Source organism: Spea bombifrons, chromosome 2 (genome assembly GCF_027358695.1).
Source record: "Spea bombifrons isolate aSpeBom1 chromosome 2, aSpeBom1.2.pri, whole genome shotgun sequence".
Taxonomy (NCBI): Eukaryota; Metazoa; Chordata; class Amphibia; order Anura; family Pelobatidae; genus Spea; species Spea bombifrons.
In genome coordinates this window covers 22,003,419-22,147,597 of record NC_071088.1, presented here as the reverse complement: position 1 = coordinate 22,147,597, position 144,179 = coordinate 22,003,419, and the positions used below count along the sequence as shown (strand labels likewise).

The 144,179-nt window shown below is 39.3% G+C and overlaps 1 protein-coding gene across 1 annotated transcript; it reads right to left on the bottom strand.

The window, feature by feature from the left end:
* Positions 1–30,854: 30,854 nt before the first annotated feature.
* On the bottom strand, positions 30,855–125,911 carry RTN4RL1 (reticulon 4 receptor like 1). The gene is made up of 2 exons (XM_053457101.1): positions 125,294–125,911; positions 30,855–34,132 (listed from the first exon to the last, which is right to left on the bottom strand). Exons 1-2 carry the CDS (start codon positions 125,304–125,306, stop codon positions 32,778–32,780), a joined length of 1,368 nt encoding a protein of 455 aa, XP_053313076.1. The 5' UTR covers positions 125,307–125,911; the 3' UTR covers positions 30,855–32,777.
* Positions 125,912–144,179: the final 18,268 nt, after the last annotated feature.

Below are 144,179 nucleotides of genomic sequence, written 5' to 3'. Positions count from 1 at the left end.
ACAAAGGCACATGTATTCAGGAGGTGAGAGTACTTGGGATGCATGATCAGCAACATGTTCGGAAAAAAAAACTTAATCCAAGACACTTTTTTAAAAAGGCTCACCACCCATTCCCATATGGCCTCATGTTGAAGATATACAGCGCCCTCCTCACTGGCTCCCATGTCACAAACCCCTGCCTTGTAGACAATGCCTATACAAGGCAGACATGTAAGGAGGGCATACCAGGATGGGACTGCAGAGGCCCAGGGCCCCTCCAGTGTCTTGGCATCAGCAGTCCTGGGTGCCCCTAATGGCAGCCTTGCTGTTCATGAACAAACAATGTTTCGACACAACATTGATCTGGCAATGCAAAAAAATAAATAGTGAGCTATGGTGGGCTCCTCGTTATCTTAATTGAACAGGCATGAAATTATAGTGGACTAATGACCAGCCTACGGGTCTTTTTGAAGATCTGCTGTCAAGTAAAACAAATACTTCAAATTTACAGTGTTCTTCATTGAAGTGGCTTAAGGGCACATTTACTTAAGGAAGAGAAAGTCAATAGATCAATTTATGTACTTACGTAAATGCTGCAATTGTATTCGTGCGAGCAGTAACAGATATCTATGCACATATATTCAAAGTAGTTGTGTCCTCAAAACAGAAATGAAGACATAATACATAATTAAAATAATTAAGAAAACTAATTTGACTTCTAATTGAACCTTGATGGTAGGGGGAAGCCTGACTGGTTTCAGCCTGGGAGGGGGCAAACCAAGACAAATGGTAAGCTTGGTGTGTTCCATGAAAAATATATAGTCTTAAGAATAACTGAACTAACAAGTGAAGTGCAAACCTTGTCTACAGTGGAATGACCATCCTATGTTGGATGTATAAACTTAATTTACAAAATTTGTACCAAATACAAATTTGGAGTACATTGCTAAGGAATACAAATTTTTGTTTTACTAATTAATTACATGATTATAGTAGAAAGAGAGCAGGGATATGTTTCTATTCCAGATTTATGTGCTGCTTCACCAACTCTTTGTGGAAAATAATGTATGAAAAACTATAAATGGCTGGCCTGTAGTCACATCAAAGTCTGTTTTGGGCTTTTATACCACCAGAGCGAAGGTCAGTTGTTTCATAAAAAGTCACCAGAGCTCATAGGTGTGGTTATTTACAGGCACTCATACATTATTGGTTAAAGTATATGATTTTGTACAGTGTACAGTGCTAACTTTATCCTATTAAAAAAAACTGTGACTTATTGTAAAAATGCAGTCCCAGTCCCAGAGAGGATTCACATAAATTATATATTTTAAGGTCAAAAATAATATATTAGATTAACTTCATATGTAAACGGAAACAGGTCCATCTTTTAATTGTCACAGTGATCAGTAACACCTGAATATTTATTATCACGGGCTGGCTTAGAATGATAGGGATTGTAGTACAGGGTAAGATTCATAGAGTAATAGATTCTAGTGTGCCCTTTTAGGTAGATTATTGTCTGGTTGCTGCACACTACAGAACTTGATTTTTCTGCGTTCAATGTTGTGGCTTGCAATTTAATATTAGTTACTGATTTCTTTCATTTCAAGCTTCCCAGACACCATTTTAAAATCTCTGGTTTTAATATTTAGCTTGGCAAAAAAGATATATATGTCTCATTAGTACTTTCAAAATACTGTAAATACTATAAGTATTAGCTGTCATGGTGGGTAGCTGGAAAGAATAGCTGACAGCCTACCCGCTGATAATGTCAGAAATAGACTTAAATGCTGTGTTTTGTTCCCTTTCTTTATGCGTGATTTATATCTAATAATGCTAATCTAATTCACTATTGATGAGGGTTATACTTAAATCATATAATCACACCAAAACATGCATTCTTCTGGGATAAAAGCTTTTAATCAATTATTTCAATTTTGAGATTGTCCAATAATTGTTATTTCATATTTCTTTTATTTCTCGTGAAACCCAGATATTTTAATATGGGCCAAATAGTTTTCTTTTTTGAAACTAAGTCTGTCGTAAGGTGTCGTATCCCAGCTCTTAACACTGAAACCACACCTACCACCCTTACTCAGAAGACAAGACAGAAGAAGAGGAGGAGGAAAAAGAATAAAAGAGCTGCAGTAAAGGAGACAGGGATATGGCAAAGGTAGGGAGAGTGTGAATAAGCATGAGCGAGAGTGTGAGGAAACATTAGTGGGAGTTATGATGTACCATCATCAGTGCCTAGCTTAGTATAATGTATTGGGAGTTAATTTGTACCACAATCAGTGCCTGGCTTAATATATAGTAATGGTAGTTATGCTCATACCCAGGAACTCTCTGGGTTTCATCTGGAGACTTCGGGTGAAGTGCTGCTTTTCAGGGTCACTTAGGGGAAACTCTGGGTCATGGGTGCATCATTGCTGCAAGCCCACCTCCCCACCCACTTTCCCATTAAAAATAGCGTTTGTCCTGCAACGTCGGAAGGGCCATCTGTGATGTCAGCGGGACCTTCTATTTGCATCCCACAAGGGACGATCTGGGTAGCCAGAGCCAGAAAGTTCCTAGGTATGGTTATGCTGTACCACTATCAATGTCTGGCTCTGTATATTGTGATGGGAGTTATGCTGAACCACTGTCAATGTCTGGCTTCTTCTATAGTGATGGGAGTTATGCTCTATCAAACATTGGTATTATCTGTTCAGTTAATGTTATTTATTGAAACGTATTTTATTTTTCTTATTTCTATTTTTTTTCCAGTTTATATACTGTTTACAAATATGTGCAATAAATAATAATGAAATTTTTTTTTTCAAATTTATAGATATTAATCAAGCACTGATCATACAACAAAAATATTTAGAATGGGGGGCACAACCTAAATAGCATACCAGACATACACATTCAGATTTCTGGGTTGATGCTAAAATAATAGTGACCCATAAGTACAAAAAAACATAGCAAACATTTAGCGCATACCCAGCCAATAAATATTGGAGATTCTGTTGCACTATATGGCCATATATTTTTTAGCCCACCACTACGTCAAAGGTATTTGCTGGGTATGTGCTGAATTCTTGTTCTGTTTTGGCTTACCAGATAATCAGTTTTTTTTCACTTTTGATATTTGAAGGAAGGTAGACAAAGTGACTTTATACATAATCAAGAATATGTTATTAATACAATATTTGCATGCATAAACAAGTTGTTTGCAAAATTTTGGGCTATATTATTTTATTGCTCTTATGCTTTAGTGTTTTTGTGGAGTGATTTTATGCGCCTTCTCTGGTTATGTTTCAACAAATGAATTAACAACAGACTCTGCTTCCACCTTGGAATTATCCCTTAATAGGCCGACGCAGCTGCCTTGTTGACGAGGGTGTGACTACTAATGCTTGTGTTTCTGCTCAGCTTTTCGTGGCACTTTCCCTGCTTGTAAAAATAAACACAGATAAAAATAAATGACATCGCCATCTGTATTATTCAGATTTCTTCCCCTCCATAAAAGTGGTAAAACTAATTATAAAGCCATTAAAGAACAGTGCACTCAGAAGAGCTGTTGTGATACCTTATTGGAAGAATTTAGGATTAACCCGTATGAATCTCAGTAACACTAACTGCATACTAACTAAAAGGAAACTTTTGAACTGTTTCAGAAATATGAATATGGCAGCCGTAGGTACAGGTATGGCTGACGATGGTCCTATTTCTTCCATTTGGTTATTTGGGCACTTTGTAGTTTGGTTATTAATGTGCAAGATGAACTGACTGAACTGTAAACCTGTGTATTCAATAGGCTGACCTCACATTTCTTTGCCCAAAGTTGTGCAATTTGAAATGCAGATCTTCTGAATGTATTACTCATTGAAAACATAGGGAATTTGCATCAACTATGGAATAACTTTGGAAATATGTTTGTAAATTAGATCTGCCTCACTGGACTAGAGTTGCACAAGAACTGGACTGCACTGGAGGTTTACATAGTGGTCTAGGTAGCCAAGCATGAATGTAAAAAAATAAACCCATTGATCTCTCGTTGTGCCTGGTGCTCAAGAGCGTAACGATCGGAGCTAGAATGTGTTCCAGTGGCTTGCCATTCCTCTGCTTAGAGAATGTGGAAAGCAGAAGAAGAATGATCTCTGCATGTGAATGAATAAAATATCCCTGCATCCCTGATCACTAGTGACTGAGAGCCCCCAGAATAACCTACACTAACTTCCATAATCTTAAAGAGAATCAAGGAAATCATCTTTATGCAACATCATCTGTTTATCAAGTTCCCCAAGTATATATGCTTAGGCACAAATGCTATAGAAACATTCCCACCAAGTCTATTTGTGTTTCCTCTACCCACCAGGCAGAGTTATATGGCCATATGGAAGCAAATGATTGTTGAGACCAATTGGTGGTTATCCATAGCAATATATATCAAATATATTAACTGTTGATCATACTGAATGTAAGAGTAAACAATAATAAGAGTGACTACCCTGTTGGGTCCAGAAAATATATTCATAGAGAAGTTTTTTTATTGCCATCAAATGCTTTTGACTCCCTTAAAAACACAAAAAACCTCTATAATTGCCACTGGATAATGTCATGTTTTTACATGTTTACTTTAAGCAATGCAATGATTTAGTGCTTACTCATGGATGAACAAGATTTCCCTAGGAGTTGATTAGTGTAGGTGGAGAGACCACTGGCTAAGTACATTTTAGTCAGTGCTGAAATTAATTAGCATCGTGCACCTCTTTTTTACTTTAGGAACTCATAAAATAGAAAGGTAAATACTTAAAGAAAAGTTTAATGTAGAAGAAATAGCTGCCACACAGAATACCCAGTTTTAGTGACTTTTAAAAGTACTCTTCCATGTTGAATTTAACACTTTGTAATACGGAACAAAAAATATCACTCCTGGTACTACTGAATGCCAAAACCCTCCATAGAAATAATTATTTGTTTGTATAAAATTTTATCTTATTCATGTTTTTTTTTTCTATGTGATCTGCCAAGGTTTGTTTCCTTTATATTCTATATAGTGTAATTAATATTTTGCCTTAATGGAATTTCACCTTTAAAAGAGTGTATTTCATACGTAAACAGTCTAGTTTAACACGGATAATAACAAATCTACCGTTATATCGAAAACAGGCAATGTCAAATATCCCAAAATAAGAAAAAAACGGGAAACAAAGCTTACTCGCCCCACACAGGTAGGGATAGTCCAGCAAACACCAAGTCTTGTTCAGGAAGCATCAAAACAACCAATTTTTCTAAAAAGTATTTATCAAGTACAGGTCACCAGTATGATCAGTGCTTTGTAGACTGGGGGTTTGATACATCGGGTAGAAGGAGGAGTGCTCTGTTATGTCCTCTGACATACAAAATACATTTGCCCAAGACCAAATACCGATACTATTTTGTATGTGGCTCATGAGTTCTATAATTGCTAATCTTATGCGTTAAATATACCCCTTAACAAGAGCAGGTTTTCTATCACCGCCACAACATTGAAAAGATGAACAGAGTGGAATTGACACTTTTACAATACGACTGCCAGGGACTATTATCAAACTGCTGATCTAGAGTTTACTGGCAGGTAGTAACTGGCATTTTCCTTCGGTTTAGCTCCAATTGATAGTTATCTGGTTCATTTAGCAGAACTCAGGCATCCACTGTCACTTACTGATCTATGTAATTTGCTTTAGATGTTTCCAAGCATTGTTTTAATTAACACATGGAGGGCCTATTCATCAAAGTCTTCTGGCTGCAAACCGAGTGCGCTAATTATTGCTTGATTTATAAAACAGAAAAAAAAAGGGACTCAATTGTATAAATTGTGATAGAATAAAATTATAGCTGTTTTTGAAATGAAAGCAATAACTGGGGATTAGCACAAATAACATAAAATATCTATATGACAGCAGACAAAGAAAGTGTAGAATCTAGCAGACATAGGTTAAATCTTATTATAGAGTCATTATATAGTAAAGTTATTTACAAGTTTTAACTTATATAGAAAAAATACATTTCTTTCAGACTGGTATTAGAATGCTAAACTAGGAATTACCATTAGCAAGCCCTTTTAGAGTTCATTTAAAATGACCCTTCTTCTAAGAGGCTCCTTGCAGGCAAAATTTATTAGCACAGCTTTGGTGTTGCATCTTCTGAAAAGAAGAGATGGTGTGACCTGCCGACTTTAATGTATTTATCTTGAGGCAGAATTCCAATATCTATCTCCAGGTATATATTATGAGAAGGAGAGTGGAGCATGAGCCTAAGTAAGACTACTTAGTATGTATTTCAGATGGTGAAAAAAACATGCCTCAAATTTGTCTTCGTAGGTTAAGTATGTTAAAAAATATATATATATAGGAGTAATGTTGACTCGCACGCTAGCTTCCCCTTTGGCTAATATAAGACAAAAATTTATATTCCTATATCCACCTATTCCAAATGAAGATAGCCTTTGTCTATACCAGATGGTTAACATACTGAACATGGTATATGTTTAAACTGAGTGTAAGTTATTGCTTACAAACTATTTTTAAGAGACAGGTCTACTTTATTACCCCACTTGTCTCCTGGCTACCGACCACTGGCTTGTTTAATGGACTACCCCGCTTGTCTCCTGGCTACCGACCACTGGCTTGTTTAATGGACTATCCCGCTTGTCTCCTGGCTACCGACCACCTGCTTGTTTAAAGGTTTACCCCACTTATCTCCTGGCTGCCGACCCTCGGCTTGCTTAACAGACGACCCTGCTTGTCTCCTGTCCCAAATACTGCTTTGGATTCTTGTTACTGCACCTGGGCTGCCTGCCTTGATCAATAGGGCTGTCAGTGCTTTGCTGAGTTCATTCCTGTGTCTGTTCTATTGCTGCTGCCTTTCATTTACATCTGAACCCAATAAGTTGGGCATTGCCCTATATCTCGACACTAACACACACACATACACAGTGTATGTGAGTCATACGATGCTCATTGTTCCTTATTTTCCTATGAGTGTATGGCACTAATAAAAATATTCTTTTGTTCTTATTACAAGTAGTAACTAATCCTGTGCATCTTTCAGTATATGATTATTTTTTTCTTTTTATTAAAACATGTATTCAGTCTATATACAGATATCCAAACTGTGCATGTAAAAAACACAATAGTTGAATGATTCTAAACACAATACTTGATGATTATATTTAAAACATGCTGCAATATACTGGATTCCTATTTTGAACCCCCCCAGAAAATAGAAAGTAACGCTATTAGGAAATAGAACAAGTACATAAACAATGATTACAGTGACACATAATATATGCACTGTAGCAACAGAAACAGTAGGGGTTATGCATATAGATCACTTCCAATGCATAGTGTGAAAATTGAGAAATGGCCATAGCAACCAATAGAATGTACCTGTTAATTGCCCTGCTTTGCATCAGGAATTACACTACATCGACAAACATAAACAAGAGCTCTATAGGACAGAGACTTTGCAATATACACCCCGTATCGACTACTATTTATGAATATGCACTTAGTTAACCTTCTCTGTATTGTAATGCAAACTGAGAAGAGCTATATTTAGTCTTATATATATATATATACAAGGGACATTCAAAAAGTCCCCACACTTTTTTTAACTCTATTTATTTCAAAACAAATTACAACAAAAACAAAATACATCACTTTTCTACATAGTCACCTTCCTTTGCGAGGCAATTTTCATCTTCTGAAGAAAATCATCACCTTCTTCACCATAACGGGCCAAATCTAAGCGCTTGCGATTACGCTCCTCTGTCAGCTGCTTAGGCACCCACCGGGCACACCCTTTACTGAACTTAAGGCTGTCATGAAGCAGGGTATAGACCGATCCAACACTCACATCCAGCTTTCCTGCAACCTCTCCAACTGTTATCCTTCTGTTTTCGCGAATCGGTTCCTGGGTTCTTTCTTCATTCCTGGAGCTCGTGGCTGTAGCTGGACGTCCGGAGCGATCCATTCATAGACGACTCTAGAAGACTACCTTCTGCCCTCAAAAAGCATATGACACCAACGCTGTTCCTCTTTGGTGCAATTTATAAGTTTCGCAGCCATCTTCACCCCAGGGTGAAAAACTCTTTTACTAAACTGCAAGGGCAGCTGGCTTGCCAGACAGAACTAGTCACATGACACGCTAAGACACGACCAATTACTACTCCTCCCGCCTTATAAAAAAAGGTGAAGTGAATAACACGGATAATTTTGTTATAATGGCTCCTGTCAGTGGGTAGGATATATTAGGCAGCAAGTGAACATTTCATCCTCAAAGTTAATGTGTTAGAGCAGGAAAAATGGGCAAGCATAATGATTTGAGAGACTTTGACAAGGGCCAAACTGTGAAGCCACAAAGCAAAGATGTTTTAGGAATGGCTTGAGGAACAACGAGTTCAAGGCCTCCAAAGATTTTTCCATGATCCCTCTCACATCACGTTGTGCAATATGCATTGCATCCTACTTTATCTTAGTTGTAACCACCCAACAAGAGCTATCAAAGGAGCACTAAGATTTGTAACACCCCAGGCTGTGAAAACATTTACTCTGTTTTTAAACTTTATGAGTATTAACGAGACAGTCCTACCTTTCATTATATTTTTGACATGGCAAGTGTGTCTGGTTTATGGAAAAACACACATTGCTATCTTTATCAGCCCCAGCTCTCCCTCGGGCAGTAATGCCACTTTCCCACAAAGCTTACACAGAAGTCATCTTTCAATAACTGAATAGATACTATTGTAGGTCTAGTCTTGTAAAGCAAACAAGATAAAAATACTTCTGTTAGACATATCTGACATCAAATTATTTATGACAAGAAATTACAGGATGCACCTAAAATGTATTTACTGTGACACATTTCACTAATAATGCAATTGCTTGCATTGGAACATGAAAATCCAGATCATGTCATCTCCTACTTTTATATGGAAAGGGGCTCCGTGGATCAGTGATGAAGAGACATAATTGCTTGGCCATGTAAGTCTGTTAGTGGCCTTTTTCCGTCATCATCTCTTGTACTTTATGGGGAGACGAAATATGATAGGGCTAGCCTAGGGCTAGCCTAGCTTGAGCCTAGGGCTAGCTGTATCTGGGTGCAGTATTTCTTTGGTTCCCCCCATAACTTAAACACTCACTCAAATATCACGCACTTACACACAGACGCAAGCTGTCTCCCTCCTCTCTCGTGCAGCACTAACCCTAGGCTCACTTCTAACACCTTAACATCACACACTGAAACATATACTCACACTAACACAATGCACTATATAGAAACTCTAACACCAAATACTAACTCATACACTCACTCTAACACCATATGCTGACACATGCGCACATGCTAACAAAACTGTTACCACACCCAAACACTAAAACTATACGCTATTATACACACTCTAATACCATATACTGACATATACTAACACAAAATACTAACACACTCGTACTAAAACCATACATTAACATACAAAGACACTCTAACACCATATGCTGACATATAGACTCACGCTAACAGCATACACTAACACACACACTGACAATATAAAGTAAAATGCAAATGGTATACACTAACACATGCTAATATTATATAGTCACACACACACAGATAACACTAGATGCACACACATGCTAACACCGTACACAGAGGCGTAACTACTACCCCTGCGACACATTATTTCTGTCTCCCCATATCGATTCAAAATTGTTTAGAAAAGGTCCTTCCAACCTGGACCGCACCAGTCTAGTTTGGAAGGGCCATTTCTAAACAATTTTAAATCGGCACAAGGAGACAGGAACATACCGGGGTCACGTGACGTCCCCTGACCCCACGGTAAAACCGAGGATGCTCGCAAAGTGTCTGAGAAGCTAGACAGAAAGCTGCAGGAGCAGCAGGAGGTAAGCAGGGGCAGGAGGGATAAATGTATATGTGTTTGTATATATATGTATGTACTAAATATATATATATATATATATAACTAAATCTTGGGTTTACATCCGTTCACGTGGGTGGATTTCACTGAACTTGGCTTGTGTTTGAACAAATCCCTGAATAATGATTTTGCAGAGCTGTATCTTTAAAGATAGTACTGGTTGCATCTAGGCAGTATTTGCATACAAAAGTTTTCTATGTGTATAGAATGGTATGCTCAGTGTTGTATTCTAGCCCTGAGCAGCTTCTAAGACCAATACATCACTGGATATCTCAGACCTTTATATATTGCCCATTGTTACAAATAATAGAAATATGTGCTTACAATTTTTGCTTTCTCTCTTTCCTTCTTCATTGTCTGCATGGAAGCCAATGGAAACCACAGGACTAAGTCAAGTGCCGCTATGCACAGGTTGACTTGGTTTGGGAAATGTTAGGTGCCCATCTAGAAGAACTCATCACCAATCCATGGTCAGTTGTTGCAGCTTATACTGATGAGGAATTCTTCAGTTCCATAGACAGTGGTGAGTAATGTTGTTTCTTTATATACTGCAGGTCTCAGCCTAGGCCAGTTCAATCAGTTGTTGAGGCTTTGTGAGAGTAGTAATGTAAAACTCATACAGTAATAGGCTGCCTCCTGCTGTCATTGTGTTCTGTTCTGAAAGCAGAAGGCAAACACTCAAGCTAATAACATAAAATGTTTCCAAAACAACAATACTTTGAAATCAGCCACTAGATTTATGATGGAACAATTGTGCTTTCATCATTTGGTTGCTGAGACTGTTTTGAAAGTTTTTGGTTGGGTACAGAAAGAGTTTCTTGTAGGGTGAAATGTCACTAAATGTAGATGGTGGAAGACGCAATGGAGCCTACACTGCTCTAATAGCTTAAAACACTTCTAATGCATACCAAGAGAGTGGGGCATTGTGAGCTATGATGTATGTGATTTTCTTACTTATCAATAAATACAGGGGATTAAGGGGAGTTGATGATGTGTTTTGGTTCCTCCTGTATACACAACTGCAGATACAGGTAGCTTTCAGGAACCTCAATGTACTGACATTGATTCATTTACGCAATCTTTTCCATGGGAAACCAAAGTATATTTTCCTGGGGGAAGAGCTTAACAAAGAAATCAATGTAATGAATCTCACTTCCCCTACTTTTATCCTATCACTACCTTATACCATTCATCCCCAAGCCCTCCGTTTCACAGAGATTTAAATAGCAGGGATATGAAAGGGTTTTTCAGGCATCAACTCAAGGTAAGATTATAATAATATCATCTCATGGTCCTACAAAAGAGACTATATACAAAATCACAATTTCTGGTAAACATTTTCATTAATCATGTAAATATTTTAGCTTTTTCAAAGCCCAGACTTAAGCTAAAATTCAAAGGTAATTTACAAAACAATTAGCTCAAGCAGTGCATAATGAAAAGCCTGGGCCTTCGCCATCAACTTTTGATGTGAATACCAAATAAGTTGATGTTATAGCCTCTGGGAGTTTGTTAGATCCAAACAATTTTCCACACACTTTTTAGCTTGCAGAATTTTTGGAACCTAGTAAGGGGGTTTGATTTGTTTGAAAAAATTCCATTACAATTTGTATTGTTGGTGGAGGCACTTCTTTCCAGGTTCAAGACCATTAATCCAATTCGGTGTCCCTGATAAACACCCCAGCAGAGAATAATTTATTTTTTGCAATGTTAATTGGAGAGCATTTTGTAGAAGGTATAAATGTACAAGAATTATATTATCTAAACCGGTTATGATGTCATTCATAAATTAGTTACCTGGATTTGTCTACTTGGGTTGACCCAGGTGTCAATGGGGGTGTAACATGGTTAGCTAATCTGAGATTCTGGGCTTAGATTCAGGTTTGCAGCCTGTATTTATGCCAATGAGCAAAATACAAAAGATCAAGGACTCAATCAGAACATTCAGAAGCACACAAGTAAACAGAGGAAACACCACGCACCAAGATTAGGAGGATTTATTAGTGCAACAAATGCACCAATAGCCATGTGATTTCCTTGAGATACATCTGTGATTAATGTAGGTAATGTGTATTGAAATCTTCAATGTGTGCTCACGGCGCCACGTATCTAAGTGTGTCACCTTGTCTACTGTAGTAGAAGGGGACCCTGTGCCTCAAATGGTTTGGTAGCCAAGGCACATCAACCTTCCTCCCAACCCTGCAGTCACCATACTTATGGAGAGGGTCGGATTAGGGAGAGGTGAGGTCTGTGACATCATGGGTGCTTTGGTTGAGTTTCTGAAACAAAAGCACCTGTGTGAAACGGTATCCCTCAATCAGTAATATATCCTGGCCTAGGCCGACAATGTTGTATAACATATTCCTTTCTGTGAATGTCTATATGCCACAAAAAAATTGTCAGTTAGGTCATCCAATTAGGAGTGAACATTTAATTATGTTGTAGGATGGATTACCGTATATGTATCCTGTACAACCTTTTCTCAAGTAAGAAAGAGAAAGAGTGACACTTTCACATTAAAGTAACTATGGAAAAATGTTTCCTGTGATGATCCTTTTGTGATACAATTATTTATTATCATAACATCTTTTCCCCTCATGCTAACCTGAAATACAGAGCATTTAAATGTATACAACCACTTTCAATTTTTAGGTAATAGTTTCTCTGCAAGAAGTATCATAAATTTTATACATAACACAAAATTCTAGAAATATTTATGATGTTTATTTGTATTCAAAATGTTTATTGTCATAGGAACTAGATCTATGTGCGTTCTTTATTTAATGAGTCTGGAGCTATGGCGAAAACTGAATATTTAATTACGAATTCTATTTTACTAGCAATTAGATTTTTGGTAAAGGACTGCATAAAAGATAAAATAAATAAAAAGAAAATCACTAAGCTTGTTAATAGAGCAATTTGACTTGGTTTTCACGACCATGCAGGAGCTGAGGGTGTTGGAAACAGGTCAGAAATGATCAATTAGCTTCATTTCATCAACTCCATGGGGAATCGTGCGTTTTAAAAGGCAGGATGCAAGGGCGTTTTCAGAACTTCAACAAAGAAATGGCTTCTTTATCCGGTGTTTGCTGCCAGAAGCAGCTGCAACACAGGGAGTTAAGTGAATGTTTCTTCTGGATTTCCAATGTGCTGTGTTCCTGCAACTTTATCAAAACCCCTCTGACCAAGAGCTTAGAAATCCGCAGCGTCCTCCAGCATTAAAGGGAAATCGTTAAGCTTTGTAACATACTTTAGAAGTTTATGAAAGCGACGCTGTAGCAAATATGCCTCAAATCACCTATTATTATTTCTTTCAGCACAGGAGGAACTTTGTTGTAAGTTCAAACAAGGACACCTAGAAACAGCAAAGAGTCCTTTATAGGTCTGGGCAACAGCTGCTGTATGACTATTCCTGGATTACATTACCAGCCTGTTGCCTTATACCATATAACCTTCTATAGTGTGCTGCGCATATGTTTATCTGAAAATCCCAGGTACAATTTGTGTCTGTGTTTAATGCGCAGGAAACCTCTTTATACAGGTTGTGTTACTTTGTAGCATACAGCCCCCTTCCAAAAAACATATCTATACATGAGAAGTAAGCTCCTGGTCCATCCATGTGCATCATCAACAATGAAGCTGGTTCATCTCATGCTAAACTTTTTAAACAACTTCACATTTTTGATCATTTAATAATCAGTTTCCAGAACTGTAACCCACTTACCATCATACAATGGATGTGACCCAACTATTTACCCTGTGGCAACTGCACCTTACCTGAGGCTAACTCTGGATTCATCTCTTTCCCTCTGGATTGTAAGCATGAGCAGGGCCCTCCTCACCTGTTATTTCTGTAAGTCAAATTGTTACGTCCTGTCTACCCATTGAATAGCTCTACGGAATATGGTGGCGCTATATAAAACAATAAATACCGATAAGAATAGTTCTTACACTACCCACAATAATGAAGTAACTAAAACTTGCTTCTTTTGTAGAAAATATCACAAAAATCCACCCATTTGATCTCGTTCTGCAACAAAAACATGTGCTAAACTCCTTGCTCATAGGTCTGAGTGAGTTTTCTCCTGTTGTAAATTTTCATGATTTTGAAAGTTGCCTTTGCGCATGTTCAGTATATAAAAAAGAGACAACTAGCTATATAAACAAAAAAATAGTAATAATTGATACCCTAGTTTTGCCACATTTTGTGACAAATCTTAACTCTGCTAAAAAAAATAATGGAACGCTTGTTTCCCTATAAATATATTCAGGCTTATCTGAAAATCTCTTTTGGTGTAAAAACCAGTATAAACTAACATTTCAATTTCATTTTTTTGAAAAACATGGATATCCAGAAAAGTGATGGTGAACCTTGTGATGGTGCTTTCCACCAGCTTAATTTTAAGCTTGTGCCCCAAAATAATCAAAGCAATAATCAAAACTAGACACTTGAAATTGGCAAGGTATAAGTTTACAGGACAAAAAGCCAACAGCTAAATAAAATAAAATTATTATTATAATTATTATTATTTCTTAGTTACGTGGCTGTATAGACATTTATCTAGAATATTTGTTATTGTTTCTAATACAATGTTATAAAAAAATTCCAGGCATCGCTATTTTGCTAAAGCAAAGCAAATAACAAATCCACGGAATAAAAATGTGATTTTGCAATGAAGTGTGTGATCGGGTTGGTAATGGAAAAAAATTGGAACAGAATTAATGGGATGACACCTTAAAGGAAAAAAACGAATACAATTATTGTTGTACCTTGTGTTTTTCGGTACTGCAAGCAAAGCGATAAACTGGTCAAAGTCTACAAGCTTGGAGACATACAAAAGAAATCCTAGACTTTTGCCTTCCAGAAAATGGTGCACTTTTTTCAGTTTTATTTCGGTTTTTTTATTTCCATTTTTTTTCATTTCCATTTTTTTTTTTACAGCTCACAAATATTAGCATGGAAAAATATTCAGAATCAGGTTATTTTGTAACATTTTTTCTATGTGTGCCATACTGTAACCTTTATCACAACATTTTGAGATGTGTAAAAACATGAATTATTCTGAGGAGCAATTTCTAAAGTCCATCTGGAAATATAGGAAAATAAAATTAAACAAATAACCTATAATGTCATAGAATGGCGACCAGCTCATAGATTGGCAGCTGCATTTCAGTCAGTACTGCTTCAGCTATATTCCAGTTCATATAGATCATAAATATACGTGTAAATAGTGGCTTGTTATGCATTATGAAGAGTCAAGCCGAATGAGCCCTGCCTAATACATAGTTAAATCATTGCGATTTAACCCATCAATTGATTGATGTATTAAACAGTCTATCAAGTGATGCTCACTGGGGTTGACCTTTTATTAATGGATATAGAAATCAGTCAGTTGAAACTGCAACTCTCCTGCAAACGCTAGTGTAAACTCATCTACAAAGTGAATGCGCCTCTAGTGATCTCAGGTATTTGCAGTTGTATTGATTTAGTCGCAACTACGGACGTCTGTGAATTTATTCTCATCTGTGCTTTGGTTTCAAATATGTCTTCCCATTGTCTGCAGTCAAAATCTAGCTTTGTTTTTTAAAAATGAAATCCACCCATATATATCTATACATTATTTTACTAATCAGATTAAACATCTCCGAGCGATCAGACCTACAGTCATGCGCCTTTAGGATGGAACAGGTGAGGGGGTTTGCTTTAACCCCACCACAATCTTCTTTGATCTGCCCCTCATTTCTATTTAATATTCATATGGGTTTTCCCCCTAGATTTAGCGGAGCTTCAGATGTACGTTCTAATGATCTGATCAAGAGTGTGTCGTTTTTTACACTGAATATCTTACTAATGTACTCTTGCATGATACCTTGTACTAATAGAGGGTACAAGCATCCCTCTTTAGAACAGACATGCCTTTTTTGTTGGTACTCAAATTCTAGGTGCTCAGAATTTTTGAAGGCAATAAGTGCATACGTGTTCTACAGCAACACAATATATATATATATATATACATAAACAGTGTAAATAGGTTTATAAATCAAATTGTCTAAATAAAACACGTTTTACTTACATGAATAGCTATAGATCATATGAACAGATTCTCGCACCGGGGCCCTGAGGTTTCTAGTTACGCCCCTGGTTAGGCCTGTCATTAGGTTGGGGGCCATTTTGTATGTCACCCTACCTCGTGTAGTTTGAACCCACCCTCTCTATTTTGGGGAGTTTAGGTGGGTGTTTTTTTGTCACAGTCGGGGGCGGAAGCTTACCAGGGGGTGAATGTTCTGGGGAGAGCATTTGGCGGTATTTCGGTGGAAGGTTCATGGCTGGTGGAGCTTGGAACCTCAGGTCTAGGTCCTTGGCATCCAGGTACATCTTCCTCTGTGTTGGTGGTACCTGGATATCCTGGTAAGCTTAGGGGAGATCTTCGGTTTTTTTTTACTCATGTTATTGATCGTTGTTCAGCTTTTGGTAGTCATTGTCCTGTTAACGCACCTATTTTGGTTTAGGTTGCATGGGGCCCTTTTCATATACCGGTGGCCAGATTTCAAATACCATGAGATGGTCTACAAAAGCAGAATACATTTAATGTAAAATTTCTAAGTACCAGAAAGGGTTTATTTTACATAACAAGTTCTTTTCTGCTCTTTTCTTCGTATCTATCATGGCACATTAAGCTTGGCACAGCCCTGCTCAGCATGCCTTGTATTTATACAGCACACGCTAGTAATTCTGCAGGAGGTCTGCTAAAAAAACATGCCCGTACCTCCACAGCTCAGTCGGTTTGCGTTTGCTGTAATCACTTCTCTGCAAATTCATTTCCTCGGATGTACATATTTCTTTGGAATGTGCCCTTATTATCTTATTTTATGTTTTCATGGGTTGCTGTTTTTTTTTCCTATTAAGTGTTTATTAAGTTTAGAGTGATTATATTAAACTTTAAGTGTACATTAGGATGCCATAAAATAAATATGATTTACTTTTTTGTAAATGTTAACCCCTTCACCATTCCTGCTATATTTGTTTAATTGTCCAATTTAAAGGTTTTAAATCATCCATTTAGTCATGTCAGTTTGTCACAGTGTTTGGTTGTGTGACTGTGTTTGTCTGTTTGTGTGACTGTGTTTGCCACTGTGTTTGTCACTGTGTTTGTCTGTTTGTGTGACTGTGTGTAATCTCTGGTAATAGAGGAGTTAATTCTCTGAATCTACTGCCTGGTATTAGAGGGGTTAACATTCTATATCTACTCATGGTCTGTAATGAGTTTATGTATATTATTACATCTGAAATCAACATGGTTTCCAAGGCTTCTTAATAATTAATATATAATAGTATATGTGAATCAGGGTGTATGTGAGATATATATATAATATATAAAATGTATTTTATGTGTATGTGACGGTGTGCATCAGTGTATATACATATATATACATATACACCTGTTTGTGTGATCTCATCTGCTTCATCGTGTGTCCTTGAATGGCAGAAAACAAATGTGGTAACCCTATTTGGGGCCCCCTCTGCACTTTTTTTTAAATATAAATTTTGTTTTCGTAATCATTTTTATAATCAACTCATTTTCCCGTAGCCCCTTTTCCCCACTATATCCTTTACCCCCCCCCATACAGCACCTGTCCCCCCACAGTGGGGGGGCAGTGGTTGTAGTGGGGAGAATAGATGCTAGTAATGGGGGGGACAGGGCTAGTGGGCCCTCCACTACAAGCCCCTGTCTGTCCCCCCACTACAAGCCCTGTCCCCCCACCTACAGCACCTGCCCCCCCCACTACAGGATGGGAAGGGGCCCCACTATTATATTGTTTGCCCAGGGACCACCAGAGCCTTGAATCGTCCCTGGCTTCAGGTATGTTATACAATATACTCTATGTCTAGATTGTAAGCTCATGTGAGCAGAGGCCTCCTCACTTGTTGTTTCTGGATGTCATCTTAAATACTAATTGTCCTGTCTACCTTTTGTACACTGCTGCAGAATCTGATGGCGCTATTCAAAACAATAAATAATAATAATAATCATATATATGTGATGATGAAGCGCTTTAAATTGGGAAGTAAGAACCTCCTATGCTATTTTACAGAGAATATTTATTACCTTCACACCAATAAGGTTATCATTTGAATTTTCCCTCTAGGACTTTACACTGTTGATTTAAGCTTTGATAAATGTAAGAAAGGCCTTGTAGGTATGGTATGTGTGGAAAATATGTGAGGCAAGATCAAAATAGGTGTAGTATGTTTGGTGGGTAAGGCTTTAAAAATTATCGGCTGTTTTTGTGTGCGTAAAAGCATGGTGCTCTACATACATGGGCACGAAGCCCAATAACCGTTCTGGCCTCTGTAAAGACATGGTCTAAACAGAGCATTGGGACATAACAGAAATAATTCCCTGTCCAACATACTTCTGTTGGGAAATACAAAAAACATTGATGAAAGGTTCAGTTTTTTTTTAAGTAGAATTGTAGGTTTATGTTATTATAGATCAAGATGTCCACTTATGTTTCAATGCTTCTAAAAGATTAAAGGATTTACACCCTGTCACTGGGTATTGTGCAATCGCTGACATGTTCTCTTTGTAATATTGAACAACATAATTATTATACTCAAAGCAAGTGCTTTCTGTTAAAGAGACTTAGACGGGTTTGCTGTCGTTAGAAACTATTTTTTTATTGAGGTGCAGATAGGGGAATACACAAACAATTATACATGAACACGGAAAAACAGGTTAAGTGCGCCTTGGTCTTTCTTTGATATTGATTAAATGTTACAAATACATAACAATAACCGTGTATTTGGGTGTATAGGGTCTAAAGTCTGTGTTGACAGAAGAAAGCCTTACTCTGCAAAAAAAGTACTACCTATACCTCTATGTTTCTCAGACGGAACATCAGTAACGGGTAAGCCATTGAGAGCCGAATCAGTGACTCTTTGTCCATAACTTGACGTGACAATAGTGAACATAAGGCAAGAGGGTAATTATACAATGTAGCTACAGCATAGTATATGTATAGGTTGTGTGTGTCCTGTGAGCTAAGTGGCAAATGCTTTGGTATGTGAAATTGGGTGTTTACACTACATAAGTACTGCGCCATGAAAAATTGGGACTGCAAAATTATCGATGCCATTTTGAAAACATGAACTGAAGGGGGTCTTTACTTGTATTGAGATACTCAATCTCATCCTTCTAAAGACCAACCTCATCACCAAGCACCATGTAGCACCATGCATGCCAAAGGACACTTAATAAACAAAATGAACATACCCCAAAACACACCATTACACAACAGAAATCTTAAAGGACTAATAAAGCCGCCCATCATTTGATCAATCTACAAAATACAATTTAGTCTTGTGTCTAAATTAGGCTTACATATAAACCACAAATTACCACTGGTATAGAATGAGTCTGAAGAAGAAATGTCTCTGGTGTCTCCCCAATGTGCATCCTTAGTGTTTAATCTCTATGCTCTAACCCAAAGCCCCAGATAGGTTTGGCTCATGTTTCAGTCAGATTTATGAAAGGTTTGTATATTCTATACATATTCGATGATCAATAAGCTGACCACCCAGCTCCTAGTGACACTTCATAAATATGTATTTTGGAGTACCATCAGCTAAGTATTTACCAAGTCTCCCATTCCACAACCTCCCAAAGCACAGGCAGAGGGGCAGATCATCCATTCTGTCCCTTGGTTTTTCAGTGGGGGGAGGCTGCCACTTCCCTGGACCTGCTGGCCTAGGCTAATAATTTAAATGTTTCGAGAAATGTGATTTATAGTAAATCTGTCTATTTTTATAGTGACATATTTGTCATTTTACGCTTTATGACCTATGTAACGGACAATGGTACAATAAATGTAATAGAAATTACTTTTGTGTAGTGTTTTAGTGTAAAGCCGTGAGAAATAAAACAGGAAATATTAAAGGAAAGCGGGCAAAAGGTTTTGAAACGGTTAATCCCTCCAGACTCTGTTGCACCAGATGTGGCTCTGATCTACCCGAAATGAAATCCTCCAGTGAAAACAGGGGGCCAAAATCCCAGAGTCTTTTCAGTTTGGTGACATTACTCATTTGCAGTATTTTGAATCTGGGCCAGAGGTTGCTGAAACTAAAATGTCATTTTCAGAAGGCAAAATGAGCTGGAAATAAATGTGTTTGGTTGCCGTGTAATAGGTTGCATTTGCAAATGTTATTTTGCTGTATAATGCATTTTTGTAAGCCAATACGTCCAGAAAAGTGCTTACAAGTGAGTATAATCGCATGAGTGGGATTTTTGCATCCTAATTGTGTCTTGTCTGTAACAACAGTCTCTGAATTTCAATATTGCAAGATCTGTAATTAGGTTTAGTGCCAGTCTAGTGACACGGAGATGTCAGACGCCATGCTATAATACGCGATATGGTAATATGCGATGCAATATTTCATGGGTGCTCATTGCCACAATAGAACCTCTGAGGGCATTCTAAGGAGGGTGCCGCTTGTACACAAACCTCAAACTCTAGATCTTCTTGAAAAACGTGTTAATGTCATATAGTGTTGGGGGCAATTGGCAGGAGGACCTGCCGCCATTGGCCTAGTCAGTCTTGGACAAAGTCCATCGATGATCACATTGAGCAGATCACTGGTTTACCAGCAAAACATCTCAAATAATAAAAAGATGAGTACCTTAACTACATTTATAAACCATCTTCTCAAAAAATCACAACATGAATGTAAAACCTTTCGCATCACTTCTAAAAAGTGTACTTAGCGTCTCCTCTTATGTCATTTCAGGCAGAAGTGCCCGATTCTTTGGATACTTTTGACACATTAAGGGCTTCACCTGCTGTTATCCCACCACAATCTCATCCTGAATGATACTCCTCCAGAACGGTTGCAAACTCCTTGTGTAGAAAAACTCCTTTCAGCTCCAGCCTTACTTGAAAGATTACCACGCACACTAATTAGGAATCCCGCTATGATTAAAAAGACATTTCAAATTAAAACCGCCATACTGCAGAACTGGAGGGAAAAAAAGAGCTCTTCATGAAACCAGCAGGAAATGTGTTTTTATTTTTCAGCGCAGCATTGGTGGAGGAGACAGCTGGTGCAGTCACAGGGGTCAACGAAAAGACAATATTATGGGACATTCTAATGGAGTCTGCAAGGTCCATTTGAGGGTGTTTTAACCCTTAAAAGTAAACCTGAAATTAAAAAAAAACATGATTATGGAATTGTTTAATGTTAACTTAGAAAATCCCCAGTAAAATTGTCCCAAGATGTCACAGGTATTAAATAATTATGCGCTGAATATGAAACATCTCAGAGGTAATAAAAATCGGAACAAAATAATGCTGAAAAGTAAAATTATAAATAAAGAAAGTAATATCTGATCATTAAAACAGCTTCCTATCAAGTTGAAACACAGAACCCATTATCTGGTTCAAATTAGCTACATTCTACAAACACATATCTAAAAGGGACAAATGTGTGCATATATGCCAGTAATATGTGTATAATTGCCTAATGCTAGGCCAAATGTCTTACCAGGCAAGTGTGCCTTTTGGGAGCGCAACAGAGATAGTTTACAGGTCACAAATTAGTCAAAGATGCCAATGTCAGGTGACCTTGTTGAGAATCCTCATCCTTTTTTCTCACGAAAAAAAAAATATGTTGTGGACCACAGAAATCACACTAGCTAGGTGCAAGCTTAGCGGAGCAACCCGACATCATACTTCAGTACTGATGCATGGATGTTTAATCCAAGTCTAATGTGTTTAACAGTTTCCACGTAAAGTATCAAACATAACAAGTAAGATGGTAACTGCAAGGTTCATATCCCATCATATCTTCTACACAAGCAAGTGTTGTTGTTTCTTATGATCTGGGTGTGGATTGGCATTGTAACCTTATGGTTATGGATGGTGTTTTGCACCTTAACATCTTTTTTTAACCCAAAAGCAAATGGTATATCCTGGCCCTTGTAGTGAGCTTGTTGGTGATCTTTGTGTGCACATAATCATTTGTTGGGCTCTCCTTTTTTTCTACTTTGACTTAACTGGTTAGTTAACTTTGATCTGGCATGAAGCTTGCTGAAGGCATCTCACATGTGGTATTTAGAACACATTTCATTGATGTAAAATATACTCATTTGATCATCAAGATGGAATATTTAATAAAGTTGGCTATGATATTTAGCACATAGGTGTGACACAATGTATATCTCATCTCTATATACAAGGCATTTCTTTTCTTCCCTATCCAAGTGAGTAAGTAAACGTTTAATAAAACACTGTATTTAAAATAATTCCACTACTCTTGTCCTTGTTTTTGTAGAACACATTTCAAAATCAATCTATATTCTTTTTTTCCAAGCTGAGAAATGGATTGTAATAAGGCAGTGTACAAAGAACTGAAAACAAAGTGTGTTTTTCATCCAAATTTGTAGCTTTTAGTAACCTTGTTGTACTCAGCCAGCACGTCCATTGTCAATAGTCAATTAATCACTGTATTTATTGTGCAACTTTTCTCATTAGTCTTTGAAGCTTGCACTGTTTGTATGTGATCTCTCACAAGACAAGTGATTTAATGCCTTGACCCAAGAAGTACCTGTCATTTGGGAACCGCATACAATCCCATATGTACTACTGTAACTTCCAGTTTACTGACCTTCATACATATAGTCTTTCATTGATCTACCCTTTCATGTTTTAAAAGCTTGCTCAAAATGTTCTCATTTCTCTCTTGGCTTTTCAGCAGGCAGTAAATCAGTTTCGGAGTCCTATTCCTCACCTTCAAAGCCCTATACTAATCTGGTCTATCATATATCAACCTGAATTCTCACATTCCTGCACATCTTCTCTTTTAGGCTGTGTTCCAACAAACAAAGGAGTAGTTCAGGCTTTACCCACCTCTGATATTAAACCACTTGCTTTAAAATCCCTAAATACAAGGTATCCCAAGATGCTTGAATACCAGCATAAGAAAAGGTGTTGGCACGTCATCCTTGATCCAGAGCCTGACCTGGGGAGGGCCATTGAAACTAAAAGACAAACACTGACACTAAAACACACCAACTCATATCAAATCACTAACATACACCCCCACTTTCACTCACAAACATACCCAGATACTCAAACACTTGTAATTACATACCCAGACAAACACACACAGTCACATACCCAGACACACACTAAGATATCCCTACACACTAACACACCTGAACACATGTTCACACTAACATACACTGTCACATAAAAACACACAATCACGTAACCATATACACTCTAACATACCCAAAGAAACACATGTCCACAATAACACACCGGGACACACACACTCTATCATACCCAGACGCACACATTCACGTCGCTCACTTACCCTGCCTCAACATATTCTTTAATATTTCTGGGGTCACTAAACATTACGTGACCTTGGTCAACCCGAAACCCTCCTGGATTCAAGTTTAAGTGGCCTTTGTTTTAGTGGCAACCAGGGCCTGTCCTAGACCAAGTGGCACCCCAGGCAAGTATATTTGCTTGCACTCCCCATTCTTTTACACAAATGGCATTTTTTTTAAAGCCTAGCAGGATGGAGCAGTGAAGAAACTTTACAGGGTAGGGTGCAGAGCAGTAATTTTTTATGCAGGAGCAGTTGAGCCAGCTACATAGTGCGCATCACATCCTGGCACAGGAAATACTTGCTCTGTTCCTACTCTGTACAGCATCTTAACTACTCAGTGCTCTGCTGTCTGTACCACCTCCCTGGCTAATACACTCTAAGACAATACACACACACTCACTCTAACACCACAACATAGTCTAACAGTATAGACTGACCTGCATACACCTTCACTCTAACATCATACACTAACACACCACACTGTACACTAACACACACTCATTATAACTCCATACACTAACACCCAACCCAGCTTAACACTGTACACTGAAACCTCACACACTCATTCTAACACCCTACACAGTCTAGCATTGTACATTAACACCTATACACTCATTGTAACACCATGTACTGATGCTCCCCTCACACACACAATATGCACATACAGTCTAACACTGATACATACTATACACTGATTAATCTGTACACTGTCAACCCACCACACACTTATTCTAACCCTGTATACTTATACACACAGTCACACACACACTCATTTTAACCAAGGATAGGCACAGGCATGGTTCATGGAGGACATTCTCACAGTTATTAGACTCCGCGAATGGCACTAGCAATTTTCTTTATTTAAAACAATACTAAACAATGTCGCTGGGTTAAACATGTGTCAACCATTTTATTTCCCTTAGGCCCAAAATAGGAATAGGATACTGCACAATACACACATATACACTGCCCTGACAAAAGCCTGCCCATACATACAGACACATACATTTAAACTGCCCGTACACATGCCTGTCCATACATACATACAAACACATGCCCATTCAAGCTTGCAATTACACAAATGCATACTGGCTCACACTTGCCCTTGTAGCCACATGCTTACTTGCACTTAGGTGCATTTGCACACACACTTTCAAAATACAAACACACTCTCTCTCCCTATTTCTCGTTACCTCTCCTCTTTTTCTTTATCTCTCTTTTTTCTCTTCATTTATCCTTATCCCCCTTTATCACCATCTCTCTTTTTTATCATTTTATCCTTCCTTTCTCACTTCCTCTCTACTTTCTTTTTTTCTCTCCTTCCTCTTTAGCTCTCCCCTTTTTCATCTTCCACCACTTTCTAGCCAATATCTTACCTTTATTCCTCTGCCCCCTTTTTCTCCCCATCTCTTACCTTTCTCTCCCAGCCTCTTACCTTTCTCTCTCCGCTTTTTTCTTCTTTAAGTCCATAGTGCCACAGGCTGTGGCGGGAGCACAACTTCTTCTTCAGCGCTCTCCCTCGCTGTGCGCCATTTACCAAAATGTTACAGATGTATTACTTTATAATTGAGCAAACACATTAAAACATTAAGGCTAAAAATAGTGCCTTTGAGAAAAATAGTCCCAAATCAATTTAAGACAGATTTGTAGGTGTGTAGTACTAATATACGTATGCAAAACTAAAAAAGATGTGTGGATTAATTGAAAGCCATGAAAAATTAATTTTAAAATAACTGCTGTTATCATCAGGTAATTAGTAAAACCACTTAAATAATTTGACTCAACATTATTTGTATCATTTGATGTCACAATGATATTTAATGAGGCACAATGTAGAGCAGTTCCTAAAATTAAAATAAATACCTTTAGACCAATATTTGACTGTGAGGTCACGCTAATAGATTGCAAGCTCACAAACGCAGGGCCTTTTCTACTTCTGTACTAGTATGTCTTAACATTTCATTCTGTTTTTGTCAGTTATAAATCAATAAATAATCATCATAATACGTATTTAGTCAATTTTCTTGGTCACTTCAATAGTGCTACAAAATCTACTGGTAATACATAATTAAATGCTAGCGGGTCCTCCAGCTCTTCTGGTCCCAGATACAGCATCTCCTCCTTGTTACATTTTAAATATGAAACACTTTTATGAAATATTTAAACATGCTCCAAATATTGTTTTGGGTGGCTTAAATGACTACGTACGTGTTAGATGTCAGTGCTCCAAGGATATTCATCATTTCGAAATGCTTCTTGTTTCTTTTGTTCCTCCGTAACCTTGTTGCTAGCGATATATTACAAGTAAATTTTGTTGAGCTCATGGGATACACTTTCTGTTACTTGTGCATTACTATTATGGGATTCTATTATGAATATGTTCTGTAACCTACTTAGTTAGCAGACTTTAAATTGCTTTAAATGACAATTATTGACCAGGCTGGATTCATAATAAGAGCTAATCAAGCCTAACTACATCTAGAGCTTGAGGCACATAGTCACTATTAACGCTAGCTAAAATTAAAACTAAATGAAAGCACTAACACGCTGTTCTTCAGAGTGCCTTTTGCAAAATGACATTTTTAATGCTCCATCATGGTCAAACAAGAGCTCCATTATCCAGATCCCCTCTTTGGAATTATATGAAGAAGAAAAAAAAGATAGCCCACTGGGTAAGTGCAGCTAAAATAGTTTTAACGCACTGACCTCAGACAGCATGTCAAACATACAGGACCTGTGGCAAGTGCTGAGAACTCCCAGATACGATCATGAATATTTGGCGACTAATTAATGCAGCAGTTATGGGATTTCCATTGGAAACTGAGCCGTATATTTGGATCGCTTCAATTTGTTAATGAGTAGAAGCAAATATATGGATATTACGATGAATTTGCCTTAGGCTCATGTTTAATTTCTGTGGAGTCTTTAGTTGAAGTTTATTGAGCCAACATAAAAAAGGTGTTAAAGTTACATAGGTTTTCAGAACTTGGAGGTTTTTACACACATGTGTTGTAACATTGTAATTAATTGTTATAGTTCTTTTACCTTCATCTTCCAATGGGTTGCGGTGAAGCTCCTCTAGATTCTAGCAGGTATTCCAAAAGCTCAAAGTCATCTTAGTGAATCAAGGATTACTTAGTATTGTAGATACCGTTGATTAATTAATAATCAGTAACAAACCTTCAGCTAATCAAATACGCTCAAGACCCACATCCAGAATTGGGATTATTCTGTTAAAAGGTGTTTATTAAATCAGACAAAAGCATCAGTAAGGTTATGTTCGGTTATTGAAGTATTGACTTGGACTTCGTTAAAAACCAGAACACTTATCTCACACAAATACCGTGTTGTAAATAATGTGAATAATGTTGTAAATAATAAAAATGAACATTATCCTAAATGCTGTCAAAATAGAGACAGTACAGAATATCAATTCAAGCTGTCTAAATAGATAAATTAGATAGACATTATTGAAATTAGCTCCAAAGTAAACTGGAAAATGTTCTTACATCTAATGGGAATAGGAGGCTCATATTTACTCAACCAAGAAAGATATCCGGTATCTTTATATATATAGTGGCGCTTCCTTTTATATACCTTACAATTCCTGTCCTGTTTGCTTCCTATGTCTAATTTCTTCTGCCCAATCCACGCTAAACTGATCTGGCAATATGTATGTTACTGATATTCCATGCCCCATCAAGCAGCCCCTTATCAATGCCGAATGATGGGTTATGATCTAAACTCTAGAGCCCAAACACAACTATACTGAACCTATGACTGTCTATAATAATGAAATCCCATGGACTCAAGCAGCCCTGTTAATGCTAAATTCCTGGGCTGTTAAACACAATACCCTGAATCACTATTTACCTGGAAATTATTGCCATGCAATCCTGCTTACTAGCCTTAAAAGCTCAACCCACCTAACCTGCTCCTTACACTCTCTATCCTACAATGCACCAATACACTTTTAAGCTATACGTTGATGTGCGTTGGCCTAATAACTGGCTACATGTATGCAATAAGAATTCCATGCATCTTTCTTTCCAATAATTCTTAATTCCACAGCTTCTTCTTCTTACTTGTAAATAAACACTGGGTATCTGTGTACGTAAAAGAAACTTTGCCTTTAAGAAGAAGCAATGTGGAGAAATAGGCACTGGGGACTTATCCACAAACACCGGGATCTTCTGCTGGTCTCTGTCATAAACAGTGCTAGATCCCCCCAGGGGCCAGCAGCTCCAGGATATGTCTCACTGGGAAGAGGCTGCCAGCCTCAAGCAGCTAAGAGCATTTCATTTATTTCACAGCCTGAGTCCTCCCATCCTTTGACAGGTAGAGGCTTCCTCCTCCTCCCTCTTACCACCAGGGTCTTTTTCCGTATAGTCACTTTTTTCCTCTGATGCCTCTGGCTGTTTTCAAGTTTTATTAAATTTGCAAGTGAAATGATGAAACTGGGAAGACTTTATCCTTCAGAAGTGACACCTCAACCCTTGAAATCAAACCTGGGCTGTGATTTATTTGTTGAAATGGAACATGTAAAGGAAAAAAATAAATAAACCGGTTATGAGAACGAGAGGCAAATTGGACTTAATGCTGATTCTCTTCAGTATCTCCTCTCTGCATAGACTGTGAAGCTTGAAAAAAAAATATAACAATGGTGTGTGTAAATAATTTATCTGCAGAAACACTTAAGGTTTTAGTTTTCTTATATTTCAAACCAAGGAAAATCTGTTTTAAAGGTTTTTTTGCATCGTAGCATTTGTGCAGCCTCACAACCGGTAGACTCCGTTCCATCTTGTTATGACTAGGGATAATGGGAATTGTAGCCTTCAAAGCACTTAACGTGAACATGCAGTCTGACCCTGTATGTAAGATATTGTTTATACTGGTAAATGCTGGAATCTGGGTATGCCTGGGCATGATAGGAGTGTGATTGCTGTTAACATATATATACAGAATGATCTGCAGTTATTTTTAGCTTCAACTTTAGAAGTTCCTTGTTCTTCACGAATTACATGGTAACCCTTAAATAGCTGCCAATTAACTGACCAGTACTTGCCACTTTGTTGGTAAAGTTAAGTCACCAGTTTAAGACAAACCTTTTAAATAAAACTTGACAAAGTTTGGAATACATTGCATTAACCACTCCTAATCCTAGCGTTCACTTTCTCAGCTCAATATTTTTATAACCTCAATATTTTTATTACCTAACAGAAACATACTAAAAATACATCTGAGGTTGAACAGTGCATCTCCTACCCTTCCAAAACGGCCTGTCTCCATCAGTATGTATTTGTTTCATCTTTTTGTACAGAACAATTCAAACTCAATGAATAGCAGCCTCTCACAGTTTTCACAACTTAACTTTGCTAGCTGTGGCACAAAGGCAAAGTAGCTTTCCCAAGGACGTAAGGCAGTGGGCGTCTAATTGAAGTCTACTGTTCTAGAAATCAGCTCCCCCGAGCTACAAAGACACTTTAATCTGACCACTGTATTCACAGAAAAGTCATCATTATAAAGGAACGATCAAAGGCGAAAGTCTCTTATTGTAAAATAAACAGTGCTCTGGATGATGTTATTTAATATCTCCTTTTGATGACTTCGGAACTTTGTTAAAAATGTGTATCTACAGATATTATCCCTTCTATCTAAAGCATTCAACTTCAGTGGATCTTTGTTATAGCGTCACTCCACCAGTTTCAAAGGTCCTTTGGGTTGGCTGGGCATGGATCTAGTAAGCCAAGATTTTCGAGGGTCATTGGAGGAAAAACAGAAGTGTCTTAGTTGTAGTGAAACCCACTCGAATCTATCCACCCATTTTGACAGGGCTGCCTCCTTTGTACCCACGGCTCATTTCATTTTAGGCCTATGCTCTATCTACAAAACTTTTATAAATAATTTTTAACCATTGAGGTTTTCAACAGGCTTTGAAACTAGGGCAACAGGAAAGTCACACTTGGTCTTCAGAATCCATACCATCTGGAGAAACCTGGTCTGTTTGACCAAAATACATTTGGGGGTTAAAGATGGAACCAGTTAAGTGGAAATGGTACCTCATTTAAAATGAGTACAATAATCCTATCTGCCACAGGGCTACTAACTACTTTTATTTCATTGCTAAATCTCATATGATGGTGGTTAAGAGAATTTGCTGTATACCTTTTAATGGCTTAGAAGTCCTGGAATTCATTCAAAATGTGTCCAAGCGAGGGTCTCCCACCTGCTAGTTTATAAAGTCATGTTTTCATATACATCTTTTTCAAGTGTTTCTAACTGAATCGTATTCATACCATATAAAATAGAACCTCTGTTAAGATGTCAGAATTTGTCCCGGAGCATTAAACTTTTTAAGGGCAAAAGAAAAGATAACATCAGCAAAACAGCTGAAGAGAGCTGCCAGGTTAATATAATAATTATTATTCATTATTGGTAAATAATTGCAGGTAATAAGGACAATAAGGATACTTGCTTGATACAGGGTCTGTTATGACAGGAGGGCAAGCTCAACCTATAGCCTAGCCTAGGCATCCGATGCAATACTTAATTTTTAAAAATGTTTATTCCCATAGGTTTATATTTACTAAGAGTTTCAACTCAGCCCTTCTTCAGAAAATGCTTACAGAAGTTTGCCCTTGATAACCCATAGTGAATTCTGGACGTTGAGACATTAAACTGAGAGAGGCCTTTGTTACCGCAGTTTCACATATACACAGCTGTTGTTAACCTACGCTGAAAAAAGTTTTATACTTGACTGCTGGTACTGCCACAGCTAAAGGTGACAAGCTGGGCCATTCCATGATTAGCGGAAAATTTGAATACGAGCATCTGACTAGAGAAGCATGATGGTAATTATGGTCAACTGGAGTTGCAGTTTGTCCTTGATCTGTTATGCCTGTTTTTCGCCTAGTCTATATGTGATGAGCTAAGACTTTAGAAGCAATGCTCAGGAATTCCTGTATTTGATAAAAATTATTACATAACAGCCTGAGCTTAGATTTATATACCAAAGCAATATGTTCATTAGCAGATAGAGAAGAGACTGGACTCCTGGCAGTTGAATTTTATTTTAGCAGAAGTCTGGAAAGCTCTTCTCAAAACAAGGTTTTCTAGCTTGACTGTTTTGCACATCCTGATGCTAAAGGTAACAGAAGTTATCAGTGTAACACTGTTGTGAATCAATGCATTCTCCACCTCGCTAAGACCTGAACTTTCTCTGTTTAGAGATCTGGTAAGGAGGAACAACATTCCAAATTGCTTGTCACTTGTGTGCTTCTTTGATTAGATAATAGACAAGCAGGTTCCACGAATGCAGTATATCACATAACAAAATAGCAGCCATTAGTACGGTATTACACAGTGGTCAGCATATCACAATATGGAAATAAGACCACTCTATGCAGACACTTTTTACATTGTTGCTGCAATTCATTGGTGGAAGTAAACAGAAACTGACTTAATACCATTGTTTTCTTGTCACATCAAAATTGTGTGGAAAAAAAAGCAGACAGACTGTTTTATACCCAAGGCTATTTTTTATTTTAGTTTATTTCGGTGTTCTCTTCTGGTCACACACATTTTCCAACAAGGAAATTACATTTTTTTTCTGTGTGTATGCACAGAACTTACCCGTCTGCTATCTATATCTGATTAACACTGCTACTGTTCACTGGCAGAAGGGTAATCTCTCAGTGCATGCACTCCAGTTTTTGATCCATCACAGGGAAAGACTGTTTGCCTAAGGTTTTATTGACTTATTTGTTTATTTAGGGCCGCCTGGTGTCTGGATTGGTAGAACTGAAGTGCAAACATGTGAGAGACCACGTAGCTGACGGCACTGGCCGTGTTGTAGAGCTAATCCCGACACAACTATACCAACATGAATTTTCATTAACCTGTCTTCAAAAACATAATGGAAGAGAACTTAGAACATTTCTTGGTATTATATAGGCACACATCCATCGTAATGTAGCATTTCCCAGTATTCTTGTATGTATTCATAATGCTTGTCTCCTGGGCCTTTTCCTAGGTTCCTGCAGACCACCCAGATAATGAATTTGTCTGAATTGTATTTATTTAGGCTTTTGTGTCAGGATAAGCTCTCCAGAACTGTTGCCTTTGAGAATTAACGGTGAATACCTTTAGTCCAGCTATAAGGATCACACTAAGCTAACACTGGTGGGAGCAAGCTCTTTCTCTCCCTACTGAAGGATCTCAAGATCATTTTACGACATCCCCCTTTCACCTTCTGCTCCCTTGGGGGAAACTGATCTCTATGGGTGTGTATTAATTATGGTCTAGTATAATTCATACTTCTTACTTAATTTATACTTCATTTATATTCTGATTGCCTCTGCCTTAGTATACTGGAATATCCATTATCTACATTATCTATTGATACAGCAGTGTTTCTCAATCCATGTTCTCTGTAATATGGCCTAGTTTTCTTGCAGAGCATGGTCTGTAGTAAACCCTGGGTGGTTCTTGTAGCACTGTGTCATGCCCACCTCTGTGGCAGCCTGAAACAATAGGGTATATATCTAAGCAGAGATGAAAATGTATTTGAAGCCGAAAGCCAATAATGTCTATTTGCTATAAATCTGACGGCACAATTGATTTGTATGTATGTTTTTTTTTCTTCAGAAATAGCCATAGAAACATTTCTAGACACACTTATGGATATTTAGGACATAACGGAGAAGGTAAAAGGACTGCTGTGCCTTTAAATATCTATGTGATACATATACAAAATAAACAGGCTGCCTGTAGTAATAACTTCTCTATTTTATTCGAACAAGTCCTATCATATATTTGCAACCTTCCTTTGGTAGCATGGCAGCTGAGCCCTGCTATATAGAGTAAATATGCCTGAGTATTTCAGGAATTGTAGATTGTCTTATGAGCAGCATTGGCCAAAAGACCAATAATATCTGGACAGGCTAACAGAGCCAATATGTGTCCCTTTGATGACACCACTTACACAATGTCACACATTTGTGTAGGAGGCCGAGAACTAATAACGTCTGTAGTTTTTTTCCAACAATTATCTTCACTCTCTTAAAATAGGGACAAACAATATAAAAAAAAATAAAACAAGAAGGATTGGTAAGAACGCCCCATTTTGCATGTCTGGTTGTCAACAGGAATGGATAAGGTGTATTTTCGTCAATGTTTTTGAAAAGATATTGCCCTTTTGTACATGCAAGTTGAGGCTGCATGTGGTTGGCTTGTGATAATGCTTTCCCTAACATTCCTTATCTCCTCTTGTATCCAGTTTATAATTAATAATCCATAGACACAAGGCAGGAGAACGCCTGTAGCCACTTTTCATTCTGCCTCCATGTCAAATCCTCCATACACAGATAAAGAAGAATAACAAAAAGAAATGCTGGTCCTTTGGGAAGTGGTGGCAGTGGCTGGAAGTCCTTCCACAGAAGATCAGCGCACAATGACAGCTAACACCAGGAGGAAGAGCAGCAAGGATACCCTTACCCCATCACATCCATTGCCCGCTGCCTGCTGCACTCCACTGGGTATCCTGATTGGGGTCCTCTTTGTACATTTAGTCTTTCTCTTTGTGGAAACAGTGGGCATGGTGCCAAAATTGAATTTGTGATGATAATCCGGCACATAATCCTGGAGATCATGTATATTCTTACTAGTTGAGGGTTTTGGGATCCGATTTCTGTTCTTGTGACTTGTACAGTTCTTTCCTGGCTTTCTAGAACCTGGACGTGGATCAGGAAGAGCAGCCGGTTCATTTTGGTGGAGACCAAGGTCAAGGTCTTTCCCTTTCTCCTTGGAAGAATGGTGAGAGTGGTGGTGTTTGGGTGCTATCTGATGCGTGGTACTGAATGTATGTGTCTTAATCTGATGAAGAGATTCTGAGTTTGAACAGTGCATAAAGTCCTCTGCTCTGAGATGTTTTAGGTCTCTACCTTCCATTTCATCTGGGGATTCACATATAACATTTGAACTAGATCCCCTAAACCGACGTAACCATTCCCAAAGAGATCTAGCCTTGCAGCCACAGTCCCAAGGATTACCATTAAGCCTAAGAAACTCCAGGGCAGTAAGGTGCACCAAGCACTCCCCTTGGAGTTCTGAAAGGCTATTGTTAAAAAGGAAAAGTGTTGTCAGCCGTTTGAGGTCATGAAATGCGTATTTGTGAACCCACTGGAGCTGGTTCTGATGGATGAGAAGACGGTCCAGGTTGACCAGCCCTCTGAAAGTGTTCTGATGGAGACTCCAGAGCTTGTTTCCATGGAGAAAAAGATGACTCAAGTTGACTAAATCTATAAAAATGTCATCTTGGAGAAACTCTATATGGTTGTCTTGTAGGTAAAGGAACTGCAAGCTATGTAGGCCACTGAATATCCCACTGGGCAACGAACTGAGGCCACATTTGTATAGGTACAATGCATGAAGCCTGGACAAACCTTGGAAAGTCTCTGATGACAGAGACCTTAAATACCGATTGTCCCCAAGGTCTAGCTCTTCAAGGTTGTCGAATCCTTCAAATGTAGCTGGGTCTACAAAAGTAATATTATTTGAGTAGAGCCAGAGTGTGACCAAGGATGGACTGAAGTGACCTCTAAGGAGCATGGTAATCTGATTGTTCTGCAGAAATATCCTCTCACTGGTCTCTGGGATCCCCTCTGGAATGGCTCCAAAGTTGTGGGCTTGACAACTTACAGTCATTGGTGAAGGAAAACATACACAATTTATGGGGCATGATGATATGAAAGGCAACTGCAACCCAAATAATATGAAAAAGAGATCCAGGTGACATCCTAAAAGAGACAAAAACAAATATTAGTTATAATATGATACAGAAATACTTTATCAAGCAATTTATCTGTTTTTGTCCTCAAGTACTTCTGACATTTACATGTTTTCTGCTTATCCTTACATGTACACCATGTGAATATTTCTGTGTATGCATAGCATATATTATATACTGTATCTAAGACAAGACCAAGGACTGATTGAGGTTTGAGTTTCTAAAGCAGGAAAAAAACACATAGACCAGATGGACTGAACGCTTCTTATCTATCACAAAACTCTATGTTTCTTTAAGAACTGGTTGGTTAACATATGTCAGCCAAATTCAACATGTCCTCGAAAAGGAATGCTACCTAGGTATATTAATGATCTTAAGTTCAGGTATAATATCAGGAAAGTGAGCTTGTAATTCTATTGAACAATAAGATGGTCAGAAAACTAGGGCTCCTTACCTTTGCCTCTATACTTTATACAGTAGGGAAGCCATAGTGAGCATGTCTCGTGCAATGCTACTTCTGAGTTCCATGGCAGAATTCTCTGCATTAAAATGGCCCTAATCAGTTGCCTTGTTACAATATAGTTATTCTCCTCTTTATGTGAGTGGGTATTGTTAGGAAACCAATACAAGCACAATTTAAAATAGGGTTACGATAACATTCCATTGTGACTTACTAAAAACTGACAGTCCATGTTATTTTATTTTTTGCGGTATAGTCAGCTGTGAAGATTCAAACAAAAGCTTTTCTGATAACCCTTTAAATGAAAGACGAATGTTTGATTATAAGAATAAAAATAGGTGTAATACTTTAAACACAGGAGACTACAGAGGGTACAGAGTATGGCAGCCAGTTGGCCATAGATCCCAGTGAATGATGGACATATGAATGTAATCTACACAAAAACAAATATATATATATATATATATATATATATATATATATATATATATATATATATATATATATATATGAAAACATGAATAAGTGAATTCTATAAAGATTAGTTGCATTGGATTTTGTTTTGTTGATTCTAATTTGTGCATCCCAGCTGGGGTCCAATAACTTTTTTGGGGTATTTTGCCAGTTGTTATTTTGAAGCACCTCTGTTGCTATAACATATCTTAAGTGTATGAACAATCCTGTTGCCAAGCAAAATCTTTGCAAACTCACTATATTCCCACATTTTTGACAATGTGATCCTGATTTACAAATACAGCTGATTGCCTCGAAATGGCAAACCATGTGGAACTAATGTATTTAATATTAAAGGGATAGATTGAAAGGTTTGTACTGCTGGGATCTTGTTGCTGTTAGAATGCCGTCCACATCAGGATTGTAAGTGTAAGAGCGGCGCTGTGACTCCCTAAGCACTTTTATTCATGTTGGGCGGATTTACTGAAAAAAAACTAAAGTTATTTAAAGCACAGCTTCATGTTTAATTAAAATCACCTCTGGTCATGACCTCCTTATTTAATTTACACTATCTAGGCTATTGACTGCTCTTTTTTTCTAAACGTAAATAAATATATTTGTGCTTTATTTATTTAATAATTGGACAATTTGGAAAAAAAGACAATTTTACAAAATGATAGCATCTGGTTTTGTCCACCCATATTACTAGCTTATTATGTGTTTTTTTGTAACTGTATTGAAATATCATAATATATGAAACAAAAAACAAACATTGTTTCAGTGCAATTTCTATCTGAAACAGTTCATGATTTTACATGAGAAGAACGACCTCCTTCTTATATAATGAATCTCCAGCTATTCCTGTTACAGGTTATGACAGCGGTTGGGTTTTTCAATCAGCAGCACCTGAGAACAGTCACTGAATCTAAAATAATCTGCCTTTCTCCGGGGTGAATAGTAAGTGAGCTGCCTATACTTAAAATGCATGATCAATTTATTGCTATTTATTTTTCTGACACTCAAGAGTCTATCCACTTGTGTTACACCAGTCCTATTAGCTTGGAACAATCTCGGAAACACAAAACAGATTGGTCATTTTTCGGGGAATTAAAATTCTGAAAGGCCTGGCCTTTGAAAAAAAGATTCCTATAAAATATACCATGTGAAGTATATCATCATCAGATAAATTAGGCAAATGCCCAGTGGTGCCCAATGTTGTCTCACACATACATTTTTTTGCTGTGGTCCTGCCAAATGCGCGGTTGCATACATGTACGTGTAACAGCATAACATGTGTCCTTCTGCTGTATCCACTTGGCCGCCATTCATTGACCCCTAGAGCTGATTTTAATCCCCTGTCTAACTCTGATATCATTTTATGATCACCTGTTTTGCTCCTTCTATGGCAAGTAGGTTGTCTTACATTATATTCCAATGCGTTGATAAAAAGGTTCTACCCTATTGTCATTGTCAGTCACTTAAGATCGATCATTAACGGCATCACTTTTTAGTTTAAGCTTCCATGTCATAGGGGGCCAGGTAGAATGTAAAAATACCTCCTATCTATGAATCCCAGGTTAAATGACAAACAATCCCCCCGGCTCCCTAACATGTATAATAGCTAAGTGAGTTTGTCGCAAGTTTTGAAGAGAGGTCTTAGAACCATAGCAACCATTTGAAACGTTTTATCTACAGGAACATTGTGTGGCGACTACGGTAATAAAGAATCATTTTTAATACACAACCTTCTTGCCATACAAAGACCAACATGTCGAGAAATATGTAGAGATGATCTAAATCAAAGAGGACTAAAATTCAAACAGGTGACTACTGTGCCTTTTACATTAATTCATTCAGAAATCACGCTTAATTTATGGATACTAGACTAGGAGCCTACATTAAATCACAATCACTCTCTGTGTATGTACGTAATGAATTCATATGTTAAAGATTATTAAATTGCCTGGTATGTTTTCCACTTGTCAGTGCCAAGCTGCAAGCCACGCAGCAGAACTGGAGTCCTAACATATGGAGGTGCAGAGCTGCAGAGGCTGTCTGTCCCAGAGTGACTACTGGAAAGCAGTCCTGGCTGTCAAATTAACCCTTTGAAAGGACAACAGTTTGCTTGCATACACCCAGGAAACAAATTTCACCACATTTTCACAATGAAAAAGAAAATTTGCTGGAGAAAATGTGCTGTTGAAGTGCATTCCAGAAGACGGGGTAAACCGATAAGAAGGAAATACGGATACACACTTTTCGGCTAACCTTTGTCATTCCAGCTGTTTTGGCAAGCTAACCAAAGGAGACGTGACTAGGACACGTAATGTTGGGATAGCAGGGATAAGCCTTTACTGGTTTTGGCAACAGCACCAAACAAATTGCAGCACGGTTGCCCTTTGATGTCAACTGGACTTGACCACTACAACTGTGAGATGTAATATTCTACAGACACGGCTTACTGAAATATGTGCTCCATGCAATTAGCAAGATATTTGCCAAGTTCTGGCATGAGCAAAAATGTCATCTATGAATTTCATCTTGTTACATACAGCAGAGAAAAGTTTTGTATAGGCTACCTACTAATATGGATGAACAAAATACCTTCATGACTACATGAGTAACATAACAATGAAATGGCATACACCAATAATAAAACTCACAATAGAGAATTATTAGCAGCCAATGCAGATTTCGAATAAATACACAAACATATTCTTGTCTGGACTGAACTAAATTAAATCACTAGGGTTTAATTTGAATAGTTTGATGTAATGTTGCATGCATGAACACTTATTTAACTAATTTCCAAACAATCCAATTGTTAAATAAAATATTGTATAAAATCGAACAGCTTTCCAAAATAGAATTAGTGTTTAAAATATATGATAAGTATGCGGTTTTACGCTTACAGAACTTAATGCATGGGCTAAATCCCATAGTGTACGAACTACGTGGATTCAGTTATTCCATTATTAGTATTCAGTCTGACTTGTGCTCCAACTGAGTAATTAGACCAGCTAAATGTCTCCAAGTAAGTCAGAGCTAAAGACCAACAGCCACCAGTGCAATGTATTCTCCTGCATATCACTACAAATATATAAGGTTAGGTGTTTTCATGCTTTTAGAAAAAGGTAATTTAGAATTTTGACAACAGATTTCCTACTTCATGATTCTCCACTCCTTTACTAGGGATAAGGAACCAAGGATTGACCCGTCTTTAATTTTACTACACACTGTCAGGATGGATACAGGTATATGTTTGTTGAATCTAAATATACTAATTTTGCTAAACCCTTGTAAGTCAAGGGGAGCTTATGTAGTAATATTCTGATTTTCGAAAATCTACATGTTAATATTCTTTTGCTATAAGTATGTGGTTCGAGTGGATTAGCTGCCCTGATCTCTGTATTTCTGAACATTGCATGGATTAAACAAGCCATCCTTAGTGTTCAAGAGCTGTGTGTGACTCCCAATCCACAGGCTGAGTATCACTGCTTGAAAGTATTTGATTGTACCAGTCACGGATGCTTCATTTTCCTCTCTGCTGGCTCTGTCTCCTGTTACACTCTAGTATTCTGAACTCAAGTGCTAAAGCTGCATTAAGGAATAAAAGGCACTTCATGGTTTGTATGCAATCGATGTTCCCCTGCATATTACCCTGGATAAAGTGTTGTATTGCCAGGACAATCAGCAGCTTCCTCTTATATCGGTGCTTCTCTAAATTCATGCCGTATGGAATGGCTACTGTTTGTTAGCATATCATACATACCTCCTGTATTATTACTCAGTCATAACCTGATTAAAATTTGGCAGCGGACTAGATATACCAACAGAGGAGCGCAGCAGATTGCGAACATTATGACACTCTGGAGTCAGACGGCAATCAGGTTAAAATAGCCCAGGAGGATACAACATGCAATGAAATGCTATTTCTAGTGTATTATTCTTTTGTTAGAATCTCAAATTGAAAGAATATAAAATTATACGTTTAAAAAAGTAAAGTGGAAGACCTCTTTTAAAATGCAGGGTGGTTTTAACAATATCCAAACGATGACATCCTCTCTTTGCTGGAATTGGTAGAAGGGGGAAATGTTAAACACCTTAGACATCTTGTTAACGATTTAGTGCAAACACTACATTTTAATGTACGATTCTTCATAAAAACATGTGGCACAGTATATTATTATTTACGGACAATTAGGGTCGCCTTTAGACATAAAGGGTCCCTGGGCAAGCTACCCTTTTAGCCCCCAGTCCCCAGAAACATGTTGAGGCCTACTCAGACAAATGCACAGACCTTCACCGGATTATGGCCTCTATTAAAGGAGGACCAAACCACAGCTTGACCCCATTCTTAGGCCATCACAGATGACAATATGGACACTTCTCATTGATGTGAACGTGGTGGTGATACAAAGGAGGAACAAAAATGAAACGTTAACAGACTTAAAGAAGTGGATGTATGTATTTAAGTAGTGCGTAATCATCTACTAGGTACATGGGGTATGGTCCAATGAACCCAGAGGTTAGAAACCCAAACAAAATGAAACATGTGATGATGTTTATTTATTTTTTGTTGGAGACACCAGTGGTCTTCATGGATAGGATTGCCAACCAACTAAGAACAGATCATAACTCTACCTTCTGGACCACCAGGAAACAGGGTGTCACTAAAATGGTTTTCCAGACTAGCTTAACATTTGAGCTGGCTCTGCCTAATGAATTATTCAATCAGTGAGTTAACTTTCAAGAACTCTCCCCAATGCGTCATGCAAGGCCAGCGTCTCCCTTAGTTCAAGAGATATCCATTGTGGTTTGCATAGTGAAGTTGATGAGTTAAAATATGTAGCTAATATGCAACCCATCATGCAATGGGACATCTTTTTAAGGTCAACAGTCCTCACTCCCTTTGTGTGTATCGGCATAAGTCAAATATATCTTGTGCCTAGAAATAAAAAGATACACTGGTTTATACAGAGGTCCCTACTTAATAATAATAATACTATTGTTCAATTAATTAGTTACACTACCCCTTTAAACCGTCCCTAAATCAAATAAAACCATCCACTTGTCTGTCACTAATGCAACAAAGTTTCTGACTATAACTTTGGGGTATACATCATCATTTTATGTATCCATTTCTCTGTTGTCTCTCTGCTTATTGTTCCCTAAGACTCCGCTCTGTAATGTATCTAATAATCTAAGAACTCAAAGGCTTATGAACACTTATGAGATTTGATTTGAACAGTAAAAGAGATATTATTGAATAATTGTCAGGCTTCATGGCGTTAGTACAATTTGAGATCAATAGCTTTGATAGCCAGACCACCACAGAATAATCAAAACATTCATGTAAGCAGCAGGGCCGAATATTCATGTTGATCCAATAAAAGATATGATACTACATTTATCAGATAAACTGCATCTTTTTCCACTCTGAATTGCTTGCAGTATCTGACTTTAGGCACACGTCCAATACAATTTAAGCTTTTATGTTATGACTACATGGGAAGATTCGGTTAATGGCGAACAAAAGCAAAAGCCAGATGAATAATGTTTTTTTTTAATATAATTATGTTTGTACGAACAAGGGAACCTGGTCTTTATGGGTTCCCAAGGCTTCTTGGTGCACAAACTGGCACCAACGTTATGCCGTTATTTAGTAACAGACATGCAAGGAGCTTGTTATAATATCAATGGCATGTTTGTGTAAAATGTAGCACCTTGGTGTCATTTGTTTTGTAACATAACCCCACATCCAGGCCTAGGCTGGCCATTGGGCACAATGGGCACAATGCCCAGTGGGCTATTGGACTTGAGTATATACTCAGAATCCATATACTTTCCCTATTTGGCAGGCGTGTTTGCAGACTCCCTGAATCAGCGAAAGGATGGCCCTGTTTACGTATATACAAACTAGAACCTTAACACTCACTAAAGCATTACAACTCACTCCTTGAATACGTATCACACATCATTCCCCTTTACACACAACACCTCACTCCCTCTCATCTATCACACATCACTCCCATCACACCTATCACACATCACAATTCACTCCCTCATACCTACCTCACATTACTTATCAAGCCTATCACACATAACACATCATTCCCATCACACCTATCAACCACACATCACTCCCATCACACCTATCACACATCACAATTCACTCCCTCATACCTACCTCACATTACTTATCAACCCTATCACACATAACACATCATTCCCATCACACCTATCAACCGCACATCGCTCCCATCGCACTTCACTTGTGCCTGACCTTCTTTACAGTTGCTCCCACAATGTGCAAGCAGCCACAATATTACTGCTAGGTTATGTAACATTGTGTTACATGACCTATGATCCACCCTGTTTGAAGAATTTTAGGACAAGCATGGGGGGCACCCATAGCGGGTGCTGATTTAAAGAAATGTACCATGAAGTAAAGTTTGTGACTGAAACCATGGTGATATCAGTGTCAAGCTGGAATCAATTATATTGTTGTATTGTAAACTATAAAAAGCATCTGTTATGGATTCAAAAGGGAAAATACGATTATTTGTAAACTGATAACTCCCAGGAGAACAGGAAGTATTATACACAACATAATTATTTGTAAACCCTCAGAAACAATGTAACTGACTCGGGATAATCCTCTTAATCTTTTTCTTTCAGGTTGTTACAGCTCACAAACTTCCAAAACAAAATACTTGCCTGAAAAGTACTGTGGCAGTTTTAGGCATGTCTGAATACATGCTGTGATGTGAAAATGCTTCCAAAAATAGACATGCTAATAGTTTATTTTCATCATTTAGTGAACTACAAAGTGAGTGAACAAAAGGAAAATCTAAATAAAATCAATATTTGGTCTGATTCAAAACAGGATCAATTCTAGGTACACTTGCACACAGTTTTTTTTAACAAACTCGGCAGGTATGTTATTCCAAAGATTTTGGAGAACTAACCACAGTTCTTCTGTGGATTTAGGAAGCCTCTGTTACTTCTCTTTCTTCATGTAATGCAAGACATACTAGATGTTGAGGCCGGGGCTCTGTGGGTGCCATGTCATCCCTTTCAGGACTCTTTGTTTTTCATAGTTCTTAATGACTGGTTGCATTTGAGGTCATTGTCATGTCATATAATATATTTGGACCCAGTCAGATGACTCCCTGATCATATTACGTGGTGGATAAGTTTCTGCCTGTACTTCTCGGCATTAAAGAAATGCAGCCTCAAACTTGCAAGGAACATCCTCCATGCTTCGCTGTTGCCTGCAAACACTCATTCTTGTACCGCCAGCCCTTCGCCAAGCAAATTTTCTTATGCTACTGCCAAATATATACAATTTTGACTCAGCAGCCCGGAGCCCAGTTCCCCAGTTCCTGTGTTTTCGTAAATAACTGCTTAGCCTTTTTTCACATTTGAGGTATGGCTTTTTGGCCACAAATCTTCCATGAAGACCACTCCTGACGAAAGCAGTAGATGGGTGTACCAGGGTCCCACGGTTTCCTGCCAATGCTGAGCTGAAGGCACTGCTGGACATCTTCTGATTGTGAAGGTAAGTAAGCATGATGTGTCTTTGATCTGCTGCGCTTTCTGCAAGTTTCCGTGGCCAACCTCTGCGTCTATGGTCCTTAACACCGTTTGTTTGTGTTTCTTCAAAATAACTTTGACAGACCACCTGCAAACCCCTGTCTGCCTTGAAATTTCTGCTTGAGAGACATCTTGCTGGTGCAGTATAACTACCTTGTGTCTTGTTGCTGAAGTCTTGCCATGGTGTTTTCGACATTAAACTCTCTTCAGCAACCTCCCCTCATTAGTGAGTTTGGGTGTTCCTCACCGAGTTTTATTCATCTTACACAGCTGTATCTGTTTGAGTTAATAATTGTTTCAACCTACATAATAAATTGATGATTAGCACCTGCTTGGTATAATTAATACCTAACTATGCTTGTGCTTCACATTAGATAAACCAGTAACACTACTAGTTTTCAGTGTTGTCAGCCTAGGTAGGATGACAACCAGTTACATTTTAAGGACAACCTGTCAAGGCTTTCTGTCTGTACTAAAATTCACACCACATCAAACAGACAATAAATATCTAATTTATTGTATCTACTTTTCTAAAGTGAAAACAGATACGTTTTACATACATTTATAAAGAACCCCCTTTATCAATGACTCATAAGAAGTTACATTGAAAAGTACCATTTCATTTATAAATTGGTTGTTTATATACTGATTCATAAAGCAACAGTATATTCAGCCGTACGCTACAATGGAACATATAAGACAGCACTGAGCTATGAGAAAAAACAAGTTGTGTTAAACATAATGGTATGGAACTGCTGCCACATTTTTTTTGATTGTGTGACATATGGATGAACAGATTGTTGCATATGATGCAGAATGTTTCAGGCATGGTCGATTAAATTTTCAGTAAAGACATGTATATACCAGACATCAAATTTATGCCCACAAATACATTCACATTTATTTGTTTGGAATAAGTTCAGAGATCGGACATTTCTGGCACCCAGGTTCCCATGGACATCAGCTTGTAAATTTTATGTAGACGTAGGTCTCCCACCGTGTCCACCCAGGCATGTAGATGAGTAGGGATAATGGGCCGTTCTGTTCTGTGCCGGTAATAAATCTACCACAAGGAACTGAATACTAATCATTGCATAGATTACAAAGAAAAAAATAGATCAAAAACTGTTTTTTTTTATTGATTTATATAGCTCCATCATATTCTGCAGAGCTGTACAGTGGGTAAACAGGACGCAACATGTAGTGTATCACACAACAATCTCGACTTATAGAAACAAAATGGTAAGGGAGGCACTGCACAAACAAGCTTACGATCTAGAAAGTGATATATTTTACCTCCGTTAATGAATCTGGCATAATAAATCTCTGTTCTTTTAATATAATTTTCCATTGTGGTATTGATATTGAATTACTTGTGATAGATTTCTCTCTGACATTAAATCAAGCTCAACATATCCTGACATTTAAAGGTGCCACAGGTTAAATATGTTTGCGTGTGAGTCACCCAGTTTATCAAAAGAGGAAATATACATATTAAACGGTAAGATCCTAAATTTATCAGTTACAAATATATAACTGATGGAGACAAAATATAAACATTAAAATGAGACCACCAGCAACTGAAATAAAGCCAACAATACCCATACCCTGCTGGTCCATTGTTAAACATTGTGTATTACCCATGATGTCTCACAACATATAACCAGATAAGTGCTATATCATCTAAATCCTTTTACTTTTCTCCTCAATGCCCCTCTGTGGCTTAAAAAGTCCATTAAAGGGTGTATTGAGATACTTGAATTCTTTAGCAACATGCAAATCTCCCAAAACCCTTTTCTACGTATTACATCATAGCAGTCTGACCTCCCGCAACCATTCCCAGTCCCATTTAAACTAGAAGACCTCCGAGCAAATGCCCCTTAAGTGATGTCAGGCCGGCAGAGCAGTGCGGAGGGAACAAATTAGGCAGCCCTAGTACAGAGCCGTAGCTAGCTCCTTTTGCGCCTGAGGCAAGAATGGAAAATTGTGCCCCCAGCTATTTTTTTAGAGAGGTTATTTTATTTACACTGCTCTCACACATGACTGCCCATAAACACAAATATACACATACACTGCCCTTACACACTGCCTTTATACACACCTGCCCATCAACACGCATATACACATACACAGCCCTTACACACGTGTCCATAAAAATGCATACACACATACACTGCCCTTACACATACATGCCCATAAATACACATATACACAAACACTGCCATTACACACACATAGCTATAAACACACTTACACACACACATAAGCTTACATGCACACTGCCCATACACATACACACACTGACCATACATACACACACTGCCCCCACACACACACACTAGCTTATAAACACACACATATACACAGCCCTTACTCCCCATCTCTTACTTTTCTCACCCTCCATCACCTTCTAGCTTCCATCAACTTCTAGCTTCCGTCCTGTCATGGGAGTGCGAGGCCTCTGCTTTAGTGATCCCTTATAACTATGCGCCGGCTATTGATGCAGGGAGCAGGGAGCTGAGGTCTGAAATGGCAGACCTCGTGCTCCCTAATGGTTAGAGGGGGATTGTGATCTTCCCAACCAGCCCTGCTCATCGGGCGCGCACTGCCCATTTAACAGCACCTTTAAGTCTATAAGCTCTAGGCTGCAGAATGGCAATCTAGTTCTGTTGAAGTGAATGGAAGCTCTGCCTGGCATGAATCTGAGCAACTCCAAATACGTTGGGACCAAACTGTGAAATGTTTTAACTACACAACGCTGTAGGTAAAATTTAAGACTTAATAAATAAGCCTTTTTGTTGGTGACAAGCCCAAAAGGAGTTTGGCAAGTACACAAAAACACAATATTGAGACGCTGTACGTGTAGATAAGTGACTCTATAATAGAGCTCAGTGTCATAATGGGTAATCAGCACGGAGGCGTGTAAATGATAAAGCATTTTAATTGTTTGTGATTCTTCCGCAAGGTGTGAGAAATAAAAGGACATGTCTAATTGAGTGCGAACACAAACACACAAGAAAAACCAGAGAATGAAAAAAATAAACTTATTTGGGGAAAAACAAAGGGATGTGCTTGAAACCTCAGTAAAAATCCAGTTTGCAAGTAAAAAAAGATAAATATATTCCCCACTAAAGTATCTGGGAAAAGAAAAGAACTATAAATAGTTTAGCCTAATATTTATTGTTCTTGCAGATCAATAAATGCCTTATAGATTGTTTTAATGGATATAAATCTTGCTTTATGTATTTATTTTTGTCTGTGTTTTTAAAATGAGTGACAAAATGTATCCATTGTTATAAGCATGTATTTCAAGGTATTTCCCAGCCTTCATAAATGGATTTTTGTATACATTTACAATGGAATAGTAGCATTATTTTTGTATTCAGGGATTTGTATGGTAATTGAATGATGCAGAATTGCATGGAAATTAATGCTGTCCTATATAATGTTTTTTCATAGGTATCCCCAGTTAAAAGGACCACCATTTCCTTCCTCGAGTAATGTCAAAGGAGTATCATTAGATTTCTTATAAATATATCCTCAGTGTGCAAATCCTACCTGAAAATGCCTTGATTAAAAAAAGTGTATCTTGTATACAGGCCGGACTGGGGACGACTAAGGTGGCCAGTGGCCACCAAACAACGTAAGTGCAGCTGCCAGGTAAATAAGCGTGGCTCCATGTTATGTTTTTAGATTCCCACAGTGTGTGGCAGAGCATATCCAGCCATCGGCTCCAGTTGGATGGTTACATCATGTATGTTTCACCCGGCTTTCCTGAGAACATGAACATTGGTCAAACAAGCTGGCATCTGGGACATTAGTCCTGTATTCAGGACTGTCCTGGCAAATTCACTATTATTCACTACTACTATTCACTATTACCATTCACTACTCTTTCAGTGTGTTTGGTCAACATGACAAACAACAAATCACAAAAAGATTCTGTAATATATCAACAACCTTAGGACCACAGGTTTCTTAGTAACTATGCCATACAAACTGGAAACCTACAAATTCCACTAAAGTGCAGCACGTCAATATGTAGAATTCATACACAGATTAGTCAGTTGAATTATGTAAGTGTATGATTTATACATAATACTGGGCTGCACTGGACAAAGATTTGCCTGAGGCATATAAAACTCAAAGGTGTTAAGTTAAATAATAAATGGCCGAGTTGGAAACGTCTGGGTTTACATCTTTAATACACAGTGGTTGTAAAACCACAAAGTGCTCTTGTGCATTATTTCCAAAGGGATCATTCATAATGCATTCTTTTAATGTTCTTTAGGGGAAATATGGTAACCAAAGGACCCCAATCTGTGCAAGTGTTTCTTAAAATATCCTCTTGTGATAACAAAATAGCCACCTGTGTTAAATGAAATCTTCACTATTGCTAATGAAACAGCCAGCTGTGCTACGCAAGTAACGCCTGATCCTCATCATGTTGGTGCAGTCTGAGGACTGACTGAAGCCAAAAGTTTACCGGATATTGCAATGCTTTGTATATATTATGATAGAGTGTAAGCTCACAAGAGCAAGGTCCTCTCCTCCTTCTGTACCATTATGTTTTAATATGTTAATATTTTTGTCATTGGAAATGGAACTTGTTAATTATTTCCTTTGTCTCCTATTGTTACAGCACAATTGAATCTGCAGGTATATATATATATATATATATATATATATATATATATATATATATATATGATTATATGTGCATTTGGACAATAACTACAATACCTGAAAAAAAGCCTGTCAACCTTACAGTACATGCAAATACCTAACAGATTATTACAGCACAGATAAAGTAGTTAGGGTAATATATATATATATATATAAATAGTTACATTTTCATTGCAAACTATAGTTAGCAGTTTCATTTCTCTCACATACCTCGAGCAATTCAAGAACATAGAAAACTAATCCAGATGAATGACAGAACAAGATCGTATTGATTTTAATGCTGTGTTATTCTTAACCATGAATATCAAAGACATTCAGTCTGCTCTAATCAATACCCTGTATTCCTTTATATGAGGAATTTGTATTATTTATTTTGTTGGCACACAAATTCTCAGATTGTGATGCCATGTAACAGGTACCAGGCGCTATACAGCCTTCATGACAAAATCGAAGCCAAAAGAGTCCATAGCAGATTTGATAGCAGTGGAGTAAAATAAGTTTAAACTCTTTGGTGGCCATACACACAACATACATGTATATATACACTATATAGACAAAAGTATTGGGACACATGACTATTACACTAACGGGACTTTTATGACATTGCATTCTAAATACATAGACATTAATATGTAGTTGTCCCCCTTTGTAGCTATATCATAGCTATATGGTAATATTTTCCAGCAGAGCATTTGTGAGGTCAGGCACTGATGTTGGAAACCTTGTGACCCCAGATGCCTTGGCACATAAATGAGTACAGCCGGTATCCCACACCATAACTATTAGACCTTTGGATTTATTACTGGTGTTACAGAGGTTAGCAGGAACAGGATAGCGCTTGGTGAGAGGCTCATTATACACATCGGTGGGGTTGTCCGCTGGATAATCACAGGCACACGCTATAGTCTTACACCAGCCAGCTAGACTATTACAGTGTGTCACTCCATGTATCACGCAGATAGCCATACTCTCCAGCATTTGATTGGCTACAGGAGCAGTGATTATGGTAAGTGGTAGTCACAAAAGGTACTGGTCCACTGGACGTTTGCCCAGAGGGTAACACAGGTTAGCATATTTCATTTTTCAGCTAGGTATTTATATTTATATTTTTATAAAACGAACAGGGAACAAAAAAAAAACCCTATCAATTCTGGAACAATCGCACAGACCCTTTATGCAGGTTACGTAAAAATGTATCCTTTTGACCCAGGATTTCTTCAGTTTTGCCTAGATAAATATGGTCTTATGTGTCCTTAGACAGCTAATGTGTAAAATCATTTTTTAGGGATTTTTACATATAATCTATGACTTGTATGGATGCAGGCTACAGTTCCCCTTATGTTGAGTTGAATATGTTGGGTGATATATTCCACAGCCTCTGGAGTATCAGCGGTTGCCAGGGTTATTATGACAATTTAACGAAACACAATATTCATAGCCCCTTTGATACAGAGAATTAAAATTGTGCTGCTACTGTTCTGTTTTGTCAAAGAAAGCCCCCTAATCTCGTATGCCCCCTTGGGATATGTGACCTTTAGTCAAACGAATCGCAGGTGCAGTTCAGCGTGAAGTTTGGGTCCTGTGAAAGAGAGCTTGGTCGTCTACTAGAATGCGTGACTGCACCTTTTTTGCATAGTTTAATCTTGGCAGAGATTTGCTAGGAAAGATAAAGGTGTCTCGGGGGGGCATGTGTGAATACATTGAAACAACGCAGCCCTCCCCTTTATAGGGATCCTAGAAAAATCAATATGTTCCTAGCTCTCTCAGCCCACCTTCCACATCCTAATTAGCACTAGAGTTCCTGCAAAGGCAAAAGTGCGGCTTTTGTGTGTCCCTTAGCAATTTAGTGATCTGATTTAACTGATACTGAAGTGTCTTATTGTCATGGCAGTCACGTGCCATTCCAACACATATGATATGTCAGTTGCTAGAGATATGGTAAACGCTGCTGAACCTCTGGATCAATAAACGTACGCATTTTAAATGTATGTATGAGGATTCAGATAATCAAACATGTGCTGGTTCAATAAAACTGAGAATAATATTTATCATATTGGAGTTTCGTATCTAAAGAGCTACTATTAACTTATGTGCTTCAAGCATTTAACAGATAATGGAAACTCGGAAAGATTAGCCAAATTGCATCTGTACACCAGGGCCATGCGCTGAACATGATCAAGAAACATTGGATCTACGTGTTTATACTAAAAACATATAATTATTCCAGAATCTAAAAACACTCCCATACTGAGGGTGGGTATGGATGTGGCGGTTTGGGCTGTTTCTTGCTCCTGAGCAAATGTGCGTGCTCTCTGCAATTTTCTGATTGTATATCAATAATTTAAGTAAAATAAAGAGAGCTGCCTTCTGAAAAAAAATCATAACTTTTTGCGCATTGCTGATAATCACCAGCAAATACACATGCACTTTATTAGACCCCCTACAGGAGACCCTCAAAATATCCATTTGCCTGGAAACGCACCTTATAGTTCCATCACTAATGTCCAGACTACACATTCTAGAGAAAAATACAAATACCAACCCAGCCAAATTATTTGTGCACTAAAATATCAAACTATACTTTGAAAATGTTGTTTTTGAGGTTGCTTATAAAAAAAGGATCGATTTTATTATTGCGTAGATGAGATTCTTAGTGAAAATATGTAAGTGATAGGACACATGTAGTTGTCATCTCACGACTGGGTCCATACTGGTATCCAACATTCAACATCTTTGTTGACGGAAAGTGTGTTAAACCCTTACGAAAAATTACTGCAGTTTTCTGAAGTAATACTGCAATTTGTTTGTAGAAAACTGCAGTTTTTTTGGACATGAAAAAACTGCAATACTGCACTTTTACTGCACGTTTACTGCACTTTTACATCATTATATTGCAAACCTACAGTTGTGCTTCAATGTACTGCAGCTTTATTGCATTTTTACTTACTTACAAAAAATAACCGCAGTAAAATTGCAGTACAGTGAAGTACAAATGCAGTAAGGCTAGGTTTCCACTTGGGTTTTTTTTGCTAAAAACGCCCATAAAAACGCCAATTCAGCCACACGGCGGTTTTTTAGTGAAAAAACGCTGTGGTCAGATGTTAGCTGTTCTTCAATAGGAAATCGCAGAATGCCATATCCACTTGGCATTTTCTGTTTGGCGTTTTTTCAGTCCTCTTTGGCGTTTTTCTGATTTTTTGGGCTCTGTGGCAGTTTTTCAAAATCGCAGCATGTTGACACTCTGGCGTTTTTTGCAAGGAAATCTTGGTGTTTTTCTCCAATAGAAGTCTATGGGAGAGAAAAAACGCCATGAAAAAGCCAGGTGGGTTTTTTGCCTTGGCGTTTTTTATGGCATTTTTTTCCACAGTTACAATGCAGAGGATGGACCCAGTATCTGTGTGTCCTACGAGAAATAGGCTGGAAACAAACAGTTTCACACAAAACAAAGTTCATATTGAACTTTACACCATTTGGAACAAACATGCCATTACAAACAAACATACCCAACAGGATCCTGCGTGCCAAAAGCAACAGCAAACAATTTGCACCATCATTTGGGGCCAATCTTCCTAGAGGAGCAGACATTTGGAATAAAGCATGCCTTACAAACCACAGAAAAGAGACAAAAGGGTCCGCCGGGGCGTGTTTAAGTAGAACTCTACCAAGGAAATGACATCAGGAGGGGGCAGATACTTGCCATTTATCCGAATCCCTTTTAGCTGGGTGAAAATTCCAACGTGTAAAGGCTGGAAAAACTGCCTAAGGTCAAAAAAGCAATTTTCACAGAAAGGCTAAAACACCAGAAAAAATGCCAAAACGCAGGAAAATGCAGTGGCAGTTTTCTTGGCGTTTTTCCTGGCGTTTTTCATCAAGAAAATAACGCAGGACAAAAGCCCAAGTGGAAACCTAGCCTAATACTACAGTATTGCAGTTTTTTCATGTCCAAAAAACTGCAGTATTACTTTTTTTCGTAAGGGAATGGAACCAAACTCAGTGATTATCTACATGAACAAGCAGACTCCTAATCTGGTTAGTTAAGTATAACATATCTCTCAAGTGTCAGTTTTTGCAGCACAGTCCAGATTTGCATGCCCTATCCTGCTGTCCCACTTTTGTGGGCAGTACGAATCATGAGCTGGTTGAGGAGATCCTCTGATCAGCCCAGAGAGTTATAAAATCAATAAACTACGATGCTCCGTAGTTGAATGCCGTAATTTGGCTTTTCAAACATGGTGGGGGCTCCTGCCCTGACTATGTCCCATATTATGTCTGGTCAATCTGGACCCTGGAATGTTGGGGGGGTGCGTATGTGTGACTGGTAATAATATTAACATCTTTTTATTATTATTATTATATTATTTGAATGTCACTGAGCATTAATCTTTACATGGTATTTATGCTTTGATTATAGGGAGTGTATTGATGTTTCTAACAATATTCTATTTTACATTTTTATTCAATACTGCGTTTTGATTACTTTATGTTGAGTACGCGTAACATAAATCTTTATTGTGCCTACAAGGTAGAGGTGCTCCAGTTATCAAAAGGGTCCTCGGGGTTCAAAGTGGGATCCTATGGTGCTTTCAGTATTACTAATGACTTTAGTAATTGTTTATTAGCAGGCGTCTGCATGTCTTTCATTTCATAATGAGTTTGCAAAACCTGCACCAGTAGCCAAACAAATGGGGTATAGCAAACCTTTAAGCCAATAAAGAACACAGAAATTAAAGCATCCACAATCATAAATTCTCGTCTCTTGTTCTCTATGTATACATTTGTTATAGATATTGGGCAACAGATACTGAAATCCTTGCACAAAATATTTGAAAGCACAGTAGTGACACACCTGTGCTAATGGAGGCTAACCCTAAGTTGATAAAGACAAGGAGCCACTCACCTCTCCCTCTAAATACAGGTAAACAGGACATGGTTTTGAATGGGGACCCAGGGCCGGCCCTGCCATGCAGCAGAGTGGGGCAATTGCCCCAGGCGGCACTTTTGAAGAGGCTGCCCCAAGCTCCTTTTTTTTCCGGCGCTCAACATTACAAGCCGGCACCAAGACCGAGCTAGAGGGATCGCGTTGGAGAGAGAGAGGCGCCGAGTGGTTTTCGCTTACCAAGTTATCAGTACCCGCTTGGCGCCCCTCTCTCTCCTCCGCGAGCCCTCTAGCTCGGTCTCGGTGCTGGCTTGTAATGTTGAGCGCCGGGATATGATGTCATATTCCAATGATCAGCAGTGAATCTGCACTCACCGCGGCGGAGCAGGGAGACTCTGGATAGTAAGTGAAGTACAAAGGGAGGGGGAGTCGAATAGGGTAGATAATAGGGAGGGAGAGGGGTAGATAATAAGAAGGTAGGGAGAGGAAGGGTAGATAATGAGCAGTGGCGTCGGCGGGGGCGTCATTTCAAACTTCACCCCAGGCTGCACTATGTCTTGGGCTGGCCCTGTGGGGACCCAAAACATTTTGACCATGATGTACAACTGATCTGCACGTTCTGTTACATAAAATAACCACACACAATTTTTATCAGACATTTTGGATCCTAAGCAGAGTGTGTGTATCAGTAAAATTGTGAGGCCCTGGCGTTTATTATTATATCACCACTGATTGAGAACGGGGCTATCCTAAGGTGCTCCTATGCAGCATATTTCCTCCATTATGAAACAAAATAGAACATCACCCCCCTCCCCCACACTCATTTTCATTATCCTCCTCTCGATTTTTACATAAGGGTGAAAAGCACAAATCTTTTGAGACAGATTCCAAAAGGTGACAAGCTAAAAGAAGATAAGACCGGTTCTTGAACCACATTCCTACTTTAGAGACCAGCGTTCTTTCCCACAGGGCTCCTCCACAAAACAGTCTTTCCCTTCCAGTAGTCGAGAGCCAAACTCTAAGCGACTCTCACAAATTAAATGTGATGAAAAGAAAAAGCTGCACAGAACAGCTCTCCCTCCCCTGGGAAACTTATTTCACATCTTTCTGGTAAATCAGCACCTTAGATATAAGCATCTAGATCAAAACCGTTCTTTTCGCTTGCGAAAGTCTTCTGGCGAGAAAAGGGTTTGTGAGAACGGAGAGATTGGAAGAGGAGACACAAAAGCCCTTTTCAATAAAATGTCTGTGCAACACGAGATTGCATCCGCTGATAGCAGTGTGCTCATCCTGATCGGCATGTTATTGAAACGAGGAGAAAATGAATTAGTAATGATCAGACACTTTATTGCTGAATCTTCCCTCTGCACTGTCTGCTACCCACACATCAACAGTGGCCATCTCCAGCTCAATCCTAGACTTTAACGTACCGGGCCATCCGTCTATAAAATCCGAGAGAATCCGGTGGTTTGGCTATGTACACATCTTTCAGGACACAATGTAGCCTTGAGCGTATGTTTTCAGATATATATACATCAAATGTATGGCGCCAAACCTTTGCGGCTCACTAACTGCACAATCTTGTATATTTCATTTCGGCAATGATAATGCCTCGGTATTTGAGGAATCTACATAATGGTGGAGAAGAGGAACACGTTATCCTATAGTTTGTTCTGATTCTTTTATGTGTGGATGCCTTACAATGACAATTTCCATTCAGGAGACCAAGACGTTTGGCCTGAAGCTGGTTGACTATTACATTGCTGGTAGCGCACATACTTTTTTCAGATATCATCTTAAAGGAAAGATTTGTTTATCTCCTTGCAGTCGAGCTATTACAGAAACACTGGATTCATTTCATTTCAAGTCAGCACCGTGGATGCCTTTGCCTGCTTTGAATTTTGTGCAGTATATTTGTAGCGGGAATACTTTTATAAAGAACTACATTGACTGTATTCATAACAGGAAACCTGGAGGAATGCAAATTAATGAAGAGCCAAGGAGGCTCAGTTGGCCCCGGTAAAAAAAAAAACGGCAAGTGAGAGAAAATAGTCTGGATTCAATGCCAGAAATACATCTATCACAAGTAACTGAATAGAGATGCTTGCTTAGAGCTTAATCAAAAAAAGTGACAAGCTAGTCCCCATTATTTTTTAATGAATGCTGGAGTCCATGTTCCTCCTCTTCTGAGATTTCAGTAGACGTAGGCGCCACGGGTTCACCTCCCACTGATTTCAAGAGAAGCGCATGTGCAGGAAGCATACTGAGGTATTCTTCTTGTCTTCAGAATAGGCAGCATCGTAAAACGTGGCAGAAGTCTAATTTTTTTTAGCTCTTGTGACAAAAAATGCATGCAGGGATTTGCATACAAGGATTCAAAATGGACTCCAATATGCATTTTGCATACAAGTAAGGGTGGAATGTTACTTTACTGAATCTGGATCCAATATATCTCTATTTTTAGCTGTAGTTAATTATCAAATATTAACTAGCCCAATGAGTCGCTGCCTATAATGGGCCAATTTAGACAGCTGTACATGATATCTGCTCTCCAGAGAGTTCAACCAGAACCCAAAACGAAGCATTATGGGGTTACCTGGGCTGTTCCTATGCCTTTAGGTGTAGTGACTACAAAAGAGTAAATGCAATATCATGAGAGAATATGTATTAAGTAAAACAAAAAAAAAATAATATCTCCACTAATCTTCACTCTATGTCTGCTTGGATGTGTCTCTGGCGTGTTGACATGAAAAAGGAGAAGCACTCACGTTCTTTTAAAGGTAGAGGATGATGAAAAAGGTTTAGCATGCAGGGATTGTAGCCTAAAGGAGCTGCGGTATCAGATGTTGTCTATTCCTGGGGGAAGGTCAGACTTTTCAACTCCTGTGTTCTCTCCCCAGTGCTTAACAATGTCTTTATAAACTCAATGCCCTTTTATATCGGATGGATTCTTTGTCAAGGTGTACCTAATCTAGACAACTCACAATTAATGCCGGCCGAGTAGAATTTGGTATGATGAATGTTCACATTTTATTTCTTAATTAAACGATTAAGAGGTCAGGTTGTGTCCTTAACAATCTAAAACACTGGTAATTTGTCACAATCTCCCAATGTACTGAGTATAGATTACAAAAACATTACAATTATTTGTGGTACTTGCAAGTTTATGGTTCTTTTATATTTCCTTGCAACCGAACCCATGTAATCTGGGCTCTTGTGTAATATGGAAACCCTAAAGATAGGTAGGTGACAGAGGAAGAGTAATAACTAGACTTGGGTGCCGGACAACTCCTCGTGTTCGTCTTCGTGGGGAAAAAAATCTTTGCATTCCACGAATATTCGACCGTTCCTGTGTTCGGGCAAATATTTGTGCACATTCTTCTGTTTTTTCTTTGTTTTTTGTAGAAGGAGTTAATAGGGGGTTTTAACTCCTGATGCCGAACTTGGCCTGGGGAGACCATTGGTCTCCACGCTCCAAGAGTTAAAGGTCTGTATGAGCGACTCTATTGGTTGCTGGCATGGAGCTCCTCTGCCATTGGTTGATGGCAGACAAGCTCCCTGCCGGAAACCAATAGAGGCGCTCGTTCAGACTTTTACAATCCGGAAATCCGTAGGTTCCCCGCCAGGAGTTAAAGGGCCATAAGAACGACTTTATCAGTCGCCGGCAGTGGCCAATAAAGTCGTTTGCATGGCCCTTTAACTCCTGACGGCAAACCTACGGACTTCCACTTCTGTTTGCCCTTGTGCTGCTGCATAGATAAGGTAGGCTAGATGGGGAAGGGACCAGGGAGATTAAGCGAAGACGAACACAAAGATTTTTGTGTTGTGTGTCTTCTTCTACGTTTTGCCGCCGCCATGTTCGTATGTTTGGTATTCGGGCTGAACAATGAAAACGCACCCTTCTTGTTCTAAATTAATACCATAAAGCCATAATCGCCAAATCAGGTGTATGATTTTTTATTACACTACTTATTTTCACCTAACAAAAATCAGAGGCTTTTGCATGTACATAAGTACAATAATATAATAAAACATTTTGATGTTTTAGGACAGAAACCTTGTTTGCTGAACATATGCATTACTCCATTGAGAACAACATTGCCAATTTGGCAACTCCCATCACTCCAGCTATAACTATCAGCTTTCAGTGGCATCTCTCACAGTTCCATAGAAAATAGTAGTAGCCCAAGAATATCTTTCCTCTGTCTTAGTACTGAGTTACTTTTTGGATATTAATATAAATGGCAAGCCCTGGACAAAAAAGATATAAAACTGTCTGAGAATGATGGGAGTCCTAATATCATTCATGGGTGCTACCTACCTAAGTGGAGGTACATGATGGTTTAAAAAAAGTATGTCTGCTACGGGGTTAAGAATCTATTGCCAGTAGTTTTAGTTAGGGATGGGCAACTTCGCACACCCAGTTGTTAAGTCTCTTCTAGATATAAATAAATTGTCTGGGAGTGATTTGAGTTGTAGCCTATAACATCTGGCATGCCAGACTTTACCCATCCCTGTTGAAAATCTGTCTCGGAACAGGATCAATGTTGCAGCTATTCACTGATAATGTACATCCGTACATTTATTTTTATACTACACATTTAGTCTGTGTATCTTTCCCTGGGGTAGCAAAAAACAAATTAAGATTCTGGCTCCCGGGTAAACTTATCTGCATTTGCCAGCTTTTGCCAGAGATGCTGTTTGCCACAGCCGCTTTCCATAAGTCAAAGAAAAATAGCTGAACTACAAGTGTAATTTTATATTTATTACATGATGCATTCCATTTCTGCTATTGTCTTTCAGTCGCCTTTATATTGTACTATGAAACATGCAGTTTCTTTGGGAAAAAATATGAATTATTGTAGTTTTTATTGTAGCATTGTAATAGATTGTAGATTGCTCGCAATTAATACTGAAAACCATAGCATTGCGGTTGATTTTTAAAAAATTGTTGTACTAAGAAAACTTTTATTTTCACATTTAGCGACAACCTCATGGCATTCCTATTTACACTCCATGGTACAATATATATATATATATATATATATATATATATATACACACACACACACACACACACACACACACACACCGGTGTATATATATATACTGTATACACACACACACAGATACTGTATATACACACATAGTGTTAAATTTAATGCTAACCTCCATCATCTCCTGCCTTATCTGTTTGCTCCCTGTGTTCCAAGTTATTTAGATTGATATATACACAGAAATACACTGGCGTTAAGAAAGGGGCTAGACATTCTCTTCCTGATTAGGTTATCTCTCTCTCTTTAATCTTTTGTCTTTCTGTTGCTGATTGTTGTTGATTGGTTCAACCAGCCTTTGTAAGAATGGATGAGAAGAAGAGAGAGACCTTCAGGACCAGAAATGAATTAGATTAAGCTAGTTGTGTCATATTATGCCACGGATGTCAAATTCCCAGATGCAAACATTTAAACCAAATTTCTCTAAAACAATTTTAGCTGAGAAACGAAAAAAAAAGTAGTCCGTCTCACTATGTGTTCTGAGTGGTATATCCTTAAAACTGTCTAAGGCTGTTTTATTGAAAACCATGTATCGCAGTCCTGGGAAATAAATCTGTGGATATAAAAAATATATATTATTTGTGATCTAGCGCAGGTCTCCATACCTATTTGTACCCTTACCTGGGTCATTTATTGGGAATACTTGTAGAATGTACAGAATATGGAGTCAGCTAACCTCTATAAAGTCATAGGAATGTCAAGACACAGAGCAGGACTTGATGCTGTATTATCAGAGCAATTCCACTCATTTGTTATATGCTAGAAAATATGTGAAATCCAAGGCAACAGATAATCCATAGCGAAAGCATTTGGAGAGTTTGCTGAGAACTATTACGACATTGTAGAGAAATCACCAATTCTTCCCATCTTCTCTTCATTTGTGTGGCTCATATATTTACCGGTATATGTAGATACAATGTATACAGCTAACCCCTATTCATTAAGTTTTATATTTATGTGCATCAGTGGAAATATCCAGGTTGTAAGATGAGAGTAATTAGTGAATTCAACAGCCTCACTAGAACAACCCATAGGAATGCAATCCAATGAGACCTACCAGGGTTTGAGGTTCCAAGGGACCCTGGCAGATGTCCCCTGTGTGAAGGAGCAACTTGGTCCCTTATACATACTTCACAGCTTCAGTAGAAAATTCACTAGCCGTGGCATTGTGAAGGTTCCGCTGAAGCAAGCAAATGAGCGGGAAAACAGAGAATCTGTAACACTCTGGCAGAGAAAGAATTCCAGGCACTCTCCAATGCATACCTAAAATTAATGTTTCTCTTTTTATTTGCAGATTTTCTGCCCTAAGATGTTTATGAAAGACCCACATTGCCTCTTTTGCTTATAATAATTGTATGAAAACAAGCCAGGTATGTTTAGGTATTAATGGCTAAAGAAGATTTGTGGCCTGTTATCTCCTATTCCCCAAAACTTAATTTGTAATCGAGTATTAATCAAGCATCAGTTAATGGATGCTTAGAAATAAGATGTTATGATGTGCCTAGCCATGCTCTCACAGTTGGAATTATCACATTATTGATGTTGTTTTGTTTTCTATTTTCTGTCTCTTGTTCTCATATGAAGAGTGGAATATTTCCTTAATAAATTATTAATTAGTTCTGCCTTTTATAGCCTGCGCTGTATTAATTCTAGCACACTATCGCCAGCCAGACCTCGCAGCAATAGCTTCTGTGACCCCAAAATTAATATGTTGGTGTAGTCCTACAGTCGGCCTCTCGGGAAGCAGGCTAACGATGCAGGCAATCCTGTGGGGACTTCTTCAAATTATTTTCTGACTGTCTTTCCAACATTTACTTTCACTCAAATCCGGTATATTCTTATTCCTTAGCATTTAAAGGATCATGAAATATCGTAATGCAGAAAATGCCAAAGCCATTACCTCTGTTGCAGAAGACCTATCCTCACTGTATATTTTAATATTGCAGGCAATGGTATTTGTTATTGTCCTTTACACTCAGCACTTCAAGGCCCGCTGCACCATTTATGGCACCGTGAAGGCTAGATTTTGTAGGGCGGAAAAATTCTTAAAGGAATATTAAGCTGTAGTGTGTTAAGGGTAATTAGAAAAACTCTTTCGCCTCCAGTCTTTTGAAGTGTGCAGATGACATTTTTAGTAAAAATAAAATTGGAAAATACATCTGGAGAAGAACGCAGCCAGGACAGCCAAAAAATACAGTTAAAAAATAAAAGTTAAATGTCCAGGACATACTGAAATCTGAAATGGGATATACTGTATATAGGAATCAACGGAGCATTAGCTTAATAACGCTTCCAACTCCAACATTCCTTGGTACATTCCTTGGTACATTCAGGTACCCGGAGCCCCCCTTTTTTTAGGATGAAGATGGGTGGGTCTACTGACATCAGTGGGCTGTCCATCAAGCTGTAGGAGAGGAGTAGGCGGGGCCTTCCTCAATGCCACTCTCACAACCTAGAGATTCTCCCCGGTGAGCCAGAGAAGCAGAGCTTCACCCGGAGCCCCCAGGCAAAACCCAGAGAGTTCCCAGGTATGTCTACTAACAAGAGTAGGGCAATTATAGAGGTTACACAAGTATGGCTGCTAGCAGGCCTTAAACCCAAAGAGCCCTGGGCTATGTAATTTTAATGTGCCTCTCCACTGGCCTAGTGGTATTAAGCAGGGACATGAAGGCTTTCAAAATATATATTGAAATACCCTAACACAAATGACAGCAGCAATGGCAAGGCACAAAAAAATATAATATAGTGCAATGTATACCTGTAGATTAAGAACACACTGAGATGAGCCGTTATGGTGATGAAAATAAGGCACATTCCTTAATAGGCTTTCATAAGTCAGAATGTCTTGTTTACCCCAGGCAATTTAATAAGAAGTCAATGTGTTTGTCTAGTAGATTGAGCTAACATAAAACTGCAAGAACACAAAATGGCTAGTAAGCAGCTTCAGCAGCACCTTAAAAAACTTTGTTATATGGGAAAACGAGAACTGAACTGTTTCAAAAAAGTAAACAGTAGAATATTTTTGAAAACTTTTTGTAACCTGATATTCGGAATAAAAACAGTTTCTCTTTCATAACTAAGTTTTCAAAGATTTTTGCCCCAAACCATAGTCACCCAAAAAAAACTTCAAATCTTTTAATGCAAATAGTGGGACCAATGTGTCACAGTGGCAGGTTCAGGTCCACGTGGCAATGAAATGACCATCTTTATTGAACGCCTCAATACGCAAAATAACGTTGAAAATGCCATTTTGTAGCAACACATATAGTTCATTCTGTAGTTTTTAGTTTGTTCTGGATTGTTTGCAAATAACTTCTTCCAGAAATCAATTTCTGGAAATGTTCAAAGTTTTCCAATAGAGAACATTATTTTGTGAATATATAATGAGGCAATCACCAAGTACTCATATAAACAAAAGGCTAGAGAAAACATTCCCTATATTACATTTAATTAATTGCATTAATTAAGGCACATTACAAAATACGGTCTTAATAAGTTATTAATGTAAGGTTCGGCAATGTTCATATATTTTGCATAGTATGTACTGCAGATATAATTAAATCAGAGTTCATGGTGTACACATTGTCTCATTAGGTTTAAAAAATGCTCCCACACATGATTTTAATGAATTTGTCTAGAACACACTATATCAGACAAGTTTTGTTTTTTTTTAATTTTCTCCATTATGATTATTATGAAAAAAAAATCTGGAAATAATGACCTGTTTTGTGCACCTCAGCCTGAAGTCAGGAAAATCTGATTATTTCTCGTTTTGCACTGAACTTGCGGTCTACATTCATAATATTTATTAAAACTAACAGTATTAGAAATATTATAATCAGTTTCATAGGAAAACCAAATTAAGCTAACCTATGTGTCTACTGTATATGCTTCCAAACAGCCCCTGTTTTCAGCAGTGCAGAGGTTATTTTCCAAATTCCAGTTCAGGGGCTTGTAAAAAGAAAAGGAGGGGTATTTACTTCTTGAGTTGACCCGTTTGGAAGAATTGCCTATTGTACAGCACTGTGGAATATTATGGCACTATGCGTGTAACTAAATAATAACTTGTAAGCTTATTAGTAGGACCTTCTTTGCCTTAATGTAATAGCTTATCATAGTCTGTCGATTATGTTTTGTCACAACCTTTGTGTATGTATTATAAAAAAAAGTGCTTAGTAAATTGTTGGTGCTATATAAAGAAAAGATAATAATGGGATCAGTATTCTGATCTATTTACCTGCTATTCCACACATTGCCACAAGAGGCATCTGGTGTAACATGCAGCAGAGTCTTATGATAGCTTTACTATTTTTCTGCTACACATTTTTTCTTGAGGCATTTTTATTTGGCTCCTTATTGTAAGCAGCTTCCAGGACAATAATGTGCACCTTTATATAATAAAAAGGGAAATATGGCCAATGCACTAATGTGTGATACACTGGGGAGCTTTCACTCTAGACTCAGAACCACCTGCAAATTAGGTTACTTTACAGATCCTATGCCTTCAATTGAAATAATCTCTCCCGTTTCTATTTCCAAATATACATACTTTATCAGTGTGATGCATGCGTTACTATATAGAATCAAGAGCATAACACCGCAGAACTGTTTTCTCATTAACAGAAATGTCCTGAAATGTTCCACTTGTTAGTTCAAACTTCTTTAAAAAAGTCTACTAAATGAGATTAGCACCACCAATAGCATGAGATCATGTTAAAGCTGTGTGATTTGTGTGGCCTTTATTAAACATATGACAAGAGCACAAAATCATGTAGGCGTATAATACATTAAAATGAAAAGATTATGGTTTGCATCTGTTTTCACTTTGTGCCAGATTGTGTTTCTGTGTTTAATTGCATCACCTTTTATCACACACTGAGACATTTAAACACAAACAAAATCGGATTTGTTACATATACTCTTCCTTTATCCTACTTGTTACATTTTTAGTTAGCTTTGTTGATGACATCAGCTAGCATATGACACCTGATTCCCCACTAGGTCTCTATCTTTCTTCTTTCTCTTTCACCCTTTTGCTTTGTCCTTGTTATACAATGTGGCACCTGAATTGTTAGGCAGTGCATTCTCTACCCATTACCTCCAGTGCTCTATCCACCCATTTGCCCCATACTCCCTCCTTCTCTGACATTACAGAACGTGTTACATACAGGTGTTTATTTGAGGTCCCGCCTTACAGAATCCTCTCCACTCAGGTAAACATCAGTGATTGAATTGCCCCGCAGGAGAGATGCGGTGCCTGGGGAGATTCCTTTGCTCAGTGTCTGAAGCTGAGACACTGTTTACAAATAGCCATGCTGCTAAGCATGGCATCAGAGTTCCCTTTATAACGTATGATCACACTTACCCCTGGGAAACTTGATAAAGTAAGGACCATGGACAGCTACCACTACTGACTACATGCTTTACTAAGACAACTCAGGCTTACCATACGCATGGAAAAGCGATAAACCTTTAAATGCCAAGCTCATTAGAAGGTTTGCACAAAATGAAATGCAACAGGGGACTAGCATGTTTTTCTCACCTGTGGGGACAATATTTCTCTTTTATGATGGTAGGTATCACTGCCTCGAAATTAACCTAACCTACAAATATCAACTCCAACACACATGTAGACGCAAATTCACGCATACACTCCTCCCTACACAGACACCCCAACACACACATTCAACAGCAGCACCGCAACTACTTGGGGTGGGTTTTTTCAGCATGCCTCATGGTAGAAGGACGCTACTAGGCTGGTTGCCACATTTTCAGCATGATTTTTGCCCCCAGGAAAATGTCATGTAACAGTTTATACATTGGCGCAATCACAGTTTTTCACATTTTCCTGCTTACACACGTGACACCTTTAGAAACCACCTCCGGTGCGCTGGATAATATCTGATTAGTGTACTAGAGCGGGGCAGATGAGCAACCCACGGGCATCTAGACACATTTACTGTAGGTGCCGCCACATGAAAAAAATGAAATTCCATGCTAGATAAAAGCACGATTTGGGAACTAACTTGCGCTATAAAATCTATAGTGATTCATTTATAGAGTAAAAGTGTATAGGGGTTTTATGAGAACATTGTGTATTAGAATGAGTGACTGTAGCCACGTACTGCCTCTTACATTTTGATCATTTGACTTTTTTTCTCAGAGCCGAAGCCAATTAATAACAGCACCCCTGTTAGGTGTTGAGCGTTTAAGAAAAAAAATAATCAGACAAGCACATGTTTTTAATTTTGGAAAATGCTCATGTTTCTATGGGAACCGAATGCCTTGGAGGTTTTTAGAAACATTATCTCATCTTTTTGCACTGTAACTGCTTGCTTACAATAATATTAATATGGGGAGAACGTAATGCAAGCATGAATATGCAGCAACGTTCACTTGTTTTAATAGAAATGGAGATTATGTGAAATAAATACCTATATGCTACCATTCCTAAAGTATTCCTGCACCAAAGAGCTTGCAGTCTAGGTGCTGAAATGACACGTCAGATCTGCATGTTAAATCCTCCACTCTGAAGTTACAATATCAATGTTGCTGTTTTCCTTTTTTTTATTATTTTAATTTATTCACCCTAAGTATAAATGGACAAGCAATGCCCTTTTCCCTCTGGAATTATAGCTTAATTATAAAAAGAGAAATTTACATTCGCAAATTAAAGAAAAAATGCCGCATTAATATTAATGCACAACCAGATCCACAAAATGTCAAATACAGAAAGCACAGGTTTTTAGTCCAACCTGTCCTTTTTTCAAGTTAAAAATCACAGAAAAGGGCGGTATTAATTCAGGTCATGAGCTGCATGAGGTATAGAGGCTGATCAGTAGTTATAGTAGTTTCGGACTATTGTAGTTATAGGGTCCCCAGTCAAGAGACCGGCGTGGCAGCCCTGGCATAGAAGGGGTTTAGCCTGACCCCAGTAACCCCATTAAGAGTTATTCAGCAGGCTGCTACTCATAAAAAGTGAATGCCCCATCATGTATAATGAATAGTTATAAATGTGGGTAACAACAGTCCAACTCACCATCTATCCTTTGGATTTTGTCCTGCAATTGCTCTTCGTGCCTATAGCTTACATTTAGTTGATTTACAAGAAGGGACCTGCAGTCTTTCCCTTTAGGATGTCCATATTGGCCACTTTTTATAAGAACACACGTATATAGTTCAACTATTAATAACCAGAAGATATAAGCTACTATTATGTCGTATGTGAAGCTAAGTGCTAGATTCCCCTTTGTGAATTTCTACATCCACATAATACACAGCAGCCAAATGTTAAATGTATACAAGTCCTGGAAAAAATGGCCAAAGTGGTCGCCCTACCTTTCCACTAGTGGTAGTTTTTAAGGCTTTTTATTGCACATCGGTTCCCCGCCAACCATGCCTCAATCTCCATTATAAATCATCTATAACCCCCCAACACAGGGCCTTATTGAAACAGGCATGCAGTATTGTATTTACAATAAAACAACTTTGTACCCCCAATGATTAAATACATCATCTATAAATCTGTTTAATCCCCTGCTGTTAGACGGGATGAGAGATCTATTCACGTATTTTTCATGCAAACATCATGGGTATAGTTTTAATAATATGTATATGGAAGACGTGCATGAATTGCAGAATAAACTATTATGATCTATCTGGAACGTGGCAATATATTCCGTAGCACAATACCATGACAATATGCAGACAATAAAATGACAGAATTAACATTCAGTACATGGTACATTTTGTAAGAAGAGCCCTGCTGAGAGGAATAATCTAAAAAGAGTTGTATCCAGAGTTTCTCGTTATTTCGAGCTCCCTTTGTTATTTGTAAATAAGACTTGGCAGTTGTGACCCCGCAGGTAAACCTTTTGTAGCTAACTAGACAACACGAGAATATGGAAAATTCTATACATAGATACAGACATTCCACTCATTCCCAGGCCTGTTGCTCTCCGGATGGCAAAAAAAGGTTAAATGCATAGGTTTTAATATTCCGCAAGGACCATCGTTATCCTAATGACAGGATCTTGGCGGACAACATTTATAAACACCCCAAACTAGCCGATCGTTCAGATATAATCCCGATATCTAAGCATTGCAGAAAAATAGCATTTGAAATGAAAGGGTTGTTTTCATTTTTTCCCGTTGTCCCCTTTCCAGTCACACAAGCAGATCCTTGTTAATGAGTCTAAGATGGGGGTATCTGTCAGACGCAGATGGGTGGGCCGAGCATGGCAATAGTTGGGATAAGCCAGATAAAAAGGTGAGTTATGCAATAATACGTTTTCTCAACATGCCAATGAAGAGGTAACTTTTAAAGGATTTTTAACAATATTGGGGTGTTTGCAACATGAATTGGGTGTAATTATACACACAGGCAAACAACATAAGTTCAGCTCTTTGTTTTTATAAAGTAATTCAAATTCTTTTCATGCGTATTTAGGTCTCTCACTTCCATCTATTGATAGCTGCCCCATAAATCAAAAGGAACCCTAAGCAGCTGATCTCTCTGCGTATGTGGGACAGCATCTCTTTGCCGGTGGAGAACAGATAATCGGAGCTGAAGTCCGGCTGCATGTGGAGCCAAAGACTCATTTTGGTTTCCTTGGCTCCGTAGCTTACATTTAGTCGATGGACCATGTTCTCATGCCGGTCCATTGACGGAAGCGAGAACCTGCAACTCTGCAGACATGCTGTATCTAAAACGCAATAGAAATAACCATCTCGCAGTCTAATTTCTTCAATACGTCTGGCCACCACCCCCTACCCAAACACTTGTATTAGCGCCTTCTCTGCAAGCTCTTTCCCTGCATGAAGTCAGTGGCGATACAAGCGTGACAAGCTTCTTTTATGTTTTACAATGCCCCCACTTCTACAAAACACAATGAAATACTTTCACAATGCAACCAGCAAGGGTTTGGAAATGTCAGACTATAATGAAAGATAATTGTAGAGCCGGTGGTAGCCAGTCCGAGAAGAAATTTTTCGCTCTCCGTTAACCCTTTTAGTGATAAAGTAAACTATTTACCTTCACTCTTACACTGCATGGAGTCCACGGGGGCCTGAGATGTACATTGCGAGATAATATTTGCTTTCAGAAGACCTTAGTGCCTGCTTATCAATCCTCCTGTCATTAACGTTAGAATAATAGACCAGACTTTGCAAACAGATATTATTACAAATGGAATGCTGGGGTTTTTTTTTTATTTCCTTCCTGAATCTGTTTTTCTTCCGTTATGTGAGTTTAATACTACAGTATTACGTGCTGTATAGTTCAAAAGTATGATGTCTGACAAAATACCAACTGAAAATACCACTTTATGAGGCACTAACATCAAATAATATAAAATGTATTAAGTCTTGCCTAGTTTTCACTGTATAACAAACAGCTGAGAGTTTCTTTTTATTTGATTAGATATTACATGACCTTTCATTTGTTACATATCTGGAGCAAATCGTCTCTATTTTGTGCAGTACGTTTCTTCTTGTCAGTGAGATTATACCATGAACCCTTGATATACATTAATTGCTACAAAATGCAGTTTCCATATCTACAGGATGACATCAAAATGTGGGTAGAAGTGAGAGAATGATACTGTAAACATGAGAGTGACTGCTAATTTTAATGCCACCCAAAGAAAATGAGTTGTCTTTTATTTTGAGATTGTCGTAAACCCTTTCTCTCTGTTTCCAAGTGTACTAGGAGAATACGTCATGATTGAAAAATCCAATAGGCCTATCTTGTTATCTATTTTAATAACTTTTTTGATCTATTTTTCATTGGATTTCAGCTTAGTTTGTGCCATGTCACCAGTCAGCTCACCCAACTCTAACTCCTGGGTTTGTACATACAACCGTTTGAGTTACCGAGTTAATCGGTAGGTTATTCCAGTTCTCTACAGTCTCCAGCTGGTGACAATATACTTCGCCAGCCTCTGATTTGGTTTTCAGATTAACACATTTCTAAACACATGGATTATGGCTAGTTAACACGTCTATGGCATTCTTTGGCTAAAAGTGTCATGGGAGTTGTAGTTAGGTCTTTACTTTTTCTGCTTCAAACTGCTTTCCAGGTTCTTTTGCCAGCAAGTTACACAAGAACTCATTTTAAAATGGGATATGCCCACTGATGAGGACTAAAACTTGTATTTCCTTCAGCCAGCCTTTCCTCAAACACTTAAGGATTTGACAGTAAAGGGAGATGATGGATGTATTTTTGCGACATCAGTTGACTTAGAGTGAGACATCATCTCTGACTCTACCCTCTACACAGCATGATGCCGGTAACCCTACCCACAGCCAACTCTGGAGCTGCGGGCAATACTATTACCAGCTTACGTTTCAAGCTGGGGCGATGGAGTGGCAGCTGCGTTCTACACCGGTCCCACTGCACCCCAGAATGCGGTACAAACTCAATCAATCACTGCATTCTTCCATGCTACTCAGGACTGGTGGGACTATTCATATGTAATTAGCATCCTCCATTAGCATCCTCCATGCTCACTTTATAAAATCAGTGAAGATATTTATGTGAATGTGATGCAAGATAATTCTGCTTATTTACGAGATATGGTAGTTAATGATTTTCTGAGCTGTGTCTTGGAGTGCTGGTATAACTATAGAAAGCAGTGTCGGGATTCTAGACTAACAGAATATGTCGCAGCATCTGTTTCGCCTCTTTAACAATCTCTTGGGATAGGCGGACTTCCATATTTTTTTCAAAAGGACACCACAATGATTATGCAATGCCCCCGAAGCTTATTAATTAAATATATCCCAACAGTATAAAATAGGCTTTGGTATTAAGTATATTAATTAAGTGCAGCCATAAAAGTGTAATATAAACTGAAAAGTGATTATGGTAAAAAATATAAGTTTTGAATTTCTGCCAAGTAGAGAAAGAGTCCAGCGCATTGTAATGTAGCCCTCCCGCAATTCCTCTGCTATGTAGGTCAGGGACAATATGCTTTCCAGCTCAGAACTAAATCACCACTGCCCAGGTTTTTTGTTTTTTATTCACGGCGAGCCCATAGGTCACTAAACCTCATACTCTAGTATCCCAGAGTCTATGGAAATATTGAAGGGCTATTACTATGGGGAAAATGGGTATTTAGTATTGGATGTGTGGCTAGAGACAAGGAAAGGTAACATTGTAGATTTAAGTCACACAAATGTCAGATGGTCGGCTTGAAGACCGGAGGCAGCTCACATTGCTGCAGGCCTGATTTGGCCTGCAGGCCGTAGTTTGGGGTCTCTTTAGCCGCACAGTCACCAGATTCGGGCTATAGAGTTGAGATTAGGGGCTTCAGACCCAGTGGCCCCCTTAGCAACGCCACTGTTTGCCACCTTAGTGTGAGCCTCTAACAAACACGTAGCCTTGCCTTCTCTATGTGCTAGTAAACAAAGTCTCTAATAGTGGGGTGAGATGAGTTCAGTTCCATTCAAATTAAAGGGAATAAGTTACTCGGGTACGGCTGCATGCAACATATTAACTACCCCTCTCTCGTATTTTATTTGCAAACATACACAATCGCTTTTTCTTTCTAAGCCAGTGTGGCTCTTTGATCCTTTTAAAATAAAGCCTTGAGAAGATTGTCGCTTTGTTTAACATAGGTGGCCTCTCCAGCTATTAAGAGCCCTGACACTACATTTTAATGGCTTGTCAAACGGCTTTATTATTTAGTGAAACGTGTGTTGTTTTTGTTGGCTTCTACTACTAATTCTACTACTCGCGTTTGTGTTATTAGCCTGGTTGTGTTTGTCCTCTAAAATTTCATATGTGTCGAGAACAAACAGGCAACAAACATCATACAGCTGCGGAAAATATGTATAATCTGCCAAGGCAAAATACCACAGGCTATTGCTTTCAGAGAAAGTAGGGGTGGAGGGAAGCACCCCAGAAAAGTGTTACACGGAATTGTTAATATATCAGAATGTTTCGGCACATACATTTTCCGTCTGCGTCATCAAATGACTAGGAATGCTTTTTAATGAGAAACAGTAAGGGAGGAATTACATGACATGCATATGTTAAGAGTATATATTTAGAGTTTACAAGCAGAGATGTGTGAATCCGCTTTAAGATCTGTCATAAGGTTTGCATGTCCACAAAGTATAATCACTTTATGAAAAAACTGTAATTAAATAAAATACAAATCATCGAAATCAAACTTCCTTTAACGCCAAGGGGTGTTTCATCCAGGGTTATGGGCGTGCAAAGAGTTTGCAATTTAATTTGTAATTAAAAAAAGAACCAACAATACCATCATTCATTCAATCATTTGGCTATAATTACACACCGGAAGGACTAAGGGGAAAATGGGACTTGTTTCATTCCCGATTATAGCGAAGCAGGTTTGGGATTCAGAAATTGTGAACAGCTTTTCGCTAGAGCGAACTCAGTTTCATCCCATGGATTGGTGACGACTAGAGATTTGGAAAAATATATTTTGAATTTTTTTTAATCTGTATTGTCCTGCTTAAATTACAACACTTGGTATTCTCAAGGATGTGAGCACGAAAAAGTGGCAAAACCAGCATATTTGATTAATTTCTTTACTCAACCACTAAACAATGGGCAATAATTTAAATATAAGGATTATTCATGCAGATCGTGTGAATAGGAAGTTAAGATGATATAAATAGTGTATGATTATTTATAAACATAAGAAAAATTAGTTTAATTAATGAACAGAAAGGGTCACATATATTGTGGTGTAAAATAAGGATACTAGCAGAAGAAAAGTGTAACGAGCGTCTTGTTTTCATTGATACTAAAAGAGGCATCTAAAACGTTCAGCTCCGTCACTGCCAACTTTTCAATAAAAAGAGGGACAGGGGCTTTATTCACTAAAGGGACAATAGCCGGCTGAGTTGTGGGTTTTAACTCTCTCACATCATTATGAAGGCCCAACACTGGTAGTTTTCTGTCGCAAGAATGCCTGAACTGTGCCTGTATGATGTACAGTTCAATGAGTGAGAAATGTTACTCATTTAACTATTCACTATACAGGGCTAGCTGCAGCAGAAGCTATGTATAGTGAAGTCAAGGAGTTAAAAAATAACACTGCAGCAAAGTCTAAAGAAAATGTTAGTGAATAGACTCACAGAGGGAAATAATTACAATATCTACAGTATATATATATATATATATATATATATATATATATATCTATGGTATAACATTTGCGTGCAAAGGGCCTGTGCACGGATACCCAGCAGTAGAGTAAGACTGACGATCACGGAAAGCACACAGCTTGTACAATTGACTGAACCCCGTTTTAATAAATGTAATAGTAAAATTGAAATAGTGAGACTTTTACTAGGAAAAGGTGACTGATGCCTGTGGATCTATGAAAAAAATAGCAACTATCAAATTGCTTAGTAAATGTCATACATTTTTTTGTCTTTTCAATGTTCAAAAGGGAGATGCTTTTAGAAGTCTTTGGGGTGTGTCCAGTGAAAGGGTCTAAATGGCGCTGAAAGCCTTCATTTCTGTAAACCAGTATTATTTCACCTGCCAATGTTTGGGATTTTGTTCCCCCTTTTGCAATTTGTTGGCGTCTGTTTGTATGTTCCTCTATGATCAAAAATCCAGGGTTTGTGAAATGCTATAATCTTCAAACTCTGTTGTACATTTCTTTTGTGCTATAAAGTAAAAATGAAGAATCAATACTGCTGGAGGAAAGGATAACTCTATCTTTTATTTCAGAAGCTCCCAATGCTTCCATGTGGTCCCCCTATGAGATATGAGGCATGAGGAAATATGAAACAGGTGGGCAGGTGTACAGATGCAAGGGGTCTCAGGAGGCCCCCCATCACAGGGAAGGCTGGTTGAGGCTATATGAGTAGGATCTGTAAGTTGCGGTCGCATTCAGCATTGCAGATGGCATGGTCCTTCAGCTCTTTATGGGATTTAATTCCATTTATCCAAGTACTGGCTGATCTGCATGTTTTAGAGCGGCACAGAATGTCTACTGTCCAGACGTGCAAGTAATAATGCCCTGATTCAATTGCTAGATATAACCTGGCTTCAAGAAAATGTGAAGATACATTGTAGTTTGTTTAACCTTCCTTCTGCCAGATCTGAGAAGGACAAGGCTCCTAAAAGCATGTATTCACTATGGAAAGAGAAGCTGGGTGGTTGTCTTTACTCACAGGTTTGCCAAAAGTCTGTATTTTGATTTTGGCTACAATATAAATTTGTCTAAGAATCGCTAATCAAACTATGCTGAGATGTAAGTAACTGTTGATTCCCACAGAAATATGCACATTTCTGTAGTTCATCGCTATAGAGATGTTCTGAGATGAGGTGAATGAGCTATCAAAACAACTATTCACAATCTGCCACATTACGTTTGCCTCGTTCCAATTGCTGAACATACCGCATTGCTTCTTTGGTAGAAGGATCATCTCACATTTCATTTTAGCTGCAGGTAGATGAGCCATGTGGACCGGAGCACAAACCAGAACCGAGTCCGGATTGGACCTGACTAATGCACTTCTTCGCCATCCCTCATTGACCCAATATACATTAACCGCAACTTAACACAACACAACATATTCTTGGAAATGCAAGTTGTTGTTACAAAAAATGGAATTCTTTGGCAATATGATTTGTCTTCCGTTTTATTCTGTAAAGTCTACATCGAAATGCATTTGTTCTAATAGATAGACTCCAACTTTAAATCTGCAACTTCAGTTTGAAAATACTTTCAAAATTTATGTTGGCCACAATCAACCTTCATGCGTGTTTTTTTTTTTCATTTCAGTACAGTTTTTCCACAAGTCTGCAATGACTCCATGAATAGTCGGAGATTGCTGGTGGTAGCCAGGCTGGCCCAAGCCAATGAAACATACACTGACTTCAAGCAGAACATATATAATAACATTGTTTTTGTAGGCAAGCCATAAAATGTAAAAATGGAAGTCTTTCCAAACAAAAAAAAACAGAAGATGAAGAAGAGGAATGATGTACTCTCAGCAAATAACATATAAAAATAGCTTGGAACATTACTGCTTACAGGTGCAGGAGAGAACAACCTTTATAGAAAATATACTACCAGCAGAACACACGGTCTTTAAGCTTTGATGATAAAACGTTTGTAGTTGGTAATTGTCTCCATAACTAGAAGTGAAGTGACATCTCTAAATCTGGGAGTATATCCAAGGTTCTGGGGAACAAACGCGAGCTATCTTTATACTACGATAAGTAACAGAATTCTTTTTATTCTAAAATACTAAATTTGGAGTGTGCTGAAATGTCTAATTATTATTAAACCAACATAATGATGCTTAGGGTATAAGGCACAGGGCAACTTAGGAGGCAAACTGGGGTCCTTGGGCAAGCAGGGCCCTTGTCAGGGGCCAAAGCATACTTTAAAAGGTTAAAAGCAACTCTAGTATTGTTGACTAAGTCAGAGCAAGTCCGGAAGGGGGTAGTTTGTTACACCCTAATAGCATCTTTATCTGACACTGCAGTAAGGACTGCCCAGATCCACTATGTTTCCTGCTCTAAAGTGATTTACATGGTATGAAGAAGCTGAGTTTAGGGTTGAATAAATTTCTCACGTCCTGTCCTCCTCTCACCCCATAAGGATTCTCCTTTTCATCATGAGTGAAGCTACTATAGATAATGCTTTCTTCTGGTCCCATTCCCAGCTATCATTATGATCTGCTGCATAACTCTATAAACATCCTTCCCTCCTTCTATTCACTTAGTCTTATATCACTCCAGCTCCTCCACATCCAGCACTGTTCCAGGACTCCCTCCGTCTCCCTCACAGATGCTTGTTTTATATCGCTTCTCAGCTGTCCTGCACAAACAGCCGTGGATTATTATAGATTTCCTGTAATGGTTTTAGAAAGAAAATTAACACCTGAAATCACGTCTGCATCCATCGCTATATAATCTGCTCCTTTTAATACAGACATGTCACGTTCTAATGAGGTTAAAGGCCAACTCCTCTCACCAAAACATCAATTTTGATATTCTCACATATAATTGAATGGAGAAAAAATAAACTGGACCACTGCACAATTTAACCTGGACCTCCAGTTGACCATGAAGAAGGTCTCATGTTTGTTTTTATGATTACTTCAGATTAACACACGGGGTCTTCAGTATTAGGAAAGCATGACTCTTACAGGTCTGCTTTCAACTTTATTGCACCCTCATTGAGTTCTAAGACTTGATTTGTAAGCCTCACAGTGAAATCTTTTAGAAAATTGGAGAACGTCTTACACGCACTTTCAAAGGTCAAACTCTCCTGCCCATCTAAAACAGTCTTCTTTGCTCTCTCTCTCCTAGTCTCAATCAATGTCACTTTAAGGCAGTCTTTCATACTTTGGTATATTTTGATATAATACGTACCCTAGATATAAAGCATGACATGCATGTCTTGTTATACATAATGATTATAAGTGAGAATTTAAGGTATTCTTTCGCTTTTTAGGATTGAGAGGTTCTGACCGCGGTACCAGACTAGGTAAAGCCAGTGTAGAACAAGAATAACTAAATTAGCATTTTGCCACTTGTAATGTGGACTCATCTCTAGCACGCCAGGCCAAAGAGGTCAGAAAGAGGAAACCTGTTTCAAAGGAGCCGGTCTGAAAGCTATTTGAACCCCGGGCAGTGGGAAAGCTCAATGCCACAAGTGCAAAAGAACAGTAGCTTTGGAAGTACTTTGAAACTGATTTTACGAATGGCCCAACCTGCAGGAGACAAAAAAATACATACTTTTCAGTATTTATAATTTTGCACTATTGTATGTTGCTCTACTGTTCTAGAGCAGAGTCTTCTGTCTCTGGCAAACTGCCGGGTCAGGGGATGAACACCTGCAGGTGTCTGCCAAACCCACCACCTTGAGAGGTCATCCATAAATAGGGGTTCTACTAGAATCTCTGTATCATAAAAAGGATAGCTTTATAGCTGTGATCTCCTTTTGACTTATTGCCAAAAAATGAAAGATTCTGCTTTATGGCCGAATGTTCATGAAAATAAGATTTTACATTGTCTAAACATACCGGTATGCAACATACATGTTATATTCCTTAAACTCTAAGCCGTGCTGGATTCCTAAGTACAGAGGAGCAAATATTGCTGGTGCGTTGACCACTGAAAAAAGGTTATTACTACTACAAAGACGTATGGGTATACATTTAGGTGGGAGTATAGAAGTAAACATTAAATCACCCTCACATAGTAGCAATGCTGCTGCTGAAAAATAGTTTTCTAGGCAAATGTTTAGCTTTTCTGACGGGAAATCTTAACCTTGAGCTGTGAGGAGTTAAGCAATTGCCAATTAAGGGTTTAACTAAGCTAAACTTATGTCCCATGGACCCAGCAACTGAACTCAAGGGTATCAGCACATTAGGTCCTGCAGAGTTCAGTGTACATGTTACGTTGTCTATACTTGATTGTTATGCACAGCAAATTTGGTGTTATATATCTCAATCATGGTTAAAAGCTGGCTGTTTTTGTTGGCACATTGGGTATTGTACACATGTAGAACTGCTGAATGCAAAATGCATTGGTTATGTCAATGGTAGGTCCCAGAAATACTACATACCTGGGACCTCCACAGCTGGGTAAAGTTATTTATGCGTACCCCCAAAATTTCATGTGTTCAAATCAGAACACGTGTGTTGGGTAGTGTGGCAAGAGGCCAGGAGGAACAGAGTCAGCTCTAGAAGTGGGCACGGTGGGAGATGTGGCCACTTGCCTGCCATACCCGAATAGCCAAATTTGCAAGTTTAGCAAGGCGATAAAGAAAGAGCTATAATTGAGCTCTGCGCTGCAACAATACAGACTTCCATTGATTTTTCACCTCTATAATCTCCTCAACTAGCTCCTGCCCCCCATTGCCCTTAAAAGTTAGACAGCGACCTGGTACAGTACCTGGAAGTCAGGACTATCCCGCAAGAACTAGGACTGTTAGGAGGTATGTTTATAGTCCAGAAGAAGGAAAAACTATGGCTGACAGTCTTCTCATTTGTCTAACATGTTTCCTGATGCTGCCCTGACGGTAAGTTTCAGCGCCTGTTCCCTGTATCTGTCCCAGCCCTACTTTCTCTCTGAGCTTTAGATGACCTCACGTTTGTCTAATGCTTCTTCTGCAGACAATCAATGGTAATAGAATTGTTGGCCATGAAACATTATACTCTGATCAGATAAAATACAGAGCACTGTGCTGGGCCGTCCACAGAGAGCCCTTACTGACAAACACTAACCTCTGACAACGTGACAAATCAGACATCTTTCTTATAAACTCAGAGGGGATTCACCTGAGGACACTAACTGTGCCAGACTGCTGCTAGCCTATACTTTACCTGCTTATTAAATATAGATTGTGCCCTCTTCCTCTGTTGTACTTTAGCAGTCCTTAAAGGGAACAGTTGCAATGCCAAATTATCCCCAACACTAATTCTTGCATCTCAAATGCAACGCATTGAATTTGTTTTTCTTTTAAATGAAATAATCACAGGGTTGTATAAAAAAACTTGGTCTGTTTGCTAAGAAGTACAGTAGTCATTCGAGTAAAGAGTAACTTGACAAGGCTGGACTTCTGTCATATGACCTTGCACACTTACACTCACAAAGCAACTGGTATAGTTACTAGTATTCAGGTTGCTTGCGAATAAATGTGAGAGCATGTTAGCATAAAACATATGAGTTGCAGACAAGGGCATGCAAGTTTAATAGCGGAGAGAGAAAGAGAGAGCTTACCTATATCCTGCTCACCCCTATTCCTCTAACAGTAGGATAGGGAGGGTTAAACATAAAATAATAAGCTGGAGGAGGTAGAGAATTTACATGTGTCCCTGCCCATGATCTGTAAAGTGGAATGGGGGCTGAAATTAATACACCAGAGAAACATTAAGCCTGCCTATGCCATCCAGGACCCCCTACCCTTAGAAGCACAGAGTCTCTCACCTGTGATGAAGGTGGTTAAGTGCTCAGCGTGAAAAATAAAACCTAAATAAAGACAAATTTGCATTTTTCACAAACCTGTATGCACGGCGCAAGAGGATTGTATGCATTCATTAAAAACAATGCAGGCAGAGTCCAGGAACAGTGGCAAGTTCCTACTTGGGCTGACAATGGGATTCCAATGGAATCTTCACTGGGGATTATGGAAATGTTGCATGAAATCCCCTGGCTATGGCTTTGGAGGAGGCAGATGGTATAAAAATACATTTGAATAACAAAAAAAATCCATAAAAAGTGAAAAATAATTTTCAGCGCTGGGTTCAGTTATTATTTTATTTCAGATGTGGAATTTCATCCTTAAAAAGGACCTGATTGTACCTGAATGCGTGCATGGGGAGCTTTAGATCCATCTGGTAAGTATCCTGATTTATTCACTAATGTATATAATGTGTTTATATGTGCCCAGTTATCTGGATTTCTATCATATATTTGGATCTATGCATCTATGTGTTTCTATCTGAAGAAAAGACATCCGAGGCCCTGAAAGAAATGTTAATTCTAAGCATGTTGTGTAAAAGGTATCTTTAATCATTTGAAACCATAGACTACTTTTATTTTTGTATTTTTGTTACAGGCTCAGCCTAGCTTACTATGGTTAAAGAGAGGTCTGCATCTGTGGCTGTAACTAGATTAGATGTGCTGATACACGGGAACTAATCACAAATAGTTTTACTAAAGAGGAAATTGAGGTGTGCAAATAAAATAATCTACAAACAATTGGCTCAAATCATAGTAATAGTCAGCGTGATGGAAATAGCAGCACACAGCAACTGGAAGTCACATGGTTAGGCAAAAATAAGTACTCTAACACTGTCCATCTACAAGGGATCAAACTTAGTGGTTCTGCTTAGAGTGATGGGAGTGGCATTCCACATAAATAACAGTGGCCGGAACGCGCATGGAAATGTAATACTTGGTTTTCCAATTGGTATGGATTACAATTCCTATCAAAACATCAGATAAGAAAAGACTAGGGTGTGCTCAGCATCATGGGAGTTGTAGTGCACTGCTGTAGTATCAGATGTTTTCTATCTATGCCTTAGCTTGTGAGATTGAATATACTCTCACGTCTAATCTGAGTTTATACGTCGTGCCTATTACACAATTCCAGTTGAAACAAAACATTTACTTTTAATTATCTAAGTAAGCTATATCTTCCTAACCGTTTAAAACATAACAAATAAATAAAAAGGCCTATTGTATGAATGGAGAAAATGAATACACTTTGGCTTTTTTTATTTCCATTGCAGAAATAACAGCTAGTCGATGGCTGATGGTGTTTGATTTAGAAGAATAAATTATTGATGCATTCTTATTCATTCAAAAGTTCAATTCTGCTCCTTTATTTTTGGATTCCAATTTCAACAGAATTTTAGCAGAATTTTGGGCAATATCTACCTATAGTTTCTTGCGCGTGTTTTCTATTCTTCTTTTCTGATGAACTATGTTGTAATAGTCTTAAGTGTACTGAAAGTAGTCTACTGACCCGGTTTAATTACCCCAGTACGACACATACAGACCAACCTTTCATTGCTGGAGCAATTCTAGGTGTACCCAGAGACTGCGACCAGATACAGGGATAAATGAGCATTGACGTGTTCGCTGCTCACAGTGCAGTTGGAAGTGCATCCTATCTCTTTCTCCGTAGGACCAATGAGTTAATGGAATAGAGTCTTAATGGACAGTGACAACAGGAGAATACACAGGGGGTCTATAATAGAGAGGCGGTGTAACTTTAGGAACATGGGGCTTCAATGAGCTTGTTGTCATCAGATCAATATATCAACCTTACCCATATGTAATGAAGATCCATTTTAACTAGCATGCAAGTGGTATTACACAAAAGGGGCTGACAGACACTACTCTTCTAAACGAAGACATATACATTACACCCGTATCTTATATGAATGTATTTTTTTGCTGTGTGGGTGTTCCCACATTGGCATCAGCTGTAAGATATTTTTCTCACTATGCTTCGTTCATACCATATAATGAATAAGCTCACATTTAACATGGTACATGTGTGTGCATTTTAGCACTAGGTACATGCATTCGCTTTAAGTGTTGTACTGATTTTAATTTACGTCACGAATCGGTAAACTCTTTCTGTGTCTAACTGTTCACTTTTTAGGCTTTTCTCAGTATGTATACTATATAATTGGGGCTCGGGTGTATTATCTCATGCCGTTGTTCTGTCACGAGTATCTGATAACCACATGGGTTCATCCAGTGATTTATACAGACACGTTATTCAGTCAAGACTAAAGAGATTTTATTTCAATGTTTAACTGATAACCTTCAGTTTCAACAACCTCCATGCAAATGCTGCATTAGCTGGAGAAAATTAGACCCTGAAAATGCAGTGCCATGTTATTAATTTCACAATGAGGATTATATTTAAAATTCTTAAAGATTAAGTATTTCAACATCTATGGAGTATAACGAGCCTCAAGTTACGTTACTACGCAGCTAAAACTTAAATAACCTTTCTCCACCTTGGCGCACAGGTTTGCACCACATTTTTCTTTCAGACTTTTTCTTTCAGTCATGGTAACTCTGAACTCTTACAGAGTTTATTGGATCTCTTCAGTTTCAATAAACACAATGGTGAATTTGACCCAACCCAGACCAATAATCAGCTAAACAACTGTGGCAATTTTTAAGATCAGGAAGGGCCCTGCCAGTAGTCAGGGATAGTACATGGGGTCCCTCTTCTGCAGCAAGGGCATTTGTTAGACTTGGGCGCTGGCCAACGCTTTGTGTTTGTCTTCGTATTCCATGAATATTCGCCCATTCCTGTGTTCGGTTCGGGGGCGAATATTCGTGTACATTCTCCGTGTTCATTCTCCGCAGGGGCCTCCTCTGCCATCAACCAATGAAGTGCACCTGCACTTCATTGGTTGATGTCAGACGAGCCCTCTGCTGGCGACCAATAGAGTCACTTGTACAGACTTTTAAAATCCCGGTGCTGAAACCCGCTCCAAGAGTTAAAGGTCCGTACGAGCAACTCTATTGGTCGCCTGCAGGGGCCTCCTGTGGCATCAGCCAATTGGTTGATGCTAGAGGAGGCCCCTGCCGGCAACAAATAGAGTCGCTCATATGGACCTTAACTCCTGACGGCTAACCAACAGATTTCTGCTCCCGTTATCTACGCATCGCAGGGGTTAACGGGAGCGGAATACGTAGGTACACCGTCAGGAGTTAAATGTCCATAGGAGAAACTCTATTGGTTGATGGCAGACGAGAACCCCTGCTCGTACATACTTTTAAAATCCTGGTTCCGAAACTCGGCCGGGGGAGACCACTGTTAAAGGTCTGTACTAACAACCAATAGAGCCGCTTGTACGGACCTTTAATTCCATGGTCTCCCCAGGCCAAGTTCCACCTTCAGATGTTAACAGTCCTTAACTTCTGACGGCAAACCTACGGATTTCCGCTCCCGTTAATCCCTGCGATGCTGCATAGATAAGGTAGACTAGATGGGGAAGGGACCAGGGAGATTAGTAAACGAAGACGAACATGAAGATTCTTTGTGTTGTGTGTCTTCTTCTTCGTATATGTTTTGCCACCGCCATGTTTGTTTCTTCGGTATTCTGGGTGAACCACAAAAACGCACCCTTCGTGTTCGTTTTCATGTTCACCCCAATACGAATGCACAAGTCTAGTATTTGTAGAGACATAGACTTCTTTGTATGATCAAGGGCTTTTCATTTCCTGTCATGTGATAGGATCAGACAGTAGTCACATGTTACAAGGAAAAAGCAAGGCTCACAGTTACTGTGGCAGGATCCCCAAGCTAGCAGCCTGCAGTCACAGGAGCAGAGAAACTCTGTGGAGCTAGTAGCCTGAATCCACGTGTTTGCATGCATTCATGTGGGGATGTACCCAGGTATACAAATAGTGAATTAGCTGGCCAACATGGCGTTTAGTGAGTCAACCCCAGCATGTTCTCCGATACAGCCAGAGCTCGTATTACCAGTACAGCCCTTCATTAGAACTCTGCACAAATATCCAACACGTATCCATCTCACTATATATCCTCCCACCAATACCTTTCATTATCAGAGAAAGCTCAGGCCCACAGAAAGCATTCTGATACAGAGCATTTTTATCCGCTGCTTCTACTGCTTCCGATTTCACTCCCACAAGAACTGCGTTAAGCTGTTCTAAAAGACACCACACAATCCATTTTACTCTCGACTTTTGTTGTCTCTTCGTTCTCCATGCCTTGTTTTCATCCCTCTCTTGCACTCCTCCCTTTATCTACCATCCATTCCTCTCTCAGCTGGAAACATGTCATTGTCTCTTAACTGCTACACAAATATTTTTGCATTTGAGGAAATATTACACCAATGGCAACAGCCATTCTGTTGTAAATGCTGAATTTAATGCATGCCTCTCCAGCACCAAAAAGTATAATTGAGTAAAATCTGTGTTTATCATGTGTAATCTGAGAAATGAATGTGGAGAGATAAATGGGTATGCTTACAGTTAGAAAATACTTAACAGTCATATTCTAAGGAAAAACTGTTAAATGTCTTGGGTTTTATTGTATAAAATATGACAATGGTTGGCATGGATCCTAAATATTCTATAATATTGTCTAACTGGAACTTCATAGCCAGATGTACCACATTCCTTCTAGAGGGTTGTCGTTGACCATAAGCCAAATATTGGAAAAACAACATTTTGATGGCAATTATAATCACAAACAGGGCCAGATTTAGGCTCCAGGTGTCCCTAGGAAATACCACTGGCATCCTAGTGCTTAAGACATGACGCTAGGCATCTTCAGTAGATTAGATTAGAGCAGATTTTGGACCATTACCTGAAGCTTTTTTTTGTATTAACTGTACATTTGGTGCCCTTTTTATGGTTTTTTTATATTCCTTCCTTTTCTGTAAATGTTGCAAAAAATATCTGTCCGTGTACTCAAGTGGCCCAGCAGAAAGTGACCCCATACCCTGGTGATTTTAAATGAAAGGCTCCAGGTATTACTGCATGCCAGAATCATCCTACAGCTTTTAAATAGTATTTCATGATCTCTAACACGATATAGAAATGATTTTTTCTGCTTTAAAAAGATAAAACCAAATTTGTTTCCAGACCCCAAAAAGCCCATCTATCCGCCAATACGTGTGTACATTATCTGTGCGTGAGGCCTTTTAAAATGCAAATCTAAAAAAAAAAACTTTTTATGAAATAAGAGATTGTCCTTGTACCGGAGACAGATCCTGCTTGAGGGGAGTGTCCCTTTGAGAGAGACAGATGCTACGGGGAAGAGAGAGTGCCCTTGTGTTATATATAGAATAGGAGTTGCGAGGAACGTTAAGGAGCCAGGTGATTCGAGACAGAGAGGAGAAAGAGCTTCCCTTTAGAAGTGATCTGAGATTCTGTTTTATGAGAAGAGAATGTCCCAGTGTTCAAGAAATCCTTCCTTGCATAGTAGAGAGCTCCCGGAATGTGTGTGACCTTGTGAGAAGCAATTTACGTGTGTTCTGGTTCACAGACTGCAGCTGTTATATCAATTCAGTGATGCTTGTAGAGATTATCATCTACATAGGTGGGCAGCTATATAAGCATTATAAGAAGACATTGTTCAGTCCACCTCAGGGAGGTTTTTGACAACGGATTTAGCAGTAATGATGTCGAGTTAAAGCGTTATTGGTTCCATGGGGACTGGGACACTGTTCCTTTAATGGTATTACAGCCCTGGGAACCATTAATCTGCCACGAGCTGGCAATCAAAATGTCCACCCACCCCAGAAAATGTCCCCAGTGAACATTCACTGAAGTACTGCAGCCAAATCATACTTGGAAATAGGATGTACTAAGGCTTGGTTGGACAGCGATGGGCACCGTGCAGTGGAAATGGGGACACGGCTGAATTAAATGTTGTTACTTCACAGCAAGCAGGAGTTACAAATATAGTACGTGTAGATGTATTCGAGGACTACGGAGGTCATTTATAAAGGACTCGTAAGCACACTTTTTTGGTGTGTCTCATATCGGAAATTGTGTTTTCTTAGCAATTCCCCTTTTGCGCCTGCAAGAGCTTTAGAGTTCACTCTCCATTGAGTTTAAATGTTCAACATTGTGATATACAGAGCTGCAAACTAAAAAGGCAGAAGATGCGAAAGAATAAAAGATATATCATTATTGCAAAATAAAATAGGCATTATATTATTATATCAACTATAACAAATTTAGTGTAGCGTCACTTGAGTAAATAAAGACATCTGATGTAAGGCAATAGCGTGAGATCACCCATGTTTATACATTTTTCCTTTCTCAAGGGATTAACTGGTGATTTCTATATTTCTTCAGGGACCTGCCATTTAACATTACCTGACATTGCTCATCAGAGCAGGGTTTGTTTTTTTTTTTTGTTCAAGACATTAAGATAACTAAATAATGTTTTAGATACACTATATGGACAAAAGTATTGGGACACACCAATATCTTAAATAGAATCTTATAAAATCAAGCACCATGCAGTCTGCGTTTAGAAACAGTGAAAAAATTTAGTCATTCTGAAGAGCTCAGATGCCAACTTTTTCAATAAGTCGGTTTGTAAAACTGTAAGTGGTATTGGTGGAAAGTGGAAGCGTTTAGCAACAGCAGCAACTCAGCCATGAAGCATCAGACCAAGTAAAGTCACAGAGCGGGGTCACCGAGTGCTGAGGGGCATGGTGCGTAAAAGTCACCACCACTCTGCTGATTCCATAGCTGAAGAGTTCCAAACTTCCACTGGCAATAATATTAGCACAAAAACTGTGCGGCAGAAGCTTCGTGGAATGAGTTTCCACGGCCGAGCAGCTACATGCAAGCCTCACATCACCAAGTACAATGCCAAGCGTGGTGTAAAGCACGCTGCCACCGGACTCTGGAGCAGGGGAAATGTGTTCTGTGGGGACACGAATCACCCTTGTCTGTTTGGCAGTCTGATGGGTGAGCCTGGGTTCGGCTGATGCCAGGAGAATGTTACCTGCCTGATTGCATTATGCCAACCGTAAAGTTAGGTGGAGGAGAGATAATGGTATGGAGCTGTTTTTCAGGGGTTGAACCCCTTACTTCCACTGAAGGGCAATCATAATGCTTCAGCTTACCAAGATATTTTGGACAGTGCTATGCTGCCAACTTTGTGAGAACAGTTTGGTGAAGGTCCTCTTCTATTCTAGCCAGGGGCAGCTGGTGGGTAATTCCAATAGGGGTTCACAATATATACAATTGGAAAATGAAATGTACATTTACTACTTAATGTACAGGTTAAAATCCATTTCCTTAAATTAACCCTAAAGACCCCATCAACCGTAACTGCCCCTTAATTAACCCTAAACACCCCATCAACCATAACTGCCCCTAAATTAACCCTAAAGACTCCATCAACCATAACTGCCCCTAAATTAACCCTAAACATCCCATCAACCATAACTGCCCCTAAATTAACCCTAAAGACCCCATTAACCATAACTGCCCGAATATTAATTTTATACTCACAGTTAGCGTCCACACTGCTCAGCAACTAATCTATCAGGAAAGGGGCGGGGCCAATCAGAGTAACTGCAGGGAGGGCGGGGAGACTCAGGGCTGGGCGGGCAGTTTTTTGGCTGGGAGCTCCTCCTCCTGTTCACACAGCTTTTACTGTGCGAACAGAGATCGAATGGGCGGCTCAGCTGGTGCTTTAGCAAGCACGGCAGCAATTGAGCCAAATAAGGTCTCTTCCTATCACACGATAGGAAGAGGCATAGGCAGGCTACATCAGGGGACAGGAGGCTTCATGGCACGTGAACCCCAAAGTGTAAAGGGGGAAAAAAATACATTTTTATTCTAGCATGATTGTGCCCCAGAGCACAAAGCAAGGTCCACAGACATAGACAGAGCCCTGACCTCAACCCCATTGAACACCTTTAAGATGAACAGGAATGGAGATTGTGAGCCATGCCTTCTCATCCAACATTAATGCCTGACCTCACAAATGCTCTACTGTATGAATGGTCAAAAATTCCCACAGAAACACTCGAGCCTTCCCAGAAGTGTAGAAGCTGTTATAGCTGCAAAAGGGAGGGGGGACCAAGTACATATTAATGTCTATGTATTTAGACATCAATGCCAAAGGTCCCTCTTGGTGTAATGGCCAGGTGTCCCAATACCTTTGTGCATATAGTGGAGTTTAACATATCTTGTTTTCTCTTGATTAAAGAAAAGTTTGGACATTCAACATTACTTGGGATTATGTTTCTCATGCTCCATTAAAAAAAAAAGTGTTTGCCTCTTTAATTAAAAGGGTTCTTTGAGGATATGTAGAATATTCTCCATGTTTAATAGGATTAGGCATTCAGTATCTGACCATGTTCTATAAGCAAAAGTATACTTCATCGCTACACAGAACACCAAAGATTGTCTATTATACTTTGATGGATCTTGCATGGTAGAGTTATTCTGAGCATTCTAACCTGAGTATTCTATTTAAGATGTCAAAATATTAGAATTGCCAGAAAGATAAATGACATAAGAACTCTCACACTGCATGAGCAGTCCTTGGTGTGGATTTAGTCAATCAACCCAGGCCAGCAGCTTATGCTTTTCATATGTAGCTTGACTCTCAGTTTAATACATATTTTAACTCTTTCCGTAGTGCACAGTATACCCTAGCATTAAACAAGTAAATCTCTCTGAATCAAGTGCCCTTGATTCTAAATGTTGATCTGCCCTTCAGATTTGTCTTTAAATGTAATTTTAAGTGTTTTTATTATTTTATTTTCATAATATATTTTTTTTAAGTAGCAGTTGTCCTGATTGTGTCAGCAAAAGGAAGGAAGAGCGGCATCCTTTAAGTCCCATTTGTATGCTGCGTTCGTCACTTTTACAGTTCCTATTTGGCAGCAAAAAAGAATGTAAGAATTTGAAGGAATAAGTGATCTGCTTATTAAAATACATGTTAAATAAATGTAGCCACATAAGAAATTTGAGAATAATTACACAGAAAATAGGGTTGATTTTTACCAGGGCCCCACCAGTTTATCCCCCTTGTTTCTTTTAGAGAAGCCCTGATGGTGAAGGATGTCAGTATTCATCCCTGCTATCTAACTAGAAATGAATATGCCCCTCAGTTTTCAGCAGACCTTTCTGCTCATGGGACATCCAGAGGGAACTTACGTCTTTGCAACACTGAATGTTGGCTTAAAACTTGGTGACCAGCAAATCAACAACAAAATAAATGGTTTACTGCCGACGCTATTGATCATCTTCACTGACCATATTGAATTCTTTGTCCCAGATATGAAATGATATGCCAAAAGGGGTGAGCAGGGGACTAAACATGAGTAAGGAACATAAGAGAGGAGATATACATGGTATATGTACATGCCTTCCCCAAATATGTTTTGTACATGTATTTTGTAACTTGAGGTTTTCATTTTTAATCTGACCTACACAATATAATTATCAGCATCAAGGGGGTCTTACGTGCAATTCAAACTTACATCTCCATAGAACTTTTTTCCATTTTTTATGGCACCTTTAATGCATCTCTTGCGATTTCATTGTAAATGTTCATGTTCATGTAGGGCCATCTTTATACCCAATGGGGCTTTGAGCAAACTTACCGAATGCCTCCTCCCTATACCTGAGTATAAGGCGGAGGTCTGGCACGGACCTCTCCAAAAATGCTTGCTTAATCATGATTTGAGTGCTGCTGGGTGCTGGGTTATCGCATTAGAAAGGTCTGTGCCAGTGACTGAACAGACCTCCAGTCTATGGTGACAGTTAAGGGGCCCTAGGGACATCTGCCATGGACCGCTAAGGTAAACATGTGCCTAGGATGGTGGCTGCACTTGCCCCATATTACCGTATTTGCTCGATTATAAGACGAGGTTTTTTCCAGAGCAAATGCTCTGAAAAATACCCCTCGTCTTATAATCGGGGTCGTCTTCTAATCAGACCCCAAAAAAATGGCTGGGGCCATGCTGCTTACCGGTCGCGAGCAGCGTCTCTTCCGTTAGAAGCAGGAGGACAGGAAGCTTGTAGCTTCCTCACAGAACTCTATCTCCCCCTCCCTCCTCTGGGGGCGGGGCCAGAGAAGTTGCTGGTACAGCCGGTCCCCTGCAGAAGTCTTCGAGTGAGAGATCTGCAGTTCAGGTAAGGGGGTGGGGGAGGGTTTTTGGGTAAGTATGTGTGATTAATGTGTGAAGTATGTGTGATTAATGGAATGAATGAGTATTTAAATGTTTGTGAATGTGTGTTTGTGTGTGATAGCATGGATGTGTAAGGGGGGTGGGGGTTGTAGCATGGCATAGGGAGGCTGTAATCCCACTACTATCATCCCCAGGTTCCAGCATGTACTGGCTGCCTTGGCTTGATAGGAGTGTGATTGCTGTTAGCAGCAATCGCACTCCTATCAAGCCAAGGCAGCCAGTACATGCTGGGTTAAAAGGCATATCATGGGGCTGAGTGGCATATAGGGGGTTAAAATGCATTTCTGGACCTCCAGAAATGCATTTTAACCCCCTATATGCCACTCAGCCCCATGATATGCATATATACCTCCAGAAATGCATTTTAACCCCCTATATGCCACTCAGCCCCATGATATGCCTTTTAACCCCCTATATGCCAGAGTGGCATATAGGGGTATAAGGCATATCATGGGGCAGAGTGGCAAATAGGGGGGGTATAAAGCATTTCTGGGGGCAGAGTGGCATAACTGGGGGGGGCAGGTTGGCAAATAAAAGGAAATTTAAAAAATATATTTACATGAATTAATATTTACTGGTAAAACTTTTTTTCCTATGGGGTCGTCTTATATTCAGGCTTTTTGTTTTTTTCCTAAATTAATATTTTGATTTTGGGGGGTCGTCTTATAATCGGGGTCGTCTTATAATCGAGCAAATACGGTATATTACACCCTGCATGTGTTAGACTCTTATATGTCACAAAGCCAGCATCAGCGGTGTGTGCCTGGAATAGATTCTGTGCTCTCCAGAGAGTGGCTGCTGGCTGAGTGATCATTGTTTACATTTGCAATACGTATTTCCCCAGAGTCAGAAACAGCACAAGTAATTCAGAGATATCACCCGAGAGTAACCTTGGCAGCACAAGAACAAGCAGGTCTGGGAAGGGTGTGTAGGATACCGCGAGGAAAACACGGATACACAAGAGGAGGAGGTGTAGATGAAAAAGCACATAATACTCAGAAAATTACCATCGATTTATAGAAATATATATCCTTCTGTCTTCTAAAGGTTGGCCTGTCATGAAACAGCATGATACTAAAAGTTAATAGCAAGAGAATAAAGACATTAGTTGTTTATCCATCTATCTCAGGGAGCTATGAGTCATATTAAATGCTTTATAATTTAGTCTTGTTATAAACCAGGGGTGGTAAATGGATATATCTGGGCTGCTAACTCATTCCAAGCCATGGTGCCATGGAAAATAGAGACCCACAACTTCTCCCTTCATTGCATATGTCATGACTCCTTCACTATGTAGGCATCGCTTGAGTTTTATAAATCAATACCACTGATATATTCTGTGTCACCTTGGTAATTAGGGAGCCTCGCACCCTGTGGAATCTGGTGGACCCATTATTCCTTTGAGTGTATTGGGATCCCCTTTTGCAGCATGATGTCAAATATCTTGTTGTATTACCTGCTATTTGACATCAAAAAGATACTAGTATCAGAAATGGAAATGTATGTGACAAAACAGTGTCTCTATTTTTACTCAGCTTGGCTGAAAGCAATTTGACTGGTGGCAAGTTGTATTGTTTCAAGTATTGCTAAGGATTCCTGAGCCTGGCTTAGACCTACTTTCTAGCAGAGAATTACAGAATTAACAGAGATCTACATTTTGGTAATTTATGCCCTTATATGGCAAAAAAAATTATTAAAGTTTATATATATATATATATATATATATATATATATCTACATTTTGGTCATTTACGCCCTTATATGGCAAAATATATTAAAGTTTATATATATATATATATAAATATATATATATATATATATATATATATATATATATATATACCGTATTGGCTCAAATATAGGCCGCACTTTTTTCCCCCACTTTAAGTCTTTAAAGTGGGGGTGCGGCCTATATTCGGGGTCTAGCGCCCGACGCCCGGGACATGCAGTTCCGGGCGCCGGGCAGGCAGCAGGGTTAGGATACAGATCCCCCGCAGCGGTGCAGGGGACCTGCATCCTACTCCCCGATACGCTCAGACAGCCTCCCCTGCCAGCACTACCCACGGGGGGGGGGCGGCACGGGAGGTGGTCTAAGCGCATCGTGCAGTCGTTACCGGCAGCAGCGATGCGCGTAAACAGCCTCCGCTGCCGGCACGTCTGCACGATGTGCTTTAACAATCTCCCTTGCTAGGAATTCCCACGGGGGGAATCCCAGCAAGGGAGATTGTTAAAGAACATCGTGCAGACGTGCCGGCAGCGGAGGCTGTTTACGCGCATCGCCACAGCCGGTGAACGTCCGCACGATGCGTTTTACCTCTGCACCCAAGACTTAACAGAGCAGACTCCCGGGTGTCTTGCGGGGCCCCCTGAGTGCCGGCACCGGAAGTTGTATACGCGTATTGCGTAGATGTCCCCCGCTGGCCCCGCAAGACACCCGGAAGTCTGCTCTGGTAAGTCGGGGGGCAGAGTGGCAGCATATCTCGGGGGGGAGGAGGAGGACAGTGGCAGCATATCTCGGGGGGAGGAAAGTGGCAGCATATCTCGGGGGGAGGACAGTGGCAGCATATCTCGGGGGGGAGGACAGTGGCAGCATATCTCGGGGGGGAGGACAGTGGCAGCATATCTCGGGGGGGAGGACAGTGGCAGCATATCTCGGGGGGGACACAGTGGCAGCATATCTCGGGGGGGGCAGAGTGGCAGCATGTCTATTTAAAAAACCTTTTCTTTAAAAAAGCACCCAACTTTTAGGGTGCGGCCTATATACGGGGGCGGCCTATATCCGAGCCAATACGGTATATATAGCTGGAATTTGCTTTAGTGTCCCTAAGAGGAGGGTAAACCTATACTATGCAGGATACAGTGTACATACTAATTATATATACCGTATATATATATATATATATATATATATATACATATAAAATTAGTATGTACACTGTATCCTGCATAGTATAGGTTTACCCTCCTCTTAGGGACACTAAAGCAAATTCCAGATATAGTCAGCAATGTATGAATATAAATTAGAGACACAATTACATTAATAGAACTAGGAGCTCTAATTGAACTGTAATAACGTAAATTTGAAATATAGATGAGTTTGCTTTGTATAAACGCATTCTTAATTATCAGGTTTGGTATCATCTAGATTAAAAGTTCATCAGGTGCCCAATATTAATATAGAATTCTCAGTGCACACAGTTATGTTAAAATTCAATAGCAATAATTTACAACAGCAGTTTAGTCTGCCTCCTCCTGAGAGAGTAAAACATTTGAGATTAGTTATCTGTGAAAAAGAGAGTTTTGTCTTAGCGCCTATCACCATTTATTGCTAGTGTCAACCGTAAGAAAATGGTTCATAATATTGCCATATATATTTTAGCTATGAACCTTTCTGTCATATGAGCTGTTTGTGTCAATGAGGATGTGGAATAAAAAAAATATATAGTGACACAGGGGCTGGCTACGTCTAGGCCAAGGATCACGACCAGCAGTAAGGCTTAGTAATATGGATTTTGAAAAACACATTTATGCAAAAAAGGATGTGTGTTATCCAAGGAACACACAAGAAATTCTGGAATGGAGTCTAAAGCACCCTCTTTATGTAGTTATATTTCGTATTTCAAACACTATACCAATAGCTTCAAGTTTAAATGAACTCATATACGTTCTTCCCCATATCCCCCTATTTGTTTCCTGTTGGTGGAAACCTTACCTTAAGGCAGTCGATGCACATTTAAAGAGACGCAGGAGTCTAGTCTAGTCTTTATAGGCTGTGCTTTTTTCCGCATGTCGATTTCTCTGTGTTATGAGTTCCTAGGAGCTTTAGGAGTATCTGGGAATTTACTTGCATGAGTTAATTCCTGACCATAAGTATTACTGCTGATTGTGTGTTACGCAGGGCCGGCCTTAGGGGTGTGCGACCTGTGCGGCCGCACAGGGCGCCATGGTAGCAGGGGCGCCTGCCCAGGACTTAAATTAAAACATTGGGGTTTTTTTTTTAACTTTATTTAACATCATTCATGTTAAACAAAGTTTAAAAAAAAAACGATGCTTTAATCTAAGTCCCGGGCAGGGGCGCCGAGCGGTTGCTCGTGAAGTTCTCAGCAACCGCTCGACGCCCCTCACTCTCTGTGACTCCGTTGCGGTGCCAGCATCTCATGTTGAGCACCGGACTATTCCGGCGCTCAACATGAAATGCCGGCACCGCGGCAGAGCGAGAAGACGGATGCCTCCCGCTCTCACCACAGGACTCCGGCAACAAGGTAAGTGGGGGGGGGTGTAGTTTGAAGGGGCAGAGGGGGGCTAGTTTGAAGGGGCAGAGGGGGGGTAGTTTGAAGGGGCAGAGGGGAGGTGTAGTTTGAGGGGGGTAGTTTGAAGGGGCAGAGGGGAGGGGTAGTTTGAAGGGGCAGAGGGGAGGGGTAGTTTGAGGGGGGGTAGTTTGAAGGGGCAGAGGGGGGTAGTTTGAAGGGGCAGAGGGGGGGGGTAGTTTGGGGCAGAGGGGGGTAGTTTGAGGGGGGTAGTTTGAAGGGCTCAGAGGGGGGGTAGTGAAGGGGGGGGCGCCAGAGGAGTAGTCCGCACAGGGGGCCACAACGCCTAAGGCCGGCTCTGTGTGTGTAACTACACTTGTAGATCTATGGCTCTGCAGAAACAAAATAGTTAATACCAGGCAAAGAAACATGGTTCTTCTAAGGAGACGGCGTTGACCCGGTTGCCCTCCAATCCCTAAACCGTACTAATATTACTACATTACTAAGCAATTCAGAAGGTTTAGGCTTTAGAATGTAATTAAACATTGTGTGTAAACGAGTAACTGGGTATATTGCTAAAGTTCCCTTGTGGAAATCATGTACGGTTTGATATAAACCCCCTTAAATCCCAGTATATCTGCTCCAAAACATCTGAAATACAGCAAAAGTTGTCGGAAACGACATTATATGAGGGAAATCCTGAAGGCTATTTTAAGACAGATCAGAGTCTGTAATTCACACACATTTTTCTTAAAATTCCATTAACAGAAAAGTTGCTGCAGCCCATGGTAGGCAAAGGGTTAACATAGAACATCATATATTGTTAACACTTAGGTTGCCAAAGGGAGCGAACAATACCGTGTTGGTCGGAGGGTTAATATTTCTGTGGCTTTTTCACATACAGTTGGCAAGGTGATAAAGGGTGCTTCAAGGTACATGATTCTGTAAATTGCAGCCCTGTGGTTTGGACATTTTCCAGGGCATTTTATGTTTAATTTTGCCTCGGGGGCATGTTCAGAATATTTTCCCTCAGCAAACGCCTCAATGTCAAAGCTTTATCAATCCTGCCTCCTATTAGCACACATATGCTTCTGACGGAATCAATCTAGTCTGTGGCAATTTCTGGAGGATTAATGTTCTAAACTCCTCTACACTTTGCTTTAACCCACAGAGATGGATGTAGAAAAGGATCAGGTACAGGCATCCTGTGGCACTCGAGTAGCAGTCAATTTCAGTTAAAGATCCCACACAGCTAGGCTGGGTGAGCATGTTAGGAGTTGTAGTCACTTGAAGCTTCAACACTTATTGCTGATAAATAAAACAGAAAGAATGGGGTACAATACCAATAGAGTACATCTTAGATAATGAATCATTTTTAAAGGAGGCTGCACAATGCTAGCCCTCGAGGGCCACAAGCAAGCGCGGAATGCTGTGTGTCCATGCGTGAAAACAAGTAGTTGGGATAGCCAAACATTGTGGGCCGTTAGTGGCCCTTTAAAGCACTCTTAGGGGTCCACTAAATGAAATGAATCTCACAAGCACATGAAGAGAGAAGACAACTCATCCATCCATATGATTTATCAGAATGTGCTGCAGAAATGCTTTAAACTTGGATTTCCATGGCATTACTTATAATCTCACTCGATGACAGAATACAAGTCAGGCTTTTAGCTACACAGCTTTTAGCATCATTACATTTATTTTAAGGATTCATTTTAATCATAGTTGAAGTGATACAGAATAGGAAAACATATTAATGTCTTGAAATCGGGAGTCCGGACGATCTCAGATTGCCTGCGAGACCAACCGCTTTCTCTGCTACACTCTATTTAGTCAATGAGGACCAGGACCGCTTCATTTCTTTTTAAACCCCACAACATTCAAGCATTTTAAAGGCTTTGCTACCATACTCACATTTTATACATTTTTCAAACTATTTGATATTGTTGCAACAACCCTTTTTATAATCACTTATATACTCTCCCCTTTCTTATCATTACCTGTTTTTTTGCCTTTTTCATCATCTCTTTCTAATACAATTCCTATCAGTCAGTCTCCGTTCCATCTGCTCCCTCACTAATTATTTTCTTGGGTTTTTAATTTTTTTTGTTATTAATTGCGCATCACCACCTCCCAACTTTTTAAATAGTCAACAAGAATATTAGTGAAAATCGGTGGATTTCTTCTCATCTTCACCAGTATTTGCCACGCTGGCTGCAGCACAGAAAGCAAATAAATAGCTGTCTTTTATTTTATATGATGGGTAAATGAAATGCGATAGCTTTCGCCAGTTAAATTTCTCTGCTGTCACAAAGACTTTAACAGATAGGAACTGCCAGATCTTGTTTCTTCTTAAAGAATAAAGAATATAGACCAAAAACAACATAGTATACACCCACCAGAAACCTTACTAGAAAAAGAGGCCATTATTGTAAATTAACTGGCTGCTCGATCTCCGGAATTCAGAAATCCGTCTGTGTCCTGAGAACACAAAGAATCTCTGAAGTTTGCAGAGTCTTTGCTTTTCATTACTAACTAGGATTACATACGTTAAAAGATATGTCATTCCAGAGATTTACTAAATGACCAGTATAAATGTTACACAAAAAAGTGCAATGTGTCTTTTTTATATCTATTACATACTAAATTCAGTTCAGTGGTCAGATGTGTTAACTAAGTTTGCATGCCAACCTGTGAGATTGAGCATCACGAAATGGAATTAAAAAATCCCGAGCCCCACAAACTGTCCATTGGGGTAAGGGGGGGTTAAGGTGACATAAAAATAAGTTTATTTCCCACCTCTTAGTCCATCCAAGCAGAGCGAGGACAATGATTTTCACTCAAAGGGTGCAACCGGTGGGATGAAAAGACCACACGTACCTTGTAGGGACTTATCCAGTTTTGCCTTACAATGCCCAATAAAAGGGAAAAAAAAGCCAGATCATTAAATAGTAAAACATTATATATATATATATATATATACACACACAGTATGTATATATTTCTTGGCCTTTTGGCTTGGACGAAATTCGAGTGCTTTTTTCATCCAGAATGACATTCGGGGGGTGTTCTCCTAAAGGAGGAGGTGCCTGACACCTTCTGCACTTAACAAATATATATATATATATAGATATAGATATAGATATATATATATAGATATATATATATATCTATATATATATATATATATCTATATATATATACACACACACACACTACTGTGCACTAAGGACCTCCAATGGTTAGAGGATTAATTGCATCATCTATTCATTGGGCCAAGCCTAATTTTCTTCTAGTTCACATTTGCTACTCACAGGTAACTCATGGGTTAATGGATTCACAAGTTGTTTGCGTATTACATCAGCTCGATTCTCCTGCAGCTGAGCGTATGTGAATGAAACATACATATATTACATATATGGCCATATAGTGTGATATAGTATTTGCTGGGTGCGCTGACCTCTTTTTTTGTTCACGTTTTCAGCCAATTTACAGGCAGCAGTTTCGGGAGTAGACCCCATTGTCTTTATTATATATAATAAAATCTATTTCTTATTATTCATTTATTTTATTTACGGTATATAGCACCAACAATTGGCGCAGCACTGCTTGCAATACATACATTATATTCAAAGGCAAGCCGGAAAATTAGGTAAAGAGGGCCCTGCTCATAAGCTTACATTCTAGAGAGATAATATTAATAGTTAAAAGAATCAGACACACTCTCCATTCAGGATAACTTTATGCATTTACAATGTGTGTTTAAATTCCATTATTGCATTAGCCTCTACCACTTCTCATGATAGGCTGTCCCATTTATCTCATACCCTCTCGGTAAAGTACAACTACATTACATTTCATCGTTTTTACATTCCATCTAAAACTGCCTTACATTACATCTAAAGCTCAGACCCTTTGTACTCAGTTGAGGATTTAAAGTAAGTAGATAGGAGTCATGTCACTGCTCAGGTGTCCATCAAGGCATCATTTTACACATGACTGTCAGCATATTGTGGACCTGTAGACCTGTGCTGATTGCATCATACACCTCCTGTGTCTTTTTACATCATCCGAGAAGTAGATCTGTAGCTTGTGGTTGAGAGTATGTACAGGCAGCCACCTGCTGCATTATCACTTTGGCAGCCTTAAAGGTTTGTGGGAGCCCAGAAGGTGTGTGCCCAGAGTGCCCAATGAGCAGTTTGGTCCTCCACACACTTGTGAGATACAAGAAACTACCAGAGAAATGTAAAACATTTCAGCTTCCTGCCATCGCTGGGCATTAAGAAGTATCCACTGGAGTGAGTGTCTCTCACAAGAAGCTGAGCCTTTAAAACACATAGTTAATGGGGGACATTAATTGCTCTATACGTTGTGCAGGGTCAGCTTGCCTCAGGAGATCCACATTGGGGTCGGTCCTCCATAATGCCTGGTGAAGTAAAACGTTGAAGCAGGACGTTCATCTCACCTGCAAACTCGTGGTTTAGCGAATGCTGGTGAATAAGAATCATAAAATAGCCAGAGTCGGGCTTACAAATGACGCCGTTGAGATAGGTTTACCATCTCATTTTTAGGTTTTGCAGTGGTTGCCTCAAATTCTTAAATGGGTGGAACTGCCCCTCAAATTCTCTCCTCTGGCCAAAGGGGACCATCTCTCATTTATTTTACTCTTAAATCTCTGCTAATGAGAAAAGATGGTGCCCATCAGAGCCCCCTCCAATGGGACAAAATAGAAATTGTGTTTGTACAATAAGCTACATCATACGCGAGTATTCAGCGCACTCATCGATTGGTGACATCATGCTGTTTTCTTTGTGTACAATGTGTTTAGCTGTATCGCTGTGTATCTATTTACGTGTGTGTCTGGACCTCTTGCCTTTTTTTCCCAACCTCCAAAGACCTTTGTAATTATTTATCTTACTCCAGCGAAAGTTGCCGTCTCTGACATAACTGGGTTATTTAAAGGCTCTTACATTCTCCGCTTCATTAAAAGCTGCATCTCATCACAGCACCGAAACACAAACACAGCCTGCTTCGCTCATACAGACTGCCAGCGCAGAGCTCGCCCCGGCTCCCTCGGTGTCCCTCCTCCGGAGCATCTCTGCCAAATAACTCCCCAACCACTTTGTCGTATTCCCTCTTCTCTCTCTCCCTTTCATCCCTCTATCTGGGTGTTTTTCCATCTCGTCTGTCTCTCTCAGTCTCTTGTGCTATCTCAGTCTCCCCGTCTGTCTCTTTCTCCCTAAATATCTCTCTACTTTTGTCTTGCTATTTCACTTGATATCCATCAAATCCTGTGTATCCTTTTGCCCTCTTAATGTCTACATGTATTCTTGTGATATTTTGCCGTCTCTCCCAAGATGCATTTTCATTTTCGATGGCAACAACCTATCAGTGCCTGCTTTGATGTCACATGACAATTAGGTGTTCCCTGGAAAATTGGCCATTCAGAATTACTAGGACAGTACTAGGTACAAATGCTGATATTTTAAAACAAAGTAAAAAATGAACAAAAGCAAGCAGGACTACAGTGAAAAACTACTGACTAAACTAGACTAATGATTTGGAAAATGGATCACATTGTGATTACATCTACGGGAAACGACCGGAATCATTTCCTACTTTGTTTAACTTATAAAGCAATCTCCACATCTTACATTAAATTTAAAAAATGACTCGTTTAAAAAAAAATAAGAACCCGCCATATTATTTTGCCGTTCTATTATTAACAAACTCACTGAAACCATAATTTTCCCGCACCTACATATTTTAGTAGCATTTCTGAAATGGTATCCTATTGTTTGAAAGAATCGTGTTCCAGGAAGCAAGCCAACTGTACTCGGCACTTAAGTCACCAAAACCATGGATCAAGCATCATAACGTCACCGTAACAAAGAAATTACAGGAGATGGTATCTCCACTGCGCCTGCTAGCTTTGCATGGAGTGGGTGCATGCGCGACAAGATACTAATACTAAGATGATGCAGTTAATCAACGTACTTATCTGTTTTTTTTTTTGCATCAATTAAATGTCCTTATCTGAAATTATGTCAAGCCACCCAATATTTAACAAAAAACAGCACATTTTTTTTTCTTTTTTGCTATGCTGGACTAGCTGAAGGACAAGGTAGTTAATCACGTACATGCTCTATGACTTTAATAGAGTCTACTTGATAAATAGACCCCACTATCTCACTGTCCTTTTTTGGTCCCTTTCTTCCTGTACTTGTACTAAATCACTTCTTTTAACTAAAGACATTTTTAACTGCAGATTTTATTTATTTATTTTGTATAATTTTTTCCCCTCGATTGTAAAGGCCCTTGTCTGCTGCTTAATGGTGTACTTATCATGATTACTTAAGCTGCCATCACGAGCAAGAGAATACATTTGTATTTCTGCTGAAATGAACATTTTACTTAAAGTTTGTAGTTCCTGTGTTTTTTTGTTTCCAAGGTCAAAGAGTGCAGCAATTTAAAATATTAGTGGGAAAAAACAGCTTAAAGGGGCCACTCGTGGCATTTTGTGGCCCTCCCACTCATGGCAGTTTTTAATCAGGGATCGACGAGGCAAAATGTTATTGTATGTGCTTTGTGCTTTATGGCGGCAGTAATGACTAGTATACAAGAAACAAAAACTGTCTGCGCTTCTTACCCTAATAAAGTTGGCAACAAATATATAAACATAATATAAATGAGAGGGTTTGGGTTATATGAATCGGCCAAAGCATAATTAAGCTCACCCGCCACGTCAAAGCACACTCTCAATAGGGTGAGAACCTACTCTCACCTCCTACATAGTGGGCACACAAAGCAGTTTATACTGCTACCAAAACCTTATTAATGTGTTGGGGGAGGTGCAATTAAACCTCCTCCCCATTAACCCCTGGACAGCAAGGTTCTCACCCTATTGAGAGTGTGCCTTGACATGGCGGGTGAGCTTAATTATGCTTTGGCCGATTCATATAACCAAAACCTCTCATTTATATTATGTTTATATATTTGTTGCCAACTTTATTAGGGTAAGAAACGCAGACAGTTTTTGTTTCTTGTATACATTGTACAGCCAATACACTGTTTCTTGCAGCATGCTTACACCTGTTTGGTAGGCCTCGTATTACACATTTGTATTATTTGAGCCTGTGACTAGCTTAGCGCACGGACATTTTTTCTTTTCCCAGTAATGACTAGTATACAGAACTGCATGCTGGGAAATATCAAAGACCAAAATTACTGTATAAACTATATATATATATAAATATATATATATATATATATATATATATATATATATATAGTACAAAAAAGATACCAGAAAGCATTCCACACACTAAATATTGTGAGATCGTACCTGGTTGTCCTGTTTCTGATTTTCTGCACCAATGTTTGTATCTTTCAGATGCTCGTTTGATAGCATATAGCAACTATACTTTTACTTTCTATTGTTTATGTTTCTCTCTTTACACTATATATATATATATATATATATATATATATATATATATTCTTCCTGTAACATTGGTCTTCTATAAGAATTCTTGTGAGGCCTGTAACTAATTCATCTTTTGTAGAGATAATTCTGTAATTAACATATGCTAATATGTGACTTTTTCTCCAGTTTATCAATAAAAAGCCCTATTCTAACACAGGTCATTGGTATTTCAGCCAGTTCTTGATACTATTCATGGGCAATAAAACAAGCAAACTAGCAGCGGCTCTGTGTTTGGATTCAGCTGAATCTCTGTGCAGAAATTCCATATTCCTATCCTCCGAGAGCTATGCAATGTTTTACAAACCCTAGAGTACAAAAATATATTTAATATCTAGGAATCCTGAAATAAGGCAGCTGAGAGAAAGTGCTTCGGACTGTAAACTAAAACGCACTGATCTGAAACCAATTTCACCGATACAGCGAGCGTCTTGCTCACTGGAAAGCATTGGAAATCACTAAAATATGCGTCAAATATTTCTTGGTGTTTTTTTTAACCAACCCATAAATGTCATCATTTTCGCAGCTACTGTAAGAATCCAACATGTGTTTGAATGGAATGAAAAATAGAGTTAAACTTCACAAAAGTATTTTCCGATTATTTCCAGTGTACATGCAGCTGAGACGGTACATTATGTTACTGCTGTGTTATACAATTTGTTTAATACCTGCCTTCCAGAGCTTCCAGACTGGGACACCAGAGAGGAATACTGATTGAATGCACATTCATTCACATGCTTTTTGTGAATGGACTGTGTAAAAACAGAGCTGGCTTGGCACGACCAAGACACAGGGACAAAGTCATTTTCTATAAAGGAAAATAATAATCACAATCACAGGTCTCTATGGAGCAGAAAGAATAGTCTCAAAGTGGCACTTTCAAGTTAAAAAGAAACTTTAGGCTTTCCACATTTTATTAAAATAACATTTTTAAAAAATGTACAGGTAAAGTAAGTGAAGGGGAAGATCAACTAAATATAAAACTAAAAACAACAATTTTATTTAACTGTTTCCTTAAAAATTATCCATCTGCAAAAACAGATGACTAACATTATCACCTGCTTTCAAAGAAGGGTATTGAAGAAGGAATGTCTAATGAAACCCTGAATTATTCAATATTCCCAAAAGAAGGAAATGTTTGATTTTCCTAAAATATACACATATTTACAAAGAGCTCTCTGACCACATCAATATACAAGTAGAACATCATTTAGAAACTTAAGGCATAACCATTTAATTTCCTTTACGCAATAATCTTAAACTAGGGTTCTTTTTTACCTCCTTGAGCATTCCGCGTTGGGCCCTCAAAGTCATCTTGACTGGGAACTGAATTCTAGGGAGAGCAGGCAAAGTACTAAATTGTCTCCATTTATAAATAATTTCTCTAACTGTGGATTGATAAATATGTAAACTCTTCTTTTTTGTGAGGCATGGTTCACATCGGAAGATGCTTCTTGAGAATAGCAAACTCAAAATGTTTCAGTGTGTTTTTTTTTGTCAAAGTAGCTTTAAAACACACCTCCCATTTCATTGATTGGACTCCAGGTTTGCTAACTCCTGACTCCAATTAGCTTTTGTTGAAGTTATTTGCTTAGGGGTTCACACTGTGACGTTTGAATGATGTATTCAATATGGACAAGAAGAATACAATAATTTGTGTTTTATTAGTTAAAACAGATTGTATGTGTTCATTAATGTAACATAATTTAAGACACATTTATACATAAATGCTGGTATTTCCAAATTATTCACTTACTTTTTCTTGCCACTGTGTGTGTGTAATATATATATATATATATATATATATATATATATATATTCTAAAATCAGTTACTTCTGACACTGGTAGTGACTGCGGTAAGCCACAGGGATATTAGTCCTTATTGTATTTTTTTTCCTTTTTGCAAAGCCAGTGATTTTGAATTAAGTTGGACAAGGTTTACAGAGATAAATTGCAATTCCCCAGGACACTTTACTCACTGGGGTATCCCTAAAAATAGCACTGGAAGTGCAGTTCCTTACTGCATTAATTTTAAAGCCTTGCTGTTCATCAGCTCATCATAGAAGGTGCTGAGAGAGTCACATTCCCCAGCCAAAAGAACGAGAATATTCTGCAATAATACAGGTAGCTCAATGGAAGGAAATGCAAACTGAGCAGTAACCGGGCAAAATCTATGATATTTCTTTTTTAATCTGTAATTTATTTTTACCAGACAAAAAAATAAACTCCAAATATAACTGATTAATTTCTCAAACTGTAAGAGCTAGCAATTCACTGCGTTATTAGTTTTACATGGATTAAGATGACCAATTAATCTTAAAGCGTTGTGCGCATTATTTTTTCCTGTTCTGCTTAAAGTTAATTTTTTTCAGCAATTCTATAAAAGACGCAAACATTTTAGCAGTGAGTTTGTAACATATTACAGCTAGTTCATGGGGTATTACATAGTTGGGAAGAAATGCCACCATTCTAATATGTATAAAGTACAAGAAACTGTATACAAATAGTATTGGTGAATATGTTGGCTGGCAAGGTTTAAAATAGGTTAAAAAAAAGTTTTCACAAAATGCTATTTTATTAAATGAACAGAGATTTGAAGACGGTTTTCCATAACACTGATTTATTGTAAAGTTCCTGTGTTTCAACCACATAATTCATGTGGATTTTGGGATTCTAATCCATTCATCAGTGGATGGCCTCCAAAGATTAATGACGCATGCAAAATAGGCAATTTAATAAAAATTAGGATTTTGGAATACCTTATGTTTATTGTTATACCGCAGGCCAAGACTGGCCATCGGGCAAACCAGGCAAATGCCCAATGGTGCCACTCACTTAGTTGTATTGCTGCTCTCGCAGCAAATATGGTTCTTCGGTGCGCGGCCACTTGCTGGATACATGCAGCCGCATGCTGCAAGAGTGTAGCACCCGCATGTATCTATCTGGCAGCCTCACATATGTCATGTAACAGCCGTTGGCATTACAGTGCCAGGGTCAATATTAATCCCAGTCTGGTTCCATGAGCCCCTAACCACAAACACTGATCCTCCCCATCATTCTAATAATAATTATAATAATTTAATGCCCAATCATTAAGGGTATATCATGGGTGAAGCCTTGGCAAAATGGGCAGAGCGTAGGGATAAATTGGCAAGGCCATCATTAAGCCTGACTCCATGGCATTCTTTTAAAAATAACACTTACACTCTTAGATACCAAGAGGCTGACGTTGAATTATAATCCTTAGCAGATGGTGATCCGGATGTTACAAATTAGGACACTTCATGCAATATAAGTTGACTTCATAGAGTGCCTGCTTTATTTTTTACATTTATTGCATTTGGCATTTTTACAAAACGTCTGTCCTTGGACTGAACGTGGTTAAAAAAAAACCCGGGTGAGAGAAGGAAGAGGCAACGTATCTCTATGCAATTCAAGGAAACTGAAATTGTTAAGAACCCAGACAATGCAGCTCACATACATCTTCTGGAGATGTGTAAATTATTCTTGCAAGTGCGGAGAATCAGGTGATACGCGTGTCAATGGAATGTCTTTGTTGTAGTCTGAAACTGCTGAAATTTGCTGTTCTATTTTAGTCAATTGAACTTGGCAAAGTTAATCAGCTTTCTTCTGCATCATGTGGCTTAATTTGGGTATTTCACATAATACATAGAACTGAACATGGGATTTGAAATAACGTCTAAACAGAATGGAAGCCGCACCATACCTTTCATGAGCGCCGTGCCCATACCATACTTTTACACCAACCTGCACATAAACATTAGAAGCATAAGGGGTCATAACAAGAACAACGGTCGTATATATAGCTGTGAGTTAACAGAATGGGCAGAAGCTGAGATCTTTCAGATTATTAACACGTTGGCTGAGTCATTATACAGGTTCTAGGTGATAAGCTGCCAATTGCTCTAAATCTGGTTTTCTCCAAAAATATTTTTAATGAATATATACCAGGTCTGTACTCAAATTCCTTGAGCTAAAAAACGGAAATGCTTTAGCATCTGCATATGAATAGAAAAGAAAAATATAGATTTTGCGCATGTGTAGTGTGCATATCATTTCAGCCGTGTCTTCCATGAGTCAGTGCAGACAGGTGCCCAGAATGCCCATTTTAGGGGGGGTGCAGTGATTAAAAAAGGGTTTTATGAGTGCCTAGTCATATGCTCATGCTCTAGCCCTTCCAAATCCACCATTTTTTTTGAAACATTTTATCCATTCCATGTACATTTTCAGCCATTGCACCTTGCTTTCTTTAATGTTTTGGCTCATGCAGGATGGGCCGGTAATATCAGTGCTTAGGGCACCCGGGATCTAAATATCCTGTGCATGCGCAGGTCTCAAAAGCCCAGGAACATGTCAAGTGCAATTTTTTGTATATAAACCCCTGTAGAGAGCTTTGATAAAACTATAAAAATATGCTTACTTTAAAATACTTATTTTGTACAATGGCTAACCAGAGCAGAGCACATGGCAAATTAATTCAAATCAAATGTTACATTTTCCTTTGTGTGATGATTTTCCGTTAACCTTTCTGTTTCTGTCTCCCTTCATGCTAATTGTAGATTGAAATCTCTTCAGTGCCAAGATTTCATTCTTCCAAAATTATATTTTTTGTTTGTTTGTACTAATCCAATTTCATGTATAATTTATTTCCAGCATTGTATATGTGTTCTAAAGCTAATAAAAATGTATGAACGCCTATAACTACATAAACGTGCTGTACACCTGCTGATTTTCTAAGAATATACGCATGGTTTCCAGTGCGATATTGATTTGCTGTAATATCAATAGCGAGTCCTCTGTCCAGGGATAAGGTTCATGAATGGCAGTTATTGGGTTAGGGTGCTTAATGCCCTCTGCACCCAAGCCCGATGTTCGGAATTAGTTCAGTGGCACCAAGAGCTTCATAGAGCAGTATACTAACTTAAACCGACTAAGCCTAGGATGGGAGGTCTGGAAAACCTATTGGGTTATGAGACTTGACGCCCCACTGCTTGGTAGGATCACTGATCTCCTCAACTAGCAGAGTCAAATAGGCCTGAGGCAAGAAGCCCCTTTGTGTATCCACACACCACACACGTGTAGAGTCTACTTCATACTCTTGGAATGTCACTGAAGCTATAGATCTCTTCACGTCGCCCATGCATTGTGGTGGATTCCATTGCACCTCTCCATATGTATCAAACCAACTTGTACACATTGGGGCATTTTCTGGGAGGAGTGCCGGTGTCATCCTGGTCCAGGCACCCCAGGGAGCTGCCTGACTCACCTGTCATTAAGATAGACACTAATCATAGCCTCCATAGTATGCATTGCATCTTGTGGGTAACTAGATAGCATCGGGCTCTGGTGCGAAAATTGCCCTGGGGCCCCCAAACTTCACCAAGCGATATGTCCCACAGTGCCACTTTTGACACCAAGCAGTTTCTTATTTCCATCCTATCCCACAAACAGCCTGCCTGTGCCATCTTTGGCCCCAGCTTGTCAGTGCCCCCAAACAACTTATCTGTGCCACCTTTGCCCCCAACAACTGGACCATGTCATCTGTGTCCTCAAACAGCTTGTCTGTGCCATCATTGTCCCCCAAAAAAGCTTGCCTGTGTTTTCTTTGCTCACATACATACAAACATACATGTCCACTGCCTCCCGCACCCCCGTACCTCTCCTGCAGCTTTCGGTCTGGTTTCACAGCAGGGTCAGGTAGTGTTTATAATATGTAATCATGGAAAATGTACACACGGACTTGCACCTTTGGACAGTACTAATGTGGTCCTGTCTTAAAAGATGTCTGAAGCTAGTAACAATTTACACAATTATTGTACAACATGATTTCTTTCTGCACAAGACACCATTCTACCCACAATGAAGATAACCCATATTAAAAGATGAGGAGCAGCAAGGGGTTTGCCATTCTTTATATAATACCAACACCCTTGGAAGCAACACAGTATCCATAAGAGAGGATCATTCCTATAGAAGTACTTTTGCATTATTATATTGTATTGTACATTTTTTTCACATTTATTTCCCTGTATTTAGCAGAATTTTACCTGAGTGTACCAGTCATGTCATTTGTGTGTTAATTGTCCCATCTGTTAAGCAAAGGGTTAAACCAGTAGCTAGTGAATGATTTTACTTTATTATTTGCCATTCTTTAGAAAATGAGTTCTCGCTGTCATCCTTTTATTTCGGGGGGGGGGGGTTAGCAACCAGCAGATACCGAATTCAAAGCATTCCTCTATTATAATAGTATATTTCATTTGATGTCCGTATAGCCAAGTTAAGGAGGAACAGGCAGAATAATATCTCGATATACTGATGCTTAGCGGCGCATGATCAAAATACATCAGTAAACTATCATTGTGAAGCTAAAAGAGAAAGACCTGCGTGTCCCTTTATACATGGCTATATATATTAAAAAAAGGAAGCCTTTTACTAACAGCATGGGAAATGACAGTAAAGCCCAAGGAAAAGGCTGCATGAATACACGTGTTCCAGGCTTGTTCAAGTCAATTCAGGAGCCTGGATTGCAAGAGAATAAGATACAAAGTGAGCGGCGCTATTAATAGACTTCTGTGCATGTCGCATTTCACTCTGTGAGCTGGTTACGGTAACTCCATAAACAGAGACGTTGGTCTCCCTTTTTGTCAATTCGGCAAAATGATATCCATAAGTGACCCCGACCACCAAGCCTAACGCATGGATTGCTGTCTGGATATAATGGATCATGTGAATTATTCAGTGTTTTTGCCCCTAATGGGACCTTTGCCAGGGTAACTCTCAGGTTAAAAAAAAAAAATAAAAAAAACACAGAAAAATATATTCAATGGATGTCAACAGTTAACTTGCTTCTCTAGATTTGAAAAGTAAAATATTTTTCTTTCGGGAGATTTCCCTTAGCGATCTGTATGCCACGGGGATTGGTAGGGAGGCTCTGTGTCCCTGGGATTTTGAGGCTCCTTGGTTATGTCCCCACAGCCACTGATATATTTAAACATATTAAACAGTCCTCTGCTGCTCAAAAAACTAACGCAAGCAAAGAAGTTAACTGCCCCTAGAATTACTTTGATGTATTGTTTTATATAGCGCCATCATATTCCATCGCGCTGCACATGACCCATTGCATTCATGTCCCCCCCCCTGCGCTGCTTTGTCCTATGCCAGTTCATTGTCTTTATTAAGCCGCTACCTCTACATCTTTTTTTTCGGCCACATACTGGATTTAAATAAGGGGCTGGCAGGCTGGCCACCATTTGTGTACTGGTTTTGAAACTGTGGCATTGCCCTGATGAATATTCATACTTTTCCTTGTTTGCAGAAGCGGGGAGATTGCCAGGATTTTGAGTAGCCTCGCTGAAATTCAGGCCGATTTGGCAAAGCGGATGTAATTACGCTGTGTTCGGTGTGTCCTATCTGTAGGCACGGTGCCATTAGACAAATAGTCACACTCGCACACACATGAAAGCCTGCCACCCAAATACTCTGAACACTTTTCCACCCCACAGCACGGCAGAGATTAACACATTAACATATCCATCCATGGCCAACTGCTAAACACTATGTTTACGGATTGGGGTAAAACTCTTGTTTGTGAATCTGAGACGTCCGTATCTAGCAATGGGCAGCAACAATTGGGTTAGAAATCAACTTGGTGGTTGCCAAAAATATATAGCTATCCTAGCAAAATGACGTCTGACTGTAAATGCATAGCCTGATCAGTCTTGTGTCTATATAAAAGCTCTAATCACTGCTATTTAAACAACAGAAAAGATCCTGAGATTCTTGTTGCCGTCTAATAATAGCTGAACAGTCACAGGTTAAGCGTCTCTAATCATCTCTCACTCGCTCCTATAGCTCGAGGTTGTAATGGTGTTATGTTTAGGATGCCCTGGTTGTGGCTACCGGGTACAGTGCGATCAGAGGGTTAGAGACTGTTTACTGACAGGATTCACAGGCCAGGAAAGAAATACCAGCCAGGAACACATATATATATATATATATATATATATATATATTATCCTCAATTATTAAAAGCAGATCGCAGGAGATGTGAGGCAGCTGCACGGCTGCTGTCCCAGCTCTCGCAGGGGCCTTTGAAATTCTAATGCGCTGGCTGTTCAGCTAGAAGGGAAAAACACTGCGCTGGAAAACAAACGGGAGAGAGAACAGACCCTTACTGCTCCGGTCCCAGGAGAAAGACAGTTCAGAGGTCACGGTGCATGTGACAGCATGATCATTCACTATCTCATTTAAAATGGAAAAAAGAAACTCTAAAGTGTGTTTACTCACAACCACACAGTAACTAACAACCACAGTCATTTTGTTTTCCCCATCTATATACCCCAGAGGGACAGCAACAATGAACGTATCCAAAATGTACAGAAAAGGCCCAAAATTACCATGGTACCAACTGCAAATATTTGAAGCATCTCAGGAACTGAGAGTTGCATGGGCTTTGTCAACAAGGATCCAGAACATCTTATGGTTGCTTGGCGTATAGAGAGGATAGAGAAGCCATTGTCTTCTGCTCTGGTCTTCATCCCCATTACTAAATAGGACGGGTCTTGTACAAGAGCTTACGTAGAGTTGCAGTTCACAGTTGAAGCTCCTTTGTACCAGCGCTGAGTTACAAAACTATCGTTATGCTGAATTAGTATTCGAATTAAACTCCATAGTAGCCGAAGCAAAAGTGTTATCTGATTTGATGAAAAATGACCCTATATAAGTGTGTGTATTAGGAATGGCCGAACATTGAAAACGAGGTATGGACTTTTATCCCTTTAATGCCCTTAATGCAAGTAAATAAGAAGGACAACATTCACTCTCTAGGTATGGCTTTTTAAAGACGTGTATTTCATGCCAAAGTGCAAACTGCATCGGCGTACTAGCATCGTATGGATGAAGAAGAGACACTCGCAGGACTGTTCTTATTATGTTATGCACCACGGTAATACATGTGCATAATCCATTATATAATGAATTAACACTCACAGACCCCACTGCAGTCATAGTATCATACACTCTGTCTAGTCTTTAGGAAAATCACTTTATCACACTGTGTGTAATATGATCTGTCTGTAATTTGATTATAATAAGGTCGCCTTTATTGAGTACTTGCGTAGATCATCCTACCAGATCCTTAGAGGCGTCTTCATTTTGTATTGCAAGTAACATACATTTAATACACTACACCATTAGCAACCCTGGGTTCTGCTGCCTTTATTCATGGCTTAAAACTAATTTGTGAGCGAGTTATCTTGATTGTTCATTGCAGGACACTCATGCCTGAGGATTAAAAAAGGAGAACTAATAATGCAGCGCCTCTAACACAACAGTCACACAACTCTCCTACAGACAACCACTGTCATTCCAACTCTTGGGGACAACTCCTAAGACTCTCTGGTCTTTCTACAACATACTTTTTCACATCAAATCGAGTATGTTGAGCTGCCAGAGCATCACGAGAAGCATGGTCTAGAGTAGCTGGAAAGGAAAAGTTACTTTTATTGATGTTTTTCTTTAAAGATTAAGCAGAGAACTGGCTATTCAATTTAAAAATAAGTGTTAAACTGGGAAGACTGGGTGTGGGGATACCCAACATTAAGCCACATACAGTAAAATAGTCACTTTATGGCTGGCAACCAATAAATGGCATGCATGCAGTCGCCTGACGGATACCTGGCGTGAACCTTGCAGCAGGACTGCAACTTCTAGTCTCCTCACACAAGTACTTTGTATGCATTCTTCTATAGCGGGAGTGTCAGAGACACTAATCTGTCTTGTTAAAAACTGTAAAATTCTGCATCTCTGTGATATAAAAACAAAAAAACGGGCAGACCAGATGGCCTGAATGGTTCTTATCTGCTGTGAAATTCTATATTCTTATATTTTTATGTTAAGAGGTAAGAGGAGGAAAGCCAGATGTCTCTTTGCATGACAGTGTTGGATTGGCTGGTTGACACATTAGGTTAGGAGATGCACGGGTCCTTTGTGAGCACCATAAAGATAAGCTTTGATCATGATAGGCTTAATGACCATGCTGCTACTTCTGTCTATAATACATATTAAAGCATTTGATTGTGGCTCGCAGCAGAATGAATCAAAAAAGGTACGGATGTCTTAACAAATAATAAGATACATCTAGAAATGTATCAACCACATTCTAAGATCAATACAATTGGCTTCAGTTGATGTAATAGGGCATTAAGTAATACTACTGATTTTTTTTTTGTTACTTAGATTTTATCAATCTATAAATATATCTTTGAGAATACAGGCTAATGCAGGTGCACCTACATAGTGAATAAACCACATGAACTAGGAGCAGATTGACCCACCAGCACTATGGCATGTGAAAATAAATGGGAATTTTACAAAATTTGCCCTCCATGTTGAACAAGATGCAGCAATTTATTGCATAGTAACTGTTTCCTGTAAATAAAGACATTTTAAATAAAGATACACTTTAGCAATTATGTTGGCTCTGAGCCATCTTTGCTAGCCACCGAATATAAGGTTGATAGCCCATGTGTGGAGTGAGGTTGTTTGCTCCATCTGTTTGCTGCTAGAAAATGACCGTTTAATGTTGTTGATAATCAAATAATTTTTTGGATTAAATTTTTTTTTACTGCGTCCTCACTGCCTTTCAGACAGAATTTCTAATAGCATGCCAGCTGTGAGGATCCCTTGTGGTCCATGGGTTTACATGTCCCTGTTTAAAAAAGGAGAGCAACTTAATATTGCTTGCCTGGGCCGGGAGACCTGTGCATCTGTCCACACACACCTCTATGGTGTTCTTAGTCATAGTCGTGATAGTGTATGTCTTTGTTCACCTTTGTGCATTAATAATCTGTACAAGAGCACCAAGAATAAATTACCACCCCTTGATCCACGAGAAAAGGGGTTCATAAGAAGGAAAGGGACTGACAAGTTTATGGGAACCAAAAACTTTAAGGGGACATAGAGGGCTAGAAGTGTAAATGGCAAGTGGGAAAAAAGGGTTTTGGAAAGGGTTATAGGAGGATGATAAAAGAGAAACGGGGATAAAGTCATAATGAAAAGGAAACTAAATATGGTTGTCTATATACCCCCCGGGCTAGTTCATAACAAATATAAATATGTGACGTTGTTGCCTTGCATCTGTCTATTTTTATGGACAGACTTTCATTCAGCAATTCAATGGGATGGGCAGAAAGTTAGCAGAATTTAAACAGACAGAATTTTACACATACATTCTCGGCTATATAAAACCGTTCACAATCCACAAGACATGTCTAAAGAAATTTAACGCACCATAGAGAGTTGAAATAAACACCTGGTATTAGGCAGACAGGCAAAAACATGTGGCACAAAAAAGAAGCCGTTATTCTAAATGAATTACCACTAAATTAGGAATTACATAGATTTATTTATCCACACCCCATTCACAGTCACTGCTGTAATGCCCAATAATCGAATCGATATTTTCACTATGATCCCAATTGTTGACACTTAAATGTCATTATGTTATTATATTAGAGTGTAACTAAATACTTGATACATATTATCACCTGCTAAATAAATATATTGCTTTAACAAAGAGGTAAATATATAAAAATATATCAAAACAAACACCAGCATAGATAAAGGTGTTCACACAATTAGCTGCACCATACTACCTTCAATGAGCTTCTGATGTAGCAATTACTTGCACTGACACTATATGTTTTCCTTCTAATGCATTTTTTGCAAAATTCTAGATCTTAGATGGATCATTGAACTGAGCCCCCTATGTCCATATGCAATTTCAAAGTAACTGCTTACTGTTCACAGTTTGTGACTACTAATTAGCTATCTTGTTTTTGTATGAAACATGCGGTTATTTTGAGTACGATGTAACAACCAACATCTCATGTAATTTACATTCGCCTTTGGTTCCCTTCATTTAACAATTCTTTAATCTGGAAAATCCAATCTACTTTGTATTAAATATATTGCTCATATGTCTTTACATGAGTGCTGCCTGTCACAGGTCGTCTACAAATATTAAAAACCTCCAGGATGATCCGGACGCCTTCATTTCACTTTATTTTCACGTCTATTCATAACTGGAGTTACTCTTATAAACAATAACAGTACGTCAGGTATTAGTCCATCAGGAAGTATTTTGTTGGTAGAATGGTAACAGATGAAGCAGAGTAGGGAGTGTGCGGCGCATTTAAGAAAACATCTATATACAGGTGTGTTGGTGTCATTTCCAAAGGGTTCATAAAGCATTCTTTATGTTGTTGCTATTAGGGAGAATTTTAATTTAGGAAAAAAAAGTAGTAAAAATGCCTTGGGGAGGAAGGTATTACTACAACTCCCAAAAACGTGCATTGGGTAGATTAAAAGCTATCCTGAACCTAAGATGAAACCAAAGACTAATTAAGGTCTAAGTCTTTACAGCAAGGAAAATGGGAAGACTAGATGGACCAAATGTTTCTTTGTTTCAAAAACCTTTCCTAGGCAAAAAACTAATTTCTGGGCCGGACTATGGATGACGAAGCAGCAAATGCCAGCAAATCACACAATGCTGGCGGGTAAGTACGTCTGACGGCTACATATTATAGTTTTATGCTCACACAGCATCCAACCTACTGGTCTCCTAACACCTTAAGATCTGTGTAATTATGTTTCAACTATATGACTAGCATGGATGCTTTCCGCAATGTTCCTCTGCGGTTGACACTTCTCACCCCAAAGTTAAAGAGTAGCTCAGGAGAAGGCTCCTTAACACTGTTCTTCAATAACAGTTAAATTTAATTAGTTACGCTGGCTGCTAGTGGTGATCGGTTCTTGATGCCATGTTCACGTATTGTGAGCAGTACGTATAGCCTATTAAACAAATGCATGAAAAAAACTAAACAATGGAAAAAAATTAACAGATTATGCTTACACCCCTCAACTACACCAGGAGACCCCTGTGCCTGTTTCAATGTGCTAGGCAGTGGCACCCTTAGGCTCTAGCAGTGTAGTGTACGTTGTATATCTTTAGTGATCCATTAGTGCCTATGCATTATGTTTGCATATATACTTTTAAAACTATGTGGTTACATTTGGGTTATTTTCAAATGGCTTTTGGGATGTTTAACCTGCGTTCTGTGAAGCCTCTGATATTAGCTTCTGATATATACAAAACCCAAATGAAAGACTATAGTCATATATAGATAGGGTGACCCATGTAGTTCTGATTGTGCTTATGAAAACCATGCACTATTTACTACGGTAAACCAATTGCTGTTCTGCCTTTTCTTCTGCCTATCCTAAACTATAAGGGATTTCACAACTAGATCAGTGTCAGGCCCTGCGAAAGAAACTTCACTGCAGCTTCTTTGCGTGCGCTCTTATCGACAGCTTTCACACTGACACAGCTTAATAGCTGCTTCTTTTGTGAACATTTTCCTATCATTAGCTTTTTGACGTTTCTGGCATTAAATCATTATATGTTTGTAAAGGCTGCACATTTGTTGCTTTTACGCAGCCACTGAAGGCCAATTGTATTTATAAGCCAGGAGTTTGAATAGGAATAGGGATCATTTAATTATCGTTTTTTTAAATGTAAAAAAGACCAATCGTAGGCTAACTTTCAGCTTAGTCAACTAAGAGCCAGTCAAGTAAGCAATGTTCCATTGTGTATTTGAATGCCTTGGTATTGCAGGACAACGTGGTGCACATTCTTCTGGCATTTAAAAGGTTTAAGAGGTGTGTAGATTCATTGATTCCGTAGCTTTCTCTACACTATTAGACAACCACTGGGTCCATTTACTTTTCCTGGCAGTATTTGCTTTGTGTTCCGTAAATAAGGAAATCATTGAAACACACAAAGATGTCTATCTGAGGCCCTCCACTAACCATATAAAAACATATAATGTAGGGTCAGCCATCCCCCACTAATGATCCAAGGCAGGGCTTTCCAAGTAATGGGCAGTGAGTAATTTCTTGCTATGTAATCCGTGCAGGCGCTTGGCTCTGGGAATCTAAGAACAGACCTGTTCACTAAATTGTAAAAAACAAGTTGCTGTGATATATGGCCAGACTGGCAAGGTAGCCCTGGCACATTAAGTCTAGGGGCCGTCCGATGATGTGGGTGCAGTCGACAGCTGGATATGTGTGGCTGCACGCTATGGTTTTATGCTCACATAGCTTGGTTTTATGCTCACATAGCTTGCGACCAAGCATATCCAGCTGATGGGTGCACCTTGCAGCATCCGATCTGCCATAGTATGTGGCACTGTTGGCCACCAGCCCACCGGGCTTTCTTTTGCCAGGTGTGCCAGATGGCCATTCTGGGCCTGGTGGGGGAACAGGAGTAGTCTCTACATCAGGCATGTCCAAAGTCCGGCCCGCGGGCCAATTGCGGCCCGCGTTCCGGACTGATGCGGCCCCCAAGTGAGCCACGGGACTTGGCGTCATCAGCCGGCGCAGGGAGAAGGAAAGCGCGAGATCTGGGCTTTCCTTCTCCCTGCGCCGGCACACACAGCCACACACAGCCACACAGCGGTGGGCGCGGCTTCAGTGTTGTGTGCCGGGATCTGACAACAAACCCCGGCGCACAACAGCTGTTGCCGCGCGGATCGCAAGGGAGCAGTATCGGAGGTATTTACCGGACATCCGGCTTAAAATCACTCAAGGGAGCCGGATGTCCGGTAAAGACCTCCGATACTGCTCCCTTGCGATCCGCTCGGCAACAGCTGTTGTGCGCCGGGGTTTGTTGTCAGAAACCGGCGCACAACACTGAAGCCGCGCCCACCGCTGTCCGTGCCCTCTGAACCCCGTGGCCTCGGAAGAAGAAGGAAGAACTGAAGAAGAAGAGGAGCGAAGAGCAGGAAAAGGAGCTGTAAGGAGAAAAGAGGAAAGGTAGGAAAGCATACAGTGAGAGTGGATTGGTGTATGTGTGTGGATTGGTGTATGTGTGTGGATTGGTGTATGTGTGTGGATTAGTATATGTGTGGATTGGTGTGCGTGTGGATTGGTATGCGTGTGGATTGGTATGCGTGTGGATTGGTATGCGTGTGGATTGGTATGCGTGTGGATTGGTATGTGTGTGGATTGGTATGTGTGTGGATTGGTGTATGTGTGTGGATTGGTGTATGTGTGTGGATTGGTGTATGTGTGTGGATTGGTGTATGTGTGTGGATTGGTATGCGTGTGGATTGTGTGTGTGGATTGGTGTATGCGTGTGGATTGGTATGTGTGTGGATTGGTGTATGTGTGGATTGGTGTATGTGTGTGTGGATTGGTGTATGTGTGTGTGGATTGGTGTATGTGTGTGGATTGGTGTATGTGTGTGTGGATTGGTGTATGTGTGTGTGGATTGGTGTGTGTGTGTGGATTGGTGTGTGTGTGGATGTGTATGTGTGTGGATTGGTGTATGTGTGTGGATTGGTGTATGTGTGTGGATTGGTGTATGTGTGTGGATTGGTATGTGTGTGTGGATTGGTGTATGTGTGTGGATTGGTATGCGTGTGGATTGGTATGCGTGTGGATTGGTATGTGTGTGGATTGGTATGCGTGTGGATTGGTGTATGTGTGTGGATTGGTATGTGTGTGTGGATTGGTGTGTGTGTCTGGATTGGTGTATGTGTGTGGATTGGTGTATGTGTGTGGATTGGTGTATGTGTGTGGATTGGTATGTGTGTGTGGATTGGTATGTGTGTGTGGATTGGTGTATGTGTGTGGATTAGTATATGTGTGGATTGGTGTGTGTGTGGATTGGTATGCGTGTGGATTGGTATATGTGTGGATTGGTGTATGTGTGTGGATTGGTGTATGTGTGTGGATTGGTGTATGTGTGTGGATTGATGTATGTGTGTGGATTGGTATGTGTGTGTGGATTGGTATGTGTGTGTGGATTGGTGTATGTGTGTGGATTGGTGTATGTGTGTGGATTGGTATGCGTGTGGATTGGTAAATGTGTGAGAGTGATGGGTGTTATGCTGTACCATTTCCAATGTATTTTTCATTATATAATTATGCTCTAAAGTACATCATAACTCCCATCACTCTATACTGTTCTATACAGTGGCAGAGCTGGGAGACAGAGGCCTTGCACCCCCACCGCAGGACTCCTGAAAGGTAAGTGAACTTCAAAGAGGGAGAGGGTAGATAGTTAGGAGGGGTAGATAGGGAGAAGGGAGTGAGAAGGGGTAGATAGGGCAGAAGGGAGCGAGAAGGGGTAGATAAGGCAATCATACTCCTATCAAGCCAAGTCTGCGACTGCCTCCTGGAATCTGGGTATGCCTGGGCATGATAGGAATGTGATTGCTGTTAACAATTATATTTATATAATTAAATTATTATATATAAAAAAATTATATATATATATTGTTATTTAATTGTTTTGTCCTATTTTGGTGTGTTACTTACTTTTTTTTATGGTGTGTGTGGGGGGTCATATTCAGTTTCGGCCAGGTAGTTTTAAAGTGTGTGTGGGGGGGGTGCCACATACAGGATCCGCCCTGGGTGCCAAATACTCTAGGTACGCCCCTGCCCTCCCCTACACAATTTCTTCATCAGATGCCCTTGTGGCTGTGTGTGCCGGCGCAGGGAGAAGGAAAGCCCAAATCTTGCGATCTCGGACGTCGCTAGATTTGGGCTTTCCTTCTCCCTGCGCCGGCACACACAGCCACAAGGGCATCTGATGAAGAAATTGTAGGCAGTGGCGGAACTACCGGGGTCGCGACTGCGACCGGGCCCTGGAGTTCTGCCAGTCAGGGGGGCCCAAGGGGTGCTGAGCGGTTGCTGAAAAAGGAGAGTGAGAAAGGGATAGATGTGGTATGCCGTTTTCAATAAACGTTGCATAAAATAGTTAATTTGCATTTCATTTTAATGGTTCAGAAAATGTCAGGCAAAATGGTCGGCCCTCGCACATGTTCACCTCATCAAATCTGGCACTCTTCGAAAAAAGTTTGGACATGCCTGCTCTACATCATGAATAATATTTGGAGGTGGGAAGATTTAGCGATACAATGTTGAAGAGAGATGACTGTTATGTGTTTTAGGTGCCCTTAGGCCCTGTGCACCATGGAATATTTTTGCTGAAGGGTTAGAATCCCTGATTCCCTGATCTGGCCTACATGAAGAGACAATCATATTGTGGATGGGGGCTGAGAAACAAAGAGATAAACCATGCATCTAATAAAGAATAAGAAGGCTAACGCACATCTATGCTACATACAGACTAGGCCATACCTACGATGCCAAAACTAAAGCAGTTCTGGAGCAAGATGCAAATATTATCACACAAAACCAACAAAATCATTTTGCAGATTCACCTTTTCTGCGTTTTCTTCATTTATGAAAAAGGTCCATTGCTGTCTAATTGAACCTGCCTAATGTACACCATCCAACAGTCTATTCCCAGAAATAACAAGAACACTTCGAAAATAAAGCACATCTCGCATGTGTAGCTAATTATCAGCCACGTGCAGCAACATTTGTTGTGCTTGTAGGATGCTGTATGGTGTGGGTGTCCGGGCGAGCAGCAAGGATTTTGGTCGAACAACAAGATCACTTTTATTAATGAGAACTGAAACAGCTCCAAAACAGCTTCTGGCTGCGTGATACCAATAGCTCTGTGCCGTGCAGAAATGCCTGACTTTATCCACCGTCTCAGTTTGTGGTTCTTCAGTTTCACATCAAAAACAAGGTTTCTACGTTCCAGCAAACATCTGACCCAGAACCCCCAGCTATATAAAAACAAGACCTTACGATTGGCTTTCCCTGCTGAGGTGAGTCGGGATGTTGCAATAAGGCATCAGTTTCTCTTGGAAACCAAATCCTAGCAGGAGGGGCTTCAGTGGCATACTTTATAACCAGTCACTGTCCACTTTTACTACCGGTTCGGACCGATTATTAGGATCGCGCTTTATCTAGGAAAGGGCAATCTGCTCTAAGTGTCCACAGGCAAGATCATAGAAGTATCTTATTCAAAGATTTCTACTTACAGCATGCTGCGGTGTAATGATGGGATTAAATCCGTATCCTCGGACAGTATCCTCTAAAGTTCTAAATCATCTTAAAAAAAATATGTTGTTTTAAGTCATTTCACGTACAAATAATACTGTGTTGAACAACAGCAGCCCTTCAAAGGGTGGAATATGCCACATCACGCGCCTATTTGAGCGGATAGTATGCGACTTCATAGATTTTATCTGACGCACCTATCACCAATAGGTATCCTTCAAATCTTCAAGCTGCCCAGGTTGAGAACTCATTTACACAAGATTGGCAAAGATTTAGGAGCAGTTGTAAGGAACCGAGGCTGATTGCTAGCTATTCTGACCACTGCTGTTTCTTCACTCTTATTGCGACCCATCACTCCCACTTACCGGAATTATCTTTTGGAATGTTAAACCAGCTAGAAGTCAATAAAAAGCCTTCTCATACCTGAAGTCTTTCCTCTTTATCACGCATTGCTATGTTCAACCATAATGCATCATACATGCAAAGGACAAGACGTGTTGTGTCCAGTGCAAGAGATGGTGCTTGTCCAAGAGTGGGTGAAACTACAGTTAGTTCCATCTCATCCACTGAATAATTGAAAAAATGAAGTCCTAGGCAAAGGCCTAGTATGCCTATCAGACGCTAGTTGCACCTGCATGCAACAACCTAATGGCGACTGAGGTTTTTTTTTTCATATCATATCAGATCATATTATGCCTATTGACTGCAAGCTCTAGGGGAGCAGAGTCCTCCTCATTGTGTTATGTCTCTCAGATTGTGACAATTGTGTTTAACATAATTTATTTATATTTATAATATATTTAACAACACTCCATAACATGAGGGCTAAATGCAATTATATATATATATATATATATATATATATATATATATATATATAATAGAAACTAGTTTGCTGACATCAGATTGGACAAACATCGGGAAATCTGTATACACTATTTACAGCCAGACTGCAATTAATAAGTGGTCTCCATGCTTGAAATCCGCTAACCCCACTCTGCCGTGTCTAGACAACAAAGCAAATGCAACCTTGTTCGTCTAATTGGAAAAAACCGTCTATTACAAGATATCATCACACGAGCAGCAATTTAGAGGAGATAAAGTGATCTTTCATTAGACCGCAACAATAAATAATCCTTTACATGTTCACTGCTAAACTACTCACGCTCATTTATTTCCTGTCTCTAATTTTCCAACCTTTCTCTTTAAATTTGGCAAACTAATTGGAGACGGGATTAGTCTGCCTCTTCCGTTTAACACATACTGGGTTTTTGTTACTGCTGTTCAACGTGCATGTTACACAACTTGTTTCTTTAGCCCTTTCACGCCATAATCGATGTTTTCTAAATTTTGTGTTCTGGTTAAGAATATCAAGAGTACCACTTTTCTAGGGATTCTACAAGCGGGAGGGAGGAGCTTAACAGTAGCCACGCCCATTCAGTTCTGCCCCACCCTTTTTAAGCAAACAGGGGTTTTTAGGGTGTACGTCAAATATCTTTTTCCCTAATGAAACACGGGATGCAATTTTGGTTCTCATTATTATTTTGTTCCATAACAACATACTTGAAATGTGTCCTCTCATTGTTGATTCTGTCACTTCCCATCAGTGATGGAACTGCGAGGGCCCTAATTAAAGGGAATATAGTCCTTAAGTACAGTATATGACCTAACTAAATTGTGGAGTGTTTCCTACTACTATTAATTAGTTGTGTCCAGTTGCAGTTTTCTGTTCTATTTTAATAACATCAGAAATATAAGTACCGGTATGTTGGAAGCAGACCTGTTCCTATCGTAATGGCCTTCACTAAGCCTAGTTGTCTTCATCATAAGTTGTACAAATGTGGCTTGCAGACTGTCACACACTTGATATCAATTATGTGCCGCTATATTTATCTGCTTACAATTGTATCACATGGAGAGAAGAGAAACATTATTTGTACCATTTTTCATACAGATGTCATAGCAGAAACCACTTTTTAAAGGTGATAAAGCCAAGGTAATTTTGCTCAGGTCTACTGTCCTTTGGGGTCTAAGCTAACATTTCAATGGCTAAATACGTATTTTTATATTTTGTTAAATTTCCACTGCTGGCAGCTGATTGTCTGTTCGTTTTATTTTGTTACTTGTTTTGTCTATTTTCTTCCGTAGCTATTTTCTTATCAGTCAGTAAGTCAGTCACTGTACATTTCTGTTCTGCTTCCAAATGTTTACACCTACTACTCTCTGCCTCTTTCGTGATTTCTTGTTTTTAGTCTGTATCTTTTGCAACTTCTGATTCTCAAGATGATCAGATTCATAGTATGTGCATTTTATTAGCAATTTTCGATAAATAATAGATTGCATTCGATAAAAATGTATTGTGCTGATTTTTGCAATGACTAACAATAGCCCTTTTTATCTAATTTATATTAAAAAGAACCCAAGACAGTTCCGAAAGGAAACGGTGTCATCCATGGCCACCCATCATATGGACTTTAATGCATATGGTAGCGGAGTGGTTCCTTTAAATTTTTATGTGGTCCTCGTTGCAAATGCGTGGACCTCCACCCTCGCAGGAGATATGTTTGGCATGGTGGCTCTTTCCTGTCACAGATTGACTCCTGTGAGCAGCCAATCTGTGGTGCAAATGATGGGATCACGGAGGAGGCATTCTTCTGCAGCGCTAGAGCTGCAGCTTTTCCATACGTTAAGCCATTTTATTTAAGTATCTTAGAGAATGGATATTAAAGTACTAACATAGTACATTGATATGGATGCTATCTGAGACATTAAACTGTCCTTTTTTTAATTCTCTGTTCCTTACTATACACTGTATTTTACATTGTGTAACTGCGTACCCAGAATTACTGCTTTAGATGGCTACTACTGCCTTTCCTTACTGCTCATTCTATGTAATTTACCGATATAATTCCTTCAGATTGTAAATTCAGGAGCAGAGCCCTCAGAAGCCTACTGTTTTTGCTAGGAAATTTGTATGAAAGCGCCATAAGCCTCGATGGCAAGCCCACTGGCAGGGTCCTCAACTCCTGGTGTATTTGTTAACCACTCCGTGCTAAAACTTACTAATTCTAACTCCTCCTTATGTTCCTAATAGGTTTCCTCTATTCCTCTATTAATCTTGTCATTCAAATTTTTCAGCATTTTTTTATCATTTTCATATCGATTAACGCCTTTTATTTTGTTTGTTATCGAAAACCCATCTATTTTATGAACATATTTTTGTTTTGTTTTAACACAAATGTGCAGGTTAATATACACAAAAACTTGCAGGTAATACAATATTAGACATTATAACAGTGTCCATATAATATTCTGATGGCATTCTTAAAAAGTACCATAAAATATAAAAAAAAAAACAGCAACCACACCTTATAATTTTTTACTCGTATATGTTTTTAATATTGTTAAATATTGTATTAAATATTGTTAATACAAGTTAGCCCCGAGAACAGACAAAACAGGGTCATCTCACCATCCGTCCGCAGCAGTCTGTGCCGCTGCAGCTCCCCTCCCTTCCCCACACACCATTTACTGGGAACCATTAAACCCAGAGGGGAGACAGTGTGGCGAGAGAGTGCAGCTCAGCCCTGATCTAACGCTCACTAAATAATTCAGAGCTTGCATTAACTTATAAATGAGTGTGTTTGACTGATTTTGTGGTTGATGTACAGATAAATTCTAATGAAAGACAGCTACAAGATTTTAAATAATTAATTACACTGCCACTTAACAAAGCCCGACTGGCACTCACTGCTTAACAAGATACAACTTTAAGACTCTGAATTTGCCCAGAGGCTTCAACTTGGCTTTCTGCGATTCAGCTCTAAGTCTGCATAAACTTTCACAGCCACCCCACCTCTCCCCATACTAAATGTGGAGGTTATTATTTTATTAACATATGTTAGGATGTAATGAACATGCAAGGGGGTGTATTGTACAACTCAGTCTTCAGAGTGCCTTGGGAAAACCGAGCGAGTTCAAGTAATGAGTTCTTTACTGTATCAACTCATCCAGGCAGGAAATTACCCTACAACCTTTTAACAGTTATTATACCTTCTTCTGCCTTGACACTAAAATATATCCTTGTTAAAGAAGCCACTTGAGTTTTGTGGATTTACCTTAAGATGATTTTATTCTTGATGCAATTATAAATTGGTGTGGTTAACATGGCAAAGATGAGATACTCAGATACTTAAGTGGTTCAAAAATGTTATGTATGGGTTCAGGGTAATTAGAGCCAGTGTACAGTCTGATTATAGTGCTTCATTAGGAAAACAATCCAAAGGACACCTTTAGAAGCTATATTTGATATTATTATTATCTTTTATTTATATAGCGCCAACAATTTACACAGGGTTTCTTACAATACAATCATTCAAGGGGTATGACAAGACTTGAATTGATATCTTACGAAACCTGGCTTAATTATCCAGAGAAACTAGCTGCAACTAGGAAAGATAGATAGATAGATAGATAGATAGATAGATAGATAGATAGATAGATAGATAGATAGATAGATAGATAAAACCCAGAGATGTCTACAATATTTTGCACCCAGAATGTATCTGCCACTAATACAACCCCAACATCCATCTACAGCACTATGTCTCCCTTATGTCTCCATACCTTATATTTCTCTATACCCCATTCCCTCTAGATTGTAAGCTTGTGAGCCGGGCCCTCTTTACCTAATGTACTGGTTTGTCTTAGTCTGTCAATTCTACCCCTTGAATGTATGTTTTATAAGAAGCGCTGTGTAAATTGTTGGCACTATATAAATAAAAGATAATCATAGATAGATAGATAGATAGATAGATAGATAGATAGATAGATAGATAGATAGATAGATATAGATAGATAGATAGATAGATAGATAGATAGATAGATAGAGATAGATAGATAGATAGATAGATAGATAGATAGATAGATAGATAGATAGCCAATATACATTGATATATTAATCAACTTGGTTTGCAGACAAGGCATATGGTGACATTATCTTCAGAAAATGAATCAAAATCAACAAAAACAAAGTTAAATGGCAACTCACAAAGAACTACACAGCTAATGTCCCATGTGTATAGCTTTCAATAAAGTCTGCTGTCACTCACAACCAGGGACAGAATGTCAGCTTTCATCTGGGCGACTGAGCAATTTTTGCCAAATCTTCCAGTTATACAGTGACCCAAAACACATTTGGCAGACAGAGGAACCCAACTTGCCCAGTCGTATAAACGCATTCACCCAAAGCATGGATATAACACATAACTATAGAAAGAGAGCAGGCACAACGGAAGTACTTCTTAACCAGGTAAGTCATTGGTACCTACATAGTATTTAATGAAATAACCTGGACAAAGCCTGGATGCGCCTACCCCTGTTTCTATCATTCTGAAAACATATTACACTAAACGCTTCTAGAGACAATCACCCACTTGCCAGCCATCCCTTGCTCACAGCCACTTCACGCTCTTTGCCGGGGTTTGGTTTACGAGCATTTGTTTGTCGTATTGGGTTTGAAGGTAAAACAAAAGCACTCAGCTGTGCAACACACCTTTCCAAAGCTTTAAACAGGGACAAACAGCGCCTGCTCTCAATCCCAATTTACTTATCGGTACCAATGACGTGGAATGTAGCCATATTTAACAAAGAAGAACAAATTGCCAGCGTTCTGATTCACACCTGAAAATATATACATTAAATAATCAGAAGGGTTTAGTACTTAAGTTGTTGGCTAAAGCACACAAGCTCACCTTTCAGACCAAGTGACTATTTGTGATAAGAAGGGAGGTAAGATAACAAATATCAAACTATAATACTAAGAATATTATGACAGAAGCGTGCTGTTCTAAAGTAACATACTGAACACAACAATCAGAAATAATACACGATCTTCTATAAGCAATATGTTTTATTAGGAGGCACAAAGAACTCATTCATAATTAAACTCAGAATATTCTATTAATGCCGCGGCTCAGAAACAGGCCTAAATCACAATATAATACAGCAAAAGTCAATAGAGATGGACAGCAGTTATCCAACAATCAAACGGTAAGATCAGACTCAAATTGCTCCCATTGAGCAAAATAAATGTATTTTTTTTTAGGAAGCAGCCATTCTGAGAATTATAGAGAAAGTGAACATATGTTTTAGTGTTTATGTTATTTCGTGTTATTTCATGTCATGTCTAACATAAAAATATTGTTGAACTTAAAGCAATTTTAGGTAGACAAGGCATTAGCAAATCAATGCCCACATTAACAAAAATCTCCAGGGTTCACTTTCCTGACTGATTCATGTCCTTGAACAACCACCAAGGTCAACCAGGAAGAAAGCACCACTCTAAGGAACTGTTGATTAATACATTAGGTTAAAAGACATCTTCCAAACCAAAAAGTCAATATGGCACTGGGTAAGTACACTCCATTAGGTCATTTTCTCAAATATACCTAGGGTTTTGAGGTTGAGATGGTACAACAGGTAAATGTACAATGTATTGGGATTGTATGCTTTCCAAAAGGTTGGAGGTTGTGTTATGATAAACACTGTAAATATTTCTAGCTGTTCTTAGGCTAATAATTCTATTACCCTCGCCAAGCTCATGAAGGGCTGAAGGGAACTGGAAATGAAAGCCTACATTAGTTTGGCAGCCACAAGTGGTCCGCACCTCAGTTACCTAGCGAGGATTCCCCGTCCCAGTAATGAAGAAGACGTGCACAGTTGCACTAACATTTTGCCATCTTTTGGTCTGGCAACAATCCTTGTCAGTAGAACAGGAGAATAATATGTTTGAGTAGAGCAACAGTGGAAACGGCTACCTGCAAACAAGAAAACCATGTATGTGGCAATCAATAGGACTCCCGGGGACAGGCTGGTAGCTTGCTGCTAGTCTTAGAAGATAAACTCCATCCATTCGCACAAACATACGTGGACATATTTGCTGCATCATATTTAAGCACCCTAAGATTTTATGAACTTTTTTCAAAATGTAATAAAAATAAAATGCTCAAAATCTGTCCCACCAGCCCTACAACACGAATCTCTTTCCTGTACCAGGGAAACGTGCAATAGGTTTTCAACTTATATACCACTTTGGCGCAAATAAGAGAAACACACGCACATCACATACATAGTTATTTAAAGCGTGAAAGGGAGTGAATGGGTTAATCCACTGCTTTTGGCACAAACCAGGTCTGACTGGAATGACCTCAGGAGATGGTTTGGAAAAATCGCTTTAGACACTTGCTTCAAACCCACTTCCCAGTCCTTTCCCTCAAACAAGCAGAATGTTTCTCACACCTTTAATAACCTGCTGATTTGATCCCGGCTAATCTGCAATGCCCCAACTCCCTTAGGGAATGACATCACCATCTGTTTTTCTTTTATTTGACTTTTCTTTACAAGGATAATGTGTTTATACACAACTCAGTCACCAAGCCTACACCAGCCATGTCCAGTGGCTCCTCTCCACAACAGACCCTGTAAGAGATCTGTGACACTGTCATCTCCTCAGGAGTTGGGGAGACGGCATCTCAAGCTCTCGCACGTCACCGAGAAGAAGTCTTTTATACAACATATAAACTGGGCAAAGGTTATGATCCAAAAGTCTACGCCTGTAAAATATTGATGCCTCTGCTATAAAATTCCAGTGCACACCAAGTGGAGAAAATAATACTATTAATAATGATCCTGAAAAGAAGGAAGCAAGGACATGTTCTAACAAAAGGCTGCGTATGTGCAGGAAACATTATTCTAATCCATAGAAGAGTAGATAGAATACGTCTCCGGCATGGGCTGCGGCAGACACCAAGTAATGCAAGTACTGCCTCTTAATTAAGTGTCTGGTTAAACTTTCCTTAATAATAACACCTGGCACCTGAACTTTGTTTTTGCTCAGACACACAAGTAACTAAATACAAGGACAGCATCAGTAATGTGAGTCCTCTGATACTGGGCAGGCAGGTGACGCTGGATAAACACACAGGTAATTCTATACCGATACACAGGGGGATACTGTGTATTTCATCCACCTCCTGCTCCAGTGCAAACTGTTACTTATACATACCCATCAGGAATAGGAGGTAGGGCAGACACACAAGGGTAATAGGGTCAGAAGAAGAGATCAGGGACTGATTCCAAAATAAGAAACAGGTAAGTGAGAAGCAAAGGCATGATATATAAAATGGGAAGGATATATTTGTATTGGATCAACACTGGTTCTAAATTGTATTCTAAATTGTATTATATTACAATTTAGAACCAGTGTTGATGCAATACAAATTAAGGAAGGTGGGGCATCCCTAAACCCCCCTATTCTTAGCCCTAAAATTGTTACCCTGGGACCCTTGAATTTACTTACAGAGTCCTCTTGGTTCTGGTCATAATGCCCTTTATATGAGATTTTATTCAATGTACAGACTGTTGATTATTTATTATAATATTTTCATGTATATGGAAATCTAATAAAGGTGTAAATAACGTTTTGGTGTATAAAAAGCCATCGGATACAGACTACATATACATCTTTCCACTTATTGTAGTTGGCAAAAATATGCTATTGTAATATATAAAGAGTGATATAGATAGACAGCTAGATAGATATATAAATATATAGATAGTTGGAAAAATATATATATAGGTAATGTCTTTTTAATGCTATATACTACTGTTAATATGTGTAACCTAGATTTAACATAATCAGGACGAGACGAAGTAGAATAAATATAAATAAGTGAAGGTTGAGAATCCCTGATGGATGTTCCGTATTACTGAGGACTCCGAGCGCAGGGACAGGCAGGTACACCCGGCTGTGGAGGAATTCATTTACTATATAAAGTATAAGGCAATGATGTTTTTGGATGAATTGTGTACGGCGATGATGGGGTTAAGGGGTATTTAAACTCTGGTCTGTAGTGTAGTAATGGGTTCCCAGACATTTCTATAGAGCATTTAAAGCAGTCCGTGTTACAGCTGGCTGATTACCTGTGTATTGGGGGAGAAGCGGCATTTCCACAGCTTTGTGGAAAGTAACCGTAAAAGTATTAGCAATGCATCGATGCTTAAAGGGACTTCATGCAATAAAGAGGGGGCTGGCTGTCCCCGCACGGGGGTCCTACCTGAGCGCTGCATGGTGACACCTGTGCGCGTCGCCGAGACACCCCGGGTCCTGGGGCCGCTCACGGTGAGACAACTTAATCCGATAGGCAGGAGACGGACCCCTTTGCTCTTTCCAGCGACCCCTGTGTATAATATTGTCCCGGGGAAGAGAAGCGAGAGAGGCAATCCGCGGCGTCAGCGCTCGCTGCTGGAGGAGCAGTCCGCCCAGGGCTCGGGACTCTCACAGGGAAAGTGTGGAGCCGCTCTTCCTCGCTCAGTCCGGAGAAGCCCTTTCTTCTCCCGCGCAGTGTTGGTCGGGATAAGGGAAGGCTGGTTGTACGGTCTCAGAGACGCGAGGCGAGCACTCTCTCCCCCTCTCCTACTCTCTGCATCTCCCAGTTCCCTCTCCCTTGAGTATTTAGGGGGGGAAGACGCCCCCTTTTTTGGCTGAGAGCAGTTCACACCTCTCCACCCCCCTAGTGCTGGGGGAATATAGTCTGAAGAGAGTCATTGAGCCCGTTGTCACCAGAAGCTGTACCAGGGTTAAGAGACTGCCAAAGATGAAAGAGAGCGCAACTCTCTGCCCAAGAGCTCCCTTCCTGCGCCCCAGCCTCTATCTGTATGTATCTGCCTTTCACTGTCTCTCTCTCTCCTATTTCTTCCCCTCCCTCCCTCTCTCCTCCCCTTCTTCTTCTTGTCCTCCCTCTATACCTATATTACTCCATTTCTACCTATATCTCTTCCTATACCTCTGGTTCACTCTACCTCCCTCTTTCTCATCTGTCTGTCCCTCTCTCTCTCACTCTCTTTTTTTCTACCACCCCTTCCCTCCCTCTTCCCCCTGTCTTCCTCTCCTCTCCCTCATAAAACGCCTCCCATATAAAATTTATGAAAGCGCTTTTTGCTTGCAGAGTTCAAAAATACCATCTTATTCCCAGAGCAGGCTGCTCTCCGCTGCCATGTGATGCTGCTGCTGCTGCCTCTTAAGGTGTTTTTCTCTCTCTGCCGCTTTGTTACTGAGAGTTTCAGTCAAGCGCATCTGTGTCTCTTCCTATTGGAGAGGGGAAGATGCCAAACTGACGGTGCCTGCCCTTCCCATACCATGACAGCCCGAGCCTGGCACCCATGTGTCTTCCTGCCACCGCCCCGGGCACTTTTTCACATCCATAAACACACCAGGACCAACTTCTGCCTGCCCTGATCTGAGAGATGAAAGCAGCAAGCGGTCTCCCTGACGCGCTTTAATAGGATAGAAAATGAGAAAAGGCAGAGCTCCCCTCCCAGGCTATCTCCCTCCTGGTGTTTCTATATGTCTAATCTGCTCATCCTCACGGCTCTCTGCTTCCTCACCTCTAAGTGAGCAAGCAGTGCATGTGCCATGTTAACCAAGCGGCTGCCAGAGAGCTCTCCCCTCTCTCTCTCATCTCTCTTTCCCCTTTCTCTCTCCCTCTTTCTATGCTGTTTCTCTTTTCTCACTGTCTGTTTTTTATTGCTATCTCTCTCTTTTCTCCCCTTTGTCTCATTTTCTCCCTCCACCCTCTGTCTCATTTCTATCTCTCCTTTCTCTCTCTTTCTATCTCTCAATCTATCTCTCTATCTTTTTGTCTCTTGTCTCTTTTCTTTCTCTCTTGTCACTATCTCTTCATTTTCACTCCCTTCTCTCTTTTTGTGTCTATCTCCTTTCATGCTGTCTTCTCTCTTTACCTTACTCTTTTTTCCATTATCTATCTACCCCCCTTCTCTCTTTCTATATATATATATCTATATATACATATATACATTCTGCAGATGGCTCTGTCACACGGAAAGGTAACTTCTATCAAACATATTGATACTATCCTAACTTTGGCTTACTATCTAGAGCCTGAACCGTTAAGTGTTACCAACGTTACCGCACAATAACTTTTCAGAGAGTGAGGTGGGTCATGTCTGCATGTCACCAGAACGCTAACTTATCTCCATGTTTAAATGTGTGTTAAGAGATCAGACATGTCATTTCATTTAAAAACAAATTGAATATGATAGGGTGCCCATGGAGTCCTGCAGAGCTGTCAGGGGACACTTTTGTATATCCAAGGGTTAACCATAATCAATCTTTAACACTTTAGATGCCATACGATCTTCTGCTAATCAATTTAAGGGAATGTATGTTCATCTTTTGTGCACCATTTAGCAGAAATTGGTGACTAATTGAATTGTACACAGTATCTCAATAGCAGCATTTATACAACAGAACACGGGGCATTTGCTACCCTGGGCAAAGTATCGTTTTAGTGCACTTTTTCTAGGGCCTTTATTGTAATGCCTTGTATTTGAACTCTTGGGTACACAAAAGTTTGCCTAGGATTCCTATACAAAGTCACCTAGTTTGCCTTATGGCCAGCTCAATGCCCTCCATGGGCCCCTAGGCGTGCGCGCACACGCACACACACATACACACACACTGCATTACTTGACCCAGCTGAGCACCAGCCTTCCTGGTACAGTTGGCTTATCGAATAAAGCAATAGGGGCCACTGAGCTTGAGAGTCCCTAGGCACATGCTTTTTGTTTCTGATCAATAATCTGTATTTTACCAACCAGTGTACTTGTTTTAGAGATAATCAGTTTAAACTACTTAATCTCATGGAGGCGGAGATCTGTGGCAAAAGGTGGCAGCGATAATATCCTTAGTCAACGATGTTATCTCCTCTCATCCAAAGATAATGATACGTGTGCTACCTGAAAATGTTAAATGTATTTTTCCGAGTTTAAAAATCACAATTAAAAAACCCAGCTGGCACCAAGATATTGGATGAGTATCCTAAATTGTGGACAATTGGCAGGTATGTGGCACTAGCGTAAAAAAAATAATGAACACAAATGTCTAGTGGCTTCTTACACCAATTCCCACTTTCATCCTGTAACTCTCACCCCTCACCCCTTCTGTTGTAATAATGCGGCACTTCATGGTGAGAAAACCTTAACTCTTAACTGATAATAATGCTTCAAGAGAATGCCTGAACGATATAACACATCCCATTACTTAGTAAGGTTGACCTTTTTCAGCGTCCGAAGATTGTGGAGCTAAAATGGTGAAAAACCATAGCCTATATATTTGTCAATATCCCTAAACCAGATAGATAGATAGATAGATAGATAGATAGATAGATAGATAGATAGATAGATAGATAGATAGAAGATAATTAGATATAGATAGAAAGGTAATTAGATATAGGTGGATAGATAGATAGATAGATAGATAGATAGATAGATAGATGGATGGATAGATAGATAGATATAGGTGGATAGATGGATAGATAGATAGATAGATAGATAGATAGATAGATAGATAATTAGATATAGGTGGATAGATAGATGATAGATAGATAGATAGATAGATAGATAGATAGATAGATAGATAGATAGATAGATAGATAGATAGATAGATAGGCAGATAGCTATATAGATAATTAGATATAGGTGGATAGATAGATGGATGGATAGATAGATAGATAGATAGATAGATAGATAAATAGATAGATAGATAGATAGATAGATTGATAGATAGATAGATATAGGTGGATAGATGGATAGATGGATAGATAGATAGATAGATAATTAGATATAGGTGGATAGATAGATGATAGATAGATAGATAGATAGATAGATAGATAGATAGATAGATAGATAGACAGATAGATAGATAGATAGATTGATAGATATAGGTGGATAGATGGATAGATAGATAGATAGATAGATAGATAGATAGATAATTAGATATAGGTGGATAGATAGATGATAGATAGATAGATAGATAGATAGATAGATAGATAGATAGATAGATAGATAGATAGATAGATAGATCACCTGTTTTAACCTCTGACTGCAGTCAGTACCATGGATGGGTCTCCTTCCCACATCTAAAAAGAGAAGAATACGACTGAGGGTCTGAAGGTATGTAAAATGATTGCTATTGTCATTTAATTACTGTTTAAAATTATTTGTTAAATCTCGGCACTGGCCAGAATAGCAGTAGGTAAATAGTACAAGTATGTATCGCACGGTCCTTTCTCTGGAAACATACGGGGAATGGATATAAGGTGCCCACAAACATCTAGAAACTCTATTTTTTAACCAAATACCCTTTGTGAATCTATATTTTTATTTTATTTTTCGGTAAATCCTATTGTATTTACTGTCTACCTTTCTGTGACATTTAACTATTAAAAACTAAAGTATTGTTTTAGTGTTCATTTAAGTGCCTGTCACAGAAATAGTGATTTCTTTTTTTTGCTTTCCTTCCCGCTTTCTATCTCCTAACGCTCTCCGTTTCTATGGGGTCCTGAAAAATCTTTCTTCTATATATTTTCTGCACCCCTGCTAAGTGATTTGTCAAATGGCTTACATTTTTCAGATGTGCTGCGTGTGATTTCAGCAATCGAAGACATTCCAACTTATTCACAGTTTGGGCTAATTACGAACATATGCAGTTCCCATAAAAATGTCACGAAAATTAGAGAAACTGCCATCTTTATCAAGGATTTTAAATTGTTCATAAAAAGCCTTTTTTAAAATACTCTTTTATTACACTTGCAGGCCTCTCGATCTTCTTTAGTCTGGGGCTTAGAAGGAAGAAGAAGATTCCATATTAACTGTATATTGCAATTCTGATTTTACCCAAAGTTATTTTTGTTGGAGATCTCTAAGAACTTTCATTCTTTTCAAAATGTGTGAGTTACTCCTAGAGAACCCGTGATCTGAGTAGTATATGTTGTAGGTATTCACTAAAATTGACTTGATTTCAATTTAGTTTATCTGATATCTACTGAATAATCTGACACATTCTATAAGTATTTTGGGCTGGGTTTAGCCATGTAGCTATGTATGACCACTAACTAACCTAACCAAATTTAGGATGAGCCTTCCAGATATATTCTTCAGATGAAAATATTGGTAATTGCTGGTCTAAGCACATAAAAATGGCAATTTTTATAACCATACCATTGATTAATAAGGGGCACTAGGGAGGGCAGACAAATTCAGCTCACCGAGCAATTCTAGTCAAGTTATCCATTATAAAAGTGTCCCAGAATACATTAGAAAACACGCTCAGTGTATGAACTGTTAAGTCCCGTCCATGACAGGGATCGGTGGCATGTTCTGGGTGGCAGGACTCTGTCGCATAGCAGGGAGCCAATAGCCCTACTGGGAGATTAGCCAACCTTTAGCTCCACTGCTCAACGGCCTGGTTAAAAAGGAGATCCCTGATGTTCCCAACTGGCTCATTAACACTATGGAGGACTGTGCCAAGTCAACAAAGTCCTCTATAGTTTCTTCCCACCCAGCTCCCCCATTTTAAAAGACAGGGTGCCTGGATATGATATCATCTGGCGTGGAGGGTTGGCTTGGTGGCGCTGCTCTAGGCCTAAACCAGTTAAGTTAGTAAGTGTAAGTATGTTTTTGCGCATACATACATGGAGTGGTTAGGGACTGGTGGGCAAATGGTGCCAGGCGTCTGAGAAAAGAGGGTTTATCCCTCCTATAGAGGAACACAGGAGGTACGAAGAAAGGTTTGAGATCTAACAGCAGACAGACAAAAATGGTCAGACTGGGTGGACCAAACAGCTCTCAGCGATCAAATTCTGTGTTTCCAGCTCATAATGTTTTGGTTATCACAGTAATAAAATCCACAATAGTGTGTAATGAAACCAGTAAATGAGCATATAAATCCATTTGTGCAAATAATAGAATTTGGTCTTCTTCTGAATGACTTAATTAGGTACATAGCTTTAAATAGCTGGCAAAGTCATCAGGTAATGGTCAGTAAAACACCCTGCTGCAAGCAACACTACCTTAGAAATATATGTTTTTTTTTGGCTCTTTTAAACACTGGTAGCTGTTCGTGTTTGTAAAGTTTGGGGTTTTTTTCCAAAGAATTGTTGAAATTGTTTAAAACTTGTTTCAGGAACAATTAATTGCAAATAAATATTGAAAAAGATAATACTATTAAGTGAACATTAATGCCATACATTTTCTCTGCCTCTGTGTTCCAAATGTTGTGTTCTACTTGGGACCTTCCTAATTCTGCAAATATATGTCTTCAAAGTTGACCTTTCTGCATTCGCCTTTGTCAGAAAATCCATCTCAGGTTGAACCCTGGCGTGCTGCCTGAAACACCTCCTCCCAATTCTTCACCACTTGACAGTAAATCACAAAATGAACAGTCGGCTTTGCTGGATGTGCCATTTGGAAAAAGGAAACAAGCCACAGGTTTCTGGAGCACAAAGGCATAAACTGCGCTAAGAGCATCCTAGTCATATCACTGAAGTTATTATAGACTCATCATAAAGTAGACTTGGGCACCGGCCAACTCTTGGTGTTCGTTTTTGTGTTCGTCTTCGTGGGGGAATAAATCTACGTATTCCACGAATATTCGCCCGAACAGAACATAGGAACCCTGTGTACATTCTTCGTGTTCATTTTTTGTCTTTGTTTTTGCTGTTTTTTTTTTGTAGAAGGGGTTAATACAGGGTTAATACGGTACGCACTACGCAACAGCGTTGGCACCAGGATTTTAAATGTCCGTACATGCAACTCTATTCGTCGCCGGCAGAGGCCTCCTCTGCCATCAACCAATGAAGTGCACCTGTCTCGTACGGACCTTTAACTCTTGGAGCGGGGAGACCATGGTCTCCCCAGGCCAAGTTCCGAAGTGCACCAATTGGTTAATGCCAGAGGAGGCCCCTGCAGGCGACCAATAGAGTTGCTTGCACGGTCCTTTAACTCCTGATGGCGAACCTACAGATTTCCGCTCTCTGCAATGCTGCGTAGATAAAGTAGGCTAGATGGGGAAGGGACCAGGGAGATTAGTAAATGAAGACAAACATGAAGATTTGTTTTGCTGCCGTCTTGTTCGTATGTTCGGTATTCAGGCTGAACAACGAAAACGCACCCTTCGTGTTAGTTTTCCTGTTCGCCTGAATACGAATGCACAAGTCTAATAAAAAGGTCCTATGCGCAAAAATGCAACATTGCTAAAGGTATGTTAGCTATCTGTGTAGACCTTAGGTCGATGAGGTGCCATTTCTTCCACGCTAATGCAACAAAATACCCTTTTTTATGAAGTAATGAAAATGAAAAAGTACATGACCTACAAACTAACCCCTGTATTTGTGCAACATGTTTGTATAATGAAAGGGAACGTCTTACGTATAAAAAGTGCACAACTGAAGACAGTAATGTTTTATTATTATTTATTTTGTTAAAAAAAAGGGAGCAAACAAATGTTTTGTTTTTTTTAAGTGGCTGAATTAAAAATTATCCTAATTGTATTTCTCTACTGTTTTCAGTACATTATACATATTTAATCCTAAGAGACAATAATAAAGTGTTTGTGAACCATACATATGCAAAATGTTGTATTTCTTGTCATTTTGGTACAGAAATGGATGTAGTATACCATTTCCTTGAAGGCGCATTTAATTTGGCAGCCGTGTGTATTTATTGGTTAGGGATATTAGCTTACCTGGGAACTCTCCACGCTTTGATTCGGAGTTTCCAATGGAAGCGCTGCTACCCCAGGTCTCCGGGTCACGCTCCTCTTTCTTTGTTGAGGAGAGCTGTATTTGGCCAATATGATCAGCTGTCATTATCCAGCTCAATAATTTACTATAAAACATTATGCTCATTAAAGGCGTAGTCCAATGCCCCGTAGAACCCTTCCAATAAAGAACGTACTTTAATATGCATTTATTACCTAAATAAACATAAACACTCACTTTGCTAAAATGGTTCTGCTCCAGAGCTGCATTATACACCAGTTTTGGCTCCTTGAAGGAGACAATCACTGGCAGGAAAGTGCTTCCTTTGAAATCAATAAGGTTTATGTTTTTAACTCCTTAGAGTTAATTAGAGCTATTTGTCTAAGTGAAACACATTGAAAAACAATGTTGCTACTTAGTATTTAGTTTCTCAATTATTTTATCTGTTTGCCACGGGACCACGGGGCCCTTGTGATAATTGCCCCAGGGCCCCCCAACTTCAACAGCTAGTGTGTGCCATCATTGCCCCCACACAACTGGTCTGTGCCTTCTTTACCCCTTGCCCCCTTACAAGATACAACATATGTAAACACACTTACACATACTCACTAACACACACTCCATCTTACCCCATTTACACATCCCTGCTCACACACACAAGTACACATCCATCCTCACACACAAGTACTCATCCATGCTCACACACACATAATCTCACATCCATACAAACACAAATACATATACCCCACCTTCCCCCCCTTACTAACCTCTCACCGCTCCTTCAGCTTACTCTTTGGCTACTTGTGCACAGTATGTGGGCCGCCTCATCCTCTGTTGGGTGCGGTCCAGGTCAGAAAGGGCCCTTCCTAAATTATTTTTAACCTGCACAAAGAGACAGAAGGGGCACGGGCCCTGTTGCAGCTGCGACCGTTGCTAGTGTCTGGATGTCTATACATGTGGAAAGTGTTACACACTAACACTAGCGGAGACACTATCCCACCAGCCCAGGCAGCCTATGTAGAAGACCTAAAATGCAATATGAATAAGCTACCACAAGCTTTGTGTAGCCACCAGAACAAGTCTGTGGCCATTTAGGTAATACCAGAACATGGTTGGCTCTGTTGGCCACCAGAACATGTCTTTTGCCACACCAATTATCACAGAAAGGTAATCTAATAAGAATCATTGGTTCAGTGAATTGTTTTGTGTTTCCTACACGTGTGTTAAATTTCTAAAAAAAAAAAAAAAAATCTATCCAAGAAGTACACAATTTTGAACAATATTTCAATGGCCTGAGTGAATTTGGAACTCCACTTTGTCAGTGAAAAGTTCACTTTTGGTAAAATTCTTGAGCAACCTAAACCTGTAGAGAATTTAACCTCTAAAGGAACAAACTAGTTACTAGTATGTTTTGTCCATGGCAAGACGTAGTAAAAGTAAAAATAAGCTCACTAGCATGTAGCCTTCCCGGGGTGAATTGAACTCGTAGACCTTAAACAATCCATAGCAGCATACTTTCCTAATAGACCGTATTACAGGGGCTATATGACCTTTAAACATTAGTTTAAAGCAGAGCCATAACTAAGGCTTTTGGCACCCGGGGCAGCGTTGGAGGTCCCACTCTGCATTAACATCACATCGACTTTGATGGCAGATATGAACCATGTGAACCCATCTAGTCTTCCGATTGTGTCTTGCTGTAAAAACCTCTAACCTTACTAGGTCCTCGGTCTCATCTTACATTCAGGATAGCCTTATCCTTATCCTGCGCATGTTTACGTTCCCTCGCAGCATCACCCACACATTCAGCTAAAGTTTTGCCTTTCCACAAACTCACCTTCTTCTCGCTGTAATCTGTAGCAGCTGACCAAATGTATTTTCCCTTTGCTCCAACAGGAGGTATTAGAACCTGCAAAGCAGCTACTATTTCCACCAACATCTGCTAGCGCTCAGCCCTGGGGATAATAAGAGGTTTTAGCTTTGTGCCAATAAAGGTTTATAGGATATCTTTGCTGTGTACTGCAAAACATTTATTAGTCTCGCAACTTCAGGTAAGGGTTCATTGAGGTTAAGACTTTAAATATAAAGATATTTATCAGGTTCTATCTATAAACTACAAATTGTACTACGCAAGGGACCACCCAAAATCCATGATAGATAAGAGTTCAGGGTTAAGGGGTTTAAGAGATTATTTGACCCATACCCCTAATCTTTATGCAAGGGAATGAATGTGCGTCAAAGAACGTACCGTATGTGTGAGTACGTGTGTAAGAGGGAGGAAGAGAATATGTATATCACAGGAGCCCCCTGGGAAGACGAGTATACGTGTATCCATGGAACCCCACTGTTTACCCTTATTCCCCTATTCCTACGCCCATGGCAATATGTCTATTAATAGAAATTATTATTTTTGCAGAGCTTTGATATCACCCTCTCTTGTATTAAGTTAAAATCATCTCTGCATGTGCTTCTTTAAATTCCATAAGGACGGCATTAATATTTACAAAGCAACAAAAATAATAAGAAGCGAGAGAATACAATAATAACAAGTAGCAAAGAAATAAACTGCACACAATGGAAGAAAACAAATTAAAAGATGTGCATAATATGGATACAAACCAATGCAAAAATAGAAAAAAAATACAATAAAATAGAAAGCACATTTGGTGATACTGATGGTGAGTGATGTATAGGAATTGATTTGGAGCTCTTAGTTACCCTTATTGCACTTTGTAACTGTGTCATTGAAATCTTCTGACCACATTAATGAGGGCTACTTGTTATTGGCATACCTAGAAGCTCCAAGCTTTTGGCCCTGAGTATCAGGGTTTTCACGCCTGTCTCGTGGTTTCAGTGTGAATATATTCAGGGTCACACGCAGCTTGGAGCGGAATCATTTAGATTTTCCATTGATGTTTTTCTAATTGATGATATCCCGTAGATAACAGTCCTGACTGACTACAGGTGACTTAGTTAAATATATCTTAATCCATACGGTAAATTAGCCTATGGAACTAAGGAACGTATAAATACCTAGGGTGGAACTGCCCCACCTCAGAGATCTATGCTGGAATTGTCCTTCTGCGCACTCATCATAAAACTCACTCCGCTATATCATTTTATTTTGTGGTTTGAATTCTTGAAGCTTCGACAACATCATACTGCACCATTTAAAAAGTTTGCTAGCTATTGATCACCCATTGCATACATGCAAGAAATATTACGCTGAAATGTGTTTAATATTTCATTTTTATTACTTTGATGTTGGTAATGTGCATACATTAAACTTGGCTGCCAAGCATCCTTTTCTGAACGAGACTGTAAGCTCTTCCTGATTTCTTTAATCAAACATGATCAACACTCTGTCAGCTCAAAATGATTCATCATAAAGGAACAGTTAGAAAAAAATATATATATAAAATTATATATATATGTGTGTGTGTATTCTGTAGCCCATGTATGTTATATATATATATATGTGTATATATATCAAGGCATAGAAAAGCCATATAATAGACTGGCATTGTATTGCAGAGCTAAACAGATGTTCCTCTGTAGGAAACCGCATGTACATCATTTAGCAGATGTTGGCCTTAAAGTGCCAGAGCTACTTTTCTTCCCCAGTGTTTACCCAGTTTATTTTCTGTGTTGCCTTGCTGCTTTATTATTGTGACTTTTAGGACTGATGGACACTGTGATACACTCATACCCAAGCCATACCCACACCACTCTGAGTCCTTAGAAAAGAGGGTCACCAAGAGAGGAAAGAGGAGCTATCAGGAATTTTGGACGTTTTCTGTGTGACCACTGCGATGCATGGTTCTGTTCATACCAAGGTCTATACAAGGTCTGAACTTTAATGTGCTCCTAAACGCACCTTGTCCTATTACTAAGAACACAGGCCAGCAGTGCTAGCAATAGAACACAAAATCATAGGTTATGCTGACAGATGAGAACTAATTGCTCCATCAAGTCGGCTCTTTCTCTAATGTCTCAAACTAAAAGCTAACATGGACTTGTTTTTCAGAACAGCTTTAGACGTATCCTTGACTATTCTGACTTCCAACACAGTACTTATCCCCTAATCTTTTTTTTTATGTTTCCCGTTATTAAACCCCAGATATAGATCCAAACCATGGAAATCACAAACTCTCTAATTGTTCATGTAGAAAAATGTTTATTTCAATGTTTACAGCATTCCAATGTGTCCACCCATAAGCATCAAGGGTCTTCATCAGAATTGTTCTGCTGTCCTTCTGAAAGTATCTGTCAGCTGTGCCACATTGTTTTAGGAAGCTGTTCCTGGCTACGGTTAGTTTAGGACACCTCCTTAAAAAAAATAGAGCTGATCCTGATATATATACTTTATGCTAGCTTATAAAAGTGTGGCGTGCATGAAGCCCACGGGGGCCAGAAAGGACTAGAGTGGGCCCTGACAGAGTGCTGAGCAGGGCTAGGCTATGGCAGGGATTGTGGAGAATCTTGGTAGGAGGATATTTAAGTTATGGTGACCTGGTGTTGTTTGTCCCACCTTCCCTCCCCTTATGTGGTTGAGTTTGTGGGGTGGTGTTGCTGCATTAGTCACAGGCATGGGCGGTAGTGCCAGGTATCCAAGGGGTTAATGTGGTGGTATGATCATTGGTGCTCATAACCGGTGGGAGGATCCTTACAGGGAGTGGTGCTTGGAACCTCAGGTCCGGGTTGGGGCATCCGGTTATGTCCCCTCCCAAAATTGGTGTGTGGTACGGTACCTGGATAACTTGTCAAGCTAGTTTGGTTTTGGTTACGTCATTGTCTCTGTTAACGCATCTATATTTATTATTTCAGATTTTACGGGACAATGACTGTTAAATAGAATGGCTGTGGCCTTTTTTCAAACCCATATTGTGTGTTGGTGTTTTATTTAATTGAATAACTGAGCTGAGCCTGGCCCGTGAGTCGAAGCTACATCTGTCATGTGTCATTAAACCAGTAAGCAATAAAGGTACAAACCTGTCCGTGTGTTTTTGGGCTGCTACCATGGTTGTGCATGTAGAAGATGATATGGACATGCTGCTGCTCAACGTCTTGACAAGGTCTCTATGAGAGATATGTTCCCTGATAAGCAGGCACAGGGATGTCATTTATCATTGCATTTGCCAAAGTGACCTCGTTAGGATGTTAAGAAGTGCAGTCCTGTCTCTGATGCTGGACGCTTGCCATGGACGTTACTAATTACTGGCAGAGATAGGGGTTCTCGCAGTCAGAGCTTGTGTTACATACGCGTAGATGGCTTCTCTCTGTCTGTGTTGGAGAGATAGGCAGTGGGAAAAGGGACTGCACCATCCGCCTGCGCTGGTATCGCACATACAAAGAGGCCGAATGAAAGCCTTCTGAGTAATTGAATTTATATGTCATCAATTTAGTTTGGAGCACTTTGCAAGGTTACACCAGAGGAAGGGCAACACATAGTATGTAATACAGTAAGTAGCATGGATCTGATATGATAAACGTATAGGGCATTAGGGGTGCGAGTATCTGTGTGTGACCCCATAAACAATTGCGGATAATGGTACCGCTGCAACGCAACGTTCTGAACTTTAATGTGCGTCTAAATGAGCCACACACAGATTTATAACAGATTCTCCCTAGTCGTTATTGAATTACAACTCCCATTACCTGGTGGATTTTATTAAATAACTTCATAAAGCATATTTGGAAAGATACGATCTGTGATATGGGAAGGGAGTAATGCAAAACATAAACAAGAGGTCATAATCTAAGGGGTGGAAATTGGAGCGTAATGTGCCAATGTGTTATTTAATTGAAGACAATGGAAATGTTGTGAACAATTGTAGGAATAAACAGAACTAAAGAACCCAAAGCGATCTGAAATAAGCTGTATTACAGTGGCTATATGACCTTTAAACATTAGTTTAAAGCAGAGTCATAACTAACCTCCTCCGGGTTAGCCCCCCCATATTAAATTTTTTTACAAAAGATCATGGCATTTGTTAGATCATTGTTAGATCAGGTTTGATCAACTGTTTTTTTCGTTAGATCTACTCTAAAATAGGCAATATTAACAATCTTTTTCAGGGGGGGCTAACCCGTAGCCAGCCCCCCCTCAACAAAAATTTCAACAAAATGTTACTGATTATGATAGCTCTACGTTAGATCAGGTTTGATCAGACAAAATTTTTGTTAGATCAGGTTTAATTACTGAGATATTGCATATTTAATGAGGGGGGGCTGGCCCCCCCTCAACTGAAATTTGGATTTTTTTTAATGGATCTTGGTAGATATTCGTTAGATCAGGTTAGATCAACTGTTTTTTTCGTTAGATCTACCACGCAGGAGGCGGTATTCACAATCCTATTTTGTGTGCGGGGGATGGGTATACATACGGTCTGGCCCCCCCTCAACTGAAATTTGGATTTTTTTTAATGGATCTTGGTAGATATTCGTTAGATCAGGTTAGATCAACTGTTTTTTTCGTTAGATCTACCACGCAGGAGGCGGTATTCACAATCCTATTTTGTGTGCGGGGGATGGGTACACATACGGTCTGGCCCCCCCTCAACTGAAATTTGGATTTTTTTTAATGGATCTTGGTAGATATTCGTTAGATCAGGTTAGATCAACTGTTTTTTTCGTTAGATCTACCACGCAGGAGGCGGTATTCACAATCCTATTTTGTGTGTGGGGGATGGGTATACATACGGTCTGGCCCCCCCTCAACTGAAATTTGGATTTTTTTTAATGGATCTTGGTAGATATTCGTTAGATCAGGTTAGATCAACTGTTTTTTTCGTTAGATCTATCACACAGGAGGCGATATTCACAATCCTATTTTGTGTGCGGGTAATGGGTATACATAGGGGCTGGCCCCCCCTCAACTGAAATTTGGATTTTTTTTAATGGATCTTGGTAGATATTCGTTAGATCAGGTTAGATCAACAGTTTTTTTCGTTAGATCTACCACGCAGGAGGCGGTATTCACAATCCTATTTTGTGTGCGGGGGATGGGTATACATGCGGTCTGGCCCCCCCCTCAACTGAAATTTGGATTTTTTTTAATGGATCTTGGTAGATATTCGTTAGATCAGGTTAGATCAACAGTTTTTTTCGTTAGATCTACCACGCAGGAGGCGGTATTCACAATCCTATTTTGTGTGCGGGGGATGGGTACACATACGGTCTGGCCCCCCCTCAACTGAAATTTTGATTTTTTTAATGGATCTTGGTAGATATTCGTTAGATCAGGTTAGATCAACTGTTTTTTTCGTTAGATCTACCACGCAGGAGGCGGTATTCACAATCCTATTTTGTGTGCGGGGGATGGGTATACATACGGTCTGGCCCCCCCTCAACTGAAATTTGGATTTTTTTTAATGGATCTTGGTAGATATTCGTTAGATCAGGTTAGATCAACTGTTTTTTTCGTTAGATCTATCACGCAGGAGGCGGTATTCACAATCCTATTTTGTGTGCGGGTAATGGGTATACATAGGGGCTGGCCCCCCCTCAACTGAAATTTGGATTTTTTTTAATGGATCTTGGTAGATATTCGTTAGATCAGGTTAGATCAACAGTTTTTTTCGTTAGATCTACCACGCAGGAGGCGGTATTCACAATCCTATTTTGTGTGCGGGGGATGGGTATACATACGGTCTGGCCCCCCCTCAACTGAAATTTGGATTTTTTTTAATGGATCTTGGTAGATATTCGTTAGATCAGGTTAGATCAACAGTTTTTTTCGTTAGATCTACCACGCAGGAGGCGGTATTCACAATCCTATTTTGTGTGCGGGGGATGGGTACACATACGGTCTGGCCCCCCCTCAACTGAAATTTTGATTTTTTTTAATGGATCTTGGTAGATATTCGTTAGATCAGGTTAGATCAACTGTTTTTTTCGTTAGATCTACCACGCAGGAGGCGGTATTCACAATCCTATTTTGTGTGCGGGGGATGGGTACACATACGGTCTGGCCCCCCCTCAACTGAAATTTTGATTTTTTTTAATGGATCTTGGTAGATATTCGTTAGATCAGGTTAGATCAACTGTTTTTTTCGTTAGATCTACCACGCAGGAGGCGGTATTCACAATCCTATTTAGTGTGCGGGGGATGGGTACACATACGGTCTGGCCCCCCCTCAACTGAAATTTTGATTTTTTTTAATGGATCTTGGTAGATATTCATTAGATCAGGTTAGATCAACAGTGCCGCCTAGAGCGGTTGCCCCACTTGGCTCCATTGTCGGGCCGGCCCTGTATCCCATATACAGTAAACCAATACCCACCTTAACATTGAGTTAGTGGTCACACAGGATGTGTTTCTTTAACAACTGTTATGACTGGAGGGAAATTATTATCCAATCAAAGAAGATGTCATACACAGCATTATTCAGATGTCACTAATATCTTCAGGCTGGACATATGCTGACCTCAGCCCGGTTAGTTCACCAATATTAAAGCAACTGCATCACCTAAACATTGCTTATACTGTGAATGCAGAGAATAAAACAAGATTGAAAGTTATCTATACATTGTGTTAGGCAAACTGCAAGAAAATGCCTAAATTCGGAGAAAAATGTGTTTTAAATGTGTCTGTGGAGTCTGTATTTATGACATCACCTCATACCTCCCAACATTTCGGCAAATTGGGACTCTGGCGCGCATGTGCATTGCTGCCATCACTCTTCCTAAACTGTGAAGATCAGAGTGTCAGCGTTACCGCGCATGCGCGCTACTGCTGTCACTGAAGCTGGCAGTGTTACTGCGCATGCGTACAATGCTGAGCATGTCCAGTAGTCGTTTTCTGGTGACCCAGGCACCAGAGAACACGATCAGGACCCGCAGGATTCTGAATCCCGAATTCCATGGAACAGAGGTAGAGCTCAGCGGGACAAAGCCTCCAAATCGTGACTGTACTGCATTAATCGAGACAGTTGAGAGGTATGCACCTGTGGCTTGATGTGCAAATGAACAGGCATGGATATGTAAAATCAAAAGAAGATTGTGAGTAGACAAAAAAACAGTTGATCTAACCAGATCTAACGAATATCTACCAAGATCCATTAAAAAAAATCCAAATTTCAGTTGAGGGGGGGCCAGACCGTATGTGTACCCATCCCCCGCACACAAAATAGGATTGTGAATACCGCCTCCTGCGTGGTAGATCTAACGAAAAAAACAGTTGATCTAACCTGATCTAACGAATATCTACCAAGATCCATTAAAAAAAATCCAAATTTCAGTTGAGGGGGGGCCAGACCGTATGTATACCCATCCCCCGCACACAAAATAGGATTGTGAATACCGCCTCCTGCGTGGTAGATCTAACGAAAAAAACTGTTGATCTAACCTGATCTAACGAATATCTACCAAGATCCATTAAAAAAAATCCAAATTTCAGTTGAGGGGGGGCCAGCCCCCCCTCATTAAATATGCAATATCTCAGTAATTAAACCTGATCTAACAAAAATTTTGTCTGATCAAACCTGATCTAACGTAGAGCTATCATAATCAGTAACATTTTGTTGACATTTTTGTTGAGGGGGGGCTGGCTACGGGTTAGCCCCCCCTGAAAAAGCTTGTTAATATTGCCTATTTTAGAGTAGATCTAACGAAAAAAACAGTTGATCAAACCTGATCTAACAATGATCTAACAAATGCCATGATCTTTTGTAAAAAAATTTAATATGGGGGGGCTAACCCGGGGGAGGTTCATAACTAAGGCTTTTGGCACCCGGGGCAGCGTTGGAGGTCCCACTCTGCATTAACATCACATCGACTTTGATGGTAGATATGAACCATTTGAACCCATCTAGTTTACAATATCCTACACCAGAAAATAATTGTCAACAACTTTGTAGTACTCAATGAGCCAGATTCTTAGACTGCATTATTAGACGATGGCCTTCACAGGACTGGGACCACAGACAATCAGAACATAGAAGCTATGAGGTCCTTCATACAGTATATTGCATTTGTAAGTGTAACAAGGCCATCTTCTGATATTCTTATGTATGTTCATATATATATATACACAAGGGCCTACACCCCTACAGTGTTAAAAAAGACCTTCTCCATCAGAGCCTTTCAGGACTAATAGCGGTTCAGAGAGGACCATGAAAAAACTCCCTGCAGATATCTGACACCCGTTGTGCTGGCTGATCTTCTGTGGCTTGGGTAGGCTGGAGTTACAGATACTAGGTGTGCAAGTCAAGCCATTATGAAAAGTTCCATTTATATACAATAGTTCTTTTTGCAAGCCGGTGACACCACTGTACATGTATATGAGAGGTATCCATGTAAAAGAGGTTCCAGGGACAGCAGGTGTCTGGCTGACTGGGGCAAAGTACCATACGCCATGGCTAAAGAAGCTTGGGTTGTACTGGAGACCTTCGAGGTGCCTATCATTCTTACTGAACAGGCCGTCACAGAGAGATTAACAAATAACTGGTTAACGCGGATGTCCAGTGCCATAAATCAAGGCCGTCTAAATGAGGAAAGCAAGATTTTCAAATTAAGTTAGGGGCTATTTTTATGAACAGATGGAAATGAGGCTGTAAACGTATAACTGAGAAGTGATCATATACATGTTGATAATGACAATAGGCTATAACCGGTTGTGGCATTTATAGTTTTGATTGGTTAATTTTGATTATAAATGACACAAGATTACAGTATAATAAACAGAGGATAAACACAATCCTATCTCCGTATAAACAGGAGATATTTTGGGTGACAAGAAATGACCTAAAATGTAGTCATAGGGTAACAAGTAGCAAAAACTCCTATCATCCTCAGCCTTTTTTCCCTTTTATGTTCATAATGAACACAGGTCTGGTACATGGCTAGTAACTGGTTACTTAAGGTCAACATTCAGGTAAACTAATGTTCTGAAGCACCTGCTGTTGTAGGATTACAACTCAAGCCACCCTCAGCCAGCTGCTGAAGGTTATAGGAGACATATCCTGAACCAGTTACAATGGAAATGTGTTCTACGTACATTAACGTAATTCTTTTTGCTTCCTTTCCGTCAACTGGTTTAGGATGATAGGAGTAATCTGACGACAGAAGCAGGCATTGCCAGTTGCCTACAAAGTAAATGTCCTGTTTGAATTGTTGGTACACTTTGTGTGTTTGTGAATGCCAAGTGGCAAAAAGTTATTTTAAAGAAAAAAAGTTTTACGAAAGAAAAGGATATTTAAAACTTACTTAAAAAAATGAAATAACAAGCCGGTATTCTGGTAGTCTGAAGGTAGTGAGTGAGAGCTTTGTCATAATGTGTGACAGTCCTGAAGTAGTGCGTGGTACTCCTTCCCTAGCATACTGGGAAGCCATCCAAACATATATTATCCCGCACAAGGTTTATCTTAACACCCCCCTACAT